Here is a 144179-nt window from a genome sequence, read left to right on the forward strand (position 1 = left end):
ACATGTGATCCATATAACATTATGTGACAAACCAATACCAATTGTACACAGTGGTGGAAAAAGCATCCAATTGTCATACTTGAGTAAAAGTATAGATACAGTACCTTATGTCACGTTGGTAACAATGATTCGGGAGACGGGCGCAGGAATGGTTAATAGGGTTTTTTGTTATACCCCAAATTACGGCGTGCCGTATAAAGGCATGGGGACGAAGACCAAACAAACACGTACACAACACACAGGGTTGAAACCCAAACAAAGAGTGAGTACCTTGAATAAATACACACGCACACAATGATTAACACACGGGACGAAACCCGTAATCATCTGATCAATCCACAAGGGCACGAAACACACAGCACAGGTACTCACACGCACCAACGGACATTGTAACACTAATCAACCCCCCCAACGGAAACCAAAGGGCACATATATACAAATACTAATCAGTGGGAATAGGGGACAGGTGTGCGTGAGGAAAGTTCCGGAGGGATCCGTGACAGTACCCCACCCAGACGCGCTGCTACCGCAGCGCAACAACACCGTTCTCGAGGATGATCACAAGAACGTAGTGCGGGTCGATCAGGACCCAATGAAGCTGCCGAAGTTGCGTCGTTGTCAGACGGGCCAGTTGCCGCGGCGTCGGACGGACCAGTAGCAGTGGCGTCGGACGGGCCAGTTGTGGCTGCTGAAGTTGCGTCGTCGGACGGACCCGTTGTGACGACGTCGGACGACCCAGTTGCAGCTGCCAAAGTTGTGGCGGCGCCGCCGGAGGGACCAGTTGCAGCGGACCATCGGACGGGCCATTCCCGCTGTCTCCCTCAATGGTTGATTATTCTGTCACGTTGGTAACAATGATTCGGGAGACAGGCGCAGGAATGCGTAATCGCATTATTATACCCCAAATTACAGTGTGCCGTGTAAAGACTAAATAAACACGTACACAACACACAGGGTTGAAACCCAAAGAAAAGAGCGAGGAGTACCTCGAATAAATACACATGTGCACAATGATTAACACACGGGACGAAACCCGTAATCATCTGATCAATCCACAAGGGCACGAAACACACAGCACAGGTACTCACACGCACCAACGGACATTGTAACACTAATCAACGCACCAATGGAAACCAAAGGACACATATATACAAGTACTAATCAGTGGGAATAGGGGACAGGTGTGCGTGATGAAAGTTCCGGAGGGATCCGTGATACCATAATAGACAATTACTCAAGTAAAAGTGAAAGTCAGCCAGTAAAATACTACTTGAGTAAAAGTCTAAAAGTGTTTGGTTTTAAATATACTTAAGTATCAAAAGTAAATGTAATTGCTAAAATATACTTAAGTATCAAAAGTAAACAAATAAATCATTTAGAACTCCTTATATTAAGCAAAGCAGATGGCACTATTTTCCTGTTTTTACATTTTTCGGATAGCCAGGGTCACACTCCAACACTCAGACATTATTTACAAAAGAGTAATTTGTGTTTAGTGAGTCTGCCAGAACAGAGGCAGTAGGGATGATGACGTGTTCTCTTGATAAGTGGTGAATTTGGATATTTTCCTGTCCTGCTATGCATTCAAAATGTAACGAGTACTTTGGTTGTCAGGGAAAATGTATGGAGTAACAAATACAATATTTTCTTTAGGAATGTAGTGAAGTAAAAGTAAAAGTTGTCAAAAATATAAATATTCAAGTAAAGTACAGATACCCAAAAAGCTACTGTAGTAAGTTTAAAGTATTTTTACTTCAGTACGTTACACCACTGATTGTACGTACCTTGTTTTTCTCCCTGTCAGTATACCGGCAGACACAGAGACACAAATAAGTGGGCAGTTCAGTCATCTGTGCCCAATGCAGCTAACGCCTTCAACATATTATTTGTATATCTTTGTTTATTGACATCCATTGAATTGTGTACATTTTCTGTTTTAGAAAGAATTTTAAAAGGGAGAAAGTTCGAAACTACACAGCCATTTGCACAAATGTGAAAAAATACATGGTATCATCATACAACAATATCAATTGAGATCCTACAAGGGAGAAACCTTACCTTAAATAAAGATCTTAAAATGTTTAAGAATGTCACGACAGTACCTAGTTTGAAGGTAGGACAAATAATAAGGGAAACAACTTGTGTGTACCATAATGTATTAGGATACCAAAATGGGCCAGTTCAATCAGCCTTTCACATTGTAACCTACATCACATAAAACATATAAGAGTAAAAATGTCAGATTGATGTGAGCCGTTATTGACATGGGGACTTTACAGTGCATTCCATCCACCAGACATCATACAACTTCGTGGAGGCTAGTGGAGGGAGAAATGGGGAGTATCAGCAAACGCTTGATAGGCCAACATGTACACCTACAACCTTAGGCCAACACGATCTAACAAATGCACGGTATGACCTCCAGATCCCGTCTTGCCGTTCTCCCACATCATGCGGCAAAGCTATTTGCTAACACACGGCCTTGCCCCAGCATCCATAAGGAAACCTGTGAGCTGGTACAAATTTCCCCCTCCGAATGACGTGCTGCTGACTGGCGATAGCAGAGGATGACGAGTGAGCGCCGGATTGTATCCTGTTATTCTCCCCCCACAAGCTCATAGAGGAGACGCACCTTGAACGCCGAGGTGTACTTGCAGTCTGTCTGGATCGTCTGGGACGCTGCTATGCTAGGCATGCGGGTGTTTATCTACCTAACTGTCTTTGATGAATGGCCAATGTACTGTAGTCCTCCTCCTGTGTCTACTTACATGTAGAGGGGTGTCTACAACAAGCTGAGAGTTTGTGCATGTTTTACTGAACAGGATGTGAGTTATGTGATACTTACAAGTGGCCTATGTTTGTTCTTCCCTGGAGTCCTGGAGGAAAGAATGTTATCTAAGGTGTCTCCCCCCTAAGTCTGGGGTCAACAAGCTGAAATTGTATACATTTTCCTAATACAGGACATGAGTCTGGAGCCATGAGTCAAGTGTTTTTGTAGGCTTCATAGCATACACCAAATCCTATAGTCAAGTTCTTTCACAGGACTGGTACTATTGCACATGTATAGGCTACAGAACACATTGAGCAATAATTATATATTCCAAACAAACACAAACTGCCTCTATTCTTGTAGATTTTCATAAAAAATATCCGCAATCTATTTGAAAAGGTTTCTTCCAACACTTTTACAAACATGTTAATCTGCTTGTAGGCCAACAGTAGGCAATGTAATACCATATATATTTACATCCTTATTCCTGTTCTGTTGTTAGCAACAACAACATTCAAATATCTGCCCTAACTCCATATACGGCACAGGGTTATAAACATTGTAGCCTATTCTTGACCACGGAAAAAATACAGAAAAAAATATATATATTCAAAGCTCAAACATAATGATTGTCTTGTACTGTGATATGTTATTTTAAATGAAAAGCCTGTCGTGTGTCTCCATGAAGGCTGCAGCCATTGTTACAGTATGAAATTATGAATGTGTAATTTATCCTTCAGTGCAGTCACCTGTTATGCCCTCTCTGTTTCTCTGTTCCCAAATATACAACTTATTCATTTGTCTATCAAATAAGAGATTTGACAAGAGGACAATTGCCGGATATCATCATCACAACATCACAATATTCTATATTAGTAATATGTTTATACATTAGAATGTCTTATTTTAACTCTGAAATTACATCCCTGGTTACAAGATCTAAATGTGTTATAAACAAAACAGTCTCGAGGATTGAGAGAGAATGCACAAGTTACAACACCACAATAGAGGAACAAATAAGGATTGTTGTAGCAATATTGTCCTCAAGAGGGCGTTGTGATACCCAGTTGGTTGTGATAATTTAAGTGAGATTCTTCCAAAACCCAGGGATCATCATCATCATCATTCCATCTGAGATTATAAGGACTCAAGCCATTTACTTATGATAAATGTCTACGTAACATTGTGGGTTTCTACAATGATATTACGATGTAATAATGCTGAATGGATTATGGAAAGAACAAACTCATTCATACTTGTCTTTTTTAGACTTTATTTTCATTCATTGGGTTGATACCTGTCGACCATAGATGACTGCTGTCGATTGACCTGAGTTGCAAAATCTCAAAGAAATCCCTGGGTTGTCTTTCACAATGCACTGTGCTGACCAGAAGTCCGGGCATTGACGTGAGTGAAGCACATTAGCAGCAGGACGCGAGGCGCTGATCAGTGGGAGTGGTCCTAAAGTAAATCTGTGGCCGCCGCCTGGCCACACTAGAACGTTTCTGAAAGTATACATGACTGACCGCTTCTCACGCGCTCGTGGATTAGCCCAAACCCGGCCGTTCTCCATTGATATGTGAGTTGTATCAATGATTTGTTGTCAGCTTTAGTTGTTGTCACTGATACAATGTATTCCCTTGTTGCGTTTATTTAAAGCCAATGGTAGGTGACAATTACGTAAAATAACCTGTTAACAAGTATTACAAAGTTGTCAACTGTGAGCTATTGTCAGGAAAAACGTATATTAGCCTGTAGCTGTATATGCAACCAAATATTAACGATGCGTTTCACTTACTCATCCTATTTATATCACTCAAATTAAAAAGTAACGGTTTTTATTTTGTTTCACTTTAATAGCCTCTCTTCAGCTTGCCTGAAATATTCAACTACTTTCTAATGACCATTTTCTATAGTTATAGTGATTTGTTAATTTAAAAAAATGTATGGACCACTATGGGTCTTATGTTCAACACAATGTCAGCGTTATTAGGCATCAATAATTCGGGTCTGCCTGGTTAAGGAAGTATCCAAAGTTACATTTGTTTTGCTTTGGTTGCATATAAACAGTTTAAAGTATTTTCCCCTCGCAGTATATGAATAGCAAGAGAGCAGTCTCGTTTATCAGATCTCAGCATTGTAATATTATTTAAAGAAAGCGACGCCGTACCATTTCCTGACAGACTGGGCCAGCAGTTACTGACAACTGGATTACCCATAGAGCTCTGCGCCCTAATGTGAATAAAACTGGGCTGTGCAAGAACAGATAGTCCCATTGGAAGTATAAACTTAATACGTTTGTAACTTATCATTACAATGTTTTTACATGATTAATAACCAAGAAGGTCCATGCTTGATATTGTACAAGCTTATTCTAGCATGCATTGTTAACACAATACATTCCCTGTGTTTTACTTCAAATGGCAACACATAATAGTGGAGGAACAATACTTTTTGTTGTGTGAAACGGTAAAAGTAAAAGTTATGTCAACTCATTTCGTGCTACATCCTTATAAATAGAGCAGTCTCTCCCCTCAGGATTCTCTGTATCCACATGCTGATGTATTCTATAGTTATTCCATACCCTTAAAATGATAAACCATCCACTGCTTGTTGCACGTGCTGTAGTTGGTCATATTTGTCAAGAATTGAATGATTATCATATTTTGAATCTTGATTAGGTATCATAGCAACAGTTGTAATCAAGCACTTTACTAGAAAATGGGGGGTAGCTGAGTAGAGAGCAGCACAGTAGAGAGCATTACATTTATTAGAAATGGCCTTGTTAATCATCACTTTTAAAGATGTTAATCAGCGTGCTGCATCTCATCCTTCCCGTTTAGGAACAGGCCCTCAGGAGAGAAAATTAAATCCTATAATAAGCTCACATAGCATAGCACTGTCCTAGATAAAAGACAGAAAAATAGATAAAAGATAAAGTGATGCAGTTAATCTTGGCAACACCATCTCACCATTTCATTTTCAATGGCAAAGGTTCCTTGAGGGGATTTGTAAAGCTTGCCAGCATTGACTGTAGAGAAAGAGTATCACATTGATTAATTTGTATTTTTTAATTATGGCAAAGATAAAGTATGTGCATTGAAATTATATTAATTCTACTGTGATGTGGTAATATACATGTTCAACATCAGTTATATTCTACTGTAATGTGATGATATAAATGTTCAACATCAGTTATATCAGAGGTATACACTATTTCTTATTGGTTGTACCGTGTCAGTATTATTTGAATCACCTCATCTATGGTAGAATCTCAATTGCATACTCCTCGCATCCTCTCTCCTCTCTCCTCTTTCTCAAAACCCATTGGAGGAGAAGGTCAGAGGGGAGGGACCTCTGGCTTTTTCCTCCAATGGGTTTTGAGAAGGAGGCGGGAGGAGAGTGGAGAAAGGACGTGAGGAGTATGCAATTGAGATTCTCCCTATGACTGCTTGGCAGTCGGTTATCTCCTACTGACGCCCTGCCTCTTTTCTCTTAGCTAACCTTTGACCTATCAAGGCTGGATTTGTGTGGTCACCCCTCTGGAGCGGAACCACTGTCACCACAGTCACAGCCGTGCTGCCATTGGACACTGCTCTCACTGCCCCAGCACCTAGACACCGGCCAGTGCTTCTTTGAGACTCCCACAGATATCTGACTTTAAGATGGAGAGCAGCAACATGTCGCTTTTACCTCTACTTCTACTGTGCCTTGTCATCGCCACTTCAGGTAAGACCAATGTTTGGTTGAACCTCCAACTTCCATCTCTTTTAAATGGTTGTGTTAGTGAAAAGGTGCTTGGGTGACAGCTAGTGTGCTAGACTTGACTTGGAGACTGATATTGAATTGAAGCCTAGAGGGTCTTTCCTTCAGAGTAAGCAATGAAAAAAGAAAAAAGCCATTAATCTTCAATTTGACCTGTCAATACTTTGTTATTCTAAACTCTTTTTAAAAAACCAACCCAGAGCTTTATTTTCTCTCTGTGAACCATTAGGATTTCAAGTTGATTGGATAAGTCTGTATAACAGGATATCGTTTAGGTACAGAGATTTTGTTTCATTTTGGGCCTGACTGACAATAATTCCTAAAGCCTCATTTATTTTAAACTTGTAAAGGATAAGGACTAAATGATACATGTGTGCATCAGTTTATTATTGTGCTGGTATATGCTATAGGCAGGGTAGACATTTTTGTTTGCGTTGCATGTATATTTTTAGGTATGATAAATGGCTATAGTTGCTAGTTGGCAGCTAGCTGGAGTGTCATGTAGGGAATGGGAATGGAAAAGAATCTGCAATGTTCAGTAATGCTCTGACAGGTCTTGTATTATGCTTAGGCTGCTAACAGTTGTGGTGGATCCTTTGGGTGATGCTTATTATCAGTTGTTTATGTAGTCAGATAAAGCAGATGTGGTGCAGGCCATTCCAGAAGAACCCTCATGTTCATACACTTATATCTTCCCTGTGCTCAAGTGGTACTTTGTACTTAGTATGCACATTTGATGTATTTGGCTCTCGAAGAAAAAAGAAAGCAGACAAAAACATAACCAAGACATAAACAAAAAAAAAACTTTATTCATGCCAAAACATTTATTGGAGTATTTTATGAGCTCCTCAAGACTTCAACATGGGAATACTATGTAGTAATGCTGCTGAACACAGCATTTTGCTGACTCCAATCACTTGTGAGAGGCTGAGGTTGCGGAGGTACTGTCTGTTGACAGTGTAGCCCTCTGCAGTGGATCCTGGTTGGGGATCTGAGTCCTGTCTGGGTCTCACTGGTTTAAATCCCTGTTGAGGGCCTCCATTTGCACTCCAGTCCAGACGGTAGTTGGGCTCCAGACTTCTGTTCTGTAGTTCCATGGGGGCTGTCAGCTTTACAGTCCCTCTCTGGGGGTGTCCCAACGGGGGGCTGTGTCGACTGTAGGCCTCATTGCAGGCCAGTCATTTCCAATGGGGGGCTATGTTGACTCCTGCCTTCTTCTTTGCAGTAGCTCCATAGGAGACTCTTAATTGTTCTTCCCCTAAAGCGGCAATGTATTGATTATTGTCCCCTTCTGCTGTAGTTCTCCATAGGAGCCTGCCACAGTTCCTCCTTCCTTCTTCCAGGGGGGCTGTAGTGACTATAACGGCTCCCAGCTGCAATTAGTTCGCTGTGGGAGCCTGACGTGACGGTTGTCGACTCTAGGCTTCTCACTGCACTTCCTCCTAGCCGGGTCCCTCTCCACAGACTGAAGGAAAAGTACAAAAGCGATTAGTCAACCGCCTGAAAGGGAGGGGAGCCTGAAGGGGACCTTGGGGGAAGCAGACATATGGAGGGAGATGGAAGGGAGGGAGGGCGAGTAGCAGAACAGCAGGCAGGGGAGCCACTGGGACCCACATCCTCAGGAAGCCATGCTGGAGGCTGAGGGGTGGGGAGGGGTGCAGATGATGGTGGTGGTGGTGGTGGTGAGAGGGGGTTATGTAACTCTCCAAGAGCATATCAGTGGCACAGTGGGGGCGAATCGGGAAAGGGTTGCAGTGAAAGAGAGGGGGATGAAAGGAGAGGGAAGGAGAGAGAGAGATAGAGGATGTATTGAGGGATGAGGCAGAGAGATGGAGAGACTGAGATAAGAGATGATGCAAAGGAGAGGGAGATACAGAAAGAGTGAGGGGACTAAAGAGTGCGAGAGATAGAAATACAATATTGCAAGATGCAGAGATAGAGAGAAAACAGGGAGAGATGGATAGAAAGAGATGACAGACAGCTCCTTAGTAGGGCCTTATAGAGGGAAATTACGAACCGAAAGAAAGCCCCGGCTACCTCTGTTAAAAATGGCGCTGGGAGTCTAAATAGCTCACTTCCCCACACTGCAGTAGGGCCAGCCCTGCAGACTGCAGCCAGACTGGGTGGCAGGGCCAGGGAGACGTAGTGACGCGACTCCAGACCGATTTCTATCTCACTGTTGCAATTAGCAATTCATTTCTGACTGCCTCTCTTTTCTTCTCTTTGACTCTAGCAGCGCTGAGTGGGACTAGCTATGCTACAGTATTTTGCTCTTCTCTTCTTTCTCGCTCTCTCTCTCTCTCTCTCCGTCATCCCTGGAAGGAAGAGAAAGCGTTTGATGGGTTATGATAATGTTTGCAGCTGGATAACTTTTCCTGTTTGTAGATTATGAAGTAATCTCTGGAGTAAATAATGGCAGCAGTGTCATGTAAAACTATTAGAGAGCCAAAGGATTCTTTCCAGCTCGCAAGTTATGTTGTTCTTGAAGTAAGTTGTTAACAAGGCAGTCCCCTCATGCGACAAGACATACAGCATTTCAAAGCACTGTAAAACACATCTAGCTCACTCTAATATAGGCTATGCATAACCTAATGTTGATGTAGGCACACTTTCATCTAGGAAACCATTTAACTTAAACCTATTTAATATTTAATATCTAGGAAACATATTTTGCGGCTAACATTTACAATAGTTTGTTTCTCATCTGCAAGGGGATGCTTCCAATCACGTCAAATGTATTCATCACATACACAGTTAACAGCAGGTACAAAAAGGTGCAGCAAATGCTTATGTGCTAGCTCCCTCAACAATGCAGTACATTAATCAATAATCAATAAAAACAATGAAAAGAGTCGAGTAAAAAATAACAAGTAGTAGAAGTAATAGAAGAGGTAATGGACTGTATTTACATTGTATTTACAAGTATAAAATGGGTACTGGAATCAATAGTATATAATACAACAGTAGCCCTGTGTGTGTGAGTGTGTGTGTGTGTGTGTGTAAGGGTTGAATGTGCGGTTAGTCAGTGCAAATCATTTATATGGTGCATATCACTAACAAATTGCTGTAAATTTACAGCAAAACATTTACAGTTAGCTACTGTAATTCTATATTACAGTATGGTACTGTAAAGAGCAATAAGGCCTCAATGGAATTCCGCTACACTGCTGTGAAATTACAGCGATTGCTGTAATTTTACAATAAAATGTTACACAAAAGTACTGTGTTACCAGTTTGGCTGTGTATTTACAGCAGCATATTGTGAATTATGGTGCATTTTGGAAAAATGTTGTGCTCAGGGAAGGAGTCTCTGGCTCATTAACATATTTTGAGTCGTGCCTTCTTAGAGGTTCTATTACTTTTTTCTGTTTTGCCTTGTAATCACAGCCAGTTTGGAAGCCTTTGTTTAGACCTCTAGAAGAGCAAGTGATATAAAACACCAAATATTAGTAAATATGCTGTAATATACAAATACCTAACAGCAAACCTGCTTGCATTAATCCCATGTAATTACAGTAGCATTTACTTTCTTACAGTCTAGTAGGCTAATTTTATAGTATTGAACTGTATCGTTACTCTGATATTACAGTAACGTACAGGAAGCTGGTGGCAAGTTACTGTGAATATTACAGTAACAAACTCAGCACTAGAGTAGCATCAAAAGGTATCTTGTTACAATGACAAAATATCTTGAAAACCAATGTATCCTTAACTACAACAACATTCTCCGTAACGGTTACAGAAATGGTTTAATTGCTAAGACTGTGATATGTGTTTTTTTAAATCAACCTTAGTTTAATGCAATGACTGTACGTCGCTCTGGACAAGAGCGTCTGCTAAATGACCAAAATGTTAATGTTAAAATGAACTTGCAAAGCACACTGGTGGGTATTATTCTAATAAGATCTGTGTGTAGTGTTCATTTTAAATGTACATTTTGGTCATTTAGCAGACGCTCTTCTCCAGAGCGACTTAAAATGAGTGCATTAAAGTAAGGTAGATAAACAAGAACATACCACAGTCATAGCAAGTAAAAAGTTTATGTTACCGTTACCGAGAATATTGTTGTAGTTAAGCGAGCTACTTGCAAGTTTATTTTTGTATTAGAAAATAAAAAAAGCTAATTAATCTGTTACAAAAAACATAAATTCTACTTCAGGCTAGTGAAATATAAATGACAAAATAGGTATTGAAACTATTGAAATCAAATACATGTAACAGAAATACTGCCCATCGTTGGCACTAGCTGGCTGCACTGTGAATCTGCAACACTTTACTAACCATTGTGCTTCCAGTAATGCACTGTAAATTTTAGAAATACAGAATGTTACTGTAGTCAGGTGTTACAGCAATATGCTGTCAATTTGTGTTTCAGTAAAGGCAAGTAAATCTACAGTAATTTACTGGCTTTTGTGCTGCCAGTATTTTACTGTACATTTACAGTAACCTACTGGCTACTGTGCTCCTGGGTCCCCCAGGTTGGGCTGATCTAGTGGCTGTGGTGTGAGCCTTGAATGGCTCATTAGTAGCGGACGCTGATATAAACTCTTCATCAAAATGGCGATCTCCTTGTGCCGATGCCAGTAGCGGGCGCCTGCACACTATGGACAGATAAGGCATGGCATTGTGCAGCTCTTATCTCTGGCCAGTCTGCCCTTGCTCAGCCAAATGTCTGCCCAATCAGAAGTGTTGAAGGGGGACTTGTACCTGTCCCTTAAAAAAAAAACTCAGGCAAAGTGCTTGTTTGACTGTGTTTTTTGTATTTTCCCCAAATCCCAGAGAGAGTCGTACTGGGTTGGTAGTTTGGTACCTATTCTGCATTTCCCACTATGCAAATTCATAAAGTATTTAGTATGCTCTGTTGGTGTGCTGCTTTGATCAAAGCAGTATGCATAAAGAGTTGTCAGCTAAACATTTAAAAGACAGGAAATTATTATTGAACAGTCGATGCTTTGAAGCTGTGATGGGTGTCATAGGTTTTAATTGAAGCTTGTTGCAATGCGTCTCATGGACTAGGTGTATAAAGTGGAACCTTTCTGATGATTCAGGCGTCATACTGCTTTCTCTGGATTCATGTGGTAAAGCGCTGAAATTTCTCTTTGATTTATGACAAACTTGGTGTGTTCGGGGGCTTGTGTGTGTGGGTGCCTGTTGTTGTGTTTGTGTAGGGGCCACTTTTAGAGTTATAGAGAGTACCTCTGAATATGATCCTATGCTTTTGATTGGTTCTCCAGTAGGGTGGCCCCCGAAGTGACTCTTATCAACTCCATGCTAAAGGTTTTATTGTCTCTTTCTCTGTGTTGCTCTCCAAATCCCCCATTCTGTCACACCTCTGTGAAGCAGTAGGTGCTGTTGACTTTACATTCTGTAGGTTGCATATCTAATTGGAGGTTAATTCAACGGTAATGTGATTGGTCAACAGCTCAGATTTAAAATCCAAACAACTGTTATTAAAGAGACTTAGATTAATTGTCTCTTGCTCTTTGTTCCTGACCTGCCGTGGTGAGATACACTCTCTGTGTTGCATGGTGTTCTGAAACGTATTTGATACTTGAACATGAAAAATGGTTCGGTACAAGAATTGTTGTTATTTTAGGTACTTCTGTCAAATGTGTCTCACGTCATAATGTCTGTTTATCAGCGCAGCCGATGTCCCCTTATAGCGTGAGCGCACTGTTCATGCCTCTTGCTTGCTCCACTTACTCATTGCTAGAGCACTGAGAGTCTGGGCTGCAAACATGTTAGCTCCCCACCAGAGGAGGCTGGTGGGAGGAGCTATAGGAGGACAGGCTCATTGTAATGGCTTGAATGGAATAAATGGAACTGTATCAAACACATTAGCATATGGAAACCACATATTTGACTCCGTTCCATAGATTCCATTCCAGTCATTACAATGAGCTGTTCTTCTATAGCTCATCCCACCAGCCTCCACTGCTCCCCACTCATGCTGCACAGAAGTTAACACACTTGAATAACGCAACATGGCATGTAGAAATGTTCAAACGTAGTTACTGTTCACAAAACAATGTCAACACAGGCTAGAGCAAGAAGATACCAGTAGCTTCCAATTTTGTAGTCTAACTTTCCTTGCTAGCTTACGTCAATTCACTACAAATCAAATCAAATGTTATTTGTCACATGGGCCAAATACAACAGGTGTAGTAGACCTCACAGTGAAATGCTTACTTACAAGCCCTTAACCAACAATGCAGTTTTAAGTAAGTACAAAAAAAGTAAGAGAAAAGAATAACAAATAATTAAAGAGCAGCAGTAAATAACAATAGTGGGGCTATATACAGGGGGTACCGGTACAGAGTCAATGTACGGGGGCACCGGTGTCGAGGTAATTGAGTTATATGTACATGTAGGTAGAGTTATTAAAGTGACTATGCATAGATAATAACAGAGAGTAGCAGCAGCGTGGGGGGGGGGGGGGGAGAATGCAAATAGTCTGGGTAGCCATTTTATTAGCTGTTCAGGAGTCTTATGGCTTGGGGGTAGAAGCTGTTTAGAAGCCTCTTGGACCTAGACTTGGCGCTCTGGTACCGCTTGCCGTGCGGTAGCAGAGAGAACAGTCTATGACTAGGGTGGCTGGAGTCTTTGACAATTTTTAGGGCCTTCCTCTGACACCTCTTGGTATAGAGGTCCTGGATGGCAGAAGCTTGGCCCTGGTGATGTACTGGGCCGTACGCACTACCCTCTGTAGTGCCTTGCTCTCAACCTGCTCCACTACAGCCCCGTCGATGAGAATGGGGGCGTGCTCGGTCCTCCTTTTCCTGTAGTCCACAATCATTTCCTTTGTTTTGATCACATTGAGGGAGAGGTTGTTGTCCTTGCACCACACGGTCAGGTCTCTGACCTCCTCCCTATAGGCTGTCTCATCATTGTCGGTGATCAGGCCTACCACTGTTGTGTCATCAGCAAACCTACTGATGGTGTTGGAGTCTTGCCTGGCCGTGCAGTCAAGAGTGAACAGGGAGTACAGGAGGGGACTGAGCACGCACCCCTGAGGGGCCCCGTGTTGAGGATCAGCGTGGCGGATGTGTTGTTACCTACCTTACCACCTGGGGGTGGCCCGTCAGGAAGTCCAGGATCCAGTTGCAGAGGGAGGTGTTTAGTCCCAGGGTCCTTAGCTTAGTGATGAGCTTTGAGGGCACTATGGTGTTAAACACTGAGCTGTAGTCAATGAATAGCATTCTCACATAGGTGTTCCTTTTGTCCAGGTGTGAAAGGGCAGTGTGGAGTGCAATGGAGATTGCATCATTTGTGGATCTGTTGGTGCAGTATGCAAATTGGAGTGAGTCTAGGGTTTCTGGGATAATGGTGTTGATTTGAGCCATTACCAGCCTTTCAAAGCACTTCATGGCTACGGACGTGAGTGCTACGGGTCTGTAGTCATTTTGGCAGGATGCCTTCGTGTTCTTGGGCACAGGGACTATGGTGGTCTGCTTGAAACATGTTGGTATTACAGACTCAATCAGGGACATGTTGAAAATGTCAGTAAAGACACCTGCCAGTTGGTCAGCACATGCCCGGAGCACACATCCTGGTAATCTGTCTGGCCCCGCAGCCTTGTCAATGTTGACCTGTTTAAAGGTCTTACTCACGTCGGCTACGGAGAGCGTGATCACATAGTCGCCCGGAACAGCCGATGCTCTCATGCATGCCTCAGTGTTGCTTGCCTCGAAGCGAGCATAGAAGTGATTTAGCTCATCTGGTAGGCTCGTGTCGCTGGGCAGCTTGTGGCTGTGCTTCCCTTTGTAGTCTGTAATAGTTTGCAAGCCCTGCCACATAAGACGAGCGTCGGAGCCGGTGTAGTACGATTCAATCTTAGCCCTGTACTGACACTTTGCCTGTTTGATGGTTTGTCGTAGGGCATAGCAGGATTTTAGAACTGTGCAACGGTAATCAAAAGATGTATAGGCTATCGCAATGCTGTATCTCGCAATATCTTGGCGTTTAATGTGTTAATTAGTAGGCTGAGCTATTCTACACAGAACAGACTGAAAACCAAACACACACTAGTGTTTTTCATAGTGAAGAGAAATAGCAGTTGAGCCAGTGAGGGAGAGAGGGGATCGGGGCAGGCAGACATACAGTCGGATTAATGCGCATAGGCTATATCTTGGTAATCTTTCAATGTTTTGTCTTACAATGCCTCGTAAATTCACAGAAATTATATAAAAGTATGTATAAGGCTATCAATGAGTATGACTAAGCTTTTCTTCATAGTGCCAGTGAATTGGAGTTGAACATTGCCAAATGCATTAGTTTAATTAGGCCTAGATGTGCAATAAAAAGTATTGTGCCTATAGTTTATTTAATGAAACCCTGGTGGGCTGTTGATGACCTAGGTCAGGGCTCTCCAACCATGTTACTGGAGAGCTACCTTCTTGTAGGTTTTTGCTCCAACCCAAGTTGTAACTAACCTGATCTCACTGAACCAATTTAAATGTTATGGGGACACCTATACACCACTATCAGTGTAGCTTTTTATCGTCTAGACATAATGTTGAAATATCTTCATGATTAGAATAAAAACCTCCAGGCTTCCGTCATAAGAGTTCATTTAATGTGAAAAAATGTGGAATTACTGGGGGCAATTTGGAAAAACGAATCCTGTGTGAATCGTGCTCTGGAATAACGCACATGCTTGGATAATGATAAAATCAAGCTTTATTTATAATTCACATTTCAGTCATGGAATGCAAAGCAATGTCCTTCACAGGGAAAAAATAATACTATGAAACTAAAAGCTGAAATATTTATTACACAAGAAACACAAGATAAAAAACTAAAGAATGACAAAATGGAATGACGGAATGACTAAACAGAATGACTAAAAAGGAAAAGCAAAGCTAAAAATATGTGTTCTAAGATCTCTTTTAACCTCACTAAAGCGTGTGGGACGCAAGCGTCCCATCTGGGCAACATCCAGTGAAATTGCAGAGTGCCAAATTCAAAAACAGAAATACGCATTATAAAAATTCATGAAACATACAAGTGTTATACATGGGTTTAAAGATACACTTCTTATTAATCCAACCACGGTGTCAGATTTCAAAAAGGCTTTACCGGGAAAGCATACCATGCGATTATCTGAGAAAAGCGTCCAGCAGACAAATCATTACAAACAGTTAGCAGCCAAGAAGAGGAGTAACAAAAGTCAGAAATAGCGATAAAATGTATCACTTACCTTTGATGATCTTCATATGTTTGCACTCACAAGACTCCCATTTACTCAATAAATGTTCGTTTTGTTCGATCAAGTCCCTCTTTATATCAAAAACCTCCGTTTTGTTAGCGCGTTTTGTTCAGTAAAACACTGTCTCAAACAACAGCCGGTGAAATTGCAGAGCGTGAAACTCAACAAAACAGAAATTCTCATAATAAACATACATAAAAGATACAAATGTTATACACCAGCTTAAAGATAAACTAATTGTTAATCCAACCGCTGTGTTAGATTTCAAAAAGGCTTTACGGTGAAAGCAAACCATGCGATTATGTTAGGACAGCGCCTAGCCACAAAACACCATACAGACATTTTCCAGCCAAGGAGAGGACTCACAAAAGTCAGAAATAGCGATTAAATTAATAACTTACCTTTGATGCTCTTCATATGTTTGCACTCACAAGACTCCCATTTACTCAATAAATGTTTGTTTTGTTCGATAATGTCCCTCTTTATGTCCAAAAACCTCAGTTTTGTTGGTGTGTTTAGTTCAGTAATCCAAAGGCACAAAGCTCACTCTCAACATCCAGACGAAAAGTCAAAAAAGTACAATAAAGGTTCGTAGAAACATGTAAAACGATGTTTAAAACCTCTTACATCTAGGCGTTCCGCTGGCGGAACAGGGAACCCCTAGCCAACAGCCAATGGGATCGCATGGCGCGAAATACAAAAACCAAAAAAATCCAATCATTTACATTTTTCAAACATACGACTATTTTACACCATTTGAAAGATAAACCTCTCCTGAATCCAACCACGTTGTCCGATTTCAAAAACGCTTTACTGCGAAAGCAAAACATTAGATTATGTTCGGAGAGTACATAGACAAAAATAATCACAAAGCCATTTTCCAAGCAAGTATATATGTCAATAAAACCCAAAACACAGCTAAATGAAGCACTAACCTTTGATGATCTTCATCAGATGACACTCCTAGGACATTATGTTATACAATATATGTATGTTTTGTTCAATCAAGTTCATATTTATATCCAAAAACAGCTTTTTACATTGCCGCGTGATGTTCAGAAAAAGTATTCCCACAAAAAACTTCTGGTGAATTTACAAAAATACTCACCATAAACGTTGACAAAATACATAACAATTATTTTAAGAATTATAGATACAGAACTCCTTCATGCAATCGCTGTGTTAGATTTTAAAATAGCTTTTCGGCGAAAGCACATTTTTCAATATTCTGAGTACATAGCTCAGCCATCACGAGCTATTCAGACACCCGCCAAGTTCGGGGCAAACTAAACTCAGAATTAGTATTAGAAATATTGTATTACCTTTGCTTATCTTCGTCAGAATGCACTCCCAGGACTGCTACTTCCACAAGAAATGTTGTTTTTGTTCAAAATAATCCATAGTTATGTCCAAATACCTCCGTTTTGTTCGTGCGTTCAGGTCACTATCCAAAGGGTAACGCGCGAGCGCATTTCGAGACACAAAAAGTCTAAATGTTCCATTACCGTACTTAGAAGCATGTCAAACGCTGTTTAAAATCTATTTTTGTGGTATTTTTTATGTAAAATTGCGATAATATTCCAACCGGACAATAGTGTATTCATTCAAGGAGGAAAAGAAAAAACAGCGTGCTCGAGGTAACGCGCATATCCAATCTCTTTGTCCCCAGGCAGTCCACTCAGAAACTGAGCTACTATACTCTGCCCAGTGACAGGGGAATGCTCAAAACACTATCTGAAGGCTTTAGATAGCCAATGGAAGCCTTAGAAAGTGCAACGTGACAGCACAGATACTGTAGTTTCGAAAGGGACTAGAAAGAAGAACTACATTTCTCAGATCCTACACTTCCTGGTTGAATTTGTCTCAGGTTTTTGCCTGCCATATGAGTTCTGTTATACTCACAGACACCATTCAAACAGTTTTAGAAACTTCAGAGTGTTTTCTATCCAAATCTACTAATAATAGGCATATTCTCACTTCTGGGCAAGAGTAGTAACTAGTTTAAATCGGGTACGTTTTTTCATCCATCCGTGAAAATACTGCCCCCTATCCATATCAGGTTAAAATCAATCTTCAGGTTGTTTTTGTCATAAATAATCAATAATATTTCAACGGGACCAAAGCTTCGTCAATAGAAAAGGAGAAACAAGAAAGGTGCGCTCCTGATCACGCGCTGGACTCATGTCTGGAAATTTCCACTGTCCACTCATTGAAAGTGCTGTATCTCCTTCATTTTTCAGAGTAAAAGCCTAAAGACTTGCCACATGTAGAAGAATCCATAGAGATTGTGAACTGGGTCCTAAGTCTTTGTATGGTGGATAGGCTTTCAATGGAAAAACAGCCTTTCAAAATAATAGTACTTCCTGGATGGATTTTCCTCAGGTTTTCGCCTACCATATCAGTTCTGTTATACTCACAGACATTGTTTTAACAGTTTTGGAAACTTTAGAGTGTTTTCTATCCAAATCTACCAATTATATGCATATCCAAGCTTCTGGGCCTGAGTAGCAGGCATTTTAATTTGGGAACGCTTTTCATCCAAAATTCCAAATGCTGCCCCCTACCCTAGTGAAGTTAAATATGTCCACGGTTTCAGTCACCCTCAGGTTCTCTTACAGGCAATTACAGAGGCTGAGGGTATAATATCTAAAGGCTGCTTCTCCATGCCTCTTGGTCCTCGGCTTTGGGATAGTTAAAAGGCCAGTGTTCGAGGACCTAAGGGACCTACTGGGTACATCATTTAAAAGCATTTCTGACATGTATTGGGGTGCACAATCGTGGATTGCTTTAAAAATCAATAGAATAATCTTAAAAGAATTACATAACCAATGTCTCTAGTGATACCCATCAGAATAGGGCTATAACATGGAAAAGAGTAAAGTGCGCTGCATCATACCATCACAGAAATCTTACTGAAATATTCTAGTTCCTATCACCTTCCACATTCAAACCAAATAGGCCTTTTATAGGCTAAGTTGATGAGCAAATGGGCAGCATCATGCTCATGTCGGTCTTCTAGAATGCAAATGTTGTCTTCCTAGTAGGACTTTGCATGTTGTGTACGTGTGTGCGTATCCGTTTCAGTGTGTTTTGGGAGTCAAGCAACAATCCTGGAGTCGTGCACCACAAGTGGGCGTGTGCCTCGTCATGAATGACGTCATTACTATGTTTAAAGAGACAGCACACAATTTTATAAAAGAAGAGATTGCTACTTTTAAGCAAATGTTATTGATCACTATAATAAAATAAGTCCCAAATGAGTCCCAGATTGTTTGTCATCTGTAGCCACATGAAATCATCAAAAATAAGCTCAATAACTCAATGTATGCGCACACTCATATTGAATATGAATTCACCTTTATTGTGGATAGGCCTAGGCTACATCTTGATTTACCCAGTTTATTAACAGAGATTTACCATTCAAATAAATTATTACCTTTATGTTGTTATGTATTGTAGTTAGATTGCTAAAAAATAATGTGAAATTAGTTGTATGATTGTATAATTGATTCATGTACAGTGAGGGAAAAAAGTATTTGATCCCCTGCTGATTTTGTATGTTTGCCCACTCATAAAGAAATGATCAGTCTATAATTTTAATGGCAGGTTTATTTGAAAAGTGACAGAATAACAACAAAAAAGTCCAGAAAAACGCATGTCAAAAATTTTATAAAATGATTTGCATTTTAATGAGGGAAATAAGTATTTGACCCCTCTGCAAAACATGACTTAGTACTTGGTGGCAACACCCTTGTTGGCAATCACAGAGGTCAGACGTTTCTTGTAGTTGGCCACCAGGTTTGCACACATCTCAGGAGGGATTTTGTCCCACTCCCCTTTGCAGATCTTCTCCAAGTCATTAAGGTTTCGAGGCTGACGTTTGGAAACTCGAACCTTCCGTTCCCTCCACAGATTTTCAATGGGATTAAGGTCTGGAGACTGGCTAGGCCACTCCAGGACCTTAATGTGCTTGTTCTTAAGCCACTCCTTTGTTGCCTTGGCCATGTGTTTTGGGTCATTGTCATGCTGGAATACCCATCCACGACCCATTTTCAATGCCCTGGCTGAGGGGAGGTTCTCACCCAAGATTTGACGGTACATGGCCCCGTCCATTGTCCCTTTGATGCGGTGAAGTTGTCCTGTCTCCTTAGCAGAAAAACACCCCCAAAGCATAATGTTTCCACCTCCATGTTTGACGGTGGGGATGGTGTTCTTGGGGTCATAGGCAGCATTCCTCCTCCTCCAAACACGGCGAGTTGAGTTGATGCCAAAGAGCTCCATTTTGGTCTCATCTGACCACAACACTTTCACCCAGTTGTCCTCTGAATCATTCAGATGTTCACTGGCAAACTTCAGACGGGCATGTATATGTGCTTTCTTGAGCAGGGGGACCTTGCGGGCACTGCAGGATTTCAGTCCTTCACGGCGTAGTGGGTTACCAATTGTTTTCTTGGTGACTATGTTCCCAGCTGCCTTGAGATCATTGACAAGATCCTCCCGTGTAGTTCTGGACTGATTCCTCACTGTTCTCATGATCATTGCAACTCCACGAGGTGAGATCTTGCATGGAGCCCCAGGCCAATGGAGATTGACAGTTATTTTGTGTTTCTGCCATTTGCGAATAATCGCACCAACTGTTGTCACCTTCTCACCAAGCTGCTTGGCGATGGTCTTGTAGCCCATTCCAGCCTTGTGTAGGACTACAATTTTGTCCCTGACATCCTTGGAGAGCTCTTTGGTCATGGCCATGGTGGAGAGTTCGGAATCTGATTGATTGATTGCTTCTGTGGACATGTGTCTTTTATACAGGTAACAAGCTGAGATTAGGAGCACTCCCTTTAACCAGTTAGGGCTAGGGGGCAGTATTTACACGGCCGGATAAAACACGTACCCGATTTAATCTGGTTACTACTCCTGCCCAGTAACTAGAATATGCATATAATTATTGGCTTTGGATAGAAAACACCTTAAAGTTTCTAAAACTGTTTGAATGGTGTCTGTGAGTATAACAGAACTCATATGGCAGGCAAAAACCTGAGAAGATTTCATGCAGGAAGTGGCCTGTCTGACAAGGTGTTGTTGTTCTTGCCTCTGTTTATTGAAGACTGAGGATCTTAGCTGTAACGTGACACTTCCTACGGCTCCCATAGGCTCTCAGAGCCCGGGAAAAAGCTGAACGATATCGAGGTAGCCTCTGGCTGAAACACATTATCGCCTTTGACAAGTGGCCGATCAGAGGACAAAGGGCTTAGGCGCGTGCCCGAGTCGACACCATGCTTTATTTTCTTTCGTCTGTTTACCTAATTGCAGATTCCCGGTCGGAATATTATCGCTTTTTTTACGAGAAAAATTGCATAAAAATTGATTTTAAACAGCGGTTGACATGCTTCGAAGTACGGTAATGAAATATTTAGAAATCTTTTGTCACGAAATGCGCCGTGCGCATGACCCTTATTTACCATTCGGATAGTGTCTTGAACGCACGAACAAAACGCCGCTGTTGGAACATAACTATGGATTATTTTGGACCAAACCAACATTTGTTATTGAAGTAGAAGTCCTGGGAGTGCATTCTGATGAAGAACAGGAAAGGTAATCCAACTTTTCTAATAGTAAATCGGAGTTTGGTGAAGGCTAAACTTGCTGGGTGTCTAAATAGCTAGCCCTATGATGCCGGGCTATCTACTTAGAATATTGCAAAATGTGCTTTCACCGAAAAGCTATTTTCAAATCGGACATATCGAGTGCATTGAGGAGTTCTGTATCTATAATTCTTAAAATAATTGTTATGCTTTTTGTGAACGTTTATCGTTAGTAATTTAGTAAATTGTTAGTAAATTCGCCGGAAGTTTGCGGGGGGTATGCTAGTTCTGAATGTCACATGCTAATGTAAAAAGCTGGTTTTTGATATAAATATGAACTTGATTGAACAAAACATGCATGTATTGTATAACATAATGTCCTAGGTGTGTCATCTGATGAAGATCATCAAAGGTTAGTGCTGCATTTAGCTCGCCATCACGGGCTAGCTATTTTGACACCCACCAAGTTTGGCACTCACCAAACTCAGATTTACTATAAGAAAAATTGGATTACCTTTGCTGTTCTTGGTCAGAATGCACTCCCAGGACTTCTACTTCAATAACAAATGTTGGTTTGGTTCAAAATAATCCATAGTTATGTTCAAATATCCTCTGTTTTGTTCGTGCGTTCAAGACACTATCCGAAGGGTGACAAAGGGTGACGCCCCCGACGCGTTTTGTGACAAAAAAATTCGAAATATTCCATTACCGTACTTCGAAGCATGTCAACCGCTGTTTAAAATCAATTTTTATGCGATTTTTCTCGTAAAAAAGCGATAATATTCCGACCGGGAAACCCGAAGACGAAAAAATTAAAACATGGAGTCGTCTCGTGTACGCACCCCCAGTCTCATTGTTCTCAGATCGACCACTATCCAAATGCGCTACTGTTTTTCAGCAATGGGCTGCAAAGTCATCATTCAATGTTCTGCCGCCTTCTGAGAGCCTATGGGAGCCGTAGGAAGTGTCATGTTACAGCAGAGATCCTCAGTTTTCAATAAAGAGAGTGTAGAAGGCCAAGAAATGGTCAGAGAGGGCACTTCCTGTAAGGAATCTTCTCAGGTTTTTGCCTGCCATATGAGTTCTGTTATACTCACAGACACCATTCAAACAGTTTTAGAAACTTTAGGGTGTTTTCTATCCAAATCAAACAATTATATGCATATTCTAGTTTCTGGGCAGTAGTAATAACCAGATTAAATCGGGTACGTTTTTTATCCGGCCGTGCAAATACTACCCCCTACCCTAGAGAGGATAATGTACAGACAAGGGCATGGTAGGATGCGAGTACAGTGGAGGTAAACCTAGGCATTGAGTGAAAATGAGAGAGGATTTGTCTCTAGAGGCACCAGTTAAGCCAGGTGAGGTCACCACATGTGTGGGGGGGTGGGACAAATGGGCTATCTAAGGCATATTGGGCCGGGCTGGGGGCTCTACAGTGAAATAAGACAATAATCACTAACCAAAACAGCAATAGGCAAGGCATATTGACATTAGGGAGAGGCATGTGTAGCCAAGTGATCATAGGGTCAAATGAGGAGCAATAGGTGAGTCAGGGAGCCGATTCAGTAGTCGCTACTATGCTAGGCGAGCCGGAGACAAGGCGATTCAGACAGCTAGCGGGCCGGGGCTAGCCGATGGGCCTTCGGCGATGTCGCAATGGAAGAGCCTGTTGAAACCACCTCGGACGATTACATCGGCAGACCAGTCGTGATGGATCGGCGGGGCTCTGTGTCGGCAGTAAAGAGGTATTGTAGCTCAAGAATTAGCTGGTGGACCTCTTCGGCAAGCCTGGGAGATGGGCCTAGCTCGAGGCTAGCTCAAAGCTAACTGGTGCTTGCTTCCGGACAGAGACGTTAGCCAGGAGTAGCCACTCGGATTGCAGCTAGCTAGCTTCGATGATCTGGTGTAAAGGTTCAGAGCTTGCAGTAGGAATCCGGAGATGTGGCAGAGAAAAAGCAATCCGATATACTCTGGGTTGATATCGCGCTGTGCAGACTGGCAGGTATTGACCGAGCTGAGGCTGGCTGTTGTCCGATTTAACGGTGAAGACCAATAGCAGTGGCTAACTGACTACTAGCTAGTAGCTAGTTAGCTGGCTAGATTCTGATGGGGGTTCTGGTTCTAAAGTATAAAAATAGCAGATCCGTAGCACATTGGGTGAGGCGGGTTGCAGAAGAGTATATTCACTCCGTCAGATTAAAATGAGATTAAAATATATACGAAATATATACGGAAAAAACTGAAAAAGCAAGGAAAACGATATGTAAAACGATATTTACACGGGACAGGACGGGACAAGACAAAACACACGTCCGACTGCTATGCCATCTTGGAATCAGAATGCATTTCAATTAACAGGTGTGCCTTGTTAATTTGTTGAATTTCTTTCCTTCTTAATGTGTTTGAGCCAATCAGTTATGTTGTGACAAGGTAAGGGTGGCATACAGAAGAAAGCCCTATTTGGTAAAAGACCAAGTCCATATTATGGCAAGAACAGATCAAATTAGCAAAGAGAAACGGCAGTCCATCATTACTTTAAGACATGAAGGTCAGTCAATATGGAACATTTCAAGATCTTTGAAAGTTTCTTCAAGTGCAGTCGCAAAAACCATCAAGCGCTATGATGAAATGCATTCTAGGTGACTACCTCATGAAGCTGGTTGTGAGAATGCCAAGAGTGTGCAAAGCTGTCATCAAGGCAAAGTGTGGCTACTTTGAAGAATCTCAAATGTAAAAGATATTTTGATTTGTTAAAAAAAAATAGGTTACTACATGATTCCATATGTGTTATTGCATAGTTTTGATGTCTTCACTATTATTTTACAATGTAGAAAATAGTACAAATAAAGAAAAACCCTGGAATGAGTAGGTGTGTCCAAACTTTTGACTGGCACTGTACGTACATGATAAATATAACACTCCCATTATGAATGAATTGAAAAGCAGAAAGTAATCCAGGGATAGGCCTATTTAGGGGGCTTTTAGCGGTTCTGGACTGGTTCCGACCAACATTTTTGTATAAAGAACGCTTTGTGAATGGCGCAACATCAATTACACAGGTATAGAGACAAAGTGGAGGAGCAATTCAGCGGGTCTGACACAAGGCATATGTGGCAGGGGCTCCTAACAATCACAGATTGCAAAAAGAAAGCCAACCACCTCACGGTCACCAACGCCGCCCTACCAGACGAGCTAAATCTTTTCATCAAGATTAGAGCATGAGCTGCCGAGAAGAGCCCCCGATGACAATGTGGGCTACACACTCACAGTCTCCACTGAGGACGTATGTATGTAAGTCATTCAAACGTGTTAACCCTCGCAAGGCTGCCGGCCCAGATGGCATTTCTAGCCGTCCCTCAGAGCATGTGCAGACCAATCTCTCCCTAGCTCAGGCCTCTATACCCTCCTGCTTCAAGATGTCCACTATCATTGCCGTGCTCGAGAAAGGGAAAGTAACTGAACTGAATGACTACTGACCAGTAGCACTCACTTCCATCCGTCATCATGAAGTGCTTCGAGAGGCTAGTCAAAGACTATATTACCTCCTCCCTCTCCGACACACTCATCCGTCTCCAATTCGCATACCGCCCTGACAGATCCACAGACGATGCAATCGCCATTGCACTGCACACTGCCCTTACCCTCCAGGAACAAAAGGAATGCATATATGAAGATGCTGTTCATTGACTACAGCGTGGCCTTTAGTACCATAGTGCCCTCCCTATAAGCTCATTACAAAGCTCACAGCCCTGGGTCAGAACTCCTCCCTATGCAACTTGGTCCTGGACTTCCTGACGGGCCGCCCCCAGGTGGTGAAGGTAGGCAACATTACCTCCTCGACACTGATCCTCAACACGGCGGCCCCACAAGAGTGCGTCCTCAGTCCCTCTTGTATTCTCTGTATACCCACGACTGCATGGCGTCACACAGTTCCAACTCCATCATCAAGTTTGCTGACGACACAACAGTAGTAGCCCTGATCACCAGTAACGACAAGACGGCCTGCAGGGAGGAGCTAGGCACTCTGACGGCATGGTGCCAGGTAAACAACCTCTCCCTCAGCGAGGAGGAACCAGGCTGGATACGCCCCCATCCTCATCAATGAGGCCGCTGTGGAGATGGTAAATAACTTCAAACTCCTTGGCGTACACATCTCAGAGAAGCTGAAATGGTCTAACCACACGGACACCGTAGTGGAAAAGGTACGACAGCAACTCTTCAACCTCAGGATGCTGAAAAAATGTGCCCTGTCCCCGAGGGCTCTCACAGTGTTCTACAGGAGCACCATTGAGAGCATACTGTCGGGCTGCATCACAGCCTGGTATGGCAACTCCACCGCCACGGGCCGCAAGGCTCTTCAGAGCCATTCAGTGTACACTGCCTGCCCTACAGGACACCTACAACACCAGGTGTCGCAGAAAGGCCAAGAAGATCATCAGTGACCCCAGCCACCCAAGCCATCCCCTGTTGTCCCTGCTTCAATCACTCAGACGCGGGCAGTACAGGAGCATCATGGTAAAAACTGAGAGACAGGCTGTTGAATATCCACCATTAGTTAGCTACCGGCTCCCCTTCCCCCCTGTTGCTCCCCCCCATGGACATTCCCCCCACACACCCTCAACCCTCACTTACCTTACCTGCTACTCCCCCTATGGACATTCTTTCTCCTGTTGCCCCCCCCCTCTACTCCCTCTATTGGTATTCCCTTTAATCTAAATCTGAATTACTGCGCACCCTGGGAAAACTCTGGTTGTCTCGCTTCACATGCCGTTCCCCGCTATGATGCAGGGCGAGTTTCTTATGCTTAGACGTTGCTGACGCCTGACAGATCTTACAATGCCTGGATAAGTGTTTTAAGTATCAGCTAACCATATCATATGTTATAGCAATTTGTCAGTCGATGACACAGTCTATGACATGCCACACAACCATTGGTTGTTGCGTTGCCTCGCCTTAGCTGTGAAACGCGCCCGCAGGATTGTGAAATCTGACACCTAATTTGCATTTTCTGGCCTGTCCAGTCATAGGATCGATTTCTCAACATGAAAAAGACACATTTAAAGACAGAGGTACGAAGTTGTAAGATGTAATGAGTCAGCAGGTATTTGAATGGTGTTTCTGTGTCGCTCAGAGGATGCTGGGCAGAACAATCAGCTAATAAAATGGTGCCAATTTTGTACTGTCACTAAGTATGATCATATTTATTTTACAGTTATAAGAAAGGTGAAATCTTATCATAAGTCATTTATAATTAGATTGTTGCTATATTTAGAAAGCATTTCAATCATTTTAAGCCTTATTCCCCCACTTTTGTTGAATAGGAAAAAAATAATCTATGATTTTTCATATTTTCATATTTTTGTGTGCTTGAGCTTGTGTCCTCAAAAGTGACTACACCTCAGAATTGTATAACTATTTTTACCAGGATGGCGAGATTTTTATATTTCTGTCAGTATAATCATTACTAGGTATTGTTTATGGCCCTCTCATGATAAATAATTACTTTTGGGTATGTCTATTTAGGTGGAAATCTACATCGACATTACATTTAACAGGTTAATAGTCTGTACTTCCCTTTCTAAAGGAATATAGTCCAGCTTGTTGACAACTCTCCACACTCAGACAATGTCATTACTCTTAGAGGAAGATAAATAATTGTATTATTGACTGTATGTTTGTTAATTCCATGTGTAACTCTGTGTTGTTGTTTGTGTCGCACGGCATTGCTTTATCTTGGCCATGTCACAGTTGTAAATGAGAACTTGTTCTCAACTAGCCTACCTGGTTAAATACATGTGAAAAAAAGAAAAAAAGAAAACAACACTGCAAGCTGCGGAATCTCTTAATCTTTGGGTCATCTTTGGTTCCGACTCCACTTCTTCAACTTCTCAAAAGTGTCAAAAATATCAAAATCTTTATTGCTATGCTATCCCCGATGTGACCAACCAAAAGTGGGCTCGTTAATATTTTCTGGGAAATCAGTGGAGAAAAATGGATTAATGTCTGTTGGTCTATGAGAAACATATGCTGCGCAAAGCGATATCAATCTTGAATGATTGGAAGCACCCAGTATGCAATACGTTGCTGCTGCTTCCATCTGCTCGGCGGAACAGTGTAAGCACAGCAACCGCTAAATTAGTCTTTCCCTCCAAAAGCAACGTTTGCTAATTAACGCCTGGAAGATTAATAGACTCTCGCTATAGTGCAAATTCAAAATGTCTTGTCATTTTGCAATGAATTAATTTCTTCACACTGGGACCAACCTGAGGACTGAGAGTTAATAAGGTGTTTATGGAACACCTTGTCAATTTGACAGAAGAGGCAACTGAACCAACAAAACAAAAACATCGCCCTCTCTGATGCTGCCTCGAATATTACAGATAGATGTTTCTGTATGTGTGTGTGTGAAAGAGAGAAACAGAGAGAGATATGGAGAAAGAGGGAGAGCATATATCAACAGGGAACGGCAATGTATTTAACATTCACCATATCGAAAGTTTCTTGCATCACCGCTCTAGGAAAGAACTGCTAGTGTAGTGAATGACAACAGTACACACAGTTTGTCTACATCAAAGCGTCATATTGCTTTAGGAACAGCAGCACACAGACAGGCCATGAAGACTAATTGGGAGACAACTCTCAAGCCTCTAAGAGATAGGCATGTTGTGTGTGTGTGTGAGTGAGCCATAGGCCCTCCATGCGTCATTGGATTTGTTGTTGCGTCTACTGTACTTCAGACAAAAGGAGACATCTGACAAACGGCTCCCAGAGGTATAAACAGAGCTACTGTATTTGAAGAAAAGCTGTCTCCAGACCAGCTTTCACATCCCCAATGTCAGTGCCACATAACATCCCCAAATAACCGCGCACACGCACACACCACACACAAAATACCCCTCCCCCTTACTACCACATACAGTTGAAGTCGGAAGTTTACATACACCTTAGCCAAATACATTTAAACTCAGTTTTTCACAATTCCTGACATTTAATCCTAGTAAAAATTCCCTGTCTTAGGTCAGTTAGGATCACCACTTTATTTTAAGAATGTGTAATGTCAGATTAATAGTAGAGAGAATGATTTATTTCAGCTTTTATTTCTTTCATCACATTTCCAGTGAGTCAGAAGTTTACATACACTCAATTAGTATTTGGTAGCATTGCCTTTAAATTGTTTAACTTGGGTCAAACGTTTTGGGTAGCCTTCCACAAGCTTCCCACAATACGTTGGGTGAATTTTGGCCCATTCCTCCTGACAGAGCTGGTGTACCTGAGTCAGGTTTGTAGGCCTCCTTGCTCGCACACGCTTTTTCAGTTCTGCCCACAAATATTTTTATTGGATTGAAGTCCGGGCATTGTGATGGCCACTCCAAATACCTTGACTTTGTTGTCCTTAAGCCATTTTGGCACAACTTTGGAAGTATGCTTGGGGTCATTGTCCATTTGGAAGACCCATTTGCGACCAAGCTTAAACTTCCTAACTGATGTCTTGAGATGTTGCTTCAATATATCCACATAATTTTCCTTCCTCAATAAGAAATCTTTTTTGTGAAGTGCACCAGTCCCTTCTGCAGCAAAGTACCCCCACAACATGATGCTGCCACTCCGGTACTTCATGGTTGTGATGGTGTTCTTCGGCTTGCAAGCCTCCCTCTTTTTCCTCCATACATAACGATGGTCATTATGACAAAACAGTTCTATTTTTGTTTCATCAGACCAAAGGACATTTCTCCAAAAAGTACGATCTTTGTCCTCATGTGCAGTTGCAAACTCATCTCTAGGAGACAGAACACGTCTCATTCCTGAGCGGTATGACGACTGCGTGGTCCCATGGTGTTTGTACTTGCGTGCTATTGTTTGTATAGATGAACATGGTACCTTCAGGTATTTGGAAATTGCTCCCAAGGATGAACCAGACTTGTGGAGGTCTACAATTTTTTTCTGAGGTCTTGGCTGATTTCTTTTGATTTTCCCATGATGTCAAGCAAAGAGGCACAGAGTTTGAAGGTAGACCTTGAAATACATCGACAGGTACACCTCCAATTGACTCAAATTATGTCAATTAGCCTATCAGAAGCTTCTAAAGCCATTACATACTTTTCTGGAATTTTCTAAGCTGTTAAAGGCACAGTCAATTTACTGTATGTAACTTTCTGATCCACTTAAATTGTGATACAGTGAATTATAAGTGAAATAAACTGTCTGTAAACAATTGTTGGAAAAATTCCTTGTGTCATGCACAAAGTAGATGTCCTAACCGACTTGCCAAAACTGTAGTTTGTTATTAACCTGTTGGGACTAGGGGGCAGTATTTTCACGGCCGGATAAAAAACGTACCCGATTTAAACTGGTTACTACTCTTGCCCAGAAACGAGAATATGCATATAATTAGTAGATTTAATAGAAAACACTCTAACGTTTCTAAAACTGTTTGAATGGTGTCTGTGAGTATAACAGAACTCATATGGCAGGCCAAAACCTGAGAAGATTCCATGCAGGAAGTGCCCTGTCTGACAATTTGTTGTCCTTCTGTTGCATCTCTATCGAAAATACAGCATCTGTGCTGTTACGTGACACTTTCTAAGGCTTCCATTGGCTCGCTAAAGCGTTCAGAAAGTGGAATGACGTGTCTCCTGTCTCTGGGCAAAGTACAGCAGCAGAGTTTGTAAGTGGCCTGCCTGGGGACAGTGAGACTGAGATGCGCGTTCACGAGACTTCTTAATTTTTTTCTTTCAGTCTTTGAATGAATACAACGTTGTCCGGTTGGAATATTATCGCTATTTTACAAGAAAAATAGCATAAAAATAGATTTTAAACAGCGTTTGACATGCTTCTAAGTACGGTAATGGAATATTTTGTACTTTTTTGTCACGAAATGCGCTCGCGCGTTACCCTTCGGATAGTGACCTGAACGCACGAACAAAACGGAGGTATTTGGATATAACTATGGATTAATTTGAACCAAAACAACATTTGTTGTTGAAGTAGAAGTCCTGGGAGTGCATTCTGACGAAGAACAGCAAAGGTAATCAAATTTTTCTAATAGTAATTCTGAGTTTAGGTTGCCCCAAACTTGGTGGGTGTCAAATTAGCTAGCCTGTGATGTTCGAGCTATCTACTCAGAATATTGCAAAATGTGCTTTCACCGAAAAGCTATTTTAAAATCTGACTTAGTGTTTGCATAAAGGAGTTCTGTATCTATAATTCTTAAAATAATTGTTATGTATTTTGTCAACGTTTATCATGAGTAATTTAGTAAATTCACCAGAAGTTTTCGGTGGGTGGGCTAGTTCTGAACATCACATGCTAATGTAAAAAGCTGTTTTTTGATATAAATATGAACTTGATTGAACAAAACATGCATGTATTGTATAACATAATGTCCTAGGAGTGTCATCTGATGAAGATCCTCAAAGGTTAGTGCTACATTTAGCTGTGGTTTTGGTTTTTGTGACATATATGCTTGCTTTGAAAATGGCTGTGTGATTATTTTTGGCAGGGTACTCTCCTGACATAATCTAATGTTTTGCTTTCGATGTAAAGCCTTTTTGAAATCGGACAACGTGGTTAGATTAACGAGAGTCTTATTACATTTATATTTTAGTCATTTAGCAGACGCTCTTATCCAGAGCGACTTACATGGTGTAAAATAGTCATATGTTTGAGAAATTTAAGTTATAGCATTTTTGAGGCATTTGTATTTCGCGCCACGCGATTCCACTGGCTGTTGACTAGGGTGGGACGCAAATGTCCCACTGGCCCAGAGAGGTTAACAAGAAATTTGTGGAGTGGTTGAAAAACGAGTTTTAATGACTCTGACCTAAGTGTATGTAAACTTCCGACTTCAACTGTACATACACAGTAGCAATGAAAGTGACAGTGATAATCAGGGACTTATTGATAGACTGTGGAGATTTGTATGGCCTGAGGATATAAGGAGAGAGTTAAGGCGCTGTGCAGTGCAGTATAGGGGTGAGAGGCCTGGGGACAATGCGGGCCCCTGCAGAGCGCTGATAAGAACTTGTTTACTTTCCTGTGGATGGTCAGGCCTCAGTCTGCAGCCGCGGAAACAGCGGGACAATAGGTGTGTAGAGCTGGAGATGCGGGAGCAGGCCATTTTTATTTAGTTAATTTAGCAGATGCTCACACCATAGTGTCATCAGACTTTTGATACCAATGCATGGTGAAAGGGGGGCACAAAATGGTGAACCACTATACAAAAATGGTATAGAAAAGTATTTTGTATTTAGAAAATACAAATTACAGCTCTCCAAAGTATGTTGTTACAAAATACATTTGATTGTAGTTCAGCCCAGTGTAATGCAAATGACAAAATACTCAAAAGTACTTTAAATACATATTTCAAGTACATGTGACATAAATACTGCCCATGCCTGAAATACATTTTATACAGCAAAATGACTGATTATTATTTGGTACTTTTTAAGGTAGTAGTGGAATACTACTGCTAGACTAAAATAGAATACGTTTTCATCAATGTGTAAGATTTATTGTTCGGGTCCTGTAGTAAGGGGGCTACAAGTCTGTGGCGTTTGGCAGACTACTGTATTCACGAATAACAAAAAATAACAAAAGATACTCTTCCCCAGACTATCTTTTTAAATCAAATTCTTAGGTCTTGATGTAGAATAATGAATATCCTATCTCAAATAAAGGTGAATGTAGGATAGTACAAGTCAAAACTGCTTCATCTGCATTTTGCTGTTCTTCCCTGTCAAAGTGAATAGTGGTTTGATCCTTTGACTCTGTGAAGAGACTCAATAAAGGAAGTCACTGATTCCAGGATGTGGCTTGTTGCTGGCAGGGTCACAATGCCTCTCTTGAATATATTACCCTTAATGTCAGAGTTGTGTGGGTTTTTATTTCCAGCCAAGGTCCTCTTTCTGCTGAGTCGGGAGATCCATTCCACAGAATACTGACGTTGGACCTTTCACCTTTCAAACAAGAACTGATAGTCTGATCCAAGTCAGATGAGGCTGATGATAAAGTAATGCGTTTAATATTTCTGATTTTTGACAGTTTTTTAGAGGAAAGAGCCATACTGGCTTTATCCGCTACGTGATGCCATTGTTCTCAATACACCTACATATGTAGGATCTTAATTTGAGCCAGTGTGCTACAGCAGCAACAAGAGATATGAATTATTATGTAATTTTACAAACAAATGCACACTGTTCAATCACCCTATTACAGGCAATGCCATTAAGATTAATGGTATCATTATGTGTTCCACCAAAAATGTGGAATATCTGATCAAGTGTATTTGTGGTCTATGCTATGTAGTAAAAACAAAACGAGCTCTGAAAACAAGGATAGCAGAACACATGAGTAATATCAGTACTCTTGACCAGAGAAGCCCTGTGGCTGCGCATTTCATGGAGGCTTGTCACAATATCAGCTCTCCGAGATACATTGGTATCGAACATGTTAAGAGTCCTTGGAGATTCTGATAATGTATTACTGAGAAGAGAATTGTATTGGATTCACCGTTTGTCTGTCATGTCTCCAAAAGGTCTTAACCAAGAGTTTGATATCAGACCATTTCTTACATGAATATGTCACATTTATTTGTCTTGCCATCCAGGTCTCCACTTGGTCATTTTGTACATACAGTATACAGTATATTAGATTTTCTGTAATTATTACGTGCCCATCTCATTGATATACAATTATTAGAGGTACACAAGTTGTTTTTGAAATAGGTCACTGTAATTATATCTACGGCCACTGCCAATGGTCGTATGGGTGGGTATTTCAACAGTTTCCAATGTAATCTATTTTTGGTGTTGCTTAGGTTTTAACTAGAACCGATTTGTATGCATGTAATCCTTTATGACCACATGTACACTACCGTTCAAAAGTTTGGGGTCACTTGGAAATGTCCTTGTTTTTGAACGAAAAGTGATTTTTTTTGTCCATTAAAATAACATCAAATTGATCAGAAATACAGTGCAGGCATTGTTAATGTTGTAAATGACTATTGTAGCTGGACAATGCAGATATTTTATGAAATATCTACATAGGTGTACAGAGGCCCATTATCAGCAACCATCACTCCTGTGTTCCAATGGCACGTTGTGTTAGCTAATCCAAGTTTATCATTTTAAAAGGCTAATTGATCATTAGAAAACCCTTTTGAAATTATGTTAGCACAGCTGAAAACTGTTGTCCTGATTAAAGAAGCAATTAAACTGACCTTCTTTAGACTAGTTGAGTATCTGGAGCATCAGCATTTGTGGGTTCTATTACAGGCTCAAAATGGCCAGAAACAAAGAACTTTCTTCTGAAACTCAGTCTATTCTTGTTCTGAGAAATGATGGCTATTCTATGCGAGAAATTGCCAAGAAACCGAAGATCTCGTACAATGCTGTGTACTACTCCCTTCACAGAACAGCACAAACTTGCTCTAACCAGAATAGAAAGAGGAGTGGGAGGCCCCGGTGCACAACTGAGCAAGAGGGCAAGTACATTAGAGTGTCTAGTTTGAGAAACAGATGCCTCACAAGTCCTCAACTGGCAGCTTCATTAAGGAGCACTCGCAAAACACAAGTCTCAACGTCAACAGTGAAGAGGCGACTCCAGGATGCTGGCCTTCTAGGCAGAGTTGCAAAGAAAAAGCCATATCTCAGACTGGCCAATAAAAATAAAAGATTTAGATGGGCAAAAGAACACAAACACTGGACAGAGGAAGACCGGAAAAAAGTGTTATGGACAGACAAATCTAAGTTGAGGTGTTTGGATCACAAAGAAAATTTGTGAGATGCAGAAAATATCATGACACAAGGCGAGACCCAGATGCAGACAGAGGAGGCAGATGGTTGGAGTCTTAAAATGTTTATTAATCCAAAGGGGTAGGCAAGAGAATGGTCATGGACAGGCAAAAGGTCAAAACCAGATCAGAGTCCAGGTACAGAGTGGCAGACAGGCTCGTGGTCAAGGCAGGCAGAATGGTCAGGCAGGTGGGTACAAAGTCCAGAAACAGGCAAGGGCCAAAATCGGGAGGACTAGAAAAAAGAGAATGCATAAAGCAGGAGAACGGGTAAACCGCTGGTTGACTTGGAAACATACAAGATGAACTGGCACAGCGAGACAGGAAACACAGGGATAAATACACTGGGGAAAATCAGCGACACCTAGAGGGGGTGGAGAGAATCTAAAGGACAGGTGAAACAGATCAGGGTGTGACAGAAAAAATTAAAAGATGCTGGAGGAGTGCTTGATGCCATCTGTCAACCATGGTGGAGGCAATGTGATGGTCTGGGGTGCTTTGGTGGTGGTAAAGTGGGAGATTTGTACAGGGTAAAAGGGATCTTGAAGAAGGAAGGCTATCACTCCATTTTGCAATGCCATGCCATACCCTGTGGACAGTGCTTAATTGGAGCCAATTTCCTCCTACAACAGGACAATGACCCAAAGCACAGCTCCAAACTATGCAAGAACTATTTAGGGAAGAAGCAGTCAGCTGGTATTCTGTCTATAATGGAGTGGCCAGCACAGTCACCGGATCTCAACCCTAATGAGCTGTTGTGAGAACAGCTCGACCGTATGGTACGTAAGAAGTGCCCATCAAGCCAATCCAATTTATGGGAGGTGCTTCAGGAAGCATGGGGTGAAATCTCTTCAGATTACCTCAACAAATTGACAACTAGAATGCCAAAGGTCTGCAAGGCTGTAATTGCTGCAAATGGAGGATTCTTTGACGAAAGCAAAGTTTGAAGGACACAATTATTTAAATTAAAAATCATTATTTATATCCTTGTCAACGTCCTGACTATGTTTCCTATTCATTTTGCAACTCATTTCATGTATTTCTAAAGTGACCCCAACTTTTGAATGGTAGTGTATAGACTCTGTGATTAATTATGATTGACTATGCGCTTAAGTGAATCTAATTGCTTCCACACCCACCATGCGTCATGTGCCTAGTGGACATATGAAGTGAAATGTGTATATTTTGGGATTGAAGCACTCAGACTGTTTGACATGAAGAAGATCTATTTCGGATTGAAACGTTGTCATTAAAGCTGTGAATTGGGAGCATAAACAGTGTACGGGCCTTTCTGTTCTTTTTACGATGATCATTTATGTACATATTTGTAGGGGTGGATCAAAGTCTGGCATTTCTAAGTACAAAGTTCAGAAGCCTTTTTAAACCTCAAATATACTACAAGTTAAACATTTATCCTGCAATAGGATGATCAAATTAAGATCTATACAGTATGCCTTGAAGAGTTGGGCAAGTTGCAAAAAACGATTACAAAATCAGAAATAATAATTAAAATAATTTTTGCTGTTTAGTTGTGTAATACGTCAGGGACATCTGTAGGTATTAAACATTTCCCACAATGTTAGGTATAAACATTAATGTTAAACAAACTATTTATATACAAAAAAAACAAGAAGGCACAGATAGTAGACTTGGAATGTACCAGGCCGTGTCAGAGGGCTAACTTTGTGTACTTTACAGTATTGAGAAATCCCCCACCCAATACCTCGAGCCCCACTGTAGTCCGCCCCTCAGACAGGAGCCACATGTCTATTTGGGCATTTTCTTTGGCTCAGCATCAGGTCTGGGAGTACCAGAACAATGAGACTAGAAGGGGCAGTCAAGAGACAGATACAAACAGGCAGAAAAAGATAAGGGAGGAGGAGAGGTATTAATGGCAGATTCAGCAAGATGGCCAGACGCGATTCAAGCCAAAGACCTAAATACTCAGATGAACACTGTGACACATCATCATTTTCTAAACATCCTCTATTATCCTATATCATATCATACATCTCATATACTGTAGGCTACATCCTCTGGCATCTAAAATCATGATGCATTCATTCAACCCTGACTCTGCCTAACATCTGACTCACATCTAAATGGGAATCACCACCATCATTCCTAAACATCTCTTCTTCCAATGGAAAATAAAATGTAAGGCGCTGCTGATAAAAATAGATAAAGACAGAGGAGGAATGGAACAGCACTTCTCTATAGCTCATTTACCAGCAAACCGCTTAGTGAGGCCGCTGGCATTTCCGGGTCAGGCAGAGGGGTCAGTGTGACTATGGTTTATATTTTTAGTGACCGGTAAATAGGATAAGGAGAGGATCTCTGTGTGTGTGTGTGTGTGTGTGTGTGTGTGTGTGTGTGTGTGTGTGTGTGTGTGTGTGTGTGTGTGTGTGTGTGTGTGTGTGTGTGTGTGTGTGTGTGTGTGTGTGTGTGAATATGTGTGTGTGTGTGTGTATATGTGTGGTGTGTGCGTGCTTTGCTCGGTGGTGGCAGACACCAGGGGGTGATTTACGTAAAGCAGTCCGGCGCAGTCACAGGCTGTTGACTCTGTCACGAGACAGCGTTTCTTTATGGCAGGTAATCTGGCTGTTAAGTGGACATTATGAAGGCACAGGGGCAGAATAACAGGAAGCCAGGCCTTGACTAGGGCAGGAGAAGAGGGATGATGAGAAAAGAGAGGGAGTAGCTCGCTCGTGGAGCAGTGGGGAAAGAAAGAAAGCCACAGTTCATTAACGAAAAGATGAGAGGCTGGAAAGAAAGAGCTGTTTGTGTGGTGGGCATTGGCTTGACTTTACTCATGCCCCTTCTCTCTCTCCCTTCTCTCCCTCCATCCCTCCTCCTCGTAGTGATGAAAATGTGATTCATTGATCCTAGATCAGCACTGGTACTCTGATACGCTTTGTGAATATGAACAGGCCCAGGAACTGAGAAGCTATGATTGTCTCTTAGATGTTCATAGCAGTTTTGAACTCTCGTAATAAGTTATCAGAATAAACCATTATACGTGTCTAAATCCGATCATTTAATTCTGCCACTGTGAAACATATCAGCTGAATGATAACTGATCTTTCTAGAAAATGGTGAGGTTTTCGATTCATCTTTACCACCGACTCATTCCAATTTAAAAAAAAGATCCATCACATAGAACGAGCTGAAAATCCTCATACATTTTTCAATGGAGCATTGTCCTCTGTGCTCAATAATATCAGCCCTTTCCATAATGGGTGTCAGTGGTATCCTGTTTAGATGCGTGTCTACTGATTGGGACTCAGAGACTCAGACCAGGGTCGTCTCTGTTGTATCTGTCCTGTGATCATATCTGGGTCAGGAGACAGACAGTCTGAGCGTTGGGGCATCAGGGCCCAGCCCAGGCCCCAGCACAGCCAATCCTGATCTGAACGTGCTGCAACCGTGACGCCTGCCACCCAATGACCCCGCAAGGTGCAGATAAAGCCCTAATCAGATCTCACTGTGATGGGCGGGACTTGGTCCTAGTGCTGACTGTTGATTGGGTATGAAGCGACACCTGACCCTGCTCTTCCTGAGGAAGGAGGCAGTTTAGTGGTGGGGAATATTTATAAAGCACTAAAATTGCACTCCCCCAGGGGACAAAGTATTAGGAACAGATAAAGCAAATACATACTTTTTTTTAACTGTTCCCTCTGAGGTCTCCACACAATGCCAGTCTCTCTGACTCTCTCTCCCTACATTCACACACACACACACACACACACACACACACACACACACACACACACACACACACACACACACACACACACACACACACACACACACACACACACACACACACTAGTAAATCAGCTGCCCTGTGTCTGTGTGACAGAGAGCAGAGGTTGGGGAGAGAAACTCCCTGTGGTGTGGTATGGTGCAGTCAGAGAGTGAGGAATAGCAGAGGAATGGACTTGATTTAATGTTACCCATATGGCCGTGAGGTCCCAGATTCACTTGACCTATCAGCCGTGCCAGTCAGACTGGTAGCCCCTCCTACACATTTAGCATCCATACTCCTTACTTTATCTCCTGATTACAACACATGGCAGTGCTGCTTCCTAATGACCCTCCATGCAACCCTTGTCCCCTCCTTCCCTTCCATAGACAGTCACTGAGTCACGAGTGATGGAGTGTATGTGGAGGAATCAGAGATGAATTGAACAGGAAAACAACACCCTCCATAGGCTAGGCTAATCTGTAACCAAGAGGGTGATTGAATATGTGTTTCAGTTCATGTATTATAGTGCTAGTCTACCGAGCTCTTTGCATGTTGCCTAACATATATATTAATATATCTCGCTAATGATACTGTATCTTGGGTTTTACTGTATTTATGGTTTATGCATAAAACATTATGAGGAAATGCATAATGCATTATTCATATGGTCATAATAGAGGGTGTTAGCTCTATCAGCTCTCCTTGGTTTTCTCTTTTTATTGTACCTCTCCTCTTGTACACTCTTAGAAAAAAGGTGCTATCTAGAACGTAAAATGGGTTCTTCTGCTGTCACCATAGGAGAACCCTTTGAATAACTATTTTTGGTTTTAGGTAGAACCCTTTTCGGTTCCATGCAGAACCCTTTCCACATTATTGGCCATCATTGTAATAAAGAATTTGTTCTAGACTCGTTAAATAAAGGTTCAATAAAATGTATGGTCCCAGAACATGTGAACTCTCTACTCTGTTTAACCAGGTTTCCCCCTGTCTCTCCCCCAGCATCCCAGCAGACCTGTAAGCCAGTGGCGGTCCCTGAAAACCAGAATGCCTGGATCAGGTTGAGAGAGATGCTTCCAGGCTGCTGGACCAACTACACCACTCAGGACGGCAAAGAAGTTCACATCCTCAGCCTGCACTACACTACTGAGGTAAGGCAATCTACTGTATTCGATTCGCCTGTCCTAAACTTCTGTGGAAGGCTTCCACTGCATTTCAATTGACCAGTATGCTCAGTGTAAAGATGCCCAAGATTAAGACACAGGTTCCAATATGCAGTACACTGATATGTGAGGTAATATGATTTTAGTCATATTTGTTCAAATGACTGTAGTTTTTCAAATAATAGCATTAACTTTTCAAAATGTTCTGCATTGTTAGATTAAATTCAGTTTGTATAGCCCACATCATATCTGGAGTCCATATAGTAGATAGCTACGGTAGCTCCATATAGCTGGAATATTTGTCCCGTTCCTGGGGGAAAATGTTGTTCTGGGAGAGTGTCTGCGTGAGATTGATACCAGATGAGTGTCAGCACACCAGGCTAGCTTTCTCATGAGATTGATGCCAGATGGGAGTTAGCACAATAGGCTAGCTTTCTCATGAGATTGATGCCAGATGAGAGTTAGCACACTAGGCTAGCTTTCTCATGAGTTTGATGCCAGATGAGTGTTAGCGTGCTAGGTTAGCTAGCTTTCCCATTTGGCTGAGAGTCAACATTAGGGACACCTCCTCTGGTTAGCCTGAGTGCAAACACATGCAAACACATGCCAAACATAACATGGAGCTGGGGTCACCCCTGAGGTGAATGGGGTTCCTTACAGGCTTACACTACATACACAGTAGTGTGAAAACACACTACCGCATCCAACAGCCTGCATGGGGAATGGGGCTGTGTGTGTGGATGTCAAAAAGTTGTACCGTAAATTGCAGTAGGACCAATTGGAAATCAATTGAAGAGATTGACCCTAGATCAGTGCTTAGGAGGACGAATGTAATCCTACACTGCTATTTCCTACACAGACTTCCTTTTTCATTTTCTGACAGTGTCTGGTCAGCACATTAGTAATTTCTTTATCAGTGCTCTCTCTCTCTCCCTCGTCCTTCACTCTCGGTTTCTCTCTCTCTCTCTCTCTCTCTCTGACACACTCACGCACAGGCACACACACACACACACACTGACTTTATCTCTCTCATTCCCTCTTTAATATTAATTAAAGGGGGCTCACCCAGGAGTGGGTCTGTGTGGTACCCATTAGTGTGTTGTTGTGCATCGGATGAGACGCCATCACAGGATGATACAGTATCTGAGGATGGCTGCCTGGATTCCTCACCTTAATGAAGGCTAAAGGAGGCCCTCGGCCTAACTGCACTAAATGGAAAAATACTGGAAATCTCTTCCTGTCTTCCTCTGCTTCTCCCTCTGGCGTCATAGAAAACAACTATAACATGTTAAATTGTTCTCAAACTCATGTTTTTATGTACACAGCTAAACAAAGACAGATTTCTTCCAAGAATGGTCCTAGAGTGGTCCAAGAAAGAGAAATGTGGTGTAGAAGAAATGTTAGCTCTTTACTGCCAGGTTTCATGAAACACGAAAGATTGAAGAGGAGGAGGAACACAAAGGCTGTAGTTTGTCTGGAACTGGAGCCAGACGTGTGATCCCGTGGACATTCCACAGAGCAAGCGTATCCTGTTCTCCTGTGGGACCAGGCTAAATGTTTGGAATTGGAGAGTGAGGGTTCATGCTATTTCTCAACACACACAGCCTTATCACTCCCTTTACTGCATCAGTTTGGGGCAGTGCTGAAAATGTATGATTTGGAAGGCTTGGAGGCTTTGCTTATCCTCAGACACAAAGCAGGGGTATGTCTTTGGCTGAAGGCAAAATTACCAGTGGATGGAGAGAAGAGACTTTTTCTCTGTCTGTCTGTCTGTCTGTCTGTCTGTCTGTCTGTCTGTCTGTCTGTCTGTCTGTCTGTCTGTCTGTCTGTCTGTCTGTCTGTCTGTCTGTCTGTCTGTCTGTCTGTCTGTCTGTCTGTCTGTCTGTCTGTCTGTCTGTCATATGGGAAGTGTGGCTGCCTGGCGGTCTGTGTATGGGTTCAATATGGCAGGGGGATGGAGGGACAAGAGGGAGAGAAGGCAGAAGGGGAGGGGCTTGTCCAGACCCCAATGATGTCACATTCTGGCACTGGACTTGGCTCACAGCCGAGACTGGACCGTTGGAGCCAGCTTTGGTTAGGGGAGAGAGACAAAGAATAACGGGAAGCTGTTATGCACCAGCAAAAGCCCTCGAGAAAAAAAAAGTCTGAGGAGGAAAACAATTGTATCTTGAAAGCACAGGAACAAAAATAGCAAGGGCGAGCGACCAGGGACGGCAACGTGCATTGTTCCAACTTATAGAGTAAGTTGGAGATAGTGATGGAGAAAGTAAGAAGAAGAATCGAGGACAGTTCTTTTATAAAGACCTTTGAGTTTTGGTTAAACGTGAAAGTATTGTTATTTCCCAACTGATTTGCATGCGTAAATCCTTTCGACTCATACAGTATATTAGTCACAGACACATCCTTGACGCTATTGACTCAAACTGAGTGAATAGTGAATAAGTTGTCCATACCAGACTGGTACACTGTCAGATAACAGGAAAAATTAGTCATACATTTACTGTATACTGTGTGATTTGCTAGAACACTCATGGAATAACAATAGGATTCGCAACCCAAAACTATTTCCAACCAGGATAACAGCTCATCTAAGACCCTACTATGTTTCATTGAAAGGGAAGTGTAAAGTCTAGTTGTCAGCAAAGTACAAAGTCTAAACTATGGCCCCTTCAATTGTTGAGGCCAATTTATATCATGAACGGCAGAAGAAGAAAACATGCATCTCTCAGCTGACTGGTTATTGAGTAATCCTGCTCCTTCAGGGTATTTCAGGAGGAATTCTCTGAGTTTCGATGATAAACATATACTGACACTACTTAAAAGACTAGGCAAGCGATGTACTTTAATGCTCTGTGATGATAGACAGTGGCAAGGGACACGGATAATGTAATCAGTTAGACTGTTTTCCTGCAGCTCGGTCTGACTCCTTGTCTGTAATTCGCGCACGCGAACACACACACACACACACACACACACACACACACACACACACACACACACACACACACTCCCCCACCATCCTTGCAAACATACACAGCACTTAAGTATTCTCTTTGTTCACTAATCCACGTCCCCCAGACTGCTCACCTCTGAAAATGTTCTTAAGTCTGCGAGAAAAATGAACGCCGGGACACAACAGGGATGTCTTTTATTTTGGACTTCCTGCCAATGGGCCCTGACAACTTCCCTCCTGCGAGACTCATTAGACGAAGGCAGAGAGGAAGAGAAAGAGAGAGGCACAACTCGGCTGAAAATTTGTCTCCCTCCAGCAGGTGGCGTTTTTTTATTGTTTCGCCCACCAAGCAAGGAGATTTTGCATGGAGTTTACAGTTTTTTCCAACTGCTTACACACAAAATCTTTTCATGTCACACGATTTTTGAAACCCCTCACTCAAAGTGCAAAACTACACACCAAATATCCAAAACCATAAGCTATTTCTCAGCCTTTGACTCAGTTGTCAATTGCATAAAACACTTTTTTCAAAACACTACACACAATTCTCTACCTAAAACACAAAAATCTAACAGGAAGTGACTTGCTTTCCTTTTCCAAACACAACCAATCAATATGCTACACTTATTCACCAGGTCACAGACACAATAGGACAGAGGGCAATTACCAATGTCCCTGGACAGCGTGGGGGTAATATAACTGTGTGCTGCCATCACTCAAAACGGGGTCCTCCATCACAATGCCACACTGGGTCCGTACAACACTGGCCATATGCTCACTTTTCTGGATGCAATTTACACAATGCTTGTCCCTGATCCAGATCAGGAGCCTGCTAGATTTGTGGTTTTATGGGACAATGTTAGTTTTCACCGGGCTGTTCTGGTCCAAAACTGGTTTGCCACCCATCCACAATTTGTAGTTTTTTACCTACCCCCATATTCACCTTTTCTAAATCCCATAGAGGAATTCTTCTCAGCCTGGCGCTGGAAAGTGTATGATCGCCAACCCTATGCCCGCATGCCGCTTCTCCAGGCAATGGAGGACGCATGTGGGGACATAGAGGTTGCCTCTGTCCAAGGTTGGATACGCCATGCTAGGAGATACTTCCCTCGATGTTTGGCAAGAGAAAACGTATCTTGTGATGTGGACGAAGTATTGTGGCCAGACCCAGCCCGGAGAAGAGATGAAGCGTAGCTTAGCACTTAGCACGTAGCTTAGCACCCCCCCCACCAATTCCTGGACTACACCCCCGGGACCCCACACACACAATTGTGTTCTTTACTGTATTCTAAAGAATATACTTTTGGTTTACATATGTTTATGGTTTTGTTGTATGCTACTGTATACAACAGTCATGTTTGGCCTAATAAATATTTTCTGTTTCTACATTGCATTGGTGTTTACAGTGTACTTATTACCCCTCTCAGCAGATTACTTTCACTGTAGAACATTGTATTGAAATGTAGATATAAGCCTATGAAAGACCAAAGAGCTTTAGATTTAGAACAACAGTGTTTACATGGTATATCAAAAAATGTACTATTATGAAAGCAGTGTTTGCCATTTGATGCAAATGCTTCATTCTGACATGTGTTTATGGCATTTTCAATGCAGTGTTACATTTTTAAGATGTGAGGCATTTTGCATTTTGTGTGTGCAGTTTTTGGAATTGTGTGTAGAGTTTAAAAAAAAGGAGAGACAGTTTTGAAAACATGTGTAAACAGTTGGAAAAAACTGTAGTGAGAGATTGTCGAATTTGGTCAACATAAAAATGAATGGCTTATTTTCTACGTGAGGTCTATTTGAGCAAATATAAGTTTCGTAATGCTTAGGTTTTTACAAGTGTACTGCTATAAGTAGGACATGTGACATCCCGGCAACTTTGAGAAAAAGTATATCCATAATCTTTGACGAAGGTTTGTCTGTGGATTGGAGACAATCACAGGTGTGTTCTGTGAAGATGACTGATAGAGAAGAGGAGTGATTCAATTAAGGTCGACAGAGGGGAGATGATATCAAACTGCCTATTGGGCACACTAAATGAGTGTGTGTGTACATGGACACAGCATCTGTTGCTCTCTTACATCCACAGCACACTGGCCTGTTGACAGCAGCTATCGTGGTGTGTTGTCTGTCTGTTTGTGTGTGTGTTGAACATGGCCCTTGCAGAGGCCTTGTGTATTAGCCCTGCAGTAGGCCTCAGACAATTCATTGGGGGTCTCCTCCCACCAGCATCAAACATTAGGGGTCCAAATTTTCCACTTTGGCCCCTCGCCTCAGCTCAGCGTGGCCCTCTCAGAATGCACGCTGTCAACAGCAGGCAGCAGACGATCAATTTAATAAGAGCGAGCATAGACGAACAGAAAGACACCGTGTTCCTCAACCCCCTCGCACAGTACTCTCCACACAAAGGCCAGCAGCCAAGAGAATCCAGCTCCAAAAAAGCAAGAGTTTAGAGGCTTTAAGTCTGGATAAAAGTGGCTTTTTGTTCATGTTAATAGTTAATTCCCCAAAAGCTCCTCTTCAGAACTGTATTTTGGAGGTATTTAAGTACTGTTGTCCACTTCAGTATTTTAACAACAAAATTGATTAATTTAAGGTAATTCATTGGCAAGTTCAAAACAGAATATAAAAATCCTTTCTTCCTCTTTTTTTTGCTCTTTGTAAACGTCACTATTTTACAACGCATTCTTGACTTACCAGGTATATATTGTAAGAACATATTTGACTTACCTAAAGCTGAAGCCCAACATTGTTCACCTGTTGTCCACTGTGGTATGAACTGTGAACTAAAATATGCTTCTCTGACCCTCGGTACATTTTGCTACCAGCCTGCTGAATCCAGATGCAGCCTAGTGGAGCTGTGCTTTGTGAGCTAAGCATGTATCGGGGCCACTGCCACTCAGATAGAGGCTGTCTAATCTCCTCCAGGACCACTGAGGCAGATAGTGTACAGGAGGGCATTGATGCACATCCAGTCCTCTCTCTGTCAGGGCTGGGAGTCAACTGCAGGGGGCTGGCAAGGTGGACATGTTGACTCTGCTGTCACTGGAGAGGGGAGAAGAGATTAGTGGAGAGGATATGGCTAAGCCTCTCACCTCTGTTCCTACTGGTACTCCAAGCCTCTCACCTCTGTTCCTACTGGTACTCCAAGCCTCTCACCCTGTTCCTACTGGTACTCCAAGCCTCTCACCTCTGTTCCTACTGGTACTCCAAGCCTCTCACCTCTGTTCCTACTGGTACTCCAAGCCTCTCACTTCTGTTCCTACTGGTACTCCAAGCCTCTCACCTCTGTTCCTACTGGTACTCCAAGCCTCTCACCCTGTTCCTACTGGTACTCCAAGCCTCTCACCTCTGTTCCTACTGGTACTCCAAGCCTCTCACCTCTGTTCCTACTGGTACTCCAAGCCTCTCACCCCTGTTCCTACTGGTACTCCAAGCCTCTCACCTCTGTTCCTACTGGTTCTCCAAGCCTCTCACCTCTGTTCCTACTGGTACTCCAAGCCTCTCACCTGTGTTCCTACTGGTACTCCAAGCCTCTCACCTCTGTTCCTACTGGTACTCCAAGCCTCTCACCTGTGTTCCTACTGGTACTCCAAGCCTCTCACATCTGTTCCTACTGGTACTCCAAGCCTCTCACCTGTGTTCCTACTGGTACTCCAAGCCTCTCACCCCTGTTCCTACTGGTACTCCAAGCCTCTCACCTCTGTTCCTACTGGTACTCCAAGCCTCTCACCTGTGTTCCTACTGGTACTCCAAGCCTCTCACCCTGTTCCTACTGGTACTCCAAGCCTCTCACCTCTGTTCCTACTGGTACTCCAAGCCTCTCACCTGTGTTCCTACTGGTACTCCAAGCCTCTCACACTGTTCCTACTGGTACTCCAAGCCTCTCACCTCTGTTCCTACTGCTACTCCAAGCCTCTCACTTCTGTTCCTACTGGTACTCCAAGCCTCTCACCTCTGTTCCTACTGGTACTCCAAGCCTCTCACCTCTGTTCCTACTGGTACTCCAAGCCTCTCACAACTGTTCCTACTGGTACTCCAAGCCTCTCACCTCTGTTCCTACTGGTACTCCAAGCCTCTCACCTCTGTTCCTACTGCTACTCCAAGCCTCTCACCTGTGTTCCTACTGGTACTCCAAGCCTCTCACACCTGTTCCTACTGGTACTCCAAGCCTCTCACATCTGTTCCTACTGGTACTCCAAGCCTCTCACCTCTGTTCCTACTGGTAGTCCAAGCCTCTCACCTCTGTTCCTACTGGTACTTCAAGCCTCTCACCTCTGTTCTTACTGGTTCTCCAAGCCTCTCACCTGTGTTACTACTGGTACTCCAAGCCTCTCACATCTGTTCCTACTGGTACTCCAAGCCTCTCACCCCTGTTCCTACTGGTACTCCAAGCCTTTCACCTCTGTTCCTACTGGTACTCCAAGCCTCTCACCTCTGTTCCTACTGGTACTCCAAGCCTCTCACATCTGTTCCTACTGGTACTCCAAGCCACTCACCTCTGTTCCTACTGGTACTCCAAGCCTCTCACCTCTGTTCCTACTGGTACTCCAAGCCTCTCACCTGTGTTCCTACTGGTACTCCAAGCCTCTCACACCTGTTCCTACTATTACTCCAAGCCTCTCACATCTGTTCCTACTGGTACTCCAAGCCTCTCACCTCTGTTCCTACTGGTAGTCCAAGCCTCTCACCTCTGTTCCTACTGGTACTTCAAGCCTCTCACCTCTGTTCTTACTGGTTCTCCAAGCCTCTCACCTGTGTTACTACTGGTACTCCAAGCCTCTCACATCTGTTCCTACTGGTACTCCAAGCCTCTCACCCCTGTTCCTACTGGTACTCCAAGCCTCTCACCTCTGTTCCTACTGGTACTCCAAGCCTCTCACCTCTGTTCCTACTGATACTCCAAGCCTCTCACCTCCACTCCAAGAATGCAGAATGCCGATAAATGCCTTGGTTAGGTAAATGATGTCACAAATGTAATCATGTAATATTAGGCATACCAGTGTGTGCCCAGTGGGTATCTACTTGCTCATTGACAGCCCGCGAGCTACTGGACCTGCAGTTTTCTGCTAAGGTGCAACCTTTGGTAGGCTGATGGAAGGCTACTCAGAGCCATTGGACCAACACCATTGGACATGAAACAACAATACAAATGTAGATAAACAATTTTATTTTGCAGGTGCCTTTTCATTTTAAACACCAGTGGTGCAACAAGTGCTTTCTAACTCCAATGAACCAAAACCGTGGCGCGCAGGAGCGAATAAATACTTTGGAGGGATCAAAACCATTCATCTTGAGGCGACGGGGTGCAAAATGCAATCTGTTAATTATTATTATATAGACTATTCAACCTCTCTTTCGTATCGTCTGAGATCCCTAAAGATTGGAAAGCTGTCGCGGTCATCCCCTTCTTCAAAGGGGGTGACACTCTAGACCCAAACTGTTACAGACCTATATCTATCCTACCCTGCCTTTCTAAGGTCTTCGAAAGCCAAGTTAACAAACAGATCACCAACCATTTCAAATCCCACCGTACCTTCTCCGCTATGCAATCTGGTTTCCGAGCTGGTCATGGGTGCACCCCAGCCACACTCAAGGTCCTAAATGATATCATAACCGCCATTGATAAAAGACAATGCTGTGCAGCTGTATTCATCGACCTGGCCAATGCTTTCGACTCTATCAATCACTACATTCTTATCAGCAGACTCAACAGCCTTGGTTTCTCAAATGACTGCCTCGCCTGGTTCACCAACTACTTCTCAGATAGAGTTCAGTGTGTCAAATCGGAGGGCCTGTTGTCTGGATCTCTGGAAGTCTCTATGGGGGTGCCACAGGGTTCAATTATCGGGCCGACTCTTTTCTCTGTATACTTCAATGATGTCGCTCTTGCTGCGGGTGATTCTCTGATCCACCTCTACGCTGACGACACCATTCTGTATACTTCTGTCCCTTCTTTGGACACTGTGTTAACAAACCTCCAGACGAGCTTCAATGCCATACAACACTCCTTCCGTGGCCTCCAACTGCTCTTTAATGCAAGCAAAACGAAATGCATGCTCTTCAACCGATCGCTGCCCGCACTCGCCCGCCCGTCTAGCATCATTACTCTGGACGGTTCCGACTTAGAATATGTGGACAACTACAAATACCAAGGTGTCTGGTTAGACTGTAAACTCTCCTTCCAGACTCACATTAAGCATCTCCAATCCAAAATGAAATCTAGAATCGGATTCCTATTTCATAACAAAGCATCCTTCACTCATGCTGCCAAACATACCCTCGTAAAACTGACTATCCTACCGATCCTTGACTTCGGCGATGTCATTTACGAAATAGCCTCCAACACTCTACTAAGCAAACTGGATGCAGTCTATCACAGTGCCATCCATTTTGTCACCAAAGCCCCGTATACTACCCACCACTGCAACCTGTATGCTCTCGTTGGGTGGCCCTTGCTTCATATTCATTGCCAAACCCACCAGGTCATCTAAGTCTTTTCTAGGTAAAGCTCTGCCTTATCTCAGCTCACTGGTCACCATATCAGCACCCACCCGTTACACGCACTCAAGCAGGTATATTTCACTGGTCACCCCCAAAGCCGACTCCTTCTTTGGCCGCCTTTCCTTCCAGTTCTCTGCTGCTGACTGGAACGAATTGCAAAAATCACTAAAGCTGGAGACTTATATCTCCCTCACTAACTTTAAGCATCAGCTGTCAGAGCAGCTTACTGATCATTGCACCTGTACGTAGCCCATCTGTAAATAGCCCACCAAACTACCTCATCCCCATACTGTTATTTATTTGTATGCTCCTTTGCACCCCAGTATCTCTACTTGCACATTCATCTTCTGCAAATCTTCACTCCAGTGTTTAATTGCTAAATTGTAATTATTTCACCACTATGGCCTATTTATTGCCTTACCTCCCTAATCTTACTACGTTTGCACACACTGTATATAGACTTTTCTATTGTGTTATTGACTGTATGTTTGTTTATCCCATGTGTAACTCTGTGTTGTTTGTGTCGCACTGCTTTGCTCTATCTTTGCCAGGTCGCAGTTGTAAATTAGAACTTGTTCTCAACTGGCCTGCCTGGTTAAATAAAGGTGGAATAAAAATAAAATAAAAAATATCATATATAAAATGGGTATTTAATACAAAAACAAACGTTTGCACCCCTATTTTGAAATTGGGGATGCAGCAGCTCCGTTTGCTCCATTGCTCAGGCGCCTATGCTGGTACCCCAAGCCTCTCACCCACCTCCTCCTGATACCCCAAGCCTCTCACCCCACCTCATCCTGGTACCCCAAGCCTCTCACCCCACCTCCTCCTGGAACCCCAATCCTCTCACCCTACCTCCTCACGGTACCCCAAGCCTCTCACCCCACCTCCTCCTGGTACCCCAAGCCTCTCAACCCACCTCCTCCTGGTACCCCAAGCCTCTCACCCCACCTCCTCCTGGTACCCCAAGCCTCTCAACCCACCTCCTCCTGGTACCCCAAGCCTCTCCCCCCACCTCCTCCTGGTACCCCAAGCCTCTCAACCCACCTCCTCCTGGTACCCCAAGCCTCTCACCCCACCTCTTCCTGGTACCCCAAGCCTCTCACCCCACCTCCTCCTGGTACCCCAAGCCTCTCACCCCACCTCCTCCTGGTACCCCAAGCCTCTCACCCCACCTCCTCCTGGTACCCCAAGCCTCAGAGCAGGAACTGGTGCTGTACTTGGATCACTGCTGTTGGATTGGATTAATGAGCTGGTCCTACTAGTGTTGTGCTGGTTTGACTGTAGCATTGGACAGGTTTTGCTGTAGCCTGCTCCTCTGGTGTAGTCTGTTCCTCAGCCCTAGCCATCAAAACAGTCAGCCAACACCTGCCACTGGGGATAAATGTCAAATTTCCACATTACACAGTGATTTATAGTTGCTAACTTTGCCATTACTAGAGAGACTACATGATGTCTTGTTTCTCATATCAGCTGACGCTATCAAATCACACAAATTACATCTACCATCAACGGAATCTTTCTCATCTTGTCTTCTCTGGAATTGAAAAAGTGAAGAAAGCGGTACATAATTTAGCATGCGGGCCGTCCTTGTATTTTTCACATGTACTGTCCTGATGTGATGCCTCTGGAAGGGAACAGAAATGGGAATCTCTCAATGACTTTCTCTGTGGGAGAGAGAACACAATAGAAACCCTTGTGTTGAGCTGTCAGACAACATTCCAATCCCAAACTCGGTCCTTTCAAAATAAATGAAGGTGTTGTGTTGGATTAAATTTGTATCTCGAGAACAACATGTGTTACCCCACCATATGATCATTACATTGTAGTGTGGAGTCATTGTATTTTGAATGATGCCATGCGCTGACTCTGTGAAATGGAATAACACTGTTGAAAGAGAAGTAGATTTTTTAACATGGAGGTTTGGAGTCCATATACGAGTGAGGGGAATAGATTGGGAACCAGGTTTTGTGTGCTTGTGTGTGTGTGTGTCACGCTCTGACCTAGGAGAGCTGTTTAGTTAGGTCAGGGTGTGATAGGTGGGTGGGCATTCTATGTTTAGTTTTTCTATGTTTTGGCCGGGTATGGTTTCCAATCAGAGGCAGCTGTCTATCGTTGTCTCTGATTGGAAGCCATACTTAGGCAGCCTGTTTTTCCCTTTGTTTTCTTGGGTAGTTGTTTTCTGTTTCGTTTTAAATACCTGACAGAACTGTCGGCTGTCATTTTGTTTATTTTGTAAAGTGTTCCATTTTTTTCATTAAACTTCAAGATGAGCACTCAACACGCTGCACCTTGGTCCCCTTTATATGACACCCGTTACAGTGTGTGTGTGCAGTATGTTCTAGTCAGTCAGAAAAACATGGTAGCATTCCAGTAAGCCTTATCTTATCTGTCATAGTACATTTTATACCACTTATCAAGAGACAGTCATGAACAAAAATATTTCAAAGTGCCCCTTATGGAAGGTCTGTAGGGTGACCGAAATGAGAACAGATTAGGTCTCAGAATCCTACAGTAAACATTGCCCTCTGTTTCACCCACCCCAGTGTGACTCTGTCCAAAAAGCGGCAGAGGACAGAACAAATGTTTATGCCGCTTTATTTAATTTCTTCCTGATCATAGCAAAGTTCCTGTGGGAATTTACAACACCACCACCACCTCCCCTGGCAACCATACGTTGTTTATGCCATAGCAACAGTACATATTATGCATGCCACTGTTTTGAATGTACAGCCATTGTTGATGTGATGATGATATTGATGTGTACTGTACACTCAGATGGTGGAGGGGGTCAAACGTATTTTTCTGAAGCTAACAAACTCCAATTGTGAATTATGACATTAAAAAAAATGGTGTTACAGTCATCACCACATTTTTCCTGAAGTTTAACTTGCTTCTTCTGTCCTTCTCTCTAGGCTCCCAACATGTTTACACTGAATATGACCGCTGCCCAGCCAATGCACCTCATCATCATCACAGACTCAGAGCAGATCATATACACTGAGGCCCATGCTAACGCAGATGTCAGCTTTTACGTAAGTACCACCTCTCCTTATGTAAGTGTTGCCTTTTGCCTCCTACTTGTTTACTTAGGGGTTTGCATCTGTTAGTATAACAGCATCACATTAAGTCAGTGTATGAAGAGTATGAAGACTATCTATGCAAATTTTTATTCCAGAAATATTACACTAGCTGGGAGGAAAGTAGGTGCTAACTTCAACGACTTAGGCTATTAGACTTACACCTAAATGCCCAATAGCCTCTGTTGCAATAGAGAAGGATCTCAGGAGGTATGACTGCATTGAAACTGATAGCTGGCTAATGGGAGCTTGGCAAGGGCTGGGAGTCTTGCCTGGCATTTCTCCTGTTCCTGCCAGCTGAGCTGCTCTGCTCTGTTTAGCTCTAGTGTTTGGTGCCTGGGACGGAAGGGGGGGGAAGAGCCTCACTGCCAGGCCTCCCTACTTCCATCGTTAACCAGGAGAGAAATGCTTTCCTGCAGGGCCAGATGGGCCAGCTGTATGACATAGAACCAGCCACAGCTGTGCAACCCCCCGGGCCAGTTTGGAGAAGAAATTACCCTTGTTAGTTTAGTTTTGTGGTCCCTAAGGACCTGTGTGTATTTTATATATGGTTAGCATCCAAACAGGGTCTCAGAGTATGTTGGAGTAGGGAGTGATCAGAACAAGCTAATACCCACAGGGAACAAACGTTGTTTTAAAATAATTTGTCAATGTATTGGGACATGGAATCTATGTGGAAAATTCATTGGATTTGAAAAAAGTCAAGGTAAATCAAGGTAAATTGTTGTTTTGAGGTGAAATGACAGGATTCTATCACCATGGTAACACACTTTCAACATAGACAAACCTTGTGTAAAATATGTTGAATTTGTACCTTTGAAATAATGTCAGATCTTCAACGTTCCACTATCTTCTTATCTTCTGCCACTGTCATCTTCTTATCTTCTTCCACTATCATAAAAAACAATAAGCTGGGCAGCACCTTCTACTGGAGTCTATCTACAACTATTCATTTGGTCTCCCATCCAAGGTTTTAGCTCAGCCGTGCTTAGCTTCGACCAAACATTGTCACTGACTCCTACCAATGTGCTATTGTGAGAATGATTCTTGATAGATCTCTTAATAACTAAATATATTCACTGTTGCTATCAAAAGTCATTCCAAAGGGTAGGTTTAACAGAACAAATGAAATATGACCATACTTTATAATTCATATGTCCTCAATGCTGCTGTTTAGGTCTATATAGCATTTGCAAAGTCAACAACAGCTATTGTTTCAATTTAATCCAGGGTTCAACAAATTAATGATCTGATATGTTGGATTAAAATCTCCATCTCAACCAAAATATAAGTCAAATCAAACTTTAAATACATTTTAAATAATATATTCTTTAACTTCAATGTTTGGTTGAGATGTAGACGTGAATCCAACATATCAATTATTGATTTGTAGTCTAACTGGAATTAAAGCCAGACTAAATATACATCTCATTCAAATGTTGATATATTGTTGCATTGTCAACCAAACACAATTCAATAATATTTTTGTAACACAGTAAATAGCCTAAAGCTGAGGCTATCTTAGAATCTAATGTAACAGTATTTATTCAACCTTAAAATCAGTAACACATCCATGGCCACATTTTGAGGTTAGCCTACTGTAACTATAAATGTCTTATGTAATCATAGAAAGTGTGCATGTTCAAGATGATAGCATGCAAAGGTTGCAGGTCTGTGGAGAGCTTCAGAATTGCTATAATAGTCTGTGCAGAATCTCGAACAGCATTGACCACTTGCACTATGTACTTTTAATATAATTTCAACTGCAGATGAAGAACAGTGATAACACATTCAATTGTATAAATACAAAATATCTGACATTGTACAACCATTTGAAGTTTGTTGTGCTTTTAAATGGTTGAAAGCATAGTGATAACACATTGGGAATTCAACAACCTTCTGTCTGTCATTTTGAGTAGGTGAATAAATATCTCAACAAAATATTACTCACATTTCCACGTTAATGTGACGTAGTGTGCCCAGTGGGTAGTCTCAGTCATACTGTGGATGTATAGTGTTATAGTGGAGACATTAACTTGAGTATTGTGTTGTTCATTCAACCCAGAAAGAGACGACTCCAGAAGAGAGATTGTGCATCTCAAAGGGTTTCGTCTTGTCAATCGAATTTTGGAAATGAAGCAGAAGGGAAAGTGTGCATCTCTAGGACTGATAGGATGTTTTGTTTGGAAGTTTGAGTAAATGATAGTGTTAGTGATTTGGGATCCCTGCCTGGGAATTTAACCAACCCTTGTCTGCAGGCATACAGAACTCTTGCTTTTCATCACAATGAAAGCTGAGAGTTCAGACAAAGTCCACAGCCCAAGCATCCTCCTCTTGAGCTCTGCTTCTCACACAAGGGGTAAAATCACTAACTTTATCTATTATCTATTTCGACCCTCTAGTCTCTGTTTAAGTTGGCCATATCAACTTCTCAATAACCTTCCACGATAAATAGGACTATTCAATGTTTACAACACTGTCAGCAGTCTGTGGTATAGCCTTTAATGTCCTGCAGATAGGGGGAACATTGCATATGAAGAGGGGATGTTTTTGTGGGATGGACAGACGGGATAGTGTGTAGTGGATCACTGGGGAGTGTTACCATTTTAAGGAAGAAGGAAGCAGCATCTGGCGTGTGTCTGGGGAAGTGCGTCACGCGGCTGACAGATCTGCTGGGTACTTGCCTAGTGTTCTATCCAGCTGTGACCGGGACAGGGACAAGTCACTCAGATGGGACTGAGTACATTTGCTTTCATTCACAAAAAGCCACCAACCTGTGGGCCCAACATCAAGGTTCAAGGTCTCTCAACCTCAATTGTCCCTCAAATCCTCACTGTTTTAGAACTTGACGTTAGTTCCCCATCTAATATGGGGTAGTTTACCATTACACCAAGTCATAATACACAGTGGTCTCTCTCGCTACTATGTTACGTAAGAGTTAATGACCCCTCTGGAATTGTCCCCCGAACGCCCTCATGGAGACAGTTCAGGATGCGTCTCCGGAGCCAAAGGGACAGAGACAGACAGACGGATAGACAGACGAGTGGCCTTGTCCCGAACCTAATTGCTGTTGGATGGGTGCCTGTTCTAAACAGCCCATCAGATAGCTCTCTCTGACAGAGACTTATATCCCCCCGACTCCAGGCTCATTCAGCCCCTTTGGATCAGGCAAAGGGAAGTCTAATCTGAAAAGTTTTTGGAAGCGCCACTCCTTGCTCGGACTACTTCCTGTCATGCAATATGTCCCCGGGCTGTGCCATGTCGAACTCTGACCCCAAGGAGACAAATTCCTGTCTATATTGTTCCTTTTCTCATTCATTGATCCCTCTCACTCTTTTTCTCTCTTCCTGACTTACTCCTTTCTCCGCCCCTCCTCCTCTCCCTCCATTGTGATGTGTTTTATTTTTTTGTCCTCGCAGTTTCTTGTCTTTCTTTTTCGATCCAATCTAAACCAAATATACACGCATGAGAAGGACCAATCAATCACACAGGTTTTCTTGGCTTTCAGCAGAGCCTTCTGGCTGTGTGGGGTCTGGCTACAGCCGGCAGGCCTTCACACACACACACACACACACACACACACACACACACACACACACACACACACACACACACACACACACACACACACACACAGCTAACATGAAGGTCCAGAAGGAAAACAATCAGTGGTCTTTTTTCCAGCCCTCAGTTTTCAGCCTAACATCTAGATCACCAGGAAATACATGGACTTTGTTCCTCCAACTCCAAACACAATGACTGCTGCTCTCTCCTTCTTCCCTGGCCTCTTCTTGGCAAAACACTGAGCACATACCTCCTGTGAGTTTGTGCAATGCAGCATAGCTAATTGTGTTTGTTGTTGTTTTCATGATATCCATTATCATGAAATTAATTGTCGTAACACAGCAGACCTATTTAAGTCCCCCCATTCCAGAACAAGATGTCCATCTGTGTGCTACAGTAGCTGGAATGTAACGGTAATAGCTATGAGAACATTGATTGGGGAGAAAATGAAGCCATTGTTGAGACAGGATCCAAAGGGAAATAGATATCTGCTGAATGCCATCCATCTGCTCTGTATAGTATATACATTGACTATTCTAAACCTCTTGGACTAATGATCGAATGTTTTTTTCTTTAGATGCGTTTAGAAGTATAGCTGTCTTTTACAACTAAGAGTTGGGACCAATTCTGAATTGCGTTCCGAATGTCTTTTTAATTCCAATTAAATTCTTGAATTTGAATTGAATTTGAATTGGCCACACCCCACAGGAAGCAGCATTTGAATTGAATTGGAATTAAAGGAAGTATAATTCAATTAAATGAAATTCAAATGGCTTATTTATCACTATACATATATTTATTTTGACATATGGAGACCAATACTATCTAAAACACATGGATGGAACAGATTGTTTAAGACTCATTCTCCTTACATGTATTTAAAAGAATTACAGTAGTCTGGAAATATTCTAAGATCCTTTTGTAGGTTTATAATAATTCATAATTCACTTACATCTTATAAAAAAATCCCAGAATGCAAAAAACTACAGAATGGAAGGGATCAACCTAATCTAATGAGAAAAATACAAAAAAAGACTGTGACAATAATATTTGAAATGGTATCTGTATTCTTTGCAGTAATAAGTGGAAGATGTTTTTGTTAAAAGATTTGTCAAAGGAATAAGACTTTCATGCTTAATGTGTCAGTTGAATTTCTTTGAATTGTTTTAAATCAAATTATACTTCTTTTCATTCAAATTCTGCTTCCTGTGGGGTGTCCCCAATTAAAATTTAAATTTAAATGAATGGGTTGAATTGAATTAAGAAATTCCGAATTGATCCTAACCCTGGCACGACTCTTAGGTTACACTGAAACGTCACTTAACCGCCCCATTACAGTAGACCCCCTACTTGAGTGATTCATCTACAATCCATTATTCCTCTAGGCTGGCGGGGGAACAGGGGAATGTGTGCTGTGGTGTGTATGCGCTAGGCTGGATGTATATATGTATACCCGTATGGAGCCAGATTCCACCCGACTCCACTGACGCACAGAGTTAAAAAGGTCCCATTTCCCAGGCCCACTCAGGAAGCAAAGGAAAGACCTTGGCTCCAACTGGGTTGTGCAAACAGGCTCGTGGACACTTTACCATAATAAACATTCCTTTTCAAATGGCCCTGCTCTGCTCAGAAAATAAAGAGAGGGAGAGAGAGAGAAAAAGAGAGTGGGGAGAGAGATCAATAGACAGACAGAAAGAGGGAGAGGGAGGAGGGTGAGGAAGAGGGAGGGGGGGCATGCTTTAATGTGGCTGTTGTCAGACACATTGGGCAAACATGAGTTAGCAGGCTCTAAATAAGGCGCTGACACACCCGATGCTACGGTAACAATGAGCAGACAAACAGAGCTGTCTGGCCCTCCTAGAGGTAGTGTCTTAATGACTGAGGCCTGTATATAAAAAAAAGAATCCCTCCATGTACATAAAGGAAACAAAAAAGAATGGAGTGGATCATGTTAACAGACATATTCAATCATATTCAATTGCCTTGTACATGTAGTGTATTTGTTTATAAACTACTGCCTAGGCACACACACCTTCTTTAAGAAAACTGGAAAAATCTACTTGTTAGAATAACCTGAGAATAGTAGGAAATTAGTAGTTTGTACATTTTTATAGCAGCCTCCCTAATTCTCTTCTATGATTTAGTTTAACCAGGGGTCAAAGAGCTACTGGGTATCATTATTGCAATACAGGTTCAATTGAATTGAACCTATATAATCATAACTTGACATGCGTTAATAGATAGATGGTCAAAGTCTTGAAATTAAATGTGTAATGTATTTTCCTTTACTCGCCAGGTGGCGAATGACTCCAATATGGAATTCAGGGGTACAATTGTGAACGTCCAGAAAAAAGCCTTTCCCACAGACAATGAAGATATAGTGAGGTGGGCCACCGAGAAGTTTGGTGGGGTGACGTCTTTCACCACCATCCAGAACCCAATGAGCATCGCTTCCACAGGGAGAGAGGGTGAGACAGATACATACAACGTACCGCAAACTTACACAATTCTCAAGTCCGTTTTTTTGCTGGGTTTGTTAAGATAAACTGTGGCGGAAGATTGGCAGATAATGTAACAGATCTGAATAATAAATGTTAATGATTTTACAGGAACAAGACTCCTTTCAACTGGCTCCAACAACTGTACTCTTGAAAACGAATTGCATGCGCTCAAGCACTATCTGAAGTTAGAATCAAACATGCGTTTGCTCAAATCCTGTTCGAACCAGCTTCCCCACAGCCACACTGAGAAAGAACTGTACATCGTCAACATTCCTGAGGATGTCAGAATTCGGTAATACACCGAAGAGACTCTTGGCTGAAAACATTAGCAACACATTCCATGATAGTGGCATTGTATAGGTGATTGTAATGTGTGTTGGTGCTCTTGAACTGTAAAGTAATTATTTTGTTCTTCCAGCCATGTCTCTGTGCACGTCATCAGTGAGAGGCAGATCAGTCTTTTCCTAAGAGGACCTCAGGGTACCATATGGAGCATCCATGACCCAAAGCACACCAGCTTCAGTGTAAGCACTGGACAACATCTACTGCTGGCTAAATTGTAGTATCAATGTCTGAAACTGAATCACCAATGACTCAGATATGTTACCTGCATTTTTCTGGTGTTCATTTCATGCCCAGTTATGCATGCATAACTTGGATTATTCTCTGTGACTGACAAAGTTGTTCTATAGAAATGGAAAAATACTCTCTACTATATATGGTTCATTTGATCTCTCTTTCCCTCTCACTTAGTCCAACAACGTGATCCTGCTTGCTGCCACCGGCATGATGCATGAGATCCCTCCCACTATCACCATCCCCACAGACAGTGCTGATGCTGTACAGAAGAAGGCCTTGGACCATTTCAGAGCCAGTACCATCACCAGCTACTCTGAGATCCGAACCGAGGGCACCATGGTCACACTGGTCCTAGGGAATAAGGACCACACTCCAGGTAAGATACAGCTAGAGACACAGTGAGCATACAGTGCCTTGCAAAAGTATTCATCCACCTTGGCGTTTTTCCTATTTTGTTGCGTTACAACCGGTAGTTTAAATCAATTTTTAGTTGGATTTCATGTAATGGACATACACAAAACTGTCCAAATTGGTGAAGTGAAATTAAAAAAAGAACTTCTTTCCATTTTTTTTTTACAAAAAATGGAAAAGTGGTGCGTGCATATGTACAGTATTCACCCCCTTTGCTATGAAGACCCTAAATAAGATCTGGTACAACCAATTACCTTCAGAAGTCACATAATTAGTTAATCTAAGTGCAATCTAAGTGTCATATGATCTGTCACATGATGTTAGTGTGTACACCTGTTCTGAAAGGCCCCAGAGTCTGCCACACCACTAAGCAAGGGGCACCACCAAGCAAGCGGCACCATGAAGACCAAGGAGCTCTCCAAAGAGGTCAGGGACAAAGTTGTGGACAAGTACAGATCAGGGTTGGGTTATAAAAAAATATCAGAAACTTTGAACATCCCACAGAGCATCATTAAATTCATTATTAAAAAATTTAAAGAATATGGCACCACAACAAACCTGCCAAGAGAGGGCCGCCCACCAAAACTCACAGAACAGGCAAGGAGGGCATTAATCAGAGAGGCAACAAAAAGACCAAAGATAACCCTGAAGGAGCTGCAAAGCTCCACAGCAGAGATTTGAGTATCTGTCCATAGGACCACTTTAAGCCGTACACTCCACAGAGCTGGGCTTTACAGAAGAGTGGCCAGAAAAAAGCCAGAAAAAAATAAGCAAACACATTTGGTGTTCGCCAAAAGGCATATGGGAGACTCCCAAAAATATGGAAGAAGGTACTCTGGTCAGATGAGACTAAAATGTAGCTTTTTGGCCATCAAGGAAAACGCTATGTCTGGCGCAAACCCAACACCTCCCATCACCCCGAGAACACCATGTTTTTCCATCGGCAGGGACTGGGAAACTGTTCAGAATTGAAGGAATGATGGATGGCGCTAAATACAGGGAAATTCTTGATGGAAACCTTTTTCAGTCTTCTTGAGATTTGAGACTGAGACAGAGGTTCACCTTCCAGCAGGACAATGACCCTAAGCGTACACTCGAGTGGTTTAAGGGGAAACATTTAAATGTCTTGGAAATACCTAGTCAAAGCCCAGACCTAAATCCAATTGAGAATCTGTGGTATGACTTAAAGATTGCTGTACACCAGCGGAACCCATCCAACTTGAAGGAGCTGGAGCAGTTTTACCCTGAAGAATGGGAAAAATCCCAGTGGCTAGATGTGCCAAGCTTATAGAGACATACCCCAAGAGACTTGCAGCTGTAATTGCTGCAAAAGGTGGCTCTACAAAGTATTGACTTTGGGGGGGTGAATAGTTATGCATGCTCAAGTTTTCTGTGTTTTTGTTGTTGTTTGTTTCACAATAAAAATATTTTGTATATTCAAAGTGGTAGGCATGCTGTGTAAATCAAATGATACCCCCCAAAAAGCAATTTTAATTCCAGGTTGTAAATAGGAAAAATGCCAAGGGGGTGAATACTTTCAGAAGCCACTGTAGTGCTATTAGCCTATAGCAAGGGTAGAATGACTAGGGAGTCGTGTTATGACACCGTTCCTGTCAATTGTCTGTAAACTTGACCAAACAGTAAATCCAACTTCAGATGTAGAGTGACCAGTTCTACAAGCATAAATGCTCATATTGATGTTTGGTATAATGGTGCAAAACTGCAATAAAAATATGCTTTAGTAAGCTCTCTCAGTAATTGGTAGCTAACAGTATGACATTGTTGCCAGCTAGCTCCTGTAGTATTCTAGCTCCTGTACTAGACTAGCTCCTGTATTATTCTAGCTCCTGTTCTAGACTAGCTCCTGAACTAGACTAACTCTGTACTAGACAAGCTCCTGTAGTATTCTAGCTCCTGTACTAGACTAGCTCTGTAGTATTCTAGCACCTGTAGTATTCTAGCTCCTGTACTAGACTAGCTCCTGTAGTATTTTAGCTCCTGTACTAGACTAGCTCTGTATTAGACTAGCTCCTGTAGTATTCTAGCTCCTGTACTAGACTAGCTCTGTAGTATTCTAGCTCCTGTAGTAGACTAGCTCCTGTACTAGACTAGCTCCTGTAGTAGACTAGCTCTGTAGTAGACTAGCTCTGTAGTAGACTAGCTCTGTAGTAGACTAGCTCTGTACTAGACTAGCTCCTGTAGTAGACTAGCTCCGTAGCAGACTAGCTCCGTAGTAGACTAGCTCCTGTAGTAGACTAGCTCCTGTAGTAGACTAGCTCTGTACTAGACTAGCTCCTGTAGTAGACTAGCTCCTGTAGTAGACTAGCTCTGTACTAGACTAGCTCCTGTAGTAGACTAGCTCTGTACTAGACTAGCTCTGTACTAGACTAGCTCTGTACTAGACTAGCTCCTGTAGTAGACTAGCTCCTGTAGTAGACTAGCTCTGTACTAGACTAGCTCCTGTACTAGACTAGCTCCTGTAGTAGACTAGCTCCTGTAGTAGACTAGCTCCTGTAGTAGACTAGCTCTGTACTAGACTAACTCTGTAGTAGACTAGATCCTGTCGTAGACTAGCTCCTGTAGTAGACTAGCTCTGTACTAGACTAGCTCCTGTACTAGACTAGCTCCTGTAGTAGACTAACTTTGTAGTAGACTAGCTCCTGTAGTAGACTAGCTCTGTACTAGACTAACTCTGTAGTAGACTAGCTCTGTACTAGACTAGCTCCTGTAGTATTCTAGCTCTGTAGTAGACTAGCTCCTGTACTAGACTAGCTCCTGTAGTAGACTAGCTCCTGTAGTAGACTAGCTCCTGTACTAGACTAGCTCTGTACTAGACTAGCTCCTGTAGTAGGCTAGCTCTGTACGAGACTAGCTCCTGTACTAGACTAGCTCCTGTAGTAGACTAGCTCCTGTAGTAGACTAGCTCCTGTAGTAGACTAGCTCTGTAGTAGACTAGCTCCTGTAGTAGACTAGCTCCTGTAGTAGACTAGCTCCTGTAGTAGACTGGCTCCTGTACTAGACTAGCTCTGTAGTAGACTAGCTCCTGTACTAGACTAGCTCTGTAGTAGACTGGCTCCTGTACTAGACTAGCTCTGTACGAGACTGGCACCTGTGCTAGACTAGCTCTGTACTAGACTAGCCCTGTACTAGACTGGCTTGCTTAGCCAACATTATTATTATTATTATTTAGGGTTAGGGTGTTTATTAACTAATCAGTTCAACTAATCTATATGGTGCACCAATCCTGTAGTATCCTGTACAAATAGATTCTTACTGTCGGGTGATTTTTGTGTCTTGCTGTCTCAGTCACAGAGGCTGCACCAACCAAGACAACCCCATCGCCCCCCAGCCCCCCTCAGATGCCTCTGCTCATGCAGCTGTACACCTCTCCAGACTACCGCTCCCCTCTAGACCCCAACACCAAGGTGCAGAGCGACAAGAGGATCTACGCAGAGGTGAGAGCCCTTCTATTTATTTCACTCCAGCACCCTCCCGCTCTTAGTAATCCACTCCCAGTTCCTCAGCCGTGCCCACATTCTCACTCCCTAAGCCCTGCACACCTTCACAACACAGCACGACTTTTAACACAGAGAGCAAACATCTCTTTCATAGTATGGCAAGCTAGACAGGTATTCATGTTTGATAGAGAACTTTTCAGAAAATAATTTTGATAGTATCGTACTATTTATGTACAGTATATAACAACATGCATGATAGAGCGTGACCATATACAGTTATGGGAGCAAATACAACCACCAACAAATACATCCACCAGCAAATTCAACCACCAACAAATACAACCACCAGCAAATACATCCACCAGCAAATTCAACCACCAACAAATACATCCACCAGCAAATTCAACCACCAACAAATACAACCACCAGCAAATACATCCACCAGCAAATACAACCACCAACAAATACATCCACCAGCAAATTCAACCACCAACAAATTCAACCACCAACAAATACATCCACCAGCAAATACAACCACCAGCAAATACAACCACCAGCAAATACATCCACCAGCAAATACAACCACCAACATCTCCCACCAGGCCTGCTCTACACTACAAAACAACACCCATACTGTAGTGTATGCAAACATTTCCAGGACCCTAATCATTCCTATCCTCACTTACATCCCTCTCCTCTCCAGATCTCAGGGCGGACACTGGGGGAGATTGTCCTGACCATCAAGGTGATCAACTGCTCGGTGCGCTCCAAGGGCTCTTGCCCGGTGGTGAGGGACATGCCCTTCAGGCCAGAGGTATGCTCCTCCACCGTGTGCCCCAACAGTACCAGGGTTAGCTTCTCCTTAGAGCTGCTCCAAGACCTGGCCTCCAATAGCTGGGACCTGGAGTGCTCCGTCAAACTCTGCTTCAGCGAGGTATGTAGGTGGAGGAGATATGGGTGGTGGGGGGAAAGAGGTATTGCTTTATTGACTTATAGGACACAATATTTTGCTGTCATTTATTTTTGTATCTTTTCTTTAATAAAACAAATGGTGGGCCGAAACATCCAAATAGATGTTTCCATTGAGCATTTATTCATTCAATCTTAAGTTTTTCTCTGACACATTTATTTCAACATCATAACAGTAGCTATGCTTCTAGTACGTGTACTTTTATCATAAGCAGAGTAGATTCTAAAAGTAATAGTGTGTGCCAGCATGTTTAACTAAACTATGTTAATTCTAACCTGTAGCTTAGTCAACAAACCAAATCTCCAGTGAACTTTCACTTCATCATCAAGGCATTTTTGGTGTTTAGAGTTTACTTTAGTAATTTTTTGTATCTTTGCCAACAAAGTACACTTAATAATCTGTTTGTATCACTCTCTCTTTTGGTAATGTCTTGTAGAAATGTGGAGATGGAGGAAGAGTGAAGAGGAACTTGGAGGTCACCCAGACATACATCCCACCACCAAGTGAGTGTTTTAAAGCCTTCCAGCTCTGTTGTTGTAGTGTAGTTTGTCCTTCTGGCAACCCCGTCCTTCATTTTTCTCTTATCAGTTTTGGCATCAGGTAACATTTACAGTACACATGATAATCCCATTGTTAGCCCTAAACAAGATTCATAAATTCATATTTGGGTGTATTTTAAAACACGACTCTTCTCTGTCGTTGAGATGACCCCAACTTCCCCTATGCTGCGCAATCGTTTTTCATTAAAAAAATAATAAATAAAGATAGTCAAATGAAATCACCACTAACACTGCTGTCAAATGCAACAGTAGGAGAGACACCGCATTGTCCTCCTCAACCCTCAAGAATTCCTCAATCGGAACATTCCATCATCCATTTCATTCTGGCCACAGCAGAGGCTGGCTGGCTTGTCTGTCCATCTCGGTTGTACTGCCTACCATCGAGTTCCACTCCAATGTTGGGCTCGTCATCATGCTAATGATGAGGTCAGGATATACAGAGAGAGACGGGTCGTGGAGGGGATATGAGGTGGGGCCTCTTCCTTAGGAAGGCATGCAGCCTGACCTTGTGGCCACAATCAGGCAGTATTGACCCTCGGGGGGGATCCATTGTGTCCGAGGTCTGGCTGCTGGGCCGTCTGTCCAAACATGGGCCCCGGGCCTGGCGCTATTGCCAGAGACAGAGGCCCTGAACACAAAAGGGGGAAGGTGTTACTCTTCAAAGGGGAGGACAATCTCCGGGCAGATGAGTCACGAACAAATATCGCATTCCTCAATCGCTGTAAGCCCAGAAGGGAAGCCCATAATTCTTTGGCAAAAAGGAAAAGAAAAGACGACAAACTTCAGGTTCATGTTTTGGCTTACCACACAGCTCCCCAAATTTGGCCAACAACTTATTTTTTCCTGCAATTTCCTCACACAGAAGAAGAGGATACAGGTTGGATCATCAGCTGATGTTGGTGTTTTAGGCTGATGCTGCCAGGACCTCACTGCTCATTTTTGTTATTGTGTCCCTGTTTTGTCAGCCAACCCATTATGGTCCCTATGTCAAGGAAAGGTCATGTGAGTGCGTGGAGGGACTCAGGGACTTGCTGTGATGGTGGATGAAAGGGAATTCGTGGCAAAGGATCAACGTTTTCTCCCATTAAACTTCAGGCAACTCCTCATTGACCTTACCGCTCCTTTCATCCATGCCTGCCCACACAGTGCACACACCAAACAACTGGAGCCAACCAACTCTATGGGCTCTCAAAATTGGTCGCCTACGGTCATGTAGTCAGTTCCACTCAGTTTTTCTTCAGAATTCTGGGCAGAGAATTGGAGCTCATTTGAGGCCGGCTGACTGCTGCTAGCTGCTGCTGGGGGCCTCGCCTGTTTTGATTGGCCAGGATATGGCTTCCCCTCGGCTGTCCTTCCTGTTTGGTAGCTGTCCCCCAGAGGACTCTTGGGAGTCGTAGTGTCGTAGTGCAGGGCTGCTGCTGTTCATCCCCTCCACTCCACCTGCGACGCAGCTTCTACTTCCTGTCCCTGTTTGCTTTTCGGCCCATTCTGGAAAACAAATATAAAAAATACTTTAAAACAGGCTTCTGTTTAGACATGGACTGGGACAGGGCCTTTGAGTCGGTAATCCTGGTAGTAGATAATTCCCCTCCTATAAAGATCACTTTAATCAGTTACAATCTAATTCAGGAGATTTAATCGAAGGATGTAGCCCACATTAAATTCATTATGATGGTACACAAGCATTTCATTATGTTGTGACAGCAGAGCAGTGATGGATTTTAATAGGGTGAGGGGATGAATTATCTTTATTATTCTTATAGATTAATCCATGGAAACCATCAATAGCAATATTAACAGGCTTGCAGGATGATGGCAAGCGGTGCAGCCAAACAAACAGAATGCAGGCCCTCATCCTTCCTGCATCCTGTCTTTCCTGTCCTTCAAGAAAAGAGAGAGCCTAGTGTAGTGCTGGGCCTAGTGTAAAGCACAGGGGAGAATGACTGTCATTGAAGCCATGGACGTTCAAGGCTGACCGCGGTATTGCAGGCATTGTTAGAAAACAGGATCCCCCATTATAGTGAATGGAAAAATGGCAATCTGGTCAATCTTAGTGTAAATAAAATAGAAATTTGTAGACAACCAATAATTGCTTCAAATACACCAAATGTATGTCCGCAAATACACCAAATGTATGTCCGCACGCAGAAGAACTTAATGATAATTTAGTTGCTAATGGCAGCCTGCAGTACCCTGGTCGGCATTCAACTTGAGTTACTTAATGAGAGGGGGCAGCACTGAGCCAGCCTGCAAAGTCACTTCCTGGAGGGTCAGTTCTATCGGGGATCCTTGTGACGTCCCTACCCTCCTAACCCTTACACTAACCCTAACCTTAACTATAATGTAACCTTAACCCTTAACCATTTTAAATGTCAAGGATACTGGATTGGAGTAGCTCAAACTGCGCATGTTATGTGAAAATTTAATTTGACTTAATTTGGCTTCAATTAGCTATTGAGTCTTCACATAGGAATGTATGGTGTCACGTGAATGATGGCTTTGTCCATTCATATATTCAGTCATTGTTAAGACACAGGATGGCTCCTGCCCAGAGGACTGATGATTAGCTTCCTCCCAAATTCTCAGGATCCATGTTGGAGATTTCCATTAGGGAAGTAGCAGAAGCTGGGGAACTTGTGTGTGTCTTCGTGTGCATACATTTGTGCACGTATGCTCGCGTGCTTGGATGCACGTGTGTGTGTGTGTGTGTGTGTGTGTGTGTGTGTGTGTGTGTGTGTGTGTCAGAGGCCTGTGTCAGTGCCAGAGCTAGCAGCACATGGCCAGAGCCTGTTTTCAGCGAAGCTGATTTGAGAGTTCCGTCGAGGGAGAGCAATTTTGCCTCAGCCGTTGGCTTAAGAGTTGTTTTGTTTGCTCCTACGTCTGTAATTGCTGGAACAGCTTGTGTGGGACAATGCCACACAAAGGCTGCCCAGGGGGCACTGCCAGGGCCAAGCAGTGTGACCACAAACTTAAATTCACATGATGAGAGAGCCAGAACTTAATCACAACAGTGATAACCATTTGTTTCCACAAACAGATTTGGCCTCAATTGTGCAATGTGCTTGAGACAAAGAAAAATTAATGAGCTTGTAATGTTAACTGGTTGTGTGCTGGAAATGAGGAAATCATAGGAGGAATAATCTCTCAGTGATTCCACTGATATCCATGGATATCCAACAATTCTACTAAACACCTCAATGTGAGACATGCATTCATGTGTTTCTCCTGTGTGTTCTAGTGGCGTGTATTGACTTTGGTCTGTCAGCCGTGCTGGGCATCGCCTTTGGAGGGTTCCTGATCGGAGTTCTGCTCATCGGAGCTCTGTGGTTCATCAAGATCCGCACAGGTGAGTCGGAGTCTGCCTATCTGTTTTGTGGTGTTACATTTACATACCATACAAAAGGGTTTTTCGAGGTCTATTTCTCTTGATTTGAGGTCCCTTTTCATTCAAACTTAATTTTAAAACAGTATTATTTTGTTTTATGGGATCTAGGATACCCCACCGGACTGGATGTAGGGTCGACTACTGCAAACCTCTCGAGTAAGATGCTAGTCACTGTTTCTGGTTGATGCCAGTCCCAGTTAAACGTATAGAGTTCTATTTTCCTTGAAGGGGGAATAGTAAAGTAGGCAAACCATATCAATGAGGTAAACCTGTCTCCTCCTTTTCTGATCTTTCTCATGATCACTATCCCTCAAACAACCAACCAACCAACCAGTCAATCAGTTTTTATTATCCCAGAAGCAGTTGGTTTGCAAGCTGAAATTGAGTTTGACAAATTGGTTAACATAAATCAAATTGTCCTTTCTCTCCAGGATGTCCTTGCTCTCTGACCAGCAAACGACAACCTGTCTCCAACAACCCCTCCCCCTCTGAGAACAGTAGTGCCAACGCCAGCATTGGCAGCACTCAGAGCACGCCAACAAGCAGCATGGCATGACATCATCACCACCGCCGTCTCCCCTCTCCGTCACACTGAGGGGGCTCCATGCTATTTGGTCGCTCTTTCACAATGCTTAAGAAAGCATTAACTCCCTCTCTTTAGTCACACCACATCACGCACCCTCTCTCACCAACCTGAGGGGGATTAGGTCGGGGAGGGGGGAGGGGGGGGACAGTTGTAGTCTAGTCCAGGCTCCTAACACCCTCTTCTCCGGCCTCCCAGCAAACGTTCCAGACCGGAAGTCAGAGGGGGTGGGAAAAAAAGGCCCTGGCTCCCAGCAACAGGAAAAACAAAGCATATCCCCAAGAACTAACAGGAAATTCACTGCATTCTTTTCAATGAATTGTGCCTCTCTGATGGCGGCACAATAAGAGTCAGTCAGGGGGGAAAAAAAGACAAAAGATTGACTTTAAAAACATTATTAGATAAACTGTTTTGGCTCTCAACATCCACAATTGTTGTGATAGGAAATGTCAAGGCCCCTTTTTCCAGGCAATTTAGAGATAGATTCTGGACTGACATCTGTTCTTTGACGTTGACTGTAGTTTGAATTAAAATTTGTATTACTGTAAATGGGTGGCTGGAAGACACCATGTCAGATTTAAAGATTTCAGACAGTAAGAATAGCTAGAATATCCCATGTTCTCTTCCAACACCAAGGGGAATCTGTCTTCACGGGATTTAGGAAAGATTGGGAAAAGGCTACCTCTTAATTTATATAGATATCGGATTGTTAAGCATAAGCTTGACAATGGCTTCTTCTGGTGAGCTAGTGAGATAAATAAAAACAATTCTCTTTCATTCCATTTCACTTGAGTTACATCATATTGTTTTGCTCAGAGCCATCTCTTACATACAAGCAGAATTTATAACAAAACATTTCTTGCAAGTCAAATGTTGCACTATGTATACAAAAGTATATGGACACCCTTTCAAATTCGTGGATTCGGCCATTTCATCCACACCCGTTGCTGACAGGTGTATAAAATTGAGCACACAGCCATGCAATCTCCATAGACAAACATTGGCAGTAGAATAGCCTGTACTGAAGAGCTCAGTGACTTTCAACATGGTACCGTCATAGGATACCACCTTTCCAACAAGTCAGTTTGTCAAATTTCTGCCCAGGTCAACTAAGTGCTGTTATTGTGAAGTGAAAACGTCTCAGCCGCGAAGTAGTAGACCACACATGCTCACAGAACGGGATCGCCGAGTGCTGAAGCGCATAGCACGTCTAAATCGTCTGTCCTCAGTTGGAACACTCACTATAGAGTTCCAAACTGCCTCTGGAAGTAACGTCAGCACAACAACTGTTTGTCTGGAGCTTCATGAATAGTTCGTCGGGAGCTTCATGAAATGGCCGAGCAGCCGCACACAAGCCTAAACTCACCATGCGCAATGTCAAGCGTCGGATGGAGTGGTGTGAAGCTCGCCGCCATTGGACTCTGGAGCAGTGGAAATGTTCAGTGGAAACGATCAATTGGAACACCGACTGCGAGCCAGGCCTAAATCGCCCAACATCAGTGTCCGACCTCACGAATGCTTTTGTGGCTGAATGGAAGTAAATCCCCACAGCAATGTTCAAACATCTAGTGCCTTCCCAGAAGAGTGGATTATGTTATAGCAGCAAAAGGGAGACCAACTCCATATTAATGCCCATAAATTTGGAATGAGATGTTAAATGAGCTGGTGTCCACATACTTTTGATCATGTAGTGTACTTGAGCCTCAGCAAATGAGTTGGTTTTATAGTAATTTTTTTAAATAGAATATTTATCTGAAATTGTGTTATGTCTAGATACACATTTCACTTTCCTCAATGCAAACCAAAGTCAACACCAAAGCAAAAGTTGTTACCAAAGAAATTGCGCTACATTTTTAAAGATGAAAAAATGATTGAAAATCAAAATGATTGAACTCAGGAAACACTGTGGCATTATTGTAATTTAGGGTGAAATTATTTATGTCAAGTGCCAAGGAAAATGGAAATCAGATAGATTGAATCGTAAGTGCAAACCCGTTCTATGTGTAAGTGTACAAATGTAAATGTATTTTGATTGTATTGCCTTTTTTTTACCTCTTTGAAATTGCTCTCACAATACAAAGTAAAGCCTTGTGGTTATGACCTGCTGGGTAAAAAGACATTCCCTTCAAACATTCCATTCAGCCGTATCTCCTAAAGAAACAGCAATACTGTACCATAAGTATACAGTATATAATTTAAAATGTTATTGTAATGATTGTACTAGTTATTTTATAGTTCAGTATGCCAATGTACAGCGACACAGAGTGTAATCTATATTTGTTAAGCAGTTAATAATTCATTCGTAATTAATTTGTTTTGATACCATCACCAAAAGCAGCGATCTTAAAACCAAGTGAGCTTCCTCAACCCAACACTGTTTTTAATGCCCCAATGTGGTTTTTACATTTTATTCTAAAAATGATGTAGCTAATAATGCATTGTGTGTGTGTTTCTGTGCATATGCACGAGTGAGTGCATGCATGCAAGTGTGCATATGTGTGTCTGTTTGTGCATACAGGCATGTGTGTGTGTGTGAATGTACTCTAAGATGTGTACACTCAGAGGAAAACATTAGAAATTGCCACTTTGAGTATTTGTGCAAAATGAGGAGTTAATTCTTTGTGTAATGTCCATGCAGTTTATTTTGTAAGAGTGTTGTTTCTTATATTCTTATTTTATAAATTCCATAACTTCTGTGTTATTCTCCATATGTTCCAAAGAACTAGGACTATTCCCTATTACTAAATGCAGTTTTTTTACTTGTAGTCATTTGTAACCAGATGGCCATAGATTTATACTTTCTATATTCCAGTTTCAATCGTATTTGTATTGTTATTCATTTCTATAAACATCATTAACACTACCATCAAGTCTCTAAAGCCAAACTCCAGAGCCCACATTACTGGTGTTATGTAAACAGTTATTGTTGCTCTAACTTATTCCGTTCAACTTTACCCTCACCCTAAGCCCCCTGCCATACAATAACAAAAGCTAATAATCTCTGATTCAAGATACTCTGTACTGGTGTGATAGGCTGATGCATTCCATTTGTAATACTGTGGACCAGGTCCCAGCAGCACTTAATTTTTTGGGGTGTACAGAAACGAACCTCATCCACCACCCACCTGATGCACAGCAGCCATTGTGTGCCAAAACCTTTAACTCATGACTGTCAGTGTATGAGTGGCATCCCCTTGAGCTGAACCTCCAAACAGGCAAGCAACAGTGGATTACATTTACATTTTAGTCATTTAGCAGATGCTCTTATCCAGAGCAACTTACAGTAGTGAATGCATACATTTCATACCAATTTTTTTTTTGTACTGGCCCCCCGTGGGAATCAAACCCACAACCCTGGCGTTGCACACACCATGCTGGCGTTGCAAACACCATGCTCTACCAACTGAGGCACAGGGAAGATTGAGGGAGAGTTGTAGTATCAGACAGTCAGTGACAGCTAGGCTTTTTGTGAATACTGACAGAACACAGGGTAAATCAGATGAGCCGTCAGTTAATCCAGTCGTTAACCCAGCATATTCCTGCATGACCTCTGGCTCTGACTTCCTCTGCTCAGAGATGCACACGCACCAAGCAATCTTCCACACTCTGCACGTTTCCCTGTTCTCACAATGATAGACAGATGGTGTATGTGTGTTTAAGACAGTGTACGTGCATCTGAGAGTGTGTGTCTATTGGGAAGGTGTCTTTATTTCAATCCAGAAAGGAGAGGGAATCTTTGTTATTGAGTGATCAACTCAACGCAGCTCTCGAGATGGGATGCTCCCAAATAAGCAAGGTCTACGTGGGGGAGCAAAATGTCATCCAGTATTTCTGTGATCACATGCAATGGTAGTCATTCAAACAAGCTGATTATTTTTTTTGTTTTATGACATAATATGCTACTGCTCTCCACAGCATTTCTGCCCTGAATTTAGCAGGTGCTATCGACAAAGATCAGTGGAAAAAAGTTGTGATACACTACTTTCTGCAAATGGTCAGTGTGAACCGGAGTGACTTGACACAACGCAAGCCAAACAAGCTGTACAAAAAATGGAAATAAAGGGCTTCTAGTCTGCCATGAAGCGTTCATCCATGTGTACGGTTAAGAGTCTAGCTACATTTTCAGCTGTTATACATTTCTAATTTTGTCAGAAATTTGTTTTCATTGCAAGTTAAAGCATACTGTTAGCTAGCTAGTGAACGTTAGCTTGCTGGCAAACGTTGCGTGTGTGATCTGTGTAGGAAGAATATTCCTATCTCAGAAACCATTTGCATTGCTAGTTATAGCCTAAAGTTAGCTAGCTAGCTAACATTGAACCTAGTTGGTTAGTTTTAGCTACCTGCAGATTCATACTACAGCATTTCATGCATGGTGGCTGACTATGACAATCAGTTTGTATTGCTAGTAGATAAAGTGTATTTTTACCCGGAGTGTATTATTTTAGGCTACTACCTTACTCACTCTGTTTAGCACATGGCCTCACATGTGAATCCTTAAATTGATGGCTGGGTCTAAGGCTTAAGAGGGTGTGAATGATGCTAAATAGGTGTAATCAAAGAAGAGCTCTCTAGTAGGGTTATCAAACCATTCAAGGGCCATTTTCTCAAAAGTGTGGTTACTAGTTTATCAACTTGCAAATAATTACTTTCCCATTGTTCCTCAACCATGGTGTATGATTTTCAATGTTGTACATCTGAGTCTCTAATTTTATCCAATGTAAAAAACACAATTTCAAATGTTGCTACAAAAGATCGAATCGAGGTAGTCAGTCACATATTTTGTAACTAATAGAATACATACAACCTGAATACATTAAAACTCCCCTGGAGAGAGAGGAAGAATAAAGTGGCCAAGTACTGTATTTAAACCCTAGTTAACCATTAAGTCACCCCACACACACACACAGTTCCCTCCACAGGAATTTTATTCACAGGAATACCTTTTTATGTTATCTATTTTTTTTCTGAAACGAAAGCAACGACATAAAGTCCTTTTCCTCATAGTGATCTGTACTGGGCTGCTGTGTTATAAATAAGGCCTCAGATAACGGAGCTTGGATGCACCTGTGTTTAATGAGTCTCTCTACACAGAATGTCACCCCTCAGGATTGTTAACATTGTTAGAGTCTGTCATCTTAACAAAATGGCTGCTCTAATTGAAAAAAAAGCATTGTTCACGTGGCACAGGGAATTCCATCTTTCCTTTTATGGCGCATTGACCAAACTCAAATTATACCATATGTATTTGTATGTTGTCTTTTGAAAAATGTATATTTTATTTGTGTATCAAACGTCTTAATAAAATGAATAAACCAGAGGAATTGTTTGTGACTCTTATTGTGCTATCTTCAGATCTACAGTATTATGATTCCCTTGCTGCATTACATGTAAGAATGTAAGAACAGGGTTGAAGACACAACATAGCTGGTGTGCGACTCAAGCCACCGCTATATATTGGGTCTCCAACAATGTTAGACACACAGTATCAGAGAGCAATTATAATACAGGCTAGCAAGCTGGGCCGTGCACTTTCACAGGCAAGGCAGGGAGCATCACACAGGAAATCAACCAGCAGCAGCATGCTTTTAGTCTTCAATGAACCACTTCCGATCATGGGAAGAAAGGAACAATGTGTTTTAAAACTAGAGCAGTTGGAATTTGTGTATTCTTAAGTAGCACACAATGATTAATTTGGTTTTCAAGGATTCGTGCTGTCCGTAAATTGCAAGTTGACTTTTCTACCCCCGTGCTGTTGAAGGTCAGCATTACATGAGATATAGTACACCCTTATTACTGTATGTGAAAGTATACATTCATACTGCTTGTTTGAGCATGTCTGTGGACGGATTAACTGCCTATAATATGCAGTGCATTCGGAAAATATTCAGACCCCTTCCCTTTTCCCACATTTTGTTACGTCACAGCCTTATTCTAAAATTGATTAAATAAAATAAAACATCTCATAAATCTACACACAATACCCCGTAATGACAAAGAGAAAACAGGTTTTTAGAAATATTTGCAAATGTGTTAAATATAAAAAACAGAAATACCTTATAAGTATTCAGACCCTTTGCTATGAGACTCGAAAATAAGCTCAGGTGCATCCTGTTTCCATTGATCATCCTTGAGATGTTTCTACAACTTTATTGGAGTCCACCTGTGGTAAATTCAACTGATTGGACATCATTTGGAAAGGCACACACCTACAGTTGAAGTCGGAAGTTTACATACACTTAGGTTGGAGTCATTAAAACTAATTTTTCAACCACTCCACAAATGTCTTGTTAACAAACTATAGTTTAAGGAAAGTCGATAGGACATCTACTTTGTGCATGACACAAGTCATTTTTCCAACAATTGTTTACAGACAGATTATTTAACTTATAATTCACTGTATCACAATTCCAGTCGGTCAGAAGTTTACATACACTAAATTGACTGTGCCTTTAAACAGCCTGGAAAATTCCAGAAAAGTATGTCATGGCTTTAGAAGCTTCTGATAGGCTAATTGACATAATTTGTGTCAATTGGAGGTGTACCTGTGGATGTATTTCAAGGCCTACCTTCAAACTCAGTGCCTCTTTGCTTGACATCATGGGAAAATGAAAATAAATCAGCCAAGACCAAAAATTGTAGACCTCCACAAGTCTGGTTTATCCTTGGGAGAAATTTCCAAATGCCTGAAGGTACCATGTTCATCTGTACAAACAATAGTATGCAAGTATAAACACCATGGGACCACGCAGCCATCATACCGCTCAGGAAGGAGACGCGTTCTGTCTCCTGGAGATGAACGTAGCGCAAATCAATCCCAGAACAACAGCAAAGGACCTTATGAAGATGCTGGAGGAAACAGGTACAAAAGTATCTATATCCACAGTAAAATGAGTCCAATATTGACATAACCTGAAAGGCCGCTCAGCAAGGAAGAAGCAACTGCTCCAAAACCACCATAAAAAAGCCAGACTAGTAGTTTGCAACTAACTGCACATGGGGACAAAGATCGAACTTTTGGGAGAAATGTCCTCTGGTCTAATGAAACAAAAATAGAACTGTTTGGCCATAATGACCATCGTTATGTTTGGAGGAAAAAGGGGGAGGCTTGCAAGCCGAAGAACACCATCCCAACCGTGAAGCACGGGGGTGGCAGCATCATGATATGGGGGTGCTTTTGCTGCAGGAGGGACTGGTGCACTTCACAAAATAGATGGCTTCATGAATGACGAAAATGATGTGGATATATTGAAGCAACATCTCAAGACATCAGTCAGGAAGTTAAAGCTTGGTCGCAAATGAGTCTTCCAAATGGACAATGACCGCAAGAATACTTCCAAAGTAGTGCCAAAATGGCTTAAGGACAACGAAGTCAAGGTAGTGGAATGGCCATCACAAAGCCCTGACCTCAATCCCGAAGCAAATGTGTGGGCAATACTGAAAAAACATGTGCGAGCAAGGAGTGCGAGCAACGTGTGCGAGCAAGGAGGTCTACAAACCTGACTCTGCGACCTGTACGATCTTGTTGGCTGGCCCTCGCTTCATACTCGTCGCCAAACCCACTGGCTCCAGGTCATCTACAAGACCCTGCTAGGTAAAGCCCCCCCCATATCTCAGCTCACTGGTCACCATTGCAGCACCCACCTGTAGCACGCACTCCAGCAGGTATATCTCTCTGGTCACCCCTAAAGCCAATTCCTCCTTTGGCCGTCTCTCCTTACAGTTCTCTGCTGCCAATGACTGGAACAAACTACAAAAATCTCTGAAACTGGAAACACTTATCTCCCTCACTAGCTTTAAGCACCAGCTGTCAGAGCAGCTCACAGATCACTGCACCTGTTCATAGCCCATCTATAATTTAGCCTAAACAACTACCTCTTCCTCTACTGTATTTATGTATTCATTTATTTATTTTGCTCCTTTGCACCCCATTATTTCTATTTCTACTTTGCACTTTCTTCCACTACAAATCTACCATTCCAGTGTTTTACTTGCTATATTGTATTTACTTTGCCACCATGGCCTTTTTTTGCCTTTACCTCCCTTATCTCACCTCATTTGCTCACATTGTATATAGACTTATTTTTCTACTGTATTATTGACTGTATGTTTGTTTTACTCCATGTGTAACTCTGTGTTGTTGTATGTGTCGAACTGCTTTGCTTTATCTTGGCCAGGTCGCAATTGTAAATGAGAACCTGTTCTCAACTTGCCTACCTGGTTAAATATAGGTGAAATAAAAAAAAAATTAAAAAAAAGTTACACCAGCTCTGTCAGGAGGAATGGGCCAAAATTCACCCAACTTATTGTGGGACGCTTGTGGAAGGTTACCCGAAACGTTAGACCCAAGTTAAACAATTTAAATTGCCAAATACCAATTGAGTGTAAATAAACTTCTGACCCACTGGGAATGTGATGAAATAAATTAAAGCTGAATAAATCATTCTCTCTACTATAATTCTGACATTTCACATTCTTAAAATAAAGTGGTGATCCTAACTGACCTAACACAGGGATTAAATGTCAGGAATTGTGAAAAACTGAGTTTAAATGTATTTGGCTAAGGTGTATGTAAATGTCCGACTTCAACTGTATATAAGGTTCAATAGTTGACAGTCCAAGTCAGAGTAAAAACCAAGCCATGAGGTTGAAGGAATTGTCCGTATAGCTCCGAGACAGGATTGTGTCGAGGTGTAGATCTAGGGAAGGGTACCAAAACATTTCTGCAGCACTGAAGGTCCCCAAGAACCCAGTGGCCTCCATCATTCTTAAATGGAAGAAGTTTAGAACCATCAAGAGTCTTCCTAGAACTGGCTGCCCGGCCAAGCTGAACAATCGGGGGAGAAGGGCCTTCGTCAGGGAGGTGACCAAGAAACCGATGGTCACTCTGGCAGAGCTCCAGAGTTCTTCTGTGAAGATGGGAGATCCTTCGAGAAGGACAACCATCTCAGCAGCACTCCACCAATCAGGCCTTTAATGTAAAGTGGCCAGACGGAAGCCACCCCTCAGTAAAAGGCACATGACAGCCCACTTGGAGTTTGCCAAAAGGCACCTAAAGGATTCTCAGACCATGAGGAACAAGATTCTCTGGTCTGATGAAACCAATATTGAACTTTTTGGCCTGAATGCTAAGCGTCACGTCTGGAGGAAACCTGGCACCATCCCCATGGTGAAGCATGGTGGTGGCAGCATCATGCTGTGGGGATGTTTTTCAGAGGCAAGGACTGGGAGCCTAGTCAGGATCGAGGGAAAGATGAACGGAGCAAAGTACAGAGAGATCCTTGATGAAAACCTGCTTCAGAGCGCTCAGGACCTCAGACTGGGGCAAAAGTTCACCTTCCAACAGGACAATGACCCTAATCACACAGCCAAAGACAACACAGGAGGGGATCAGGACAAGTCTCTGAATGTCCTTGAGTGGCTCAGTCAAAGCCTGGACTTGAACCTGATCGAACATCTCTGGAGAGACCTGAAAACAGCCGTGCAGCGACGCTCCCCATCCAACCTGACAGAGTTTGTGCTAAGTAAAGGGTCTGAATACTAATGAATGTTGACAAACATGTAGGTAATGATCTAAACATCTGCCTTAAATTATTTTAAATTAATTGGTTTTTATTTGAAATTGGGCACCTGCACTCAATGGTGAAAATGGTCTGTTAAATTCATATCAGCCCATCGGGTATGAAATGTTTTAGGTCGTATATTTGCGGTAACACTGTTTCAGTGCTTGTATGGAGTGCTTCAACAGGACAAACCATATTAGAGATCGACTTATAACTGAGCCCATCTAATTCAAGAATTAGTCAAAATAAGTTGTTGAATTTTTGTATAAATGACAACATAATTGCAGTTGGTACATTGAGTCACGTTGTAGTCCAAACTCTGGAAGAATATTAACAAAATAGAAATGTTTGGTTCTAGAAACAGAAGTTGTGGAGTGTTTAAGGTTCATCATTGTCACTCCTGGGATGTTCCTCTGGACTCCAATGTGTTTCTCAGTACTTCCACTGAAACGTAGAGTACCACTTACATTACAGTACATATCAACTAAAGACAGCTAATGTACTCTATTACTGGAAAATACTGACTGGTTCTAGCCCCAGGGAACGTGCAGCAACCTACGGTCTAGTTCATGATTAGCCCATGGCAGTAGACCATAGAGAAACCCTTGGCTTTTCCAGAACGGTGTTGAGCTTAATGTAGGTTCTGTCCCAGGAGACAGTTAATGCTCATTTAAAATGTACCACAAGGCTTGGTATTTCTTTTGACTTGAAACTAGGAAATCTATATGAAATGTGCTGGAAATGTAATTTTCCCAATTGCCTTTTGTAGCCTACTACCGCAATAGCATCATTCCAGGTATTTTCACAACCCTGTTCCAATCCCTTATTAGAGGTTTCCATAGCAATAGTCATATTCTGACACTCTATATATTACAGTCTTTCCATTATAATATTATTTCCAAGTCCATATGACACGGTTGAAGCAATTCAATTTGAGTAGGGCAGACAAAGCAGGAAATTATCTCAGAAGGTAAGGTTGAACCTGTCCTTTATGGAAAAGGTCAGAGTACGTTCACTGTGTCTACTGACCTGTCATTTGTCTGAGTGCACCTGAATTATATGAAGATTGGCCCCGTCATTGGTCGTCTGTCCTATGCTCTCAAATGGATAGGCCTACTTCATGGTTTACAGTTCCTCGTATGAATGCAGTTTCCCCTGACAACCACCAGATGCTGCCAGATTGTCCCATATGCCAGTATCTTCCAGTGGGTCTCTGAAGATGACAACATGGAGAGGAACGCATGAGGAAACAGAGTACAGGATGTTCTTCAATGGATGTTGTTGTCAGGGGTTACCAGGGTTGGTCAGATGACTTTCTAAATGTAACAGTTACTAGTTACCTGTCCAAAATGGTAATCAGTAATGCAATTTTGGATTACTGATTAATCTGATTAATTACTTTCAGTTACTTTTGGAATACTTCCCACTGAAGAAGAAGAAGACAAAAAGGATCTATCATATACATTTGGTGTGTCATCATAGTTGTTTCAGACTTGTGGTCGCTCGGTGGGTGGAACAAACCAAAGCCTTTTGTGCCTTTTTTCAATGCTGAATTGAATGTCATTTATAAAACAATGGTTTCTTAATTTTTTTTTCCACAAACATCCTTTCTGAATTTAAAAGTAATCTAAGAAGTAATCATCTAGTTTTTCAAAAGTATTTCTAACCTTGTTACAATATTTTTGTGGCTAACATAACTGATTAAAGTTCGTTTTTTTGTAATCAGATTACATGTAACTGAACGCCTACTGTTTAGTGAGAAAAACATGTACAGTTGACAAAGCCATGTATAAAGGTTGGAAACATAGTCACAAAGTAGAGAAGTTCCCAAGATTTCTCTTGAAATTCTCTGTTACCAATATCATATTGAGAGGATGCGAGGCTACAAGACTGTGTTGTTAGTACAGACTGGGATATATTCCGGGATTCATCCGATAGCATTGAGGAGTTTACCACATCAGTCACAAGCTTCATCAATAAGTGCATAGACAACGTCATCCCCACAGTGACCATATGAATGTATCCAAACCAAAAACCATGGATTAAAGGCAGTATCCATAATTGGCTAAAAGCTAGAGTTACCGCTTACGAGAATGGACACAGACTCATACAAGAAAGGCTGCTATGACCTCCGACGAGCCATCAAACATGAAAAAGGACAATATAGGAGGAAGGTGGAATCCTATTACACCGGCTCCGACGCTCGTCGGATGTGTCATGGATTGCAGACGATAACGAATTACAAAGGGAAACCCAACCGTGAGATTCTCAGTGACGCAGAACTCCCAAACGAGCTAAATGCCTTTTATGCTTGCTTCGAAGGAAAACACTGAGTCTTCCATGACAACCCCTGTTCCGGATGACTGTGTGTTCTGTGGCCGATGTGAGTAAGACTTTTCAACAGGTTAACACTTGCAAGGCCGCAGTACCAGATGGATTACTCAGAACATGCGCTGACAAGCTGGCAAGTGTCTTCACTGACATTTTCAACCTTTCCCTGACCCACTCTGTAATACCTACATGTTTCGAGAAGACCACAATAGTCCCTGTGCCCAAGGATGTCAAGGTAGCCTGTCTAAATGACTATTGCCCCGTAGCACTCATATCTGTAGCCATGAAATGCTTTGAAAGGTTGGCCAATGCTCACATCAACACCATCATCACAGACACCCTGGACCCACTCCAATTTGCATACCGACCCAACAGATCCACAGATGACGCAATATCTATTGTACTCCACACTGCCCATTCCCACCTGGACATAAGGAAAACTTAAGTGAGAATGCTGTTCCTTGACTCCAGCTCAGCATTCAACACCATAGTGCACGCCAAGCTCATCACCTAGATAAAGACCCTGGGATTAAATACCTCCCTCTGCAACTGGATCCTGGATTTCCTGATGGGCAGCGCACGACTCCAACATCATCATTAAGTTTGCCAACGACACAACAATGGTAAGCCTGATCACCGATGACAATGAGACAGCCTACAGGGAGGAGGTTAGAGACCTGGCAGTGTGGTGCCAGGACAACAACCTCTCCCTTAACATCAACAAGACAAAAGGAGCTGATTGTGGACTACAGGAAACAGAGGACCAAGCACGCCCCCATCCACAGGGCTGTAGTGGAACAGGTCGAGAGCTTCAAGTTCCTTGGTGTGGACATCACTAAGGAATTATCATGGTCCACACACACCAACACAGTCGTGAAGAGGGAATGGCAATGCCTCTTCCCCGTCAGGAGGCTAACAAAAGATTTGGCATGGGCCCTCAGATCCTAAAAAAAAGTTATACAGCTGCACCATTGAGAGCTTCTTGACGCATCACTGCTTGGAAAGGGAACTGCTTGGCATCTGACCGCAAGGCGCTACATAGGGTAGTGTGTATGGCCCAGTACATCACTGGGGCTGAGCTCCCTGCCATCCAGAACCTCTATACAAGGCAGTGTGAAACTTACTCCTTTGCCTGAAGTGTCTCCACTTGCTCCAGCAAATAGCTAGCTTTTCACTGTTGAGTAAGTTTGAGGGGTGAATGTAGCACATGGGAATGTGTGAAACGTATTCCTCAGCCTGAATTGTCCCTACTTGCAACAGCAAATAGCTTTCACACTCACCATATGCTGCTTCTACCGTGTTCTTTATTTTGCTCATTATTATATAGCCTGATGCCTAGTCACTTTACCTCTGCTTTTATGACCATGTCTACATCAAATACCTCGTAGCTGTGCACAATGATATGATACTGATACTCCCTGTATATACACTGAACAAAAATATAAATGCAACATACATCAATTTCAACGATTTTACTGAGTTACAGTTTAAAAATTGAAATTAATTATTTAGGCCCTAATCTATGGATTTCACTACTGAGAATATTGATATGGATCTGTTGGTCACATATATCATCAAAAAAAGGCAGGGGCATGGATCAGAAAACCAGTCAGTATCTGGTGTGACCACCATTTGCTTCATGCATGCAGCGTGATACATATCCTTTGCATAGAGTTGATCAGGCTGTTGATTGTGTCCTGAGGAATGTTGTCCCACTCCTCTTCAATGCTGTGTGAAGTTGCTGGATATTGGCGGGAACTGGAACAGGCTGTCATGCACAGCGATCCAGATCATCGCAAACATGCTCAATGGGTGACATGTTTGGTGAGTAAGCAAGCCATGGAAGAACTGGAACATATTCAGCTTCCAGAATTATGTACAAATCCTTGCGACATGTGGCTGTGTATTATCATGCTGAAACATTAGGTGATGTCAGTGGATGATGGGCCTCAGGACCTAGTCACAGTATCTCTGTGCATTCAAATTGCCATCGATAAAATGCAATTGTGTTCATTGTCCGTGGCTTATGCCTGCCCATACCATAACCCCACCATGGGGCACTCTGTTCAAAACGTTGACATCAGCAAACCGCTCGCCCACACAACGCCACCTGCCCGGTACAGATAAAACTGGGATTAATCCATGAAGAGCACTTCTCCAGCATGCCAGTGGCCATCGAAGGTGAACATTTGCCCACTGAAGTCGGTAACAATGCCATTGTGAGGCCGGTTGTACGTACTGCCAAATTCTCTAAAACGACGTTGGAGGTGGCTTATGGTAGAGAAATTAACATTCAATTCTCTGGCAGCAGTTTTGGTGGACATTCCTGCAGTCAGCATGCCATTTGCATGCTCCCTTAAACTTGAGACATCTGTGGCTTTGTGTGACAAAACTGCACATTTTAGAGTGGCCTTTTATTATGCCCAGCAGAAGGTGCACCTGTGTAATGATCATGCTGTTTAATCAGATTCTTGATTTGCCACACCTGTCAGGTGGATGGATAATCTTGGCAAAGGAGAAAGGCTCACTAACAAGGATATAAACAAATGTGTCCACAGAATTGACATGTGGTGTTCATATTTTTGTTCAGTGCAGCTTCATTCTTGTTTGTTTTATTCCTCATTTTAATATTGGTATTTTGTTGTATTTTTAACTCTGCACTGTTGTGAAGGGCTCGTAAGTAAGCATTTCAAGGTAAAATCTCCACCTGTTGTATTCCCGCATGAGACAAATAACATTTTATTTGAATGTTTCTCTCAATAGATTGCATGAGATGTGGTGGAAAACAGAAATAAATGTAAATTCATATTACAGATTTGAGTAAAGGTATACAAGGGTCATATACTGAAATTATCTCCTCACCATGGGAGAGGGCTAATCACATTCATACATGGGGAAAAGTATATTGGGCTTCATGCATGTTCCGGTGTTGTCTTTGAAACTTCTAGGTTTTGATGGATATGTTGCTAAAATTATCAGGGGGACTTTTACTGAACTAATTCTACATTTTAATTTTAATTTATCTCACTGGCTAACAGTAAACTGCATGGAGTGGGCAGTTAGCTAGCTACAATGTTAGGTTGCTTACTGTTGTTTTCAATGCTTATGTTATTAAATAAAACCCCATAATTTCAGGAGACACAGCAATTCATGAGACTTCTCCATTCTACCAACATTTTGGGAAAGGAATATTTTTTCTTGCTCTTACTGGCTCAAAGGTTCCAGTCTGAAGACTCTGCTCCCTAAAAAGCAACGGTCCGGTTTTGGGCCTTTTCACATTTTTATTCTGTGATGTAACTCACCTGCGATGAAGGAGAAGGGGTGAAGGGAAAGAGCAGTTTGACCTGTTTGCTTATGTTTGTTTTCTAATGAATACACCCCAGGAAGGGGATATTTCACCCGTAAATGTTTTTATGTGAAGCTAGAAGTTGGATATAAAATATTAATCTTCGAAGAGAAATGTTTGGCTCATTTAATTTTTCAGTTTCCCTGAGGAAGTTACAAACTTTGTGTGCCGTTTTGCATGATAGCGGTAAGCAGCTACTGGCTGCAATTAGCTAGCCAGCTATACAGGGGCATCATGCACCCCAAAAATCTGAGGGGGCACAAAGTATGTGAGGATGGTTAGGGGATGCCCAGAGAATGTTTCATTTTTCAAACACCTGAAACAGCTTTTTCCTGCAATATAAAGCCTTAATCATGCTTAATCAACCTTAATTATGCTTAATTCTATTTTTTTTTAAAGCTGTCTATCCTCCTGACTGATGTTTATTTTAATTTATTATTAATATGCTTTTCTGAATCTCCGCTAAACTCTGGGTAAAATATTTTAAGGAATGTGAGTCTTATTCAGTAGCCTACATTTAGTAATTGCTTTTCTAAAGTCTACCAACCTTGCCAGCCGGCATGCCAGCTAAGATACAGTGACGTCAGAAAGTACTCACACCCCTCAACTTTTTCTATTTTTTTTTGTTTAACAACTAGAATTTTAAATTGATTCAATTAAGATTTTGTCTATGACCTACACACAATACCCCATGATGTCAAAGTGGAATTATGTTAGACTTTCTTTACAAATTAATAAAAAATGAAAACTTTTGTTATAGCAAGCCTAAATAAGTTCAGGAGTAAAAATGTGCTTAACAAAATAAGTTGCATGCACTCACTGTGTGCAAAAATTGTGTTTATGTAACGCCCTGGCCATAGAGAGGGTTTTTTGTTCTCTATTTTTGGTTAGGCCAGGGTGTGAGTTCTAGGTTTCTTTTTCTATGTTGGTGGTTTTCTTTGCTTCGGCCGTGTATGGCTCTCAATCAGGAACAGGTATAGATCGTTGTAATTCGTTGTTGCTGAGTCATACATAGGCAGCCTGTTTTTCCTTTGAGGTTTGTGGGTGAATGTTTTCTGTTTAGAGTTTGTTCCTGACAGAACTGTTGCTGGTCGTTCTTTTGGTTTCTTTTTTTGTATAGTGTTAATTCGGTCATTAAAACCTTTCAAGATGAACACATCCTCCGCTGCACCTTGGTCTCATTTCAACGACAGCTGTTACAGTTTAACATGATTTTGACTACCTCATCTCTGTACCACACATACAATTATCTGTAAGGTCCCTCAGTCGAGCAGTGAATGTCAAACACAGATTAAACCACAAAGACCAGGGAGGTTTTCCAATGCCTCACAAAGAAGGGCACCTATTGGTAGATGGGTAAAAATAAAAAAGTAGACATTGAATATCCCTTTGAGCAGGGTGAAGTTATTACACTTGCTCTCAGTTGCCGGAGAGGAAGGAAACCGCTCAGGGATTTCACCATGTGGCCAATGGTGACTTTAAAACAGTTACAGAGTTTAATGGCTGTGATAGGAGAGAACTGAGGATGGATCAATATTGTAGCTATTCCACAATACTAACCTACATGATGGAGTGAAAAGAAGGAAGCCTGTACATAATACAAATATTCCAGCACATGCATCCTGCTTGCAACAAGGCACTAATATGAAACCTCAAAAAATGTGGCAAATAAATTAACTTTATGTCCTGAATACGAAACATTACGTTTCTGGCAAAATCAGCACAACACATCACTGAGTATCACTTCATATTTCCTAGCATGGTGGTGGCTGTATCATGTTATGTGTATGCTTGTCAAGGACTAAGGAGTTTTTTTAGGATACAAAGAAACATAAAAGTAAAATTCAAGAGGAAAACCTGGTCAGTCTGATTTCCAATGGACACTGGTAGAATTCAAGGGGTATGGATATTTTCTGAAGGCACTGTAGTTAGACAAGCTAGCTACTCTAACTTGAATTAGCTCAAGTAAAAGTTGATAGCAGATTCCAAATAAATCACATCACTTCTCTCAACTGAAGATGTCAGGGGATGTTTTTCTGCTGAGATATACGAAGAGGAGAGATGATGTCAGAGATCCTGCTTCTGCTGGAGTCTCAGTGAGTAACTTACTGGGGTGCATATGAACACTAAGTGCAGTATAAGTGTCTGAAAATGCTGTAAACATCTGACTCAGTTTGTTATCCTCTTACATCTAGACGTTCCGCTAGCGGAACATCTGCTCCAATATCCAATGATGGGCGTGGCACGAAATACAAACTCCTCGAAAATCCGAAAACTTCAATTTTTCAAAAATATGATTATTTTACAGCATTTTAAAGACAAGACTCTCCTTTATCTAACCACACTGTCCGATTTCAAAAAGGCTTTAGAACGAAAGCAAAACATTAGATTATGTCAGGAGAGTACCCAGCCAGAAATAATCAGACACCCATTTTTCAAGCTAGCATATAATGTCACAAAAAACAAAACCACAGCTAAATGCAGCACTAACCTTTTATGATCTTCATCAGATGACACTCCTAGGACATTATGTTATACAATACATGCATGTTTTGTTCAATCAAGTTCATATTTATATCAAAAAACTGCTTTTTACATTAGCATGTGACGTTCAGAACTAGCATTCCCACCGAAAACTTCCGGTGAATTTACTAAATTGCTCACGATAAACGTTCACAAAAACATAACAATTATTTTAAGAATTATAGATACAGAACTCCTTTATGCAATCGCAGTGTCCGATTTTAAAATAGCTTTTCGGTGAAAGCACATTTTGCAATATTCTGAGTAGATAGCTCGCCATCACGGGCTAGCTATTTTGACACCCACCAAGTTTGGTTTACTATAAGAAAAATTGGATTACCTTTGCTGTTCTTCGTCAGAATGCAGTCCCAGGACTTCTACTTCAACAACAAATGTTGGTTTGGTTCCAAATAATCCATAGTTATATCCAAATAGCGGCATTTTGTTCGTGCGTTCAAGACACTATCCGAAGGGTAACGAAGGGTGACGCACGGACGCGTATCGTGACAAAAAAAATCCAAATATTCCATTACCGTACTTCGAAGCATGTCAAACGCTGTTTAAAATCAATTTTTATGCGATTTTTCTCGTAAAATAGCGATAATATTCCGACCGGGAGTAGTTGTTTTCGTTCAAAGACTGATAATCTAAAATGGACTCTTCACGTGCACGCGCACACCCGTCTCATTGTTCTCAGATCAACCACTTACCAAATGCGCTACTGTTTTACAGCCATGGGCTACAAAGTCATCATTCAACGTTCTGGCGCCTTCTGAGAGCCTATGGGAGCCTTAGAAAATGTCACGTTACAGCAGAGATCCTTTGTTTTGGATAGAGATGACAAAGAAGGCCAAGAAATGGTCAGACAGGGTACTTCCTGTACAGAATCTTCTCAGGTTTTGGCCTGCCATTTGAGTTCTGTTATACTCACAGACACCATTCAAACAGTTTTAGAAACTTTGGAGTGTTTTCTATCCAAAGCTACTAATTATATGCATATTCTAGTTTCTGGGCAGGAGTAATAACCAGATTAAATCGGGTACGTTTTTTTATCCGGCCGTGAAAATACTGCCCCCTATCCATAACAAGTTATGAACAGGCTTTATAGAGATAATTAATCAAGATATTTGTTGTTGTTTTGGGATAGCACTTCACAAATCAAAAGCAGTGGAGTAGAGAGTCCTGCAAGATCAATGGTAGCAAACCAATTCTATTCAAACTGTACAGTAGCTCTATATTTTTATGCAGTGGTCTGGGGAGGGGGTTACCAAATAAATATATGATTGATCCTGTCGTATGTAGCCTGGCAAGACTCCAGGCCAATTTAGATTCTATAAGCTAGATGTAAGCATGGCTGCAGCTACTTCCCCTGCTGGCTAAGCTGCCTCTCCCCAAGACTTTCACACCCTGAGGCACTCTAGCGCAGACAAGGTTGTTTACTCACTTTGAGCTTGTGTACAGACAGTATTCAGACGAACACACTTGCATGCACGTGAACAAACACAGATGGACGCATACCCACAAATACACAAGTGTGCGCACACAAACACGCACACCCAAATCCGGGGTTGGGGTAATCCTTTAAAATCTCTTAAATGTAACTAAATGTAATCTACTTAATCCCCAAAAGTAATTATTTATCATGAGAGGGCCATAAACAACAACTAGAAAGGCTGCATACTCCAAAAAAGGTTCAAACTCACCTTTCTGGTAAAAATTATTATAAATTGCTGAGGTGTAGTCACTTTTGAGGACACAAGCTCAAGTACACAGTACAAATATGATACAAATATGAGAATGAAATATTTTACATGATGTATTTCCTATTTAAACTATATGAATAAGGCTACATTTAGTATAATCAGTTTATAAAATGACTAACTACTTCCTTATAACTGTAAAATACATATTTGTACTGTATATTTAGGGTTAGAGAAAATGTGCATATTTTCTAAAGGGCACTCTTTACCAAAACGTCTGGCCCCATCATGGTTAATATCACACAGAGCTCTAGCTTGGCTTCATGAAATCATTAGGAACTCACCTTTCATCTCATATTAATCCTGTCCATATATGACAAACGGAAAGTGTTTTTTGTTTAAAATCTATTAATTATTTCAAATTTCTGGTTATACATCGATCTCGGAATGGGCTACAGTGACAAACCACACTCTCCTGCTGCGTTATGATGTAAGGATTCCAGGCATATGCATTGTAAGTGGCTGTGACATAGGGTTCAGCCAGGAGTTGATGGACAGTTGCAATAGTGAATGAAATGATGGGAGGGACATCCTGCTTCACACAGAAAGAAGATACATACTGTACTCCTGTGTCTGTGAGAATCAGGACTACCACTCAATGCAAGTCATTTCGATTTATGGTGTCCACCAGGGTGCAAATTATGGGGGTGCCAGAGGGGGCTCAGCTCCCCTGAATGAGACATTAGCTCCCCTAAATGCAAGTCAAACTTTGGGGGAGTCTCAAAATACTGCTTATTTAAAAATTCTCTTATTTGTTAAAAATACAGTGGGGAATATATTTTACAGTGGTAAATATGAAAATAAAACCTTCCAAAGGAAACGAATACCCCCACCACTATGTCATGGTTTAAACCATGTATTTCTACATGGCTGCAGAAACCGTCTCCCTGTCCAATCAGTAGTGCTGAATTTGGCCTCAGCTGAGCTCCTTTAAACGCATAGATTTTCCTTTGAACTTGCTAATTTTCACCATTTGTTTGCCATGCACCATTGATAGAAATAGCCTTTATTCCAATGCATGAGATTTAACCATTGATTTATCATTGTTTGCTTTTGTCAGTCAGTTGTTTAGACCACTCTTTGCTTTGCTTTTCAGGTGCGCGCGAGAATTGGTGTTCTCTGTGCCATCGGAGGTCAGAAGAAGTAGACCATTTATTTAGCTTTATTATTTTCTATCAATATTTGATTTGTTTCACCAATGCACATTCAATCCATCCAGTAGCGGTGCTTGGGTAAAATCACTAAGGAAGCCAAGCCAGTTGTCAGGTATGCGTAAATGGCTGTACGGGAGTCAGGTGCAGTAGAGCAGATATTGGTTAGCAAATGGAGCCTTTTATTTAGGCAAACCAAAAACACACGGCACAACGAATACGAAATACAAACGGGTTGACATAACCCAGCGCAACCAGTCTAACGTGCGAATACATGAAACAATAAACAATCCCACACAAAGACATGGGGGGAACAGAGGGTTAAATACACAACAAGTGATTGAGGGGATTGAAACCAGGTGTGAGAAAACAAGACAAAACAAATGAAAAATGAAAAGTGGATTGATGATGGCTAGAAGACCGACGACGTTGACCTCCGAGCGCCGCCCGAACAAGGAGCCATATTACAACCTGTTGTGATAATTGCGTTGTTTGCTCTATAACCCATACGTTCATACTCCACGTGATATACAATAACGCCATGACGACACAAAGTCAACAGTCACACAGTGGTGGAATAAATTCAGCTACACATACATTTGTTTCATCACAAAACCGGACAGCAGCATCTGTTCGGTGAAGTCCACAAACCAAATATTGCATGTAACAATCATGTAACAATCATGTAACAATATATGACCTGCAGCATGGTCAAGCAAGTTCATGTTTTCAACAGATTACTAAACAACTACTGATTTAGAACCACAGTTACCGCAAGTCAGCACAAAGACAACAGGAGCACTGCCTCCGCTATTCCTGCACCCTTTCATCATCAAATCAACAAGGTTATATATGCTTAGTTTAATACACTGAAAACAAACTTAAAGATACCAAAAACAATTTAGTCCAATCAATGTTGCTAAATATCATGCGACTTTCCATGGTACTAATTTCTGTCTGCGTGTGTGTGGGTGTAGGCTACCTGCAATGGTGTTGGCCTAGTTGAGGGTAAATAAAACACATTAAAACTATCGCGAGCCTTACTTTTTTCACCGCGAATGGCAATCAGAGTTTACCCACCTTTTTATTTGACCACTACATCACTGGCTACATGTAGGCCTATTTGAAGTTCATGGTAACACGTTGTAGCCTGGTCTAGTAAATTGACTGTGGATGTTAGGGTGACCATCCCATTTTTCCCGAGAGTTTGAGCCCCATTTCAGCTGTCCCGACTTTTCAGGCTACGAAAAAGGTAAACATGTCAGCAAGATGTATCAATTAATGTAGGCCTAATTGCTGAATGTCATTAGGCACACACTTTGGTGTTTTTGTAAACAGATTTCCATTTATCAAATACATTGCACTGCTTGGAATATTTTGGCGTGGACCAACATATACAGGTAGCCTACTTTTGTGGTTTATCCCCTCGCCGACATAATCTTGTCAGGTATCCAGCACGCCAGCCTCTATAACTCTGCTTTTTCCTTCTTTGAGTGTCAGGGATTTGGGCCTGGTCTGAGGATGTCATTTGCCTCCGATTCATTTAAAGTAGAAATCCTCATTCAAATTGAGGTTAGTGATCGTTGTTCTGATGTCCAGAAGCTCTTTTCGATTAAAAGAAAGGGCGGAAACATTATGTACAAAAAAAGTTAAGATCAGCGAGAAAAAACCCCCACAATATCACAAATGGTCAGGAGACTATAAAATGGCTGCTATTCCCTCCAGTGCCATCTCATAAACCATCTCATAAACCATCTCATGATGATCCCGGATTTACGGGCTGTGCTATACGCAGGGAGCAAATCCCATCCCATCAAAACACATAGACCTCTTGGTTGATGTGACCTGACTGAATCCTTTTGGGACTGATATGGCTACTTCCCGGTTTCCTCCTCCTCTTTCTCCTCATTTCTCTTTCCTCCTTGGCTCAGATAGCTTTTACAGTAATCTCTCTCCCTTACTGTACATGTCTATGGCTCTATTGTGCCCAGTCGGGCTTCAAGTAATTTCCATCTGGACTTAAATTAGTGTCCAATTTCCACTGGTTCCTATTTTTGGTCACACTTTGGATTGCATAGAGTTAATACCAGATTAACTTCTATTGAAATCATTTATGTAGGCCTAATTGCCCTGTAAGAAGCTGGTAAGTGCATTTGATTATGCTGTGCTTACCACTTTAGCTCTCACCTTTTTGTTTTTTCTTGGGTTAACAAAGGTAAGAGATGTAACTGTCTGGGTTTACTAGCAACAAATTATACAATTATTGCCTTTTAGATTCCCTGTAATAGTAATTCCCAGTCAATGTAATACTGCCTTCATTGTCACTTTGTGTTCTATTGTATTCCAGAGTAGCCTGGTCTTCTCGTCTATTGTCCAGTTTCATCACGGGTTTCTCCTATCACAGATGTGACAGTCTAGTGGCAAACTCACTGGACCACTGATTGATGTCTGGAGAAGACATAGCATCTGGGAGAAATAAATCTCACATCGAAGTGTCCAATTCATTCACCCTTGAGAGCTATTTACCAACAGACATTACTCTGGACACTTTGCAGAACGTTACAGAGCCATGATAGACAACAGAGCTGGAGAATTGTTTTGTTGCTGCTGTTGGATAGATAAAAAGTGAATACAATACAGTGAGGGAAATAAGTATTTGATCCCCTGCTGATTTTGTATGTTTGTCCACTGACAAAGAAATGATCAGTCTATAATTTTAATGGTAGGTTAATTTGAACAGTGAGAAACAGAATAACAACAAAAAAATCCAGAAAAACGCATTTTAACTGGGTCCCGTGTGGCTCAGTTGGTAGAGCATGGTGTTTGCAACGCCAGGGTTGTTGGTTCGATTCCCACGAGGGACCAGTACGGGGAATTTTTTTAAATTAAATGTATGCATTCACTACTGTAAGTCGCTCTGGATAACAGCGTCTGCTAAATGACAAAAATGTAATGAGGGAAATAAGTATTTGACCCCCGCTCAATCAGAATGATTTCTGGCTCCCAGGTGTCTTTTATACAGGTAACGAGCTGAGATTAGGAGCACACTCTTAAAGGGAGTGCTCCTAATCTCAGCTTGTTACCTATATAAAAAAGACACCTGTCCACAGAAGCAATCAATCAGATTCCAAAACTCTCCACCATGGCCAAGACCAAAGAGCTCTCCAAGGATGTCAGGGACAAGATTGTAGACCTACAAGGCTGGAATGGGCTACAAGACCATCGCCAAGCAGCTTGGTGAGAAGGTGACAACGCTTGGTGGGATTATTCGCAAATGGAAGAAACACAAAAGAACTGTCAATCTCCCTCGGCCTGGGGCTCCATGCAAGATCTCACCTTGTGGAGTTGCAATGATCATGAGAACGGTGAGGAATCAGCCCAGAACTACACGGGAGGATCTTGTTAATGATCAAGGCAGCTGGGACCATAGTCACCAAGAAAACAATTGGTAACACACTACGCCGTGAAGGACTGAAATCCTGCAGTGCCCGCAAGGTCCCCCTGCTCAAGAAAGCACATGTACATGCCCGTCTGAAGTTTGCCAGTGAACATCTGAATGATTCAGAGGACAACTGGGTGAAAGTGTTGTGGTCAGATGAGACCAAAATGGAGCTCTTTGGCATCAACTCAACTCGCCATGTTTGGAGGAGGAGGAATGCTGCCTATGACCCCAAGAACGCCATCCCCACCATCAAACATGGAGGTGGAAACATTATGCTTTGGGGGTGTTTTTCTGCTAAGGGGACAGGACCACTTCACCGCGTCAAAGGGACGATGGACGGGGCCATGTACCGTCAAATCTTGGGTGAGAACCTCCTTCCCTCAGCCAGGGCATTGAAAATGGGTTGTGGATGGGTATTCCAGCATGACAATGACCCAAAACACACGGCCAAGGCAACAAAGGAGTGGCTTAAGAACAAGCACATTAAGGTCCTGGAGTGGCCTAGCCAGTCTCCAGACCTTAATCCCATAGACAATCTGTGGAGGGAGCTGAAGGTTCGAGTTGCCAAACGTCAGCCTCGAAACCTTAATGACTTGGAGAAGATCTGCAAAGAGGAGTGGGACAAAATCCCTCCTGAGATGTGTGCAAACTTGGTGGTCAACTACAAGAAACGTCTGACCTCTGTGATTGCCAACAAGGGTTTTGCCACCAAGTACTAAGTCATGTTTTGCAGAGGGGTCAAATACTTATTTCCCTCATTAAAATGCAAATGAATTTATAACATTTTTGACATGTGTTTTTCTGGATTTTTTGTTGTTATTCTGTCTCTCACTGTTCAAATAAACCTACCATTAAAATTATAGACTGATCATTTCTTTGTCAGTGGGCAAACGTCCAAAATCAGCAGGGGATCAAATACTTTTTTCCCTCACTGTAGATTTCATAAACAGTTGATGGTTGAGGTTCAACCTTTCAAGTTGAACATTGTGCCTAATTGGGATCAGAAAACTTTTGACAAAACGTACGTAGCAAGATACTCACTCATACGACCTCAATCTCAGTTTGTTTGTTGGAGGTGAAGTTGAGATAAGGCCCCATAAGAATATAAGTAGCTGCTGTTATGTTTCCAATCCCTCAATTATATTACACAGATAATTTGACAGAGAGGAACATTGCTAAAGGTACTTTACTGCACACGGACAAGGTGTGGAGTGTGGGTATACCAACGGGAGGAGAAAAGAGGAAAGAGGCTGATGTGTTCGTGGCCTACAGATTGTGTTCCTCAGTAAAGAGCGTCAGCTTGCTAGCGTTATCAGTAGCCAAGGTCAAGTTTAAAGTAGTGGGTGTTTCAACCAAGTCTGAATTCAGCTCTTCATTTCCTCTGTCAGCATTGAGCAACGAGAATCTGCTCTCCCCCTACAGTCAAATACTATTTTCAACAATACAAGCGTTTATGCCCTAAAGCTGTATCAAATTTGAGTGACTTGAGTGATATAAAAACAGAGAGATATGGAGTACCGCATATATTGAGGCTTTCCATTGTCTGTGGTGACTGCTGGATTCCAGAGGTGTGTGTAGGCGGGCAGTCTCACAAAGACTTTAGAGTTCCTGTTGAGGGTAATGCTTTAGGAGCCTTATTAGTGTGCAGAGACACAGGGAAGGCCCAGGGTAATACACCTCCATTTATGTGACACGTCACCTCTGTGATATATGGACGCTTTGCTCCTGATGCTCATACACTACCTCATAAGGTGTCAAGTAGATAGAACCCTAACTGAGAAAACGTGTGCATGGAAGTTAAGTGGATGCATATTGACCTCAATCATCACGTAATGTACTGGTATTGTAGATAAGTCAAAGCTTAGCATGTAATCATTTGCCAAAAATTCAAGACAAAAAGTACAGTTCAAACTCACTATGAGGCCAGCCAAGAAGTTTGCTGGACGTCAAGTCTTGATTTGAATGAGCACAGATTTGAATGTGATATTCCTGCTGAAAAAAAATGGCTGTTCAGGTTTTGGGGCACTGCCATGCTATTACTCGATCAATCATATAGATGCCGATGTATTCGCCTCAGAGTTTTCTCCATTTTACATATTTTTTGGTTGAGAATCAATGAGTCATTATTCTAAGCAAAGCCCCTCTGCCTACGACTGACTCAGGACTCTGGGAGAGAGAGGTTGAGATTTTTCTGCACTATCCGAGAAACATCTGAGAGTAAAAGACAAATCCATATTTTGTTTTTGCTCTCAGCATGTGATATATATTTAAATTTGCCCGTAGGCTCAGATTAAAATTAAACAGCTCAAAGGAGAATTAATAAGGCGAACAAAAAGTACACCTCAGTAGAAATTCTCACTAAGAACACATCGGAGTGGAGGCTATATATTGAAAAATATATTTGAGTGCCACGATCCGTACTATTTGGTCATGACTCATTGCGAAAATGCAATATCAAGATTTTTTGTTGTTGTTGCATAGCCTACTGTATTGTCTTGAGGTAGGGGTTTTAGCCTCTATAAAACGTATAATGCATTAGAACATGTTGTAAAAGCTATAAATGTTTCGGTAGCAATAAGGAGCAAATCAAATAAAAATCGAATCAAAGTTTATTGGTCGAGTACAAAGATTTGCAGATGTTATCACAGGTGCAGCAAAATGCTTGTGTTTCAACAGTGCAATAATACCTAGCAATACACACATAATCCAAAAAGTTTAAATAAATTAAGAAATTTCAGAACGAATACAATTACCAACCAAATTAGCACTGTAACAGTTATCCAAATGCAATCTAAACATATATACACCACAAGAATTTACACAAGATATACTAGGAATGATATGTACAGCAGTAGCTATATTTGACTTTGCTACACTGCCTTCAGAAAGTATTCAGACCCCTTGACATTGGGCCTCCTGAGTGGTGCAGTGGTCTAAGGCACTGCATCACAGTGCTAGCTGTGGGGAGGTGCACAATTGGCCCAGCGTTGTCCAGGTTAGGGGAGGGTTTAGCCGGCAGGGATGTTCTTGTCCCATCTCAAACTAGCAACTCATGTGGCGGGCCGGGCGCAATGCACGCTGACACGGTCGCCAGGTGTACGGTGTTTCCTCGACACAATGGTGCGGCTGGCTTCCGGGTTAAGCTGGCATTGTGTCAAGAAGCAGTGCGGCTTGGCTGGGTTGTGTTTTGGAGGACGCACGACACTCAACCTTCGCCTCTACCGAGTCCATACGGGAGTTACAACGATGGGTCAAGACTGTAGCTACCAATTTGATACCACAATATTGGGGAGTAAAAAGGCATTAAAAAAATACAAAAATAAAAATACTCAGCAATCTACACACAATAACCCATAATGAACAGGTTTGGTGGTGGTGGCAGCATCATACTGTGGGGAAGATTTTCAGCGGCAGGGACTGTGAGACTAGTCAACATTGAGGGAAAGATGAACGGAGCAAAGTACAAAGAGATCCTTGACGAAAACTGCTCCAGAGCGCTCAGGACCTCAGACTGGGGCGAAGGTTCACCTTACAACAGGACAACGACCCTAAGCACAAAACCAAGACAACACAGGAGTGGCTTCTGATAAAGTCTCTGAATGTCCTTGAGTGGCCCAGCCAGAACCCGGACTTGAACCCGATCAAACATCTCTGGAGAGACCTGAAAATAGCTGTGCAGCGACGCTACCCATCCAAACAGATAGAGATTGACAGGATCTGCGGAGAAGAATGGGAGGCACTCCCCAAAATACAGGTGTGCCGAGCTTTTAGCATCATACCCAAGAAGACTCAAAACTGTATTCACTGCCAAAGGTGGCAGTGAGTAAAGGATCGGAATACTTATGTAAATGTAATACTTCATTTATTTTTTAATATTAATTTGAAAAAATTCTACAAATCTTTTGCTTTGTCATTATGGGGTATTGTGTGTGGATTCATTTTTTTCTTCATAATTGAATCCATTTTAGAATAAGGCTGTAATGCAACAAAATGTGGAAAAGGTCAAGGGGTCTGAATACTTTCCGAATGCATTGTACATATATAGTGGGTAAAACAGTATGTAAACATTATAAAAGTGACTAGTGTTCAATGACTATGTACATAGGGCAGTGGTCTCTACGGTCCAGGGTAGAGTATCGGGTGGTAACTGGCAAGGGACAGTGTCTGAGGTTCAGGGCAGAGTACTGGGCGAAGGCTGTCTAGCAATGACTATTTAACATTGCTAGGTCTGGTGGCCTGGAGATCAGCTTTTTTTCAGTCTCTTGGTCCCAGCTTAGATGCACCTGTACTGTCTCAGCCTTCTAGATGGGAGCAGGGTGAACAGGCCGTGGTTCGGGTGGCTGAGGTCCTTGATGATCTTGGCCTCCCTGTTACACCGGGTGCTGTAGATGTCCTGGAGTGCAGCAGTGTGCCCACGATGATGTGTTGTGCTGACCGCACCACCCTCTGGAGAGCCCTGCGGTTGCGGATGGTGCAATTGCCGTACCAGGCAGTGATACAGTTCAACAGGAAGCTCTCAGTGGTGCATCTATAGAAATTTGTGAGGGTCTCAGGGGCCAAGCCAAATTTCTCCTTCCTTCATTTTGTTGACTTTGCGGGAGAGGTTATTTTTCTAGAACCACTCCACCAAGGCACTTACCTCCCTGTAGACTGTTTCGTCGTTGTTGGTATTTAGGCCTACCACTGTTGTGTCGACAGCAAAGTTGATGATTGAGTTGGAGACGTGTGTAATATTTGTATTTTGTCAAAACACATGGACTTAGCTTAAACTTATTTAGAACATTATTTTATTCCCCCCCTCAATCATGTAACTTTGTTAGTCATTGCTAAAACATGATTGATATATTTCCCTGTTTGTAGATATGGAAATAACTAAGAGAAACATACATGTAAATTAGGCGGAGAGTGGCTATAGGTAAACCTTTGCCTGTCTGTGAAGACAACGGGCCTTACTCTAGGAATGCTAAGCAGCCTTGCCCATTGTAAACAAGCTGCTTCTCTTTCATTTCAATTGGCTTAATTAGAATGGATGAGGAGGCCTGAGCGCAGAGCAAAGCGTTTCGGCAGAGGGAGAGAGGGAGAGATGCAGTGGCAGATGGGAAAGCTGGACACAGAGATAAAGTTGCTCACAAGCTGGTGTAAACCAATCGGAAGACAACAAACCCCAGGCCGGTGGGTGACAATGCTGCCAGAATTACTTTAAGTAACAGCACATGTGTTAATGTGCATCCAAATTGAATTATGATTTCATGCAATATCTAACCCAAGTAGGGGTGGGGAATTGAGTAACTCGGTGTGTGTCTGTGTGCATTTATGCATATGTGTGAAGCACTTTGTAGTTTGACAGCAGCATTTGCAGGAGCTTACTGTAGCTTGCAGACTGTTACATGTGCTTAGTTTTTAGTCATGCATGTTCAATCATTTTGCCCATGCTCGCTATACATGCTTGCTATAGGAAAATCTTGCTATACATACAGTGCATTCGGAAAGTATTCAGAACCCTTCCCTTTTCCACGTTGTTATGTTACAGCCTTATTCTAAAATTGATTAAATAAAACATTTTCCTCATCAAACTACACACAATACCCCGTAATGACAAAACATAAACAGGTTTTTAGATATATTTGCAAATGTGTTAAAATTAAAAACAGAAATACCTTATTTACATAATTATTCAGACCCTTTGCTATAAGACTTGAAATTGAGCTCAGGTGCGTCCTGTTTCCATTGATCATCCTTGAGATGTTTCTACACCTTGATTGGGGTCCACCTGTGGTAAATTCAATTGATTGGACATGATTTGGAAGGCACAGACCTGTCTATATAAGGTCCCACGGTTGACAGTGCACGTCAGAGCAAAAACAAAGCCATGAGATTGAAGGAAATGTCCGTAGAGCTCCGAGACAGGATTGTGTCGAGGCACAGTATCTGAGGAAGGGTACCAAAAAATGTTTGCAGCATTGAAGGTCCCCAAGAACACAGTGGCCTCCATCATTCTTAACTGGAAGAAGTTTGGAACCACCAAGACTCTTCCTAGAGCTGGCCACCCGGCCAAACTGAACAATCAGGGAAGAAGGGCCTTGGTCAGGGAGGTGCCCAAGAACACCATGATCACTCTAACAGAACTCCAGAGTTCCTCTGTGGAGATGGGAGTACCTTCCAGAAGGACAACCATCTCTGCAGGACTCCACTAAATCAGGTATTTATGGTAGAGTGGCCAGACGGAAGCCACTCGTCAGTAAAAGCACGACAGCCCGCTTGGAGTTTGCCAAAAGGCACCTAAAGGACTCTCAGACCATGAGAAACCAGATTCTCTGGTCTGATGGAATCAAGATTGAACCTTTTGGCCTCAATGCCAAGCGTCAAGTCTGCAGGAACCTGGCACCATCCCTACGGTAAAGCTTGGTGGCAGCATCATGCTGTGGGGATGTTTGGACACTTGGGGACTTGGACACTAGTCAAGATCGAGGGAAATATCAAAGTACAAAGAGATTCTTGTTGAAATCCTGATCCAGAGTGCTCAGGACCTCAGACAGGGGCAAAGGTTTACCTTCCAACAGGACAACTACCCCAAGCACACAGCCAAGACAATGCAGGAGTGGCTTCGGAACAAGTCTCTGAATGTCCTTGAGTGGCTCAGCCAGAGCCCGGACTTGAACCCGATCGAACATCTCTGGAGAAACCAGAAAATAGCTGTGCAACAACACTCCCCATCCATCTTGATAGAGCCTGAGAGGATCTGCAGAAAAGAATGGGAGAAACTCCCCAAATACAGGTGTGCCAAGCGTGTATTGTCATACCCAAGAAGACTCAAGGCTGTAATCGCTGCCAAAGGTGCTTCAACAAAGTACTGAGTAAAAGGTCTGAATACTTATGTAAATGTCATATTTCAGTTATTTTTTTGTTGTTGCCTGGTTTAGCTTTATCTTTATAGGGTATTGTGTGTAGATTGATGAGGGGAAAAAAACAATTTAATCCGTTTTAGAATAAGGCTGTAACGTAACAAAATGTGGAAAAAGTCATGGGGTCTGAATACTTTCAGAATGCATTGTACATGACTTTGATTCTGTGCCGATACAATTTATACTAAAGAGCTTATCTCATCCTATTACAAAACAATGCCCAAAGGCTGCCAATGTTGGGAAAATATAGGACTTCACATAGCCTAGTACTACAACAATCTCGTGGTGATTATGTGAAAAGTAAATCATACATCTCTTTCAATAGACAATGAAAAGGCATTTTCCACTAATGTATATTTTGGAAAAACATGAGTAGCCTCTAACCTGTTGTAGTTGATGTCAAACATTAATTGTAATGAATATGAGGTGATGAGGATTTCAATGACCAATTCATTCCATGTTAGCTATGGGGAACATAACTGTTACATATCTCCCTCTGGTGGTCAGTATCTGTTTGATCACCATTACTACTGGAAGCTGGAGCCAAGCAATCCTCCAGATTGTTTGTCTTCATTTTACTTTCATCAAAAATCCCAATAAAACAGTAGATTCATTATTCTTTTGGTCACACACAAACACGCATGCAAACACATATGCATGCATGATGCATGCACACACACACACATCAGAGACTATTTGGCTCAGAGACTATTTAAGTGTTAAAGATCCTCATTTGTTATTGCCTGGAAGGTGCACACAGAAATAGCATCCAGAATTAATGCCTTCGGTTGTTCTAATTGTTTTGGGACACCTTTGTTTTTAGGGTGAGAAATGCACGCATGTTCTTATTTATTGACCAAATAAAGCAGAACCCCTGTGGAAGACAGAGAAAGCATGGCTCCAGGCAAGGCAAGGAAGAGCTAGACTGTGTTGTAATGCTTCTGCTCCACTTTGGGGGCCCTCTTAACGTCTGGGGCCACCAAAAAGTGGCCTTTCGTCAGCAGGATGTTAAGAGCTGTGTCTGTCTGTCTGATTTTATTTGTCACGTGCCCTTCCCAATGATGCAGAGTTTAAAAATAAATAATTATACATAAAAATATATATACAAATAGTAACACAAACAGTAACACAAGAGGAATAAAATACACAAAGATGAAGCTATATACAGGGAGAAGCCTACCAGTACCATATCACTGTGCAGGTATGTGAGGTTGATATGTACATAAAGGCAGGGTAAAGTGAATAGGCATCAGGATAGATAATAAGTGTAAAATAAATAACAGAATAGCAGCAGCATATGATGAGTGTGAAAGTGTGTGTATATGTATGTGTGCTTGCCATCAGAACAGCCTCAATTCGTCGAGGCATGGACTCTACAAGGTGTCGAAAGCATTCCACAGGGATGCTGGCCCATGTTGACTCCAATGCTTCCCACAGTTGTGTGCCAAGTTGTCTAGATGTCCTTTTGGTGATGGACCATTCTTGATACACACAGGATATTGTTGAGCGTAAAAAAACAATCTGTTTTGCAGTTTTTGTCACAAACCGGTGCGCCTGGCATCTACTACCATACTTAAATATTTTGTCTTGCCCATTCACCCTCTGTATGGCACACACACAATCCATGTCTCAATTGTCTCAAGGCTTAAAACTCTTTAGCCTGTCTCTTCCCCTTCGTCTACACTCATTGATGAGTCGGTGTCGGAGTTGTCTCACAAACAACTTTATTTTGAATAGCTATAAAAGTCAACAACAATCCTATAAAACAAATGATTATTTATCCTATAACATTCTTTATAACACTTGGATGAACATTAGCTTAGGCTAAAAACAAATAGGCCTATCACTAGGCCATACCTTTTGCCAATCGAACTACGTATATACAATCAGATAAAACATGTGATAATTTATCATATTCTTTATAACATTCTTTATAACAAGGAACACCAGCATTACCACCCCCTGAGTAACTAACTCAGCAGGAAGACTAAGGTTTAGTCTGTCCATCCTTTGCTCTGATAATCTTTTTGCATCTTCTGCAAGTGACTTTGTCTGCTGGCTCACCTTTATCATGCGGCCTAAAACCAAAGAACTGCAAAGATTTGCTTTTCTTTCCCACCAAGTCAGCCATCATTTTTTCCCCTGATTTAGCTAAGACAGGCTAAACTATAGTTACTAAGTGAAATACTGTCACTTGCTTTTTTAACAGTCAAACTGCCGGAAAGTAGCCTAATGGAAGAATGTCGCAAATACGCTTATCCAGATGATTAAGATGAAATAACAATAGTCTACACTTAAAAGGTAGGCTAATACAACTAATATTGGAGTATTTTTATGGACAAGAGAAACATAACCCTACCAATTTGAAAATCATTCTTCAGCCTAGATTAGATTAAAAAAATAACTAGTGCCTCCCGAGTGACGCAGCGGTCTAAGGCACTGCATCGCAGTGCTCGAGTTCAATTCCAGTCTATGCCACTACCGGTCATGACCAGGAGTCCCATTGGGCGGTGCACAATTGGCCCAGCATCGTTCGGGTTAGGGGAGGGTTTGGCTAGGGGGCCTTTACCTGGCTCATTGCGCTCTAGCGACTCCTTGTGGCGGGCCGGGCACCTGCAAGCTGACAGCGATCGTCAGTTGGACGGTGTTTCCTCTGACACATTGGTGCGGCTGGCTTCCGGGTTAAGCAGGCGGGTGTTAAGAAGTGCATTTTGGCAGGTCATGTTTCGGAGGACGCATGAATCGACCTTTGCCTCTCCCGAGCCCGTTGTGGAGTTGCAGCGATGAGATTGGATTGCAATTGGGGAGAAAAAAGGGGTAAACAAAAAAATGATAATAACTAGGCCTAGCACTGTTTTGTTCTGAACAAGGATTTAATGAGATTGTTTGTGGCTGTGTGGTCAAGGGCGGTGCGTTTGCCATGCCAAGCGGTAATGCAGCCAGTCAAGATGCTCTCGATGGAGCAGCTGTAGAACTTTTTGAGGATCCAAGGGTCAATGCCAAATCTTTTCAGACTCCTGAGGGAGAAGAGGCATTGTCATGCCCTCTTCACGACTGTGCTGGTGTATATGGACCATGTTAAGTCCTTAGTGATGTGGATGCCAAGGAACTTGAAGCTCTCAACCTGCTCCACTACAGCCCAGTGAATGTGGATGGGGCGTGCTATCCTCTTCCTGTAGTCAACAATCAGATCCATGGTCTTACTGATGTTGAGGGAGAGGCTGTTAACCTGGTACAACACTGCCAAGTCTCTTATCTCCTCCCTGTAGGCTGTCTAATCGCCGTCGGTAATCAGGCCTACAACTGTCATGCCGTCAGCAAACTTCATGATGGTGTTGGAGGTGTGCATGGTCACACAGTTGTGGATGAACAGGGAGCGCAGGAAGGGGCTAAGCACACACCCCTGAGGGGCCCCCGTGTTGAGAGGCTCCCGTGTTGAGGGTCAGCGTGGAAGAGGTGTGTTGCATACCCTCACCACCTGGGGCCGGCCCGTTAGGAAGTCCAGGATACAGTTGCAGAGGGAGTTGCTCAGTCCCAGGGTCCCGAGTTTGGTGTTGAGCTTGGAAGGGACTGTTGTTGAATGCTGAGCTGAGGTCTATGAAAAGCATTCTCACATAGTTATTTCCCCTCTTGTCCAGGTGGGACATTGTGAAGTGCAATTCAAATTGGGTAATCTGTGGATCTGTTTGGGCAGTATGCAAATTGGAGTGGGTCCAGGGTTTCTGGGATGATGGTGTTGTGTGTCATGAACAGCCTTTCAAAACACTTCATAATTGCTATGAGATAATAGTCATTTAGGCAAGTTACCTTGGAGCTCTTGGGAACAGGGACAATGGTGGTCAGCTTGAAACATGGGGATTGCAGATTGGGAAAAGAGAGATTGATAATGTCAGTGAAGACACTTGCCAGCTGGTTTGCGCATGCCCTGAGAAAGCGCCCTGGCGGCCTTGCGAGTGTTAACCAGTTTACTCACATCAGCCATAGATGGTGAGATCAGACAGTCATCCAGAACAACAGGGGCTTTCATCCAATACTGTTGTTTTCCTTGAAGCAGGCATAAAAGGTATTTAGCGTATTTGGGAGTTCTGCGTCACTGGGCATCTCACGGCTGGGTTTCCCTTTTTAATCCGTTATCAACTGCAACCCCTGCCACATCCGACGAGTGTCGGAGCTGGTGTAATATGATTCCACCTTCCTCCTGTATTGGCCTTCAATATCTCATCGGAGGTCTTAGCGGGCTTTCTTGTATGCGTCCATGTCCACATCCCGTTCCTTGTCAGCGGTAGCGTTAGCCTTTAGGCCAGTGTAGATACTGCCTGTAGTCCATGGTTTTTGGTTTGATACGTTGGTGTGGTCTCTGTGGGGATGTCATCTATGTTCTTATCATTGAAGCCCGTGACTGATGTGGTAAACTTTTAGTGCCCCTCATAGAGCATGAGACGTGTTGGTAGAACGGTTTTAAGTCTCTGCCCACAAGAAATGCCGCCTCTGGGTGTGCGGTTTCTTGTTTGTTTGTGGCCCCATACAGTTCTTTGAGTGCCAGAGTGGTGTTGGCTTGTGGTGGGATGTAGACAGTTGTGAAAATTAGGGATGAGAACTCTCTTGGTAGATAAAAAGTTCTGCAGTTTACCATGAGGTATTCTATATCAGGTGAGAAAAAGCCTGTTACACTGGAAGCAGTGCACTAGTTATTTATGAAAAGGCATACCACTATCTCTTTAAACTTGCCCAAGGCCGCCGTAGTCTGATCGTGTCGCTGCATGGAGAATACGTGTGTGTGTGCGTGTGTCTTTGATAAGTGGTGATGCTCTCATTGCAAGAGGCTTTTGATCCCATCCCATTACCCCCACCCCCTACAAACACACACACATACAAAAACACACACAGCGAAAATGAAAAGAATGACAGGATGGCATCTCTTTCACACAGCTGTGACACCTGCAGAGGTGAGAGGTCATATCCACATGGAGAGAAAGTGATCATGGCTAGCGTCTGTTTTAAAGATGTGAAGGACTCAAATCAGCCCATGTCATACCAAGTCACAGTCAGCTGACAGCTGAGGAGCCATATGCTTTCAATACCACGGTCACAAATAGAGGTATGAAATGTCCTTGGGCAAATGGTCAAGTTAATAAAATAGGCCTATTCTTTTGACTTTCTAGTTAATAACCTCTTACAAAAGTGTCAGTACAACATAATTGCTAAAGCACATAACAGGTAAGTGAAAGACAAGTTAGCAGAATCCTAACCTACCTTTGTCTGTCTGTTTAGGGGTACGTCCTCCAGCTAAGGTTCCTTACGGCAAACAAAGAGGTTAGCGCACAATGTGCCCAAACACAAACAAGTCTTCCGTATTGACTTTGTGTCAACTTGCCACTTGGCCTTTTGTTTCCAGGGATGGCCTGTCATTCCATCGGAGGAGAGGAGGAGAGATTTCTTCCAGGAAGAAGGCAGAGAAAGGTCATTGTGAATAAAATGCTTTTAATCGGACCACTTTAACACACACCCAGGGAATATCAAAGTCACCCCATCGCTATGGAGGTCAGGCCAACCTCCCTCCCCTCTCCCCTGCTCTCCTCGACTCTCTTTGTTGATGCTTGGCTGCTCAGGGTTGGGGAACTTAAAGAACTTAAAGAAAAGGTTAGAAGCAGTCGGTGTATGTGTGTGTGGGTGCGTCAGGCACTTTGTAGTGGTGTGGTGATGTGAGATGAGACTAGCCTGCTTTGAAGCTTTGTCATCTTTGAAAATGCCTTCGGTTCAACCGCAAAGAGAGAAAATCCAGGAGTTATTGGATATAATTGAGAGTGCAACACTTAATAAACAATGCATTATTTTTCATTTTCGAAAAGAACAAGAAGTACTGTATAGGCTACAGTAGGTCTTTCAAAGTACCTGTCCTATTAATATCATATACGATTAGCTTCTAAGTATATCTTCAAATATGACTGTTCCATAATATTTAGAAATGATACAAAGCCTTTTGAATTATTATACACTTGAATGATTCATCTTGCCGTCTAGCCATATAACACTGTACACATTTGAGGCAACATCCCATCCCAATGTTGGCCAATCAGTGCCAGTGAGAACTGATGATATAGGCGTTGTGCTTGGATGTCAGAAGTGTTGGATAGGCACCTCGGCTGGGCGCCCTAGCGTTCTTCTCTTCACCACTCTCAGGAGAGGCTTGCAAGTCCATTAAATGTGAAGTGGAATCCTGTTTTCCAATATGATGCCTCTTAACATCCATCTTGTCCCACATTCACAACAATCCTCCCACAAACAGACAGAACCAAAAAAAAATCCCAAAGCTCCCAATTGCTGTTTTAGAAATTGCCAGGGGAAAAAACTAAACAAAAGCATGATTCGTTGGAGGAGAAATCTAGAGGAAGTTGGCGGACATTGCCATTCCTATGGAATATAGCACAGTAGGCACATATAGAGTCTAGATCATAGATTATATGATGGCTTCATCATTCAAATAGTCTTCTATTGTTGTAAAGCTACTAATGGAGCATTCTGTAAAATGACCTCACTGACTGTATTCTATGAATCTGTTAGTAAAGTGAGCATGAAGTGGTCACACATTCTCAGTTAGAAACTTGGGCCTGCCCTGATGAAGAGTGGCTGTCGTCACTACTTGGTCTGATGTGCTGAAGAGAGCAGCTGGACAGATGGACTACAGTGATAACTGCTACACTGCAGTATTGCGTGCTGTGCTGAGTGATAGACAGGCAACTGTACTTGAGCATACTGTCTACTGGCTGTTTGTTTGTGTGTTGTGTGTGTGTGTGGGGGGGGGGGGGGAGTGGATGCATTTGTACGTACAATTGTATGCATGTCTACTGTGTGTGTTTTTGCCTGGAGCTCTGCATCTCTCAGATTTCTATCTTAGTGTGTAAAGTACTTCAGTAACATTCCAGAGCCTCCGTTACTATATTTCCAATGCAGGAGTCTTCAGGCCTCTAACTATCCATCTATCAGGAATTCAGTTCTCCAAAACAAGTTCTAATTGCACACAGGCCCTCTATTGACCATCAGGGACAGTGTTGCATTGGATCGGATTCAAATCTATTATTTTTGCGACAGCAGCTACCCCATAGAGAAGGATAGAGGCCACTAGATGCCAAAAGTCAGTTTTAGCATGGGCAGTGCCATTGAGGGCTTCCAAAATGCTTCAGCCATTTTAAAGTAGTCAAAGTAGTCAAATGGGTGGGGGATTCCTATGGGTTGTAGCCTCAATGGCGCTGCCCATGCTGTCACAGACACTAATATCTCTATGGACGACCCCTAGTGCTCTGATTGTTGTTGTTTGCTCTTTCTCCAGCTCTCTCTCACTCACTCAGTCACTTACTCTCTCTCTTCTCTGAGACATGAAAAGCGGCTAGCGTAGTCCTGATACAACAACCTTGACAGGCAGATCGGCGGCTAGTAGTGGGCACCCCGACAGCGTCGCTCACAGCGACACCAGCCATCTTTGTGTACACTGCCGTTGTCAAGGAGCTGCCAAGCCGCACGTCTTCCTGTCACTCTTTCTATCTGTGAACCCACTCTCAGGCACGTCCACCGTCATAGTGAGTGCCAACAGTCACATCCCAGGGATAACGACGTCAGATTAATCTGACGGAGGAAAGGAGAAAAGCCCTCGACATGAGAGCTGCACCCCTACTGTACAGTTCGTCTCCTCTACAATGGCTCTCTGGCTGAACCTGGGACCCTCCTCACCCTGTCACCTCAATGTCTTTCTATGTTCCTCATGCCTACTCTCTTTTTACTTAACTCACAAACATACCTCTCTAATTCCTTTACTTCCCCTCTTACCTCCCTCTTCTTAGCCAATTATTTTCATCTTCAGGCCCTACTCCTCTTCTCTTCCCCTCTAGCCCCTTCTTCTCTCACTCTCTATCAGATGGGCCTTCAGCGATCCCCTCTCTCCCAGCGAGGCGTGAGGATAAAGCAGAGCCTGTCATTAGGGAAGGCCTCCAGCCACCAGTCTCCTTCCTTCCCTCTATCCCTCCCTGCCTGCCTGTCTGCCTCCCACCATCCCTCCTGCCTGAAGAAGCTCTTATCAGCCTTAGACACAAAGAGGACCTCTTTAGATCCCACACTAATGGCTGCTAATGGATCCAGCTCTACCCCCCAGCCAGGGAAAACCACGCACTATAAGGCCAGTTTACACAAACACACAGGACATAATAAAGGTCTGCCAGCAGATATGTAGCCGAACATACATTAACACTACACATGCAATAATAGGATGACAGATTACGTTTGATAAGATATTTGGGTTGAGCGGGCTATTGATTGGGTTTCCTGCCTCATGATCTCATGTTTGTTTATTTGTTTTAAAGGGCATTTTGGAGTAGTAAACAAGTGCAGAATGTTTTTCTTTTCATCTGATGTGCACATGAGACTGGACTGTATGTACTGCAAAGTGAAAACAAAAACATAGGGTGAAAGAAGCCACTAATGTGCTTGAGTCGTTCAACTAAAGTAAGTATCCTTTTTTTCCAAATGGGACGTGACTCATTTTATTATCAGTGCATGCTTACAGGTGGTGGAGAAATAGAAAAACAACAACTTAAATATCTTTTAGAGAAGGTGATTTGATGAGTCTTGCCAAACAGTAACTCAATGTACAATTTGTTGGATAGTAAAGATAGGGCTCTATTTTCGGCTGATGTTAAGGCGGCACTAGTGTCAAACGCATGTTATTTTGCAATTTCGTCATGTAAAAACTGGCGCACTGGCATTTTTCAGTCCTAATGCCAGGTCTCTTACAAAAAAAGATTGCAGTTTTGAAACTGCAGAATCTGCAGTCAACTGAGGTATTTTGGACGCAGTAATTGTAGAATAATTGCAGTGTACTACAGTACACTCTAACTGCAGTTACACTACAAAATTATTGCAGTAAAAGGGGCTCAGCAATTTACCTGTCTAACATCAGCATGCTTGCGCTCAGATGGGAGAGGGTTGGAAATATTTTAGGCATGTCCTTAAAAACATGAATGCTAATTTCAGGCAGTGCTGGTAGGGATATGCCCAATGCCGTCGCAAAGTAGTCAAGACTGTCAATAAAGCATTTGGCTCCTGAGACCACTTGGAAATAAATCTTAATTACCAAAGCTTTATTAAAATATCAAGTTTGAGATAAGTAAAACAGGTAGCTGACATTCCCTTTTTATCGATGCATTGTATGCAGGCTCATATTATTTTAGCCACGCAGGCCCCGATTTGTGTGAGCGTAAAAGTAAACCTTCCATAGTCTGTGTTGTTTTAATTGTATACGCTCAAGGGAAGAAATGACGGTGCCTGTAAGTGTGACATAGGCTATTTAAAACAAGTTGTTGTTTAATTTTGTTTAGAATTTGATTACAATTATTCTCTCTTTTTAAGCCTTATCAATAATGAATTGAATCTTGCTTATTGACAATGTTTGGCATGTTCATGCTCAGCCATAATGCAATTTACGGTAGGTCTAGCCTCTATTTCAGTTTGAATGCTATTGAAGCCATGCATTACTAAGAACAATGTGGACTGCAAATGGGTTCAAGTTAATGTATTTAGCAAAGATAGGTCTACATCTTGTTATTTTGTTCCTGTAAGCCATTTAACGAACTATAATGGCCTAACATTGGAATTGGAGTTGATTCCAAGGCAATACATAGAAGACTGTAAATACACAACTTGAAGCAACCACATATTTGAAAACTGGCGCCAGAGAAGAAGGCAGACGTTTATGTGTCCCCAACCGATTACTTCTGGCGCCGACAAAGATGGCCGCCTCGCTACGCGTTCCTAGGAAACTATGCAGTTTTTTGTTTTTTTATGTGTTATTTCTTACATTGTTAGGTTTTACTACATACAGTCGGGAGGAACTATTGGATATAAGAGCAACGTCAACTCAGCAACATTACGACCAGAAATACGACTTTCCCGAAGCGGATCCTCTGTTTGGCCCTCCACCCAGGACAATGGATCGGATCCCAGCAGGCGACCAAAAACAACGACGTCGTAGAAGAAGGGGCAGACGGAGCGGTCTTCTGGTCAGGCTCTGTAGACGGGCACATCGCACACCGCTCCCGAGCATACTACTCGCCAATGTCCAGTCTCTTGACACCAAGGTAGACGAAACCCGAACAAGGGTAGCATTCCAGAGAGACATCCGAGACTGTAACGTTCTTTGTTTCACGGAAACATGGCTCACTCGAGACACGCTATCTGAGTCGGTACAGCCACCTGGTTTCTTCACGCATCGCGCCGACAGAAACAAGCATCTCTCTGGTAAGAAGAAGGGTGGGGGTGTATGCCTTATGATTAACGAGACGTGGTGTGATCATAACAACATACAGGAACTCAAGTCATTTTGTTCACCTGACTTAGAATTCCTCACTATCAAATGCCGACCGCATTATCTACCAAGAGAATTCTTTTCGATTATAATCACAGCCGTGTATATCCCCCCCAAGCAGACACATCGACGGCCCTGAAAGAACTTCATTGGACTCTATGTAAACTGGAAACCACATATCCTGAGGCTGCATTTATTGTAGCCGGGGATTTTAACAAGGCTAATCTGAAAACAAGACTCCCCAAATTCTACCAGCATAGCCTCTTGACGGTCTCGTCCCGTAAGCGGGACGGACATCCAGCGAAAAACTCCTATCGACATTAGCATAACGAAATGTAATATATATATTTTTTCAAATATAGGACTATGTCATATCGTTTTATAGATACACCTCTCCTGAATCGAACCACGTTGTCCAATTTCAAAAAGGCTTTACAGCAAAAGCAAAACATTAGATTATGTTAGAGGAGTATATCGTAAAAGTAGCCACATAGCCATTTTCCGACCAACCACATGCATCACAAATAATCAAAAAACAGCTAAATGCAGCACTAACCTTTTACAAACTTCATCAGATGACACTCCTAGGACATCATGTTACACAATACATGCATTCTTTTGTTCGATAAAGTTCATATTTATATATAAAAACAGCATTTTACATCGGCACGTAACGTTGACTAACTATTTTCCCTCAAATGCATCCGGTGAAACAGTGCTACAATTTATTAAATTACTATTCGAAAACATTTTAAAAATGTAATATTGTCATTCTAAGATTTATAGATGAATATCTCTTGAAAGCCCCTGTAATGCCAGATTTAAAAATAACTTTACTGGGTAATCACACATTGCGATAAAAGGGGATGCGATACTCAGAAAATTACCGCATATCACATCTAGTCTTGTATACTATTGTCAATAATCCCTTACCTTTGGTTGTCTTCATCAGAAAGCACTTCCAGGAATCCCAGGTCCACAACAAATGTATTTTCGTTCGAAAAAATTACTCCTTTATGTTCCAAGAGCTTGTTCTTGTTAGCGCGTCTGAAGGCTGATCCAAATGTTTGAACGAACCATTTAGGTTCATTGCATTGTCTTTCAAAACGTTTCGAAAGGGGAGGGAAGCCAGGGCCGCCGGCGTCATAATGGTGATGGCCCTCCTCATGTGACCAATTTCAACAGCGTCTCATTCATTCAGTTTTAACAGTAGGAGACTCAAACCACTTTGTAAAGACTGGGGACATCTAGTGGAAGCAATAGGAAGTGCTCAATGAACCATTGCTCACTGTGTGAATTACAGGCAAAGATGTGAAGTTGAGTCCACAATTCAGAATTCCACATCCTGTTACGATCGGTCTCAGGGTTTTGACTGCCATATGAGTTCTGTTATACTCACAACCACCATTCAAACAGTTTTAGAAACTTTAGGGTGTTTTCTATCCACAAGTATTAATTATATGCATATCCTAGCTTCTGAGTTTGAGTAGGAGGCTGTTTAAAATGGGCACGAATTTTTTTCAAAAATCGCTGTCCTAGGCGACCGTCAAGAGGATATCGGTTTTGCTACCAGGGCGGGCAAAACACTAGACCACTGTGATTCTAACTTCCGCGACGCATATAAGGGCCTCCCCCGCCCTCCCTTTGGAAAAGCTGACCACGACTCCATTTTGTTGCTCCCAGCCTATAGACAGAAACTAAAACAGGAAACACCCGCCTTCAGGTCTGGTCAACACTGTTCCGACCAATCGGATTCCACGCTTCAAGATTGATTCGATCACGTGGACTGGGATATGTTCCGCATTGCTACGAACAACAACATTGACGAATACGTTGACTCGGTGTGCGAGTTCATTAACAAGTGCATCGGTGATGTTGTACCAACTGCGTCTATTAAAACATTCCCCAACCAGAAACCGTGGATTGATGGCAGCATTCACGCAAAACTGAACGCGCGAACCACTGCTTTTAATCAGGGCAAGGTGACCGGAAACATGACCGAATATAAACAGTGTAGCTATTCCTTACGCAAGGCAATCAAACCAGCTAAGCGTCAGTACAGAGACAAAGTGGAGTCGCAGTTCAACGGCTCAGACACGAGAGGTATGTGGCAGGGTCTACAGTCAATCACGGACTACAAAAGAAAAATCAGCCCAGTCGCGGATCACGATGCCTTGCTCCCAGACAGATTAACCTCCCTGGGCGAAATCGTCCCACCTACGTAACAGCCAGTGGAATCCTGTGGCGCGTTATTCAAATACCTTAGAAATGCTATTAATTCAATTTCTCAAACATATGACTATTTTACACCATTTTAAATACAAGACTCTCGTTAATCTAACCACACTCTCCGATTTCAAAAAGGCTTTACAACGAAAGCAAAACATTAGATTATGTCAGCAGAGTACCCAGCCAGAAATAATCAGACACCCATTTTTCAAGCTAGCATATAATGTCACATCAACCCAAACCACAGCTAAATGCAGCACTAACCTTTGATGATCTTCATCAGATGACACTTCTAGGACATTATGTTATACAATACATGCATGTTTTGTTCAATCAAGTTCATATTTATATCAAAAACCAGCTTTTTACATTAGCATGTGACGTTCAGAACTAGCATACCCCCGCAAACTTCCGGTGAATTTACTAAATTACTCACGATAAACGTTCACAAAAAACATAACAATTATTTGAAGAATTATAGATACAGAACTCCTCTATGCACTCGATATGTCCGATTTTAAAATAGCTTTTCGGTGAAAGCACATTTTGCAATATTCTAAGTAGATAGCCCGGCATCACAGGGCTAGCTATTTAGACACCAACCAAGTTTAGCCCTCACCAAAGTCAGATTTACTATAAGAAAAATTGTATTACCTTTGCTGTTCTTCGTCAGAATGCACTCCCAGGACTTCTACTTCAATAACAAATGTTGGTTTGGTCCCAAATAATCCATAGTTAGATCCAAATAGCGCCGTTTTGTTCGTGCGTTCAAGACACTATCCGAAGGGTAAATAAGGGTTAGGCGCCCGACGCGTTGCGTGACAAAAAAATTCTAAATATTCCATTACCGTACTTCGAAGCATGTCAACCGCTGTTTAAAATCAACTTTTATGCCATTTTTCTCGTAAAAAAGCGATAATATTCCGACCAGGAATCTGTGTTTTAGTTCAAAGAGAGAGAAAGTAAAAACATGAGGTCGCCCCGTGCACGCGCCTCAGGCTCATTGTCCTCTGATAGACCACTTACCAAAGGCGATAATGTTTTTCAGCCAGGGGCTGGAATTACATCATTCAGCTTTTTCCCGGGTTCTGAGAGCCTATGGGAGCCGTAGGAAGTGTCACGTTACAGCAAAGATCCTAAGTTTTCAATAAACAGAGTCAAGAAGCCCAAGGAATGGTCAGAGAGGGCACTTCCTGTACAGAATCTTCTCAGGTTTTTGCCTGCCATATGAGTTCTGTTATACTCACAGACACCATTCAAACAGTTTTAGAAACTTTAGGGTGTTTTCTATCCAAAGCCAATAATTATATGCATATTCTAGTTTCTGGGCAGTAGTAATAACCAGATTAAATCGGGGAAGTTTTTTATCCGGCCGTGTAAATACTGCCCCTAGCCCTAACAGGCTAAACAACGTTTTTGCTCACTTTGAGGACAATACAGTGCCACTAACACGACCTGCTACCGAAACCTGCGGGCTCTCCTTCACTGCAGCCAATGTGAGTAAAACATTTAAATGTGTTAACCCTTGCAAGGCTGCAGGCCCAGACGGCATCCCCGGCCGCGTCCTCAGAGCATGCGCAGACCAGCTGGTGTGTTTACAGACATATTCAATCAATCCTTATCCCAGTCTGCTGTCCCCACATGCTTCAAGAGGGCCACAATTGTTCCTGTTCCCAAGAAAGCTAAGGTAACTGAGCTAAATGACAACCGTCCTGTAGCACTCACTTCCGTCATCATGAAGTGCTTTGAGAGACTAGTCAAGGACCATATCACCTCCACCCTACCTGACACCCTAGACCCACTCCAATTTGCTTACCGACCCAATAGGTCCACAGACGACGCAATCGCCATCACACTGCATACTGCCCTGACCCATCTGGACAAGAGGAATACCTATGTAAGAATGCTGTTCATCGATTACAGCTCAGCGTTAAACACCATAGTACCCTCCAAACTCGTCATTAAGCTTGAGAACATGGGTCTCGATCCCGCCCTGTTCAACTGGGTCCTGGACTTCCTGATGGGCCGCCCCCAGGTGGTGAGGGTAGGTATCAACATCTCCACCCCGCTGATCCTCAACACTGGGTCCCCACAAGGATGCGTTCTCAGCCCTCTCCTGTACTCCCTGTTCACCCACGACTGCGTGGCCATGCACGCATCCAACTCAATCATCAAGTTTGCAGACGACACTACAGTGGTAGGCTTGATTACCAACAACGACGAGACGGCCTACAAGGAGGAGGTGAGGGCCCTCGGAGTGTGGTGTCAGGAAAATAACCTCGCACTCAATGTCAACAAAACAAAAGAGATGGTCGTGGACTTCAGGAAACAGCAGAGGGAGCAACCCCCTATCTATATTGACGGGACAGTAGTGGAGAGGGTGGAGAGTTTTAAGTTCCACGACGTACACATCACGGACAAACTGAAATGGTCCACCCACACAGACAGCGTGGTGAAGAAGGCTCAGCAGCGCCTCTTCAACCTCAGGAGGCTGAAGAAATGTGGCTTGTCACTAAAAACACTCACAAACTTTTACAGATGCACAATCGAGAGCATCCTGTCAGGCTGTATCACCGCCTGGTACGGCAGCTGCTCCGCCCATAACTGGAAGGCTCTCCAGAGGGTAGTGAGGTCTGCACAACGCATCACCGGGTGCAAACTACCTGCCCTCCAGGACACCTACACCACCCGATGTCACAGGAAGGCCAAAAAGATCATCAAGGACAGCAACCACCCGAGCCACTGCCTGTTCACCCCGCTAACATCCAGAAGGCTAGGTCAGTACAGGTGCATCAAACTGGGACCGAGAGACTGAAAAACAGCTTCCATCTCAAGGCCATCAGACTGTTAAACAGCCATCACTAACATTGAGTGGCTGCTGCCAACATACTGACTCAACTCAAGCCACTTTAATAATGGGAAAATTGTTGTAACCAATTTATCACTTGCCACTTTATATTTTTTATATTAGATAATGTTTACATAACCTACATTATTCATCTCATATGTATGAACTGTACGCCATACCATCTACTGCATCTTGCCATCTTGATGTAATTAGATGTATCACTAGCCACTTTAAACAATGGCACTTTATATAATGTTTTCATAACCTACATTACTCATCTCATATGTATATACTGTACTCTATACCATCTACTGCATCTTGCCATCCTGATGTAATGTATCACTAGCCACCTTAAACAATGCTGCTTTATATGTTTTCATACCCTACAGTACTCATCTCATATGTATATACTGTACTCCATACCATCTATTACATCTTGCCTATGCCGTTCGGCCATCACTCATTTATATATTTTCATGTACATATTTGTATTCATTCTTTTACACTTGTGTGTACAAGGTAGTTGTTTTGGAATTGGTAGATTACTTGTTAGATATTACTGCATGGTCGGAACTAGAAGCACGAGCATTTCGCTACACTTGCATTAACACCTGCTAACCATGTGTATGTGACAAATACATTTGATTTGATTTTGTCTTTTTTGTTTGTTTATTTTTTGTAACTTGTTTTTTTACTTATTTTGTACATAATGTTGCCGCTACCGTCTCTTATGACCGAAAATAACTTCTGGACATCAGGACTGCGATTACTCACCACGGACTGGCAGAATCCTTTTTTTCCTTTAACGAGTCTGACGAGTCTGATGCGAACAATATACTGTTTTCTCGGGAACGGGCCCAGAGCCCCATGATTTGCGTGAAGAGGAGGCGAAGAAAAAGGGGCCAAAGACTATTTGCATTGCCCCCCCCTCTTTTTTACACTGCTGCTACTCTGTTGTTATCATCTATTCATAGTCACTTTAATAACCCTACCGACATGTACATATAACCTCAACTAACCGGTGCCCCCGCACATTGACTGTACCGGTACCCCCCTGTATATAGTCTCGCTATTGTTAATTTACTGCTGCTCTTTAATTACTTGTTACTTTTATTTCTTATTCTTATCCATATATTTTTTAACTGCATTGTTGGTTAGGGGCTCGTAAGTAAGCTTTTCACTGTAAGGTCTACACCTGTTGTATTCGGCGCATGTGACTTATACAATTGGATTCGATTTATCGCCATGGAGCACATTCTGATTGGCCAGGTTTGTAAAACTCATTCAGTCACGTACTGTACTTTAGAGTTGTGTGTGTGTTTTAGAAGTTATGGCTGTGGTATTCTTCTTGGTAAAATGCATTTGTGCAAATACGTGTGTACAATCTTGTTGTGGTGGCAACAAACTCCCTCCCTTAGAGTGTCACATCAACACAGAAACACAGTTGAGAGATTCCAAACAGAAAAGCCATTCTTTCTGAAGTGCCATACGGTCTAAATCACAACAAGGAAGAAGTCAGGTATCAGCCGGCGAGAACTATAAATTCTGATTAGCTCGCTGCAGCAAGGAGAAGCATGACTTTTCAGCCCAGATTGCACTTCAAAGAAGAGCATTCTAAACAAGGCAATGAGGTACTCTCTCTTCTCTCCCCCTGAAAGCCATTTTTTCAGCATTATTGATTCATTCCTCTGGCGAACTGAATTACATTCGATCCAATTTGGTTTCCCACATATTCTCCCTGCAGGAGTGGAGGCTTATTTGCATGCGGGCCCTCTGTGGTATTACACCATGCAGGTGTGTCAGAGAGCGGGAGAGAGAGAAAGAGACACAGGGAGAAAGAGGAAGATAAGGAGCAGTGTGGAGTTTAAAAGGACAGTATGGATGTAGAGATAAGGTGGCTCTGTCAGTGTTATTCATATATATATGTATATGAAATACGAGCCTATGCTTAAAATCTGAGGCCCGGATCAGGTGTATAAAGAAGGAGGGCTTACACCACAGGACATGTGATGCAGGTTACAAGTGGGCACCTATTTGACGGATGGACAGCCAGGCTGTGATGGTGAATCATGCTATTAGACACTACACCAGCACAGCTGGGTGAGACTATCACACATATCTTAGGCCCATTATACTTCAAGCCTATCTGTGTTGCTAGCAACTGGTTTAGACATTCATCTCCTTTCAGGCTTGCCTGGCCTTGGTAGTCATCCTTGTGTGATGGTTGTCTTGGTAACCTGACACAGGCCCTCCATCCAAGGCAAAAGAAGCCAAGCAGCTCACAGTCACTTACACAAGAGGCATTGGCAAGATGGCACCGACGAATACAGAAGCCATGCCCTCCTACAAAGCTTTTCTAGTGTTTCTTGCTAATGTTCTTACTCAGTTTGTTTCCTGCATCATTTCATACACCCAGGTAGAAGTACTGGAATATGAATAGCTGTGTACTCACTGTCAAACCGACCTTCCCGAATTCCCATAGACAGTGGAACAATGGTCTAGCTTCTTCGGTGAAACGTTGGGTAGCCTGGGAGTCCTACCAGAGAGAAGGAAATGTAGACGCCGACGGAAAGGCAGACATGGGGGGGTCTTAGTGAGATTGAAACGGCGGGCAACCAGCCCTCCATTACCGAGCATACTACTCGCCAATGTTCAATCATAAGTGAATAAACGTGACGATCTCAGAGCGAGGATATCATTCCAGAAGGACATCAGATTCCGCAACATACTCTGTTTTTCCTGAGACTTGGCATTCCTCCGACATCGAAACGGATTATATACAACCAGTGGGTTTTCCAGTTCATCAAGCGAATAGAAAGTAGGTTTTCTCTGGCAAGAACAAAGGTGGTGGGGTCTGCTTTATGACCAACAGCAAGCGATGGGGGAAACGTACAGGAACTTGCAAGGTTCTGCTCTCCTGACTTGGAAAACTTGGTCATCAAATGTTGCCCTTTTTACCTTCTGAGAGAGTTCTTAGGGATTATCGCAAGGGCTGTGTACATCCCACCCTCAAGGATCTTCATTGGACTCTGAACAAACTGGAGACTGCGTACACGGAGGCAGCAGTCATTGTCGCTGATGACTTTAAAAGTCATTTGAGGACCGTTCTCCCGAATGGCTATCAACACACTGACTGTCCAAATCGCGGAAATTCCACTGCTACAAGTCTTATTGACGTAGGTATCAGGCCCTTTCCCATCCTTCTTTTGGCAAATCGGACCACGACTTCATTTTGCTCCTCTCCGCCTACAAACAAATACTCAGGAGGGTAGTTCCAATGGTCAGCTCTGTATAATGCTGGTCTGGCAGCCTTGTCAGGAAACTGAAAGATAAATACGACAAGGTGATCAGGGATATGACCAATGCAGATCAATCAAGGTGGCGAGACACAAGTATAGGGACAAATTGGAGGAGCAATTCAGCGCATCGGACATGAGGTGCATGTGGCATACGCTTCTTACGATCACAGATTTCAAAAAGAAAGCCAAGCACATTCCGGACACCAATGCTGCCCTACCGGATGAGCTAAACACCTTTTTTTCACACTTCAAGCATATAAACCTTAACCCGCCGAATTGGCCTGATTACCAACAGCGACGAGACGGCCTACAGAGAGGAGGTAGGCACTCTGACAACGTGGTGCTGGGTAAACAACCTCTCCCTCAACGCTGATTTTGGACTTCAGGAGGAACCAGACTGGGCACATCCCCATCCTCATCAACTGGGATCTGGTCAAAACGTCAAGTTCCTCAGTATACACATGTCAGAGGAGCTGAAATGGTCAAACCAGACAGACACCTTGGGGGGCTCAGCCAAATACACATGTCAGAGTATACACATGTCAGAGGAGCTGAAATGGACAAACCAGACGGACACCATGGGGGGCTCAGACAAATGCACCATTGGGTGCACACTTCCTGCCACCACTAGTCAGCTACCTGCTCCCCATGTCCACCTTCTGCCCCCCCCAGACATTTTACCCACCCTCAATGGACATTTACCCTGCCCCCATCCCCCAATGGACATTTACAATTGTTACAGTTGTAAATATGTACAGTGCCTTCAGAAAGTATTAATACCCCTTGACTTATTTCACATTTTGTTGTGTTACTGCCTGAATTCAAAATTTATTAAATATTTTGTTTCACCCATCTACACACAATACCTCATAATGACATAGTGAAAACTAGTTTTTAGAAATCTCTGACAATTTATTGAAAATGAAATACAGAAATATCTCATTTACATAGGTATTCACACCCCTAAGGTAATACTTTGTAGAAACACATTTGGCAGTGATTACAGCTGTAAGTCTTTCTGGTTAAGTCTCTAAGAGCTTTCAACACCTGGATTATGCAACATTTGACCATTATCATTTCAAAAATTCTTCATGCTCTGTCAAATTGGTTGTTGATCACTGCTAGACAACAATTTTCAACTGTTTTCAAGTCTTGCCATAGATTTTCAAGTACAGTTAAGTCAAAACTGTAACTCGGCCACTGTCTTCTCGGTAAGCATCGCCAGTGTAGATTTGGTCTTGTGTTTTAGGTTATTGTCCTGCTGAAAGGTGAATTAATCTCAGTGTCTGGTGGAAAGCAGACCCAACTAGGTTTTCCTCTACAATTTTGCCTGTGTGTAGCTCCATTCAGTTTCTTTTTAATCCTGACAAACTCCCCAGTCCTTAACGATTACACGCATACCCATAACATGATGCAGCCACCACTATGCTTTAAAATATGGAGAGTGGCACTCAGTAATGTGTTGCATTGGATTTGCCACAAACATAACACTTTGTATTCAGGACGAAATTGAATTGCTTTGACACATTTTTTTGCGGTATTACATTAGTACCTTGTTGCAAGCAGGATACATGTTTTGGAATATTTTTTTACTTCTTTTCACTCTGTCAATTAGGTTAGTATTGTGGAGTAACTACAATGTTGTTGATCCATCCTCAGTTGTCTCCTATCACAGCCATTAAACAGCCATTAAACTGTTTTCATTTCACCCTTGGCCTCATGGTGAAATCCCTTAGCGGTTTCCTTCCTCTCCGGCAACTGAGTTAGGAAGGACACCTGTATCTTTGTAGTGACTCGGTGAATTAATACACCATTCAAAGTGTAATTAATGACTTCACCATTCTCAAAGGGATATTCAATGCCTGCTTTATTTATTTTTACCCATCTACCAATCGGTGCCCTTCTGGTCTTTGTGGTTGAATCTGTATTTGCAATTCTGAGGGACTGTACAGATAATTGTATGTGGGGTACAGAGATGAGGTAGTCATTCAAAAATCAATGTTAAAAACTATTATTACACAGTGTGAGTCCATGCAACTTATATATGACATGTTAAGCACATTTTTACTCCTGAACTTATTTAGGCTTGCCATAACAAAGGGGTTGAATACTTATTGACTCAAGACATTTCAGCTTTTCATTTTTAAATAATTAGGTATTATTGTCCCATTAATTTCTCTTAACCTGCATGCTTGGAGCTTAATAATTTCACCGTACCCTGCAATTACATCTGTGACCCTGTGCATTTGACTAAAGAACTCTAAAATAAAAACTAAACTAAAACTAACTGAACCAACACGACTGACAAACCACACCTGCTTCATATATATCCGTCCAACTATGCCAAACTTTACTTCCACATCAAAAGATGCAACCTCTCCACTCTGCATCAACACCAACGACGCAACACATCTGCTCAGGACGCTCATCAGAATAATAATGCACAACGGATGCACTCATCCACCCAAATCCTTCCCTCCTTCCCATTTGATATGGCACATCTGTTAAAAGCCAAGCACTGACAGGGCAGCGGGCTGCTTATTAATGATCACCTCCAGCAGGTGTTCCCTGGCTTCCTATCCTTTGACCTTTCCCTCTGAAGGAGACAGTCGATGGACTGCCACAGGGCTCAGTTGGATGAGCTCCTTCTGGTTCCGGACGTGTCAGAAGGCCACACGGACGCACACCACGCGTTATGGATTGTTACCATGATGTCATCATCATTACTGGCTTCAAAGATTTCAAAGGACTGTTGAAGTATTTCTTGTGTGATGTGAATAGTAAAGTGGAAGAGAGACAAAGTGTTGTCTCAACTTTATTGAGCCCTTTTTGCATAGTGCATTAGTCATCTCTTCTATAGTCTCTTGATCCTACTGCATCCTTCCTTCATCCTGACTTCCGTGTGAGCCACACTACAAATCATACAGACATGTAGGTAGACATGTCCCAAGGACAGGCATTCTCGTTACAAATCACACATTCGGCTGTAAGCATGTCATCATAAAGCATGACCTGCAATCCTGAAGCAATGCATTAGCTGGTACGTCAATAAAGTTTTCCAACTCACAACTTTCTCTTCCAAGACAAGCGACAGCGTTTGACTTTACCCATCACACTGAGGAAAACAAAAGCACCAACCTGACTAAGGATGGCTGGGGCGCTGCAGTATTATACCTGAAAGAAAGGTATTTTTATCTCAGTCTCCAGGTACTATTGAGCAGTACAGACTCCTCCAATCATCCCAAGAATCCTTATACATTTTAAGCAATGTGTGTGTTAAGGAGATAGAATGGGGTGCTGCTGCTAGCTCTTGGTCTCGTCTACTCCAGTTGAAAGCTTGCTGACAGGAAGCCTACATCTGCCTTCCGCAAAAACCAGCAGGGCCAATTCTCAGAAAGGGCCCTTTCGAAGGGGTCTTCCAGTGACCACTACTCAGAGGGAAAGAGACCGGTCCTATTAGTGCTGCTGTCTCACACTGAGAACATCTTAGCTGTCTGGGGCCAATAGATGGCTTTCACGATGCCAGCAGAAAAAAAAGAGAAAAGGCACCTGCATGGTCACCTCATTAACAAATATTTAATATTTGCTTGATGTTATTTTTCATTGTGATATAACCTCACTAATTAAGCATTTTGTACCGGATTATTCTGCTGGCTGCCTCCCTGGTTTTTCAACTACAAACACACCATTTGTTTTCTAGGTCCTCAATTTTTCTTGATCTGTTTATCATTTGCCCATACAGGATGTTGTGACTGTGGCATTATCTGTGTATCTACCCTACTGTCTAAGTCGGTTCCAACTGACTGATTTGTTCAGTCTAATTCAACCAAACAGGAACATGTCAGGGGATATGCTTAAGAGCTGAGCAGGAATGTGCAAATTGCCATAAAGATGAATGCAAACGCTCCCTCCACTGAAATGTATCTCAATGGCTGCTTGCTAAAAGACCCTCTAAATGAAGCCTTTTAGTCAAATCAGATTTGGACCCAATTACGCGTATGACGGGCTTGGATCAGACTCCCTAAGGACAGCAATGAATACAGACAGCTTGCGCAGCTCAGACCAACTATTATGGGACAACCATTTAAGACACATTGCATCATTTCCCTACTGGATTCCAAATGTAATTTCACGCAATCACATGTCAGGCTTGCCCGGAACTGAATGAGAAGGATGCATGCTAAAAGGCCTCGATCGAGCCTATGGTCTGACAGCAGGAAGGTTTTTCAGCCTAATTCATGGCATCGCTTGCATTCTATATCTGAACTCAAGAGCAGTAACAACAATGGATCTAAACCGAAATTACATAATGACAAATATTTTTGCATTGTTCATGGTGCAGGCATGGTTTTTTTTACAGTTAGTATGATAGATTGATTACCTCTGCACAGTGCACATAACATTAATGTTATAAATGGCAGTAGAGTAATATTAGTTCTTATGGTCAAAACGCTATACACAGTATCCATTTTCAGAAATTTTGGTAAATTAGCTGTTTCTCTTTAAAGAACTTGTGAAAGAGATTGGTGTGTATCCCCCACCCCAAATCACGCCATGACATGTTTAGTTACAGAAATGCATTTGTTTAACCCTTGTATATTCTTAACATTCTGTATACCCCCTTGTCCTAAGGGTACAAAATGACCTGCCTTCTCTAAACCCCTAAAATAAAGCATCTTAATTGAATTTTAAACCCCAAATCTATTTTGCATGAAGAAACAACCTGTCATTCATCACAAACTTTGTGAATATCTGGGTTTTCCCTCTTCACAATGCAGAAAGACTGCATTTAAATCAGTGGACACCACTTGTTTTTATTGCAATACACCTGTCATAACTGTTTTCTTTGCTAAAGTAGGGGTTTATTATTATTATTATTATTATTGCTAAAGGAACTGCTTAGGTGTAGAAATTCATTTTTTTAGCAATCGATAGCACTTGTATAGCCTAAGAAAGTAGCAGAAATGTGCAGAAAGTAGTTTTGAATGCATTTTATTGAAGGGAAACAATAACAGTCTTGAACTTTTTTGGCAACATAGTGATATATTCTTATATACTGTACAATGAGGAATTACACTACAAAATACTAGTATTCTCCCATTTTCTTAACCATTGCCCCCACCCACAAAGTGTATAAACAATAACAATAAATATGAATAAAATATGATAATAGACAAAACAGAAACGTGAAGAACAGAAATCAATCAACTAATTAGCACATGTAGGACAGTATGCAAGTGTGTGTGCATGGACTTTGCAGATGTATTTCTCACAAGTGCAGCACATAGTATTTGTTTTACAGTCCTTCGTTGGGGGGCAGAATTGGCATCTCCTCCTCTTGGCTGCCCCAGCTGCAGCCTCAGGTGGATCAGGACAAGATTCAGCCACCAGAACAGCTTTCACAAGCGCTGCAAAGGCTGCTGTGCAGGGGAGGCGCTCCCTTCTTCGAATGTGTGGGGTTACAAGTGCCTTTCCCAGCTGCTCCAGGAACACCCTCCTTTTGTTCCGCTTATCAGGCATCCAGGTAGGGTTGATCTTGTTCCATATCACAAAGGCATTGTATGAGAACACTTCAATGATGTTATGGAAGATGACCAGGGGCCAGCGGGCAGTCATCCTCCTGCAGCTGTTAGTTTCAATCATCTTGTCCAGGTTGTCCACACCTCCTTGGTTGTGGTTGTAGTCCAGGATGATGACTGGCTTCCTGTCCTCACGATCACTGATCTCAGCCATTTTGTGCAGTGTGCTCACGAGGACCACATTTGTTCCTTTTTGTGAGGAAACTAGAGTGACGGTGGGGGTGAAGGAAAACTTTGATGAGAAATTAGATATATCCGCCTCACTCATGCCAGCAGCATACCCCCCTTCATCCCACTGCTGGCTTACTTCTGAAGCTAAGCAGGGTTGGTCCTGGTCAGTCCCTAGATGGGAGACCAGATGCTGCTGAAAGTGGTGTTGGAGGGCCAGTAGGAGGCACTCTTTTCTCACGTCTAAAAAAATATCTAAATTCCCCAGGACAGTGATTGGGGACACTTCCCTGTGTAGGGTGCTGATGGGATGTTAAATGGGTGTCCTGACTCTCTGTGGTCATTAAAGATCCCATGGCACTTATTGTAAGAGTAGGGGTGTTAACCCTGGTGTCCTGGCTAAATTCCCAAGCTGTCCCTCATACCACCATGGTCACCTAATCATCCCCAGCTTACAATTGGCTAATTCATCCCCCTCCTCTCTCCTGTAACTATTCCCAAGGTTGTTGCTGTAAATGAGAGTGTGTTCTCAGTCAACTAACCTGGTAAAGTAAATAAACTCAGAAAAAAGTAGCACTGCAATGCTTTACACAGTCAAATGTAATACAACTACATTTGTGACATCAATGTTTAAAAAATATATATCTGAAAAATGTAATGAATGAGATCTGGTCAAAAGTAGTGCACTATCTAGGACAGGGGTGGGTAACTATGTCACAGGTACATCAGGATTTTGTTCCAACTAGGCACCACACCTGACTGAGCTAATTGATCAGTTTAGTGATTGCATAAATTCAACACCCCTGGTCTTCCAAGTCGGTTAAATCAAAAACCTGAAGTGCCTGCGTCACTCCAGGACCAGGGTTGCTTACCCCTGTTATAGGTAATAGGGTGTCATTTGGGACGAGACCTAGCCAGCGCAAGGTCGAACAAGTCCAGTCCTCGGGGGCCTGATTGGTGTCACAGTTTTGCCCCAGCCCCAGCTAACACACCTGACTCCGATAAACACCTAATCATGATCTTCAGTTTAAAATGCAATTTGATTAATCAGCTGTGTTTGCTAGGGATGGAGAAAAAGTGTGACACCAATCAGCCCCCAGAGGACTGGAGTTTCCCACCCCTGTGGGTCTATCCAAACATCATAGCATGATGCTAGATTTATGATGTGTTGAATTTCTATGTTAACTATACAGGATACAAACATTCCATTGCAGCAATAAAATATACTGCTCAAAAAAATAAAGGGAACACTTAAACAACACATCCTAGATCTGAATGAAAGAAATAATCTTATTAAATACTTTTTTCTTTACATAGTTGAATGTGCTGACAACAAAATCACACAAAAATAATCAATGGAAATCCAATTTATCAACCCATGGAGGTCTGGATTTGGAGTCACAGTCAAAATTAAAGTGGAAAACCACACTACAGGCTGATCCAACTTTGATGTAATGTCCTTAAAACAAGTCAAAATGAGGCTCAGTAGTGTGTGTGGCCTCCACGTGCCTGTATGACCTCCCTACAACGCCTGGGCATGCTCCTGATGAGGTGGAGGATGGTCTCCTGAGGGATCTCCTCCCAGACCTGGACTAAAGCATCCGCCAACTAATGGACGGTCTATGGTGCAACGTGGCGTTGGTGGATGGAGCGAGACATGATGTCCCAGATGTGCTCAATTGGATTCAGGTCTGGGGAACGGGCGGGCCAGTCCATAGCATCAATGCCTTCCTCTTGCAGGAACTGCTGACACACTCCAGCCACATGAGGTCTAGCATTGTCTTGCATTAGGAGGAACCCAGGGCCAACTGCACCAGCATATGGTCTCACAAGGGGTCTGAGGATCTCATCTCGGTACCTAATGGCAGTCAGGCTACCTCTGGCGAGCACATGGAGGGCTGTGCGGCCCCCCAAAGAAATGCCACCCCACACCATGACTGACGCACCGCCAAACCGGTCATGCTGGAGGATGTTGCAGGCAGCAGAACGTTCTCCACGGTGTCTCCAGACTCTGTCACGTCTGTCACGTGCTCAGTGTGAACCTGCTTTCATCTGTGAAGAGCACAGGGCGCCAGTGGCGAATTTGCCAATCTTGGTGTTCTCTGGCAAATGCCAAACGTCCTGCACCGTGTTGGGCTGTAAGCACAACCACCACCTGTGGACGTCGGGCCCTCATACCACCCTCATGGCGTCTCTTTCTGACCGTTTGAGCAGACACATGCACATTTGTGGCCTGCTGGAGGTCATTTTGCAGGGCTCTGGCAGTGCTTCTCCTGGTTCTCCTTGCACAAAGGCGGAGGTAGCGGTCCTGCTGCTGGGTTGTTGCCCTCCTACGGCCTCCTCCACGTCTCCTGATGTACTGGCCTGTCTCCTGGTAGCGCCTCCATGCTCTGGACACTACGCTGACAGACACAGCAAACCTTCTTGCCACAGCTCGCATTGATGTGCCATCCTGGATGAGCTGCACTACCTGAGCCACTTGTGTGGGTTGTAGACTCCGTCTCATGCTACCACTAGAGTGAAAGTACCGCCAGCATTCAAAAGTGACCAAAACATCAACCAGGAAGCATAGGAACTGAGAAGTGGTCTGTGGTCCCCACCTGCAGAACCACTCCTTTATTGGGGGTGTCTTGCTAATTGCCTATAATTTCCATCTGTTGTCTATTCCATTTGCACAACAGCATGTGACATTTATTGTCAATCAATGTTGCTTCCTAAGTGGACAGTTTGATTTCATAGAAGTGTGATTGACTTGGAGTTACATTGTGTTGTTTAAGTGTTCACTTTATTTTTTTGAGCAGTGTCTATATTTAGCGTTTTGCAACAAAACAATTCTAATACACATCTTAAATCTATGAACCAAAAAATCTGATGACAGTAATATTTAACACACAAAAGGTAACCATTAGCATTTATTTCTTATGAAAAAACACACATTGGTGGATATACAGTGAGATACAAAATGATTGGGACAGTGACAATTTTGTCATTTTGGCTCTGTACTCCATCACTTTGGATTTGACTATGCAGGTTAAAGTGCAGACTATTGAGGATATTTTCATCCGTATCAGGTGAACCGTTTAGAAATTACAGTACCTTTTATGCATAGTCCCCCCATTTTAGGGGACTAAAAGTATTGGGACAAATTCACTTATATGTGTAGTCAAACGATTAGTATTTGGTCCCATATTCCTAGCACGAAATGATTACTTCAAGCTTGTGATTCTACACACTTGTTGGATGCATTATCTCTTTGTTTTGGTTGTCTTTCAGATATTTTGTGCTCAATATAATTTAATCGTAAATAATGTATTGACAATTCTATTGTAAATAAGAATAGAATGAATCGTGAATGACAGGGGAGGATAGCATTTTTGGGGCAGTAATGCCTCTAACTTTCTCACTCATCATTCACTATTCATTCAGGATTATCCGTAATCATGGTAGCATCCGCATTAATGTGGAAGTGTTTAGAAACATATTCTATTCTTATTTCCAATAAAAGTGACTGCAAAATTATGCAACACATTATTTTCCATTCATTTCTATTGCCACCACAAAACAATCTGAAACAACGATAACAAACAGCAAACACATCCAACAAATTTGTAGAGTCACAAGCTTGATATAGTATGAATATGGGACCAAATACTTAACTTTTTACTACTAATACACCTACAGTGCATTGGGAAACTATTTTGTTACGTTTCAGCCTTCTAAAATTGATTACATTTTTTTCCTCCCTCATCAATTGTAATGTCAAAGCAAAAACAGGTTTAGATTTTCTTGCAAATGTATTAACATTAAAGGAAATATCACATTTCTTTAAGTATTCAGATCTTTTACTCAGTACTTTGTTGAAGCACCTTTGGCAGCGATTACAACCTGGAGTCTTCTTGGATATGACGCTACAACCTTGGCACACCCGTATTTGGGGAGTTTCTCCCATTCCTCTCTGTAGATCATCTCAAACTCTATCAGGTTGGATGGGGAGTGTCACTTCACAGCTGTTTTCAGGTTTCTCCAGAGATGTTTGATCGGGTTCCTGGCTCTGGCTGGGCCACTCAAGGACATTGAGACTTGTCCCGAAGCCACTCCTGTGTTGTCTTAGCTGTGTGCTTAGGGTCGTTGTCCTGTTGGAAGGTGAACCCAGTCTGAGGTCCTGAGCACTCTGGAACAGGTCCATTCATCTTTCCCTCGGTCCTGACTAGTCTCCCAGTCCCTGCCGCTGAAAAACATCCCCACAGCATGATGCTGCCACCACCATGCTTCACCGTAGACATGATGCCAGGTTTCCTCCAGACATGACGCTTGGCATTTAGGCCAAAGAGTTCAATCTTGGTTTCATCAGACCAGAGAATCTTGTTTCTCATGGTCTGAGAGTCCTTTAGGTGGGCTGTCATATGCCTTTTACTGAGGAGTGGCTTCTGTCTGGCCACTCTACCATAAAGACCAGATTGGTGCTGCAGAGATGGGAGAACCTTCCAGAAGGACAACCATCTCCACAGAGGAACTCTGGAGCTCTGTCAGAGTGACCATCGGGTTCTTGGTCACCTCCCTGACCAAGTCCTTTCTCCCCAAATTGCTCAGTTTGTCTGGGTGGCCAGCTCTAGAAAGAGTCTTGTTGGTTCCAAACTTCTTTTAAGAATGATGGAGGCCACTGTGTTCTTGGAGACCATCAATGCTGCAGATATGTTTTGGTACCCTTGCTCAAATCCGTGCCTCAACACAATCCTGTCTCGGAGCTCTACGGACAATTCCTTTGACCTCATGGCTTGGTTTTTGCTATGATATGCAAATGTCAACTGTGGGACCTTATATAGACAGGTGTGTGCCTTTCCAAATCATGTCCAATCAATTGAATTTACCACAGGTGGATTTCAACCAAGTTGTAAAAACATCAAGGATGACCAATAGAAACAGGATGCACCAGAACTCAATTTCGAGTCTCATAGCAAAGGGTCTGAATTTATTTATTTCATTTTTTATTTTGCCTTTATTTAACTAGGCAAGTCAGTTAAGAACAAATTCTTATTTTCAATGACGGCCTAGGAACAGTGGGTTAACTGCCTTGTTCAGGGGCAGAACGACAGATGTGTACCTTGTCAGCTTGGGGATTCAATCTTGCAACCTTTCGGTTACTAATCCAATGCTCTAACCACTAGGCTACGCTGCCGAATACGCTGCCGAATACTTATGTAAATACGGTATCTTAAAAAAAAAAAAAAAAAAAAAAAAAAAAAAAATATATATATATATATATATATTTGCAAACACTTAAAAAAACTGTTTTTGCTTTGTTAGTATGAGGTATTGTGTGTAGATTGATTATGTAAAAAAACTATTTAATACATTTTATAATAAGGCTTTAACGTAACAAAATGTGGAAGGGAAGGGGTCTGAAAACTTTCCGAATGCACTGTAAGTGAATTTCTTCCATTACTTGGTCTCCTAAAATGTGGTGACTATGTACAAAAAGTGCTGTAATTTCTGAACGGTTCACGCGATATTAATGAAAATACCCTTAAATTAAAGATGACAGTCTTCACTTTAACCGCATAACCATTCTATAATTTCAAGTCCAAAGTGCAAAGAAACAATAATAAGTGTCAGTGTCCCAATACTTCGAGCTCACTGTATCACAGAGTTCTTCATATGAACTCTGCTTTCAATGGTTGTCATGGTTTGTCGATGGTTGTCATGGTTTTGCTAAGGATGCTTTGACACATACAGCTCAAGTACAGTTTCAAGAGGAGTGCTTTAAAACATGCTAGGAGTACTTGGTATTCCTTCATAAATGCACAAACACACACCCCGTCAAATGACCCGCTGTTGTGGGTGGCTCAGCTCATTGCTCTCATTCTGTCTTGCTTCAGCAGGTTGGTTTAACAGCAGCAAAATCCGCAGCAATCTTCAAAAGAAATACAGAGGGAGAGGTTTTTTTTGGGGCCAGACAACATCAGATACATGTGCTACATATCGTAAGACAGAGGAGCGCTGCTTTGCTCGCTCAGATGCTTTCTCCAGTGCGATATTGTCAGCCACTTGTGAATTGAAGGAAAGTTGGCGGGTGCACAGTGCACTGTTCGGATGCTGGAATTATTCATGACTGGTTGTGTTCATGGCACATTAAAAGGTAATACATTTGTACAGCTAAATTACCTCAGACTGGCCTCTTCCTGGGGCTTCCAAATCACTAAGTCTGCACCTGCGCGCGCACACACACACACACACACACACACACACACACACACACACACACACACACACACACACACACACACACACACACACACACACACACACTAGCCTCTCACAGCTAATTTGTAATAGCAGTAGCTACGTTTTGATAATCTTTTCTCACCTTTGGCTGCCAAGGAAATGGTTAAAGAACCATCCATGTCCTAGTACAGTTTACAATGACTGATTATAGATGCCTGGTTCACCAAGGTAAAGGATACTTATCACAACACATATCTGAAACTGCATGCCAACTTGTGCAAATTATGGCCAGCAAAACAAAACCTCAATTTGAAACTTGTGATGGGTGAAAAAGAAAAATCGATAGTTACATAATCGCAATATTATTTTGGACGATATAAAATCAGACATATAGTGAGCAATATTTGGGACATCAAATCGAATCGCAATTTGTATAGAATGGTAAGAGAATTGCAATAGATATCATATCATGGCACCTAAATATCATTCCCTATTTGAAACTTGACATCACAAAATCAGAAATAGGAAGAACAAATATGGAGAAAACTTCAGGAAAATATATTGAATGAGTCTGCTGATTGCCAACACATCCCCGTACTCACCTTTATCTTATCTCCACGGGTGAGCACCCCAGCGCTCCGTTGAACTCATCTGTGAGGAATTCCTGTATTCCGCATCAAGGTTTCCTGCTGTTTTTGCTTTGCTGATGTGCTTTATTCATTTGGTTCTTCCTCCTCTCCATCTTTTGTATTCCCTTCTCTCTGGCCTGGTCATATGGTGGTGATGGGTGGTTGGAGAGATACTCCGGCTGTTTTAGCTAAGCCCCCAGGTAGATTTGGATGGAGACTGACACTCCGCAGTTGCTACAGGCAATTTTCAAATGGACTTGCGGGTTTGCCCAAAGAAAGGTCAATACACATTAAATATTTATATATTGAACACGGAAAATCATGCAAACATTGTCTGGTTCTGAGGCAATAAGTCAATGGGAGCCCACTAATGTGGGGTGAAAACATTGACTGCTGCTTTCTCTGTTTCTCATTGATGAAGGGTGAACATTGAGACCAGGTGATGAAGAGAAACCAGTCACGCAAATCATATTCAGTATAGCCTGTCATCGAGGCTTGTAGATAAGCTTGTCAATGGAGAAGCCTTGGCTATTACTGTTACTTACCCCCGTGCGCTCATGAACGTTTTTTATTATCTTATTTATTTTTCATGACTTATGAGATGAGTTGTGTGTTGGGATTGTAGGTATACACATATCAGAATAGGAAGAAAAAAAGGGACAAAATATTGGAATGCCCTGCTGTGTGATGGTTTGGCAAATACTTTTTCATGCAGGGGAATTGGATGTTGCATAACTTTGTTTATGAAATAAATGAAATAAGTATGTAATTGTGTTATTTGTTTACTCAGGTTCCCTTTATATAATATTAGGTTTGGTTAATTATCTGATAGCATTCAGTATAAAAAAATATGCAAAGGACAGAAAATTAGAATAGGGGAAAATACTTTCACGGCACTGTATGCTCTCTTCACATAGTTTTGGGCTGAACTGCCTTGGAGGAGTCTGCATGTGATAACAGGACCTGAACACCTGCCAAAAATAGGATGAGGCCTGACTTATGCCCTCATATTTTATTACCTCTTGATGAGGAAGCCCGTGACGCCATTAATCAAATGCTGTGTGGCAGAAACGGAGCTCCCTAGCACCAACCCCAGGCTCACTCCATCGTCTGTCCCTCTGAGGCAGTAGCCTTCACATTGCATTCCAACCCCTTTTAAAATTACTTTACAATTTGGCTTAATGGGACGAGCTTGCAAGGGGAAGCTTGGTAATCAATGACTTGGCATAGCACTTGACATTGCAAGCTGTCGAAAGCCAATTCAGAGAAATAACATGGAGTTGACATGTGAAGCAGGTCTACTGTATGTAGAATCGGTATTTTAGGTAATGGCTAGACAGGCTTTGTGATTACAATAGGTTAATGGTCCAACAGTTATAATTTGATCAAATTCTGAAGTCTGAAGTCAATCTTGTTTTACTACAGTGGCTTGCGAAAGTATTCACCCCCCTTGGCATTTTTCCTATTTTGTTGCCTTACAACCTGGAATTAAAATGGATTTTTGGGGGGTTTGTATCATTTCATTTACACAACACTTTGAAGATGCTAAATATTTTTTATTGTGAAACAAAAAAGAAATAAGACAAAAAAACGGAAAACTTGAGCTTGCATAACTATTCACCCCCCTAAAGCCAATACTTTGTAAAGCCACCTGTTGGAGTAATTACAGCTGCAAGTCTCTTGGGGTATGTCTCTTTAAGCTTGGCACATCTAGCCACTGGGATTTTTGCCCATTCTTCAAGGCAAAAGTGCTCCAGCTCCTTCAAGTTGGATGGGTTTTGCTGGTGTACAGCAATCTTTAAGTCATACCACAGATTCTCAATTGGATTGAGGTCTGGGCTTTGACTAGGCCATTCCAAGACATTTAAATGTTTCCCCTTAAACCACTCGAGTGTTGTATGCTTAGGGTCATTGTCTTGATGGAAGTTGAACCTCCGACCTAGTCTCAAATCTCTGGAAGACTGAAACAGGTTTCCCTCAATAATTTCCCTGTATTTAGCGCCATCCATCATTCCTTCAATTCTGACCAGTTGCCACCACCATGCTGCCACCACCATGCTTCACTGTGGGGATGATGTTCTCGGGGTGATGTGAGGTGTTGGGTTTGTGCCAGACATAGCATTTTCCTTGATGGCCAAAAAGCTCAATTTTAGTCTCATCTGACCAGAGTACATTCTTCCATATGTTTGGGAGTCTCCCACATGCCTTTTGGCAAACAACAAACATGTTTGCTTATTTTTTTCTGTCCACTCTTCTGTAAAGCCAAGCTCTTTTTTTTTTTTGAAACAAGTTATTTTTTTCATTTCGCTTCACCAATTTGGACTATTATGTGCATGTCCATTACATGAAATCCAAATAAAACTCTATTTAAATTAGAGGTTGTAATGCAACAAAATAGGAAAAACGCCAATGGGGGTGAATGCTTTTGCAAGGCACTGTGAGCATGAGAAAGAGTATAAGCCTTGTTTCATACAGCAAGCATGCCTGGTGTTTTTTATATGCCCTCAAAAAGGATTGTGACACCATCCCCGGAATATGTAAGTGCTATCACTTTCTTACTGCTGCATGCTGAAGTATGACTATCTATTTGTAAGATCGAAAATAGATTAACGGGAAAGGATTCTGAAGGTGGACAAAACAGGATGCATCAAAAGGTCTGGCTTTTAAATAATTATATTATTCAGATTTACACTTCCATCACTCATCTATTTGTTTATGACGGACATACTGACAGAAACGTTTAATTACGATTATATTATTCATGCATGTTTTATGCAAAATAGCTTCCTATAATGAGTCCCTAAAGACTGTAAAATGTTTTTTCAAGACTTCATAGAAAAAGTACTAAATTGTGTGCGTAAGGCCTGATCATTATTCTCGCTCAACTCTCCCCTGGTAATAAACCATACGCTAAACAAATACTACTGCACTGCAGTCTGCAGCACAACTCTTATATCCAAATATATCTCAGCATTTATCTTTAACTCCTTTTTCTATTCCTGTAGGAATCCTTCCTTTATTCCCCTTTTGGGAGATGGTAATCGCCACAGTATTTTGGGGCGGAAAGTTGATTCCACCACAATGCTGAATTGTCTCAATGTGATCAGTAGCTGTGCGTGGGTAAAATCACCAGGGAAGCCAAGCCCACCCCCGCCCCACCCCCCAAAAAATCCATATTACAACCTGTCTTGTGATAATTGCGTGGTTTGCTCTATAAGCTGTTAAATCATATGCCATGCGACTGGAGAGCAACATCTGTCCTGTGAAGACCACAAAACATATTGCATGTAACAAACATTTACATGACCTACAGCATGGTCATGCAAGGTAAATGTTTCCGAAATGTTCAGACTACTAAACACCTATGATTTAGAACCACGGAGAGTTACTGCAAGTCGCAAAGAAAACAGAAGCTGCCTCCACTATTCCAGCACAATTTCAACAATCTAATCACCTATGCTTAATCTAATACAGGGACAACTAAAAGATACCAAAACACGATTTAGTCCAATCAGTGTAAGATAAATATGATGTGCCTGTCCATGGACTGATTTTCTGTGTGTGGTGTGTGTGTGTGCATGTGCGTGCAAGTAGAAAAAACATGACTCAGTCTACATGTAGAGAAACGCTAATGCCAGCCTTGTCTTTCATGTTGCCTAAATAGTCTATGACTGTCAAAGTACACACTTTTAGTTTTTATTGTCCTAGGCTACCTGGCTAAAAATCTGTCTCGCTAGCCTAACTTCCTTTCATTGGCAACGATATGCCAGACCATCTAGTTAACATTAGCATACTACATCTAGCTACATGTTGAACTTCCATCCTCTCAGGCCAGGGGCACAATGTATGAATTTATGGTTGGATCAGAATCTCTGTTATATTCATTGGCCAGTATGGAGAATTAAGTAAAACCACAGGTCCAAGTCCCCATCTCCCATCCCCATTTAGGAAAAGGATGATTTTAGCTAGCTAGCCACCGGAGGGAAATGGCACAACAAAACACATTTTCTGTCAATGACATTCGGCTTTTTACAGTATGTGATGTGATTGATCTGAAGCATTTTTTTTTTGGTGTACCAGGACCATTCACAGCTGAGCTAGCTCAGTTTAGCTCAGCATTGATTGGGTATTATTTTTTATCAAGGGAGGCCAAATGCTTACTGGCTTCCCTTGCATTCAATGCTCTGGGTGGCAACAATGTCACTCTTTTTGACCAGACAGCATCAGATAGATACGCTACACATACTGAGACAGAGGGGTACTGTTTCGTTCACTTGGATGCTGTCTCCGGGTGAAATACATTCAGCCACTTGCGAATTGAAGGAAATGTATGAAACACAGAGATTATACATTATTTTGTATGTTTTTCTTTAAAAAAATTCTGGGGACGCCTTGCTTCCCTTGGTATCCATTAATACACACCACTGAATGATTGGTTCCCGTTGCCAAACCTGAACAGTATGTCATTGTTTATCATTCACACCAGATCCCACATCTACAGTAAACCATACAAAATGGCAAAATATACCAATCTGAAACACTATTAAATGTGCAACATATTAGTTATTTTGTGGAACCTACATTCTAAAGCTTGAACACTGAGCTCTGCATGTACAGTATACACACTGTTTCAAGCACTATGAAGACATACCTTTAATAACTACCACTGACTAAGTGGTCACTGACCGCAGACTAAGTGGTCACTGACCAGACTAAGTGGTCACTGGCCAGACTAAGTGGTCACTGACCAGACTAAGTGATCAGTTGACAATGCACTGTCTTCACAAATATAACTTGATAGATGTTTACGGATCTTTTAGGGGCCCATTCAAGTGGTGTCTTATGTAATCCTCTATACTGAAAAATGATAGCCCATATCTGCCTAGTTAATAATACTTTGGTAATAAAACCCGGGCCACTGCGTAGCAGACATTAATATCACATTATCTCAGAGCTGGACAGCCTCCAACGAACTCCTGGATTTGTGCAACCCTACTCTTAAGTGATAGCTTCATTGTCTTGAGAAGCTAATTAGAGCCATATCGGTCATTTTAAAGAGATTTGCAGCTTCAGTTTAAAATTGTGAAGGCTCATTTTAATATTATTTAATAACATATCAAGCGACCAGGGGAGCAATTATGATACCGCCGTGGTTTGGTGCAACACTCCTCTCTAACTAAGACAATGGATATGTTATGACAATGGAAACATTTTAATATAGAGTAGTCTACTGTACCAACAATCTGTTTTCATCTTTTCATTTCATGTTAAAACACAGTTCTTGGTTACTCAATAAATCATGCAAAATGTAGATATTTATTTTCTTCTCTGAAACAGAGATTGACCTACACCAAACTGCGTTTCACATTTCCACTACATTTCCTCTCATCTGCTGTGCAGAACCAATATTGTAGGATCCCGAAATGTTTACTCATTTAAAAGTACCACATTTTCAAGTTCCTATTTCATGAAGTAATGACGTAAACACTCACTAATAGTTGGCAATACATTTAATTGTAATGTGGTCAAAATTATACTATACTGAACAAAAATATAAATGCAACAAACTGCGTTTCGCATTTCCACTACATTTCCTCTCATCTGCTGTGCAGAACCAATATTGTAGGATCCCGAAATGTTTACTCATTTAAAAGTATCACATTTTCAAGTTCCTATTTCATTAAGTAATGACGTAAACACTCACTAATAGTTGGCAATAAATTTAATTGTAATGTGGTCAAAATTATACTATACTGAACAAAAATATAAATGCAACATACAACAATTTCAAAATTTTTACTGATTTTACAGTAAAATGCTTAACTTTTTTTTAAAGGTAGAATGTGGATCAGAAAACCAGTCGGTATATGGTGTGGCCACCATTTGCCTCATGCAGCACGACATCTCCTTCGCATAGAGTTGATCAGGCTGTTGATGGTGTCCTGTGGAATGTTGTCCCACTCCTCTTCAATGGCTTTGTGAAGTTGCTGGATATTGTTGGGAACTGGAACACGCTGTCGTACGTGTCGATCCAGAGCATTCCACATATGCTCAATGGGTGACATGTCTTGTGAGTATGCATGCCGTGGAAGAACTGGGACATTTTCAGCTTCCAGGAATTGTGTACAGATCCTTGCGACACGGGACCATTCAATTCTCTGGCAACAGCGCTGGTGGACATTCCTACAGTCAGCATGCCAATTGCACGCTCACACAAAACTTGATACATCTGTGGCATTGTGTTGTGTAACAAAACAGCACATTTTAGAGAGGCCTTTTAATAATGATGCTTTTTAAATCAGCTTCTTGATATGCCACACCTGTCAGGTGGATAGATTATCTTGGCGAAAGAGAAATGCTCAGTAACAGGGATGTAAACAAATGAGGACAACATTTGAGAGAAATAACCTTTTTGTGCACAATTTCAGGTATTTTTTTTCAGCTCATGAAACATGGGACCAGCACTTTACATGTTGCATTTCTATTTTTGTTCAGTGTAGTTACCAATAAATTATATTACTGTGAGTGGGCGTTGTTACCAATATGTACTATATCATTCTATTTTACATTTCTGGTAATTATGATATAAATAAATCAGTGGCTGCAAGATAAAAAGAAAATTGCAAATCAATGTTAAATAATTGAATGTTTGCCATTGCTTATTGTCCTTAGGGTCAAAGGTTGCATCTGTGCAAAATACTTATCTTCAGCAACAACTGAACACCACACCACTGAACTGGTGACCTACAACTCTTTTCTATCCGGACTACAAAACATAAATTAACAAGTATTGAATTCAAGTACCATCCAAAATGCAGCTATCTTCCGCAATCTAGACTGTCCTAAAATTAAAGTAGTTTCTGTTTTTACCCAGGAAGGGTTTAGGACATCCATCATGCCACATCCTCCATTTCTCTGAGGTGAAACACTCCCTTCTCCTTAAGCGTTGGGGTGTGAAGCCAACGCCACCAGAGACTGATTACGCTAATCTGGAGCGTTGATCTGGGACCGGAGGCAGCCTCAGTAGGAGGAGTGTGTTGTCAGGATGAATAGTCTTGAGGCACAAGGACCAGTCTAGCAGTAATTGACAAGTCCTCACCTCTATGCCTTCCCTGACTTCTATCATTTTGTTAAATTCTGCTGAGAACGCTAAGCCCTTTTGATCCCCTCACTAAAGGCCCTGGTTAAAGTAAAGGGAAAGATTAATGCTTTATGACCAACTGATCCCTCATCTGATCTGGGCTGCTGCGAGTCCATGCACCACAGCTTTACAGACAAAGCATATTAGTATTATGGTGCTTGGCTGTGTTTACACAGGCAGCCCAATTCTGATATGTTTTTCATTAATTGGTCTTATGTCCAGTGTGTGATTGGTCGAAAGACCAATTAGTTGAAAAAATATAAGAATTGGGCTTCCTTTGTATTCACAGCCATAAACTCAGATAATAAACATGTTTCGCCACTGAGGGAATTACAGTAGGACACTTTTCAGCCTCATCGGGTCATTTAGTAGCACGCCATGTGCCATTAGGTCCTTGTGGTCATGCTAATATACAGACTAGATAGTCTTTCTCAGCCGAGGATCTTCCCTTGAAATTTGTAGTCATGTATTAGAAGTTATGGTAACAGACTATTAAGACTCCAGCATATAGATAACAGAATAGCTACACAATTAGCAATATCTATAGCTTCTATGCAACAACCATACAATTTATGAAAGGTTATTTGATATTCATTGATCACTATGCCAATCCGGATGTTGCCATACGCACCCATAAATAATTTAGGAGAACATGTAGATTGTCCATTTAGGTTTTGTCACGACTTCCGCCGAAGTCGGTCCCGCTCCTTGTTCGGGCGGCGTCTGGCCTTCTAGCCATCGCGATCCACTTTTCATTTTCCATTTGTTTTGTTTTTGTCTTACACACCTGGTTTCAATCCCCCAATTACCTGTTCATTATTTAACCCTCTGTTCCCCGATGTTTGTTTGTGAGGGATGGTTTCTATGTAGGAAGGTCCGTTATTGTGGGCTCTGTTTTTGTATTGCATTTATTATATGTTGAGTAAAATACAGTTATTTACTAATATCTGCTGTCCTGCGCCTGACTCCTATACACCAGCTACACACAGACTTCCTTACAGGTTTTCTTCCTTCAATTTAGAGTTCTTTATAAAATATTGCACTTAGTTGTGTTTGAGGTTTATGCAAGTATTGTGAAAATTGCATAAAACTTTACAGGAAATACCCATGTTTAAATATACACAGTTTATGAGTTTGAGATAGTTAAAATGGATTCATAATTCACACAAATACTTGTGCATAGATGATTAATGGGTTTCTGGCACAACATCCACCTGCGTGATGAACATTTGGCAGAGACGTGTAAAGAATCTCAAGACACAACGGGCTACATATTTCACCAGATGGTTCTTTATCAAAACCCTGCCAACAAATATTGGAGCATCTGCTATAACCTTTCAATGGTATCGTGATCACAGAGAGAGATTATGGAAAGAAAAGTGCACCATCTGATCAAACACTTCAGTCAAGCTCTCGCGAACTCTGACAAGAGGGCTGAACTCTCGGTATTGGTCAATAATATTATAAGACTACTCGTTTTAATCAAATCACAAAATGAATGGCTATGATTTTGGGCTGAATACCAATTCATTTTCAACACATTTCATGTTGAAATCATTGATTCAGTGAGGTGTCTACTCACCTAAAGGATTTTAACACTGGAAGCGCTAAAGATTTTAAAATGTTATTTAATATGGAAATCTACCATCCTTCACTTTTCCAAAATAAGTATGTTGTATGTATGTTGTTAGAACACGTATGTTCACAGAATGTGTTATAAGCAGTTAAGAGGACATATTCCCCCCCCCCCGGGCCCTCAGACACCGTCAGCACAGCTGATGGGCATCGAAAAACCTAGATTACTCTGAACAAAAATGTAAAGTGTTGTTCCCATGTTTCATGAGCTGAAATAAAAGATCCCAGAAACACACACAAAAAGCTTATTTCCCTCAAGTTGTTAACACATTTGTGATTAAACAGCATGATCATTTCACAGGTGCATCTTGTGCTGGGGATAATAAAAGGCCACTCTAAAATGTTCCGTTTTGTCACACGTCACAATGCCACAGATGTCTGAGGTTGAGGGAGCTGTTGCCAGATAACGAAATGTTCATTTCTGTACCATAAGCCATCTCTAATGTCATAAGAGAATTTGGCAGTATGACCAACTGGCCTAACAACTGCAGACCACGTATATGGCATCGTGTGGTCGAGCGGTTTGCTGATGGCACTCTGTTCAACGTTGTGAACAGAGTGCCCCATGGTGGCAGTGGGGTTATGGTATGGGCAGGCATAAGCTACAGACTATGAACACAACTGCATTTTATTGATGGCAATTTGAGCTCCTGAGGCCCATTGTCATGCCATTCCTCCGCTGCCATCAGCTAATGTTTCAACTTGATAATGTATGGCCCCATGTCACAAGGATCTGTTCACAATTCCTGGAAGCTGAAAATTCCCCAGTTCTTCCACTGACCATGTTGGGATGCTCTGAATTGACATGTATGAAGTGTGTTCCAGTTCCCGCCAATATCCAGCAACTTCACACAGCCATTGAAGAGGAGTGGGAGAACATTCCACATCTCACAATCAACAGCCTGATCAACTCTATGCAAAGGAGGTATGTTGAGCTGCATGAAGCAAATGGTCACACCAGATACTAACTGGTTTTCTGATTCATGCCCCTACCTTTTTTAAGGTATCTGTGAACAACATATGCATATCTGTATTCCCAGTCAAGTGATATCCTTAGATTAGGGCCTAATTTATTTATTTTTTATTGACTGATTTCCATATGAACTGTAACTCAGTAAAATCATTGAAATTGTTGCATGTTGCGTTTACATTTTTGTTCAGCATATATTGAAAGTAATTTCACCATTTTAAAACTAAAGTTAAGACAAGATTAAATTGATAATAGTCTGATGTGTGACAATATCAAATTATATATGAAGATATGGGCCAGCAAGGCTTGAATTGACAGAGGCAGGGAAATGGAATGCCAAAAAGGGACTTTTTAAAATCATTCTACCGAGTCACATGCCGGGTAAGACGTTTTGATTTCTATGTAGTATCAGAAAGAGCAGATTGAGATTTCTAAAACACTGAACTTTGCCAAATAACTCAAAATGAAAGAGACTTTTTCCAAGGATAACTGCCGTTCCCTGTGCTCCACACATGCGCACGTGGCTGGATAGCCCAAAGACTAGTAACATAATACAACTTCAAATATGTAATTTCGTTCTTTGGAAATAGATTCTCAGTTCCATAATGTTTAAGAGCTGACAAAACAAAATTATAATGGATTTTTTTTGTGATGATTCAAAGATGCACTATGCAGATTTCACTCCGCCATTTCCTGGTGGCTAAAATTAGTTTGTCCAATTCAAATTTGTGACATTACAAGGATAGAGTCGAAAATCATTGTAACATCTAAGCCGCTGTGAAATATATTTTTGATAATAAAAAAATATTGTAATTTCAGCTGTTTGAAGCTGGTGTACAAAACCGAAAGTAAGACGCAAAAACAAAACTTAATGGGAAGCATAGAAATAGCATACATAGAACAATTCTACCGCTTCTTAGATTAATTACCTCTTATGGCTAGGGGGCAGTATTTTCACGGCTGGATAAAAAACGTACCCGATTTAATCTGATTATTAGTCCTGCCCAGAAACTAGAATATGCATATAATTATTATCTTTGGAGAGAAAACACTCCACAGTTTCTGAAACTGTTTGAATGGTGTCTGTGAGTATAACAGAACTCCTATGGCAGGCAAAAACCTGAGAAGGTTCTCTTCAGGAAGTACCCTGTCTGAACATTTCTTGCCCTTGTTGATTCTCTCTATCTTTTACAAAGGATCTCTGCTCTTACGTGACACTTCCCACGTCTCCAATGGCCTCTCAGAGCCCGGGAAAAACAAGAATGACGTAATTCAAAGCCCTGGCTGAAGCACACGAGAGCAAAAGCTAAGTGGTCACTCAATGGACTAAGCCTTACGCTCGCGACCCGCCCCGCCCCCGGCTTTCGGTTTTTCCCTCAGTATACAGACAGGCAGATTCCCGGTCGGAATATTATCGCTTTTCTACGAGATAAATTGCATAAAAATTGGTTTTAAACAGCGGTTGACATGCTTCGAAGTACGGTAATGGAATATTTAGAAATTTTTTGTCACATTCTGCGTCATGCTCGTGGCCGAGATTTAGCGTTGGGATAGTGTCTAGAACGCACGAACAAAACGTCTTGATGGAACATAACGATGGATTATTTGGGACCAAACCTACATTTGTTATTGAAGTAGAAGTCCTGGGACTGCATTCTGACGAAGAACAAGCAAGGTAAGAACATTTTTCTTATAGGAAATGTGATTTTGGTGAAGGCTAAACTGGTTGTGTGTCTAAATAGCTAGTCCGTGATGGCTGGGCTATGTACTTAGATTATTGCAAAATGTGCTTCATCCGAAAAGCTATTTTAAAATCGGACATATCGAGTGCATAGAGGAGTTCTGTATCTATAATTCTTAAAATAATTGTTTTGCTTTTTGTGAACGTTTATCGTGAGTAATTTAGTAAAATCACCGGAAGTGTTCGGTGGGAATGCTAGTTCTGAACGTCACATGCTAATGTAAAAAGCTGTTTTTTGATATAAATATGAACTTGATTGAACAGACATGCATGTATTGTATAACATAATGTCCTAGGTGTGTCATCTGATGAAGATCATAAAAGGTTAGTGCTGCATTTAGCTATGGTTTGGGTTTATGTGACATGATATGCTAGCTTGAAAAATGGGTGTCTGATTATTTCTGGCTGGGTACTCTGCTGACATAATCTAATGTTTTGCTTTCGCTGTAAAGCCTTTTTGAAATCGGACAGTGTGGTTAGATAAAGGAGAGTCTTGTCTTTAAATAGCTGTAAAATAGTCATATGTTTGAAAAATGGAAGTTTTCGGATTTAGAGGAGTTTGTATTTCGCGCCCCGCCCATCATTGGATATTGGAGCAGAGTAGATGTAAGAGGCTAACTTTCAATTAGAATGACGTATCTATAACATTTCTACTGTATACAAACTTGGTCAGTCACCCAAAAAGAAACATATGGCAGCTTTAACACTTGACTTGTGGGGTTTGTGAAATAGTATTTTATTATATATATTTTTTTACAGATAGCTGGGTCATTCCACTTCAAAAGCACAAGAAAGAACTATCCCTTTAACATTGAGTGGGATCTTTAAAAACAAATCACCTAATCGCAGGAACAGCACCATCTAGTGTTCAGAACCTGGTAACATCAGAATGTAGGATGGGACATAAACCTAACAACTTCAAAGACTAATTTCTATGAACGGGGGAGGGGGGAAACATCACCAAATTCACAAAGAACACATTACATAGGATGAAGAAACAATACTCGGAGCCGCAGCGTCATACTACTTATCAGACAGAGAACTCGTTGTTGGGGTGAAAGTGGTGGATATTATTGAATATTGTATGAATTATATAAATTAAAATGGCCAAGTTGGGTACAATTAATTAGTTTAAGTTCAGATAATATTTCAACAAAATAATGTTTCAGGAATGCAAAATATTATCTGGTTCTAACTACAGAAATGATTTCAGAACAATCTGAGATGGTGGGTGTCATAGCTTGCTGAAATGACATGGAATGACCAGTAGTGGCCGAGACAACAAGACAGTGGCAGAATAAATTCAGCCACACCTTTGTTTTATCTCAAAACCGGATTGCAACCTCTGTCCAGTGAAGTCCACAAAGCATGTACAGTAACATGACCTACAGCATGGTCGAGCAAGTTAATGTTTCCGACATTTTCGGACCACTGATTTAGAACCAGAGAGTTACCGCAACTCCCAAAGAAAACAGGAGATCCTCCACTATTCCAGCACCATTTCAACTTCAACATAATCTAAATCACCTCTGCTTAGTCTAATACAGTGACAATTAAAAGATAGCAAAAACAATTTAGTCCTATCAACATCAGCTAAATATGATGTAGCTGTCCATGGTTCTGATTTGTGTGCGTGCGCACGTGTTGTGCAAGTAGAAAACCTGACTCATCCTACTTGTAGAGAAACACCAATGCCATGCTTTTTAATGTTGACAAAATGGTCTATGACTCATACAGTACACACACTTATTCATTGTCCTAGGCTACCTAGCTAAAATGCTTGCTCGCTAGCCTAACTTCCATTCATGTGCAATGTTAGCTAGTTACCATTAGCCTTCTATGGTAACAATGTCATACTTGTTTGGACCAGACAGCATCAGATAGATGGCCTACATGTAGAGAGAGCAAGGGGTGCTGTTTCACTTGCTCTGATGCTTTCTCCTGTGAGATACATCCAGCCTCTTGCGAATTGAATGAAAATGATGAAACAGCCCAAAAAAATTTATTGGTCCATTTTTTGGGGAAGCCTGGCTTCCCTTGGCATCCATGAATACACACTACTGGGAACAACCCAGCCTACAGTAACAAACTAATGAAAATGCCATTGTGTTTAGTTTTTTTCTCTCTTCATATTCTAATGTTATCAAAGACCTTCATAAACACAACCAAAATGTTTTTCCCCGATCGCATTTGACATGTATTTATTAGACTTTTAGAATGTTGCAGTCAAAATGACTGGATTATTGGCTCAGAACGGGATGTCTTGAGGCCAGGCTTTTCTGTTATGTGCAAATTGGCAGTATTTCTATTGGAGCTGGACCTGGGGATGGTAATGAGCTGTGTTAGCAGGTTCCTCTGGCCCAGTATGGGCTAATTCACAGGACTATGACCTGCCCTCACAACTCACAGGCTGACAGGTTTCAAATGCTCAAGCCAGAAGTGTGGAACACCTGAAATGAAATAAGACTCTTTGAGTGCTCTTTCGCTCCCTGTCAGTGTGATACTGTTGACCTGGTCACTTCCTGTCAGGCAGCTGTGTCTCTGCTCGATCACTCACAGACGTCTTTGGAAGACTGTCGGAGGCTGAGGACTCTGTGGTTAGTGCTGTGGCAGGTGTTCATAAATACTTAATGACTTGCACAATCTGTTAATTGATTCAGGGTCCCCACAAGGTTTGTAGACATGGAGCATTCACACACAATGATTCATCTAGTGACAGTTATTTTTGGTGACATACAAGGTGTGCTTCCCATTGTACAATGAAATAACAGAAGA

At 42.1% G+C, this 144179-nt stretch overlaps 1 protein-coding gene across 1 annotated transcript; it reads left to right on the plus strand.

The window, feature by feature from the left end:
- The first annotated feature begins 4213 nt into the window (after positions 1-4213).
- LOC115159540 (endoglin) lies at positions 4214-68335 on the plus strand. Its single transcript, XM_029709356.1, has 14 exons — positions 4214-4349; positions 6270-6499; positions 38866-39014; positions 51402-51521; positions 57427-57598; positions 57740-57923; positions 58050-58155; positions 58385-58586; positions 61928-62076; positions 62783-63013; positions 63486-63552; positions 66848-66955; positions 67103-67150; positions 67426-68335. Exons 2-14 carry the CDS (start codon positions 6436-6438, stop codon positions 67548-67550), a joined length of 1725 nt encoding a protein of 574 aa, XP_029565216.1. The 5' UTR covers positions 4214-4349; positions 6270-6435; the 3' UTR covers positions 67551-68335.
- Positions 68336-144179: the final 75844 nt, after the last annotated feature.

Source organism: Salmo trutta, chromosome 23, assembly GCF_901001165.1.
Source record: "Salmo trutta chromosome 23, fSalTru1.1, whole genome shotgun sequence".
Taxonomy (NCBI): domain Eukaryota; kingdom Metazoa; phylum Chordata; class Actinopteri; order Salmoniformes; family Salmonidae; genus Salmo; species Salmo trutta.

Excerpts from the sequence above, each read along its gene's own strand:
- LOC115159540 (XM_029709356.1), top strand. The coding sequence starts at position 6,436 with ATGGAGAGCAGCAACATGTCGCTTTTACCTCTACTTCTACTGTGCCTT. Across the intron at positions 57,599-57,739 it reads CGCTTCCACAGGGAGAGAGG|GAACAAGACTCCTTTCAACT; the intron begins GTGAGACAGATA and ends ATGATTTTACAG. Across the intron at positions 63,553-66,847 it reads GACATACATCCCACCACCAA|TGGCGTGTATTGACTTTGGT; the intron begins GTGAGTGTTTTA and ends TGTGTGTTCTAG.